General features: G+C 44.2%; 2 protein-coding genes across 2 annotated transcripts; both read right to left on the bottom strand.

The window, feature by feature from the left end:
* Positions 1 to 23,750: 23,750 nt before the first annotated feature.
* On the bottom strand, positions 23,751 to 70,272 carry LOC115081078 (extracellular calcium-sensing receptor-like). Its single transcript, XM_029585589.1, has 6 exons — positions 70,121 to 70,272; positions 63,814 to 64,105; positions 48,309 to 49,133; positions 46,466 to 46,693; positions 26,630 to 26,753; positions 23,751 to 24,661 (listed from the first exon to the last, which is right to left on the bottom strand). Exons 1-6 carry the CDS (start codon positions 70,270 to 70,272, stop codon positions 23,751 to 23,753), a joined length of 2,532 nt encoding a protein of 843 aa, XP_029441449.1.
* A 7,294-nt stretch (positions 70,273 to 77,566) lies between these two features.
* On the bottom strand, positions 77,567 to 95,206 carry LOC115081077 (vomeronasal type-2 receptor 26-like). The gene is made up of 6 exons (XM_029585588.1): positions 94,998 to 95,206; positions 86,105 to 86,396; positions 81,885 to 82,709; positions 80,462 to 80,689; positions 79,481 to 79,604; positions 77,567 to 78,477 (listed from the first exon to the last, which is right to left on the bottom strand). Exons 1-6 carry the CDS (start codon positions 95,204 to 95,206, stop codon positions 77,567 to 77,569), a joined length of 2,589 nt encoding a protein of 862 aa, XP_029441448.1.
* Between the last annotated feature and the right edge of the window lie 43,019 nt (positions 95,207 to 138,225).

Raw genomic sequence — 138,225 nt, 5'->3', positions numbered from 1 at the left:
TCATATCTGTTATATGTATCCACAAGACTAGAGGTACTGTGGAATTTGAGTTAGAAATAGGTCCCTTTTTGTAAGTCTTGGATCTCCATTATAGGCCAGCTCAACAGAAGTGATACACAGTGGAACAAGTGTAGCTTAGCTCAATGTTTCTCAAGCAGTGTGCTGTGGCACACAAGTATGCCATGACTGACCTGCAGGTGCACCACAAGAAGAGCCGGGTATGAAAAGAGGAGGTGCCGCCAAGCTTTGGTTTTTCTCCCTTTCTGGCCTGCAGGATTTTCTCCTACCAGCAGAGGGCATGGGAGAGCAGTGCCTATCTGCTGCTGCTGCTTCCCTCTCTGCTAGCTCTCTCTTGCAAGACATACTGTTATTATTGCAGAGCTAAGCCAGTAGAGGAGGCAGTAGCACGACATGACACAACAAAGGCTGGGAAACACTGGCTTAGCTCAGCATGTAGTTGTTTTCTACATATTTCTGAAAGTATATGATATGGTTGGGAAATCAAATGTACTGTCTGAAATCAAGGGTTATTTTTAATTAACATCTATCTCCTTATCAATAGTGAAACTGCAAGGCTTCCTCTTTACAGGGAGAAAAACATGTTTACAAGTTAAGATGGCTAAAGATCATAGGATGTTTTCCCTAAGAAGGAAGTATAAAGGGTACATGGCCTCAGATGGCGTATAGGAGGCGTGTTGTTGCATTATAATGTAAGTTAATGTAGCATCACTAGATTGGGTTGGGGAAATTTGGACATCATTTATGATTGGTACTGGAGCATAGCATATAATTCAAAAGGAAATGCTTAATCAAAATGTAAGCTGCTGATCGGATCTGTATACTCTCAATGCTTAATGAAAAAAGATGTTAATGACTAGGGATGTGAATCGTTTTGCTGACGGATGATATTTTCTCATCTGTCAGAATCCGCACCATTTTCTCATCCGTCGGAATCCGCACCATTTTTTAAGATGGTGCCAGCCATCCATTGCTTCTACCATGTGACAGGGGCCGGCCAATGGCACCAATAGCCCCTGTCACATGGTAAGGGCAAAGGGCCATCGGAGCCATTTTGTTTACTGGCATCCGATGGCCCAAGAGCGGGAGATCACTCCCGGGACCCCCGCTGGACCACCAGGTACTTTAGAAAAGTTTTGGGGGAGGTCAGGAGGGTGGGGGATTCGAAATAATTCGATTTAAAGGGTCAGGGTGTTTTTGGTTCAGAACCGCGAACGAAGATTTTCCGCAGTTTTACTATGAACCCGATACCGGAAATGAGTTCGGTACCGATTCACATCTCTATTAATGACTAACAGTGAGGATGACAAGCAGAATTGCTTCGAATATGCCACTTGTTTTATCCTTTCACAATAAAGACTGAAAATGCAGAAGTCCTTGTCTGTTGTGAAATACTTCTCTTAAACTTTTAAATATTAGCTGTTCTCCTGCTGGAAGCAGTCCAGAGACCTGAGGTATTACTCTGAGTTCACAGTACAAATGATTTGGTGGGGTCAAGGTGAACATATTAAGGGAAGTTTTAAAAGGATAATGATGGAGAAACCTGGAACCAAATGGAACCTATTATATAGAATTCACAAAGAAGAAGTGCACTCTAATAAGGATAGGATTAATCAATGAGCTTGGGGGAACTTCTGAAGCTCATTTTCAAATATCACTGCAGCAGAGGGCCCCCCCGAGTCTACTATTTTATCTTGATATTTGCACCCTCTTTCTCTGCTCTGCTTTTGGCCATGCAAGTCACTATTTTTCTGTGCCTCAGTTCTTTGCTGAGGCCTTCTGCTAATTCCAATTTTGACGTCTGTTGGCCCAGTTCTCAGAGCTTGATTTAAAGGAGTCAGTCACTCCGAACCAAAGTTGAGAGGGGAGCAAAGGATTTTGGGAGTTTTGCTTTATGCTTCAGGACTGAGAAATGCAGACAGTTGCAGAATCTCCTCTTTGCTGTTGATACATATGACTGCAATGATATTCATAGTAATATTGTTCTTCTTTATATTTGGAAGTTATCATGTTATTCAAGTTCTGTATATGTGAAAATGCATTCATGATTCTGCTTACTGAATGGTGCCTTAAGGGTTTCCATTTCATGTGAAGAATTTGAGCCTATCATGGGTTTTGCCTCACTGGATCTATGAACCTTTACTTCCTGAATCCCTATGAAAAGAAGGAAGTGAAAGTCATGGATGCAATGAATGAGAATGTAGGACGATGCAGACAAAGTGCAGTTAGATGGTACCGGGTCAGTAACAAAAACAGCAAGAGAAGAATCTCATACCTGTGGGATCCTGAACATTCCTGTTATCCTGGCCATGATCTCTGTCATCGAAGAATAGATATCCCCGAGAAATCCTGCCAGAGTAAGGTTAGCCTCACATTTATAATTTGGGAGTGTTAGTGTCCCTCCAGACAGTAGCTGCAGAGTGCCCTGGAGTGCCAATACCTCAGAAAGACAAGAGTCCAGGATCTGGAAGCCCAGAGTGTGGTTTGGCAGCAGATGCTGGTTCTGGTTAATTTCTTCTATGGCAAACAAAATGGCCAATATGTCACGGTAATACCGCACCTGAAAACTTTAGAAGGAAACCAGACATCCATCATCATGATTCACCATAGGGAAATCTTGTGTCAGCAAAATCTTGCTCCTTTCTGATAAACATAAATCATTTTAAGGAACTAAACATGAAACAAATATTTCAGACCCTCATAGCTGTTTGGTGATATTATAGTGATGTTACACATGCATCACATTTATATCAGTGACTAGTAAATAATTTAATTAATGGATGATTGCTGGCAATATATAATGACTGATTACTTGTATCAAAGAACTTACTAATTGTCTACTGACTTTTGATTCATAATTATTTGTGGTTGCATTTATTATTGACTGAATTCTATCCACTGATGATTATGATCAATGTTTATTAACTGCATTCATGTTGGATTAAGGATTATTTAAAGATTTTTTTTTCACTGCAGATTATTATTGTATTGGCCATTCATTGATAAATGACTGATCATTTATTGATAATGGTTTGAATATCTATTGATTAAACTGTGATTGTGGACTAACTACTAATTATAAATTGATTGGTCAAAATGTCATTAATGATTGTTGATTGATGATTGACCTTTTGTAAAAATGTTCTTTTCTTAACTTTTACTGGATTAGCATATGCCAACTAGCATTGATTAAAAACTTTGTAACCGAACCTAATGGCACCTGTGTAAACTGTTAGATTTTAATAAAATTACTTTTTGTGCCTTACTGTAAACCGTTGTGACGGTACCCACCTTAATGACGGTATAGCAAAGATTTAAAATAATAAATAAAATAAAATAAATTAGCATTGAAAATTACCTGAGAAATTGTACTCAAGATTCAAAGGAGACCACCAGGAATCTCTGTATGCCTAGAACAATTCCATGATAGGGGACAGACGGCAAATGAAGACACTGCATCAGTTTTTCTCTATCTCCTATCATGAATGGCAGTGAGTAGTGATAGAACAGATCCTAAATGGGCTTAGGAAGGTGAGGCACCAGTAGATACTAGAGAAGCTCCATCCTACCAAAAATTCTCAAAAGTTTCTATAAATTCACACAGCATACTACTAAATTCTCAAATTTGACTTCTCAGTGAATGAAAATATGCTTCATAGTTAAATGTTGGAGTGAGCTATAGCAACAATGTTCAGTTCATAGAAACATGGTACCATGAGGAAGATCTAATCTGCCCCAATATCATAACCCACACTTGATCCTCAGTTTTCCCTTCACTTATTTGAAATGAAAGGTTATCTCTGTTAATCCCAAGCTTTAAAAAAAAAAAAGACAGGTTTCGTTCTTTGCCAATACCATCTCTTCTGGGATGCAGTTCCATGTCCCCTCTTCCCCCACATTTGTGTTAACTCCAAGTCTGACTCCTATGATGACCTCTTGTTCTCACTCTTCCTTTCTACTGAAAAAATGCTTCTTAGTTATATCTTTCAGCTATATGATGGAGTATATTACAGCTCTCCCTCTCTCCTTTTCGAGGCAATAAATATTTGGATAACATTATTGAAGAACTCAAATACAGGTCCGGATTTATTACCTGTCAACAATTCCATTTCAAAATTAGAATTTCTTGAGTGATTAAAGACAATTAAGCATCATTATAAGCAGATTGGTGACTTCTTCAATGTTGACTATTGGTCCTTCTCCATCTCTGTGTCAGTTCACAAAATGGGCAGTTAAAATTCTGTCTCATTAACCACTAAATATTTCTGGGGACGAAACCTGCATCAGTTCTAGGGGTAGATCATTCCAGTGCCTCATAAGCTTCACAGCAGAAAGACGTTTTCCTTTGATTTAAAAATGAAATAGGGATGTGCGCAGAAAATTTGTATGGTTCACTTGATTTATTTGTTCATATTTTGAGCTCTAAAATTTGGGTTTTCTATCCAAGGGGTTTTTTTTGTTTAAATTTTATTTTAATAAGATGTATTCGTTTACAAAAATGAAAAGCAATGCTGCTTATATACAAAATAATAATACAAATCATAGCCCGCACTGAAATTGTGGGAGATCACAATACATAATAAACAATTACAGTATATAATGAGAACTGCTAATTAATTACCTGCCTATTCAAGTTTTGTAAAACCTGCAGGCAGGCATCAGAAGCAGAGGTAAGAGCTATCCATGACAAAAGTCAGTTAAAATAGCACCAAGAGTGACATGAATAGCTGAAGGCACCTTGACAGGGGCAAAGCAGCCAAAATAGAGGCATGGCCACTTCAAGGCACAATGAGATGGGCAAAGCAGTGCCAGTAGAGGCAAGAACACAGCAAGTAACCATGAACGAGGCAAAGAGCAGCAAATGTGGCATGAACACCCCAAGAGATCAAAAGAGGGGCCAAGGGCATCAACAACAATGGCATGAGCAGCCCAATGTATCAAAGCAGTACCTAAAGTGGCATGGACACCCCAAGGTACCTAAAGGGGGAGCAAATTGGCACCAGAGTGGAATTAGCACCCCAAGACACCTAAAGATGGGAAACGGACATCAACAATAGCAGCATGAAAAGTTCAGGCCAGCAAAAGAGGAGCAAAAGAGCTCAAACGCAGGCATGCTCACCTGAGGGCATTGTGAGATGGGCAAAGCAGCACAAGCAATGGCTGGTAATCCATAACAATCATTTTGCGAATGTGCCATGGAGGCAATGACCTTCGATGCATTGTGAGAGGGGCAAAGCATCAGGAACAATGAGCAGAAGCCATAGGGAATGCTGGAAGAGGTCCATAGTGGTCCTGAAATAGATCCCCTGCAGCATTAATCAGGACATGGTCCATATGTCTGATTTCAGATCCCTTTGCTGTACTTTATCTCATGTACTTGCACAAGTTGAGGAAAGTGTGAACTGGGTCAGAGCAAATTTTCACATTCCCAGTAACGTCCATGTCTTCTAGGACTCGCTTGCTCTGTGTGGCCTGAGTAAATGCAGTATACTTCTGCCAGCTTGTGCTGGAGGGTCACACTGTGGTGCGGTAGAGCTGGACAGGCTGGAGTTTCAGCTTGGGGGCACAAGAGCAGAAGGCAATCATGGCCTCCTTCATGATGTGATAGACAAGAGCCATGTACTCCTTGGTTTACAGCCATTGCTCAGATAAGATCAGAGATAAACTTTGCCGCGCCTGTGTAATATATAACAAGTGCTGACGTACATGGCATCGAGTAAGGGCCAAAACACACAGTGGAAGTGAAGGAGAAAACACTGCAAGGCCGGAAACGATGGACAGAAAAGCGGGGGAAAACTGGTGTTAAAACCCCAAAGTAGGAGATCACGTGATGTGGTGAGCGGAGGAGGACGTGTGCAGGAGGGCTCCGGGTGCCTCGATCCAGTTTTTCTAATAATCTGCTATTATAACTGCATAGAAACTCCTCAAAAACGCAGCGACAAACAACTACATGTCAATAACCTCTTACATGAATCGGTCCACTCCCGGTATGCCGATAAGAGCCGGGAGAAGAGACAAGGAAAAGACAAAGCCGGCGGAGCCCAAAATGGCGGCGGCCTCAACTCCGACCTCGGCAGACGCTCTCTCGCTCGATATGACGGAGAACTTTAAGGCAACTTAATGGAAGTGCTGGACACGAAATTGGCGGCAATTTCTAACCAAATCGCTGATTTTCGTACGGCTTTGGACGAAATTAATCCAAGATTCGACAGGCTGGAAGGGCGAGTAAGCCTCGTTGAGGACGATACTCTGGCACTAACAGGCAAAATCCAGACCCTTGAGAAACAAGTGGAGGCGCACTCCTCCAAACTGGATGACTTAGAAAATCGTGCCAGAAGGTCTAACATTCGGCTAATGGGCTTACCAGAAACGCTGGCGGAAAGCAATCTGGAGAACTTTTTGGAAAGCTGGTTACCCGACACCCTTCACTTGCCAGAAATTGCCGCAGCCTTTCAGGTTGAAAGAGCGCATCGACTAGGACAACGTAAAGAGGGGGACGACCGGCCACGAATGGTGATCGCAAAAATTCTAAATTTTGCGCACAAGCAAGCTCTATTACAGGCTTACCGGAAGATCCCAGACCTTGCCTATGATGGGAAAAAGGTGCGGCTTTTTCAAGATTTTTCCGCAAAGGTTTCTGGCCTAAGGAGAAGCTTTTCCCCAGTATGCTCTGCCTTATTTGAGAAACAGGTCCGTTTCTCCCTGCAGTTCCCGGCGCGCCTAAAAGTTTGGCATGAGAATCAGATCTCCTTTTTTGAGAAGGCGGAAGATGCACAGAAATTCCTCACAACGGTTCTGAAATGAGAGCCAGAAAAGACAGCGGCCATCTTGACCACGCAGATAGCTACGCCATGAGTTCATTTCCCCAGAGATGGAGGAAACCTTCAGCAGGCAAGCTTCAAAGAGAGATTTTCCACTCAGTTCAAGTTTCCCTGCTGCTTCTAACTGTTCAAATTGGTTTTTACAGTTTGCGTTAATTGTTGGCCACAGTATGGAACTTCGCTGAGCAGCACACCGCCGGGAGCTACACCGCGTTAGCATGCTGTAGACCTACAGTCTGAATTTCAGCATGCTTGAGGCCTCATCCATTGACTTCACACTACTATTGCATTTATTTTTGCTGTTACAGGTGATGGACCACAGGAAATAGGACCTTCCCTAGACGCAGGGTCTGTAGACCGGGCAAGTTCTGCAGGAACTTACATTTTAAAATCTGCTTTCTCTTGTAATTGTGTTTATTTATTTTTTATTTATTTATTTAACACTTTTCTATACCGACCTTCATGGTAGAGACCATATCAGGTCGGTTCACATCGAATAGGGGAACTGAACCAAGAACAGTAACCAAAAACAAAAGGTTGAACATGAAAAAGCGAAGTTACATTTAACAGGGAAATTAAACTTGGAGGCATAGACTGCTGGAAGGAAGGAAAGGCTAGAGATAGCGGAGACATTATTAGTATAAACAGAGCAGTCAGGAGGCTCTTATTCTGGTCTTAGGGGTAAAATGGAAATCCATTGCTCCTAAAGGAAGTTCTGTCGACTATTGTGTGTCATGGGTATCTGAGAAGGCTTGGCGGAAAAGCCAGGTCTTAAGTTTTTTCTTGAATGTTGGTAGGCAGGGCTCCATTCTGAGGTCAGCTGGGATGTCGTTCCAGATAGTTGGGCCTGCTGTTGAAAAGGATCGGTCTTTAGTTGAGATGAGGCGTGTAGCTTTTGTAGGTGGGGTCTGTAGGGTTCCTTTATATATTTCTCTAGTCGGTCTGTTGGTGAGGTGGAGATTGAGGGGGAATTCGAGGTCCAGATGCAAGTGATTGTAGATGACTTTGTGGATTAAAGTGAGTGATTTGTGGAGGATTCTGTACTTCACTGGGAGCCAGTGTAGGTTACGTAGGATGGGAGATATGTGTTCTCCCCGGTTGGTGTTAGTCAAGATTCTTGCGGCAGCGTTCTGTATCAACTGTAGCGGCTTGGTGGTAGAGCTGGGGAGTCCCAAGAGGAGTGCACTGCAGTAGTCGATTTTAGCAAATATCAAGGCTTGCAGAACTGTTCTGAAGTCGTGGAAAAAAAGTAGGGGTTTGAGTCTTTTTAGGACTTGAAGCCTGTAGAAACAATCTTTGGTTGTGGTGTTGATCATTTTCTTGAGGTTTAAGCGGTTGTCTAGTAACACCCCGAGATCTCGTACGTGGGTATGCATGAGCTGGGTGTTAAGGATGGTCTGTGGGAGTGGGTTGTCTTGGTTAGAGGAGATGAGGAGGAGTTCGGTCTTGGAATCTGTGTTAGTAGTTAAAGTTCCAACCTATGTAAAACATAACTTGGTTCGGGGGTAGGATTAAGTTTCTATGAGATCAGGTATCGGAGGAGGGAAGGAGAGGGGCACCTGACCACACACTAAACGTGATCTCCACCCCATTACAGGGGATTTAGTTATGGTAGTATGCTCTCACCCTCAACACTGGGAGGGAAGAGAGGCAGAGGGGCTTAGATGGGAGGGGGTGGGGAATAGGGATGAGAGGGAGTGGGGGAGAGGGGGAGAGGGAGGGGGGGCAGGAAGGGAGGGGAATATGTGTGTCCACTAAAGATTTGTGTTAAGGAAAGCCTTAGGACTGCAATTGCTTTAGGAATAAGTAGGGGACGAGTTATGTATACGCAAGTTGTGATTGTTTTGAGCTGTGCTCTTCTTTGTGGGCTTCTTTTTTATGGAAGATCTGGGAAGTGGGGAAGTCTCATACTCTCAGCAGGGTGGTTCTCTCAGGAGGGAATGGATAACAATAATCATGGATTTCTCATATCTATCTGCATACTAGTCCTTTAACCTGTATCATGGGAGACAATATTAGAATTATATCTTGGAATGTAAATGGCCTGGGATCACTGATTAAAAGATACAAGGTCCTTAAACAACTTAAATCCCATAAACCGACGATTGCATGCATTCAAGAAACACCCCTATCAGCCCTGGAAAGCCTTAAGCTTAAGAGGGACTGGGTTGGCTCGTGTTTTTTCACACAGGCGTCAGGGAAAAAAGGTGGGGTGGCGGTATTGGTAAACAAAACTGCTTCATTTACTGTTTCTAATGTTGTCCACGATGCGAATGGCAGGTTGCTTCTGGTGTCGGGTCAGTTAAATGGAAAAGAAATCACTATTTGCTGTTTATATACCCCCAATGTATATTCTCACCACTTTTATACCTATGTTCTGGAATAGTTGGTGGAACATGCCAAAGGATACGTAATAGTGGCAGGAGACTTCAATTTCCCGGCCGATCCGAGTGTGGACAAATCCCCACCAGGACCATTCAGTCTTAGTAGGAAAGGGAAAGGCGTTTCTTTCTTGTGCTCTGAGTTCTCCCTCCTAGATGCCTGGCATACATTGCATCCAACGGAGAAAGACTATACACACATATCTAGAGCGCATGTTTCCTTGTCACGCATTGACTACACCCTCATCCCCAGGGATGGGTTGCATGCGCTTAGAGAGGCAGTGATAGGCTCTCAAGGGGTATCGGATCATGCCATGATATGGGTGGAGATACAATTTCAGAAATGGGAACCCGGTGAAAGGTTTTGGCGTTTCCCTGGCTTCCTCCATACAGACAAGCCATTTCAGGCTTTTCTCCGTAGGAAGTGGGAAGATTACGAGACACATAATCGTCAGCATTCTCAGAATTCCCATTTGTATTGGGAGGCCGCAAAGGCCGTATTAAGAGGGGAAATTATTTCCTTTATAGCGGCAAGGTCGAAGGAAATCAATCAGCAAATTTTAAATCTGGAAATGAAATTGGGGAATGTTAAGCAATTATTGGCCCTTCACCTGACTCCCACTGCACAAAAATAATACTTTAGTATTCTGAAGGATCTTAACTGCATACTGCATCAGAAAGCACAAAAGGCTTTTCAAGTAGCGGAGAGGAATTTCTTCAGATACGGGAACAAGGCAGGGAAACATTTGGCCAACCTCGTCAGAGCACATAGAGGGAAGACATTCATTCCATCTATGCGACCCAATGCGGGGCAGATTGTCACCTCACGTAAAGAGATTTGCGAAGTTTTTCGCATTTTCTATGAACAACTATACACTGATGATACTACTGGGGGAGCTAGGGAGGAGGAGGATTTCTTTCAGGGTCTACCCCTTCCTACCCTTACTGAGTCCCAGCGATTATATCTGAATAGACCCCTCCTCCCTCTGGAAGTATTAAACACCATCTCCTCCAGTAAGACAGGGAAGGCTCCTGGGCCGGATGGCTTTTCATTTGATTTTTATAAGATTTTACAGCACCAGTTAATCCCCTGACCAATTTTTTCAATGAAACAGTTCACATTGGATCCCTCCCGGTTTCATTTAACACAGCTTTCATTACCGTACTTCCTAAACCAGGGAAGGATCCCCTCTCCCCTGCTTCCTATAGACCCATCTCACTACTCAATTGTGATCTCAAGATCTTGGATAAATACTAGCTAACAGACTCAGTGTCCTGCTTCCTTCTCTTATCTCAGCACATCAAGTCGGCTTCATTAAAAATCGTCCAGCCTGCACGCATCTCATCAAATTGCTCACCTCCTTATCTCACTACCTCCTTATCTCACTACCTCCTTATCTCAGAAATCTCCAGCATTAGTAATAGGCTTTGACTCGGAAAAAGCATTTGACCGGGTATCCTGGCCTTACTTGTTTTCAGTTCTGCAGAGATATGGTTTTGAGGGTAATTTTCTTAATTATATTCACATGCTCTACTCTAGTCCTAGGTCTCATATAGTGGCTAACGGAAGCAAATCAGAGGGGTTGCCTATCAATAGAGGTTCCAATGCTTCAAAAGGACTGGGAAGGTAATATGAGCCTCGGAGGCATATCTGTTCAATGTATGGATGTTTAAGTTGTATGCTTTCTGACGTTAACGTTAATGTTCATGTTTTTCTCCTCTCCTTGTTTGGTATCAAGGACTACATGTATATGTATGTGATAAATACCAATAAAAATAATTACCAAAAAAAAACAAAAAACCCAAAGTAAGTACAGTAAGTGATAAGGCAGCAAGCACAGTGTCATGACTACCCAGGGGTAGAAATTGAGGTGTAAGGCACGGAGCATAGTGGTCTAACAAACCCAAAGCATGGAGGAAGGCAAAAGTCACAGTGGTATCAATATCCCAAGGCATAGACTGAGGGGTACAGAGGCATCAAGGCAGAGAGTGAGTGTTATGGCATGAAGAAAAGTGACATCAACATTCCAAAGTACCCATCGAGAGTCAAAGGACATCAAAGGCAGTGGCATTAACAGTCTCTGTAACTGAGATAGGGGCAAAGCAGCATGGAAACCCAAAGGCACAGTGAGAGGGGCAGAAGCAGGCTGGGTAGTCACAGTGCCAGAACAACATAGCAAGGGGTTGAACCAGGAAACATATTAGAGGTGGAGGGAAGGTCTTTCTTTCTTTTTGGGCAAAACTTTCCCAGCATAACTAAGGGCCTGAATCATCAAGGTGACGTCCCATAGACACAGATTGGGAGAAATGCCTTAGAGAATCAGGCCCTAAGAGAGAGGATAGGCGGGAGGAGCAGGACTGGCAGTAACAGCAGTGGAATAACACAGCAAGGCGCTGAAACAGGAGACAGACAGGATGGGAGGAGAAAATGGGGTTTTTATTCTTATTTTTTTGTTTGGGGTCCATAAAATCACCCTTTTTTATTTGTTTATTTTAAAACAATTACAACCCGCAGGTCCAAATGTCTTTCTTCTTGCTGGGTATAAACCAACATCCATAAATAAACTAAAAAAATATTAGCACAGACTTTTCACCACATGGCTCATAAAACAAGAAAAAACATCAACAAAACTGCATGCTATCACTAAACCACTAAAAGCAGCATAAGGAAGCTCCTTTTTAAGAGGTCAGAAAAGCACAGGTAAAGAAAAAGGCATAATCTTTCTGTAACCTCAGCTCTTCATGAAGCATATTTCAGAGAGTAAGGCCTTCCATTGAAAAGGCACGGGCTCTTGTGATGCTCAAACGAGCCTCAGTGGTGGAAAGCACAGATTCATTAAATTCTCTGAACAACGGCTTCTAGCAGGAACACAAATCCTGGAAGATTACAGGGAATTAATTGTGAATAGTTCAGGATACTGGGGGAAAGGAGGGGAGAACAGCAGCATCTCTCATGCTTTCCAGCACTTGCTCCTCCTGTAGTGTGCTCTTTACCTGAGCAGATAGATTAAATTGCTGTGCCTCTTCTTACACATTGACAAACCCACCTTGATTTTAGATTTTTCTTCTTTTTTTCCCCAAATCTTTTAAAAAAGTTTTCTTTGACTCTGAGTTAGAGTTTCAGAAGCACAATCTCTTTCTCTCTCCCTCGCTCTGAAATCCAATAGAGAAATGCTTTAAAATGATGACCAGCTCAAAGTTTCTTTCAGTTTTAGGTAAAAAATTGCAGTTGCCAATTGTGATTGACAATGCTTCATCTTGATAAGTCCTCCTCCTTTTCTTATTTCTTCCCACCCTGGCTACTATCTATCTGGCTTGCCTTGGAATGAAATAAGTGCAGGTTTTTTTGCCCAATATGTTTGAAAGGGATCCACCAATGAAATTGTTTGTTGTTTTTGGAGGCACAACCCATTTTATTTTCTTGTGACGAACCAAAAATCACCTTTAATAATTCTTAATGAATGCACATTTCTAAGGTAAATTACTCAATACAGCCAAAAGTGCTTGTGTATCCTTTTATCAAATTCAAGGGGCACATTTATGTTTGAGGAGGAAAATAAAATGTGTTGATTTCATATTCAACTCTACATGTCACACGTTACTCTCAAAACTGTTGCAAAGATCCATACTTTCTCTTAGACACTTGGTGCAATGCTGGTGGTAAAAATATTCATGGACTTTGTTCCAACTGGATAGTTTGAGAATTTCCCCCATACATATGTCTCTTTCCTGATTAGCAATCCAAAAATATGGTACCCACAGTAAGTCAGTCTTACTTTTCACAGCGAGCTGGGCGAGGAGTCTCTCTGAAGTCAAGGATGGGGTAAGCCACGCCAGCGTGAGCTGCAGATATCACCCCTAGGGTAAAGTCTCCATCCATGGAGACTGGGGCCATCTCTCGGAGCTCCAGCTTGCAGCCTGAGGCCATGGTTTCGCCTATGTGAACAACGAGCAGCAGAAGAGCCACCAAATCAAAAAGTCTCATTCCCTTACCCTTTTTACAAGGGATTTGTCACTACCACTTGGGAAGCAAGAAAGATGTAAGAGAAGGAAGAAAAAATAACGCAATATGCAATTTACACAGAGGTCAAGGACACACAGTATGAGGTGTAAAGAGAAGAGGCTAGGAAATAATCAAAGTTCAAAAATAGAAAGTCAAAAGTAGAGAGAAGAAATCAAGAAATATACAGAGAAAGTTCAAATACACAGATTAAGAACTAGAGAGGAAAAACTAAGGAAGCAATCAGATAAAACTCATATGTACAGTGTTTGAAATCTGGCAAGGAGAGGCATGAAAAATATTGTCAGAGATAAATAACTGTGCCCCAGGGCTGTCTATAGAGCCAAAGGGTTTATATCTTCTCTGTTTAGCAATTTTTTTTCACTGACCCCTGTAAGGCAACAGGTGTAATAAAAACAAGGTGGTACACAGGTGACTTTCTTCACACATTACATGATGAGTAGGTGTGTGACTTATAATTATGGGGTCAGATAATAACCACAACCAGACTTGTCCTCTGGGATGGCTGAATAAACATGTAAATTTGCTCTAATTTTGGATCCTGTAATTTCTCCTTTCCTTTTAGAAATAGAAGATTAACACTTTGGTGCCCAACAAGGAATAATTTCTCCCCTTGGACTAGATGATTCGTAGGACTGGTAAAAGGATCCCATTTTTCACCTCTAGAGCTGGATGGCTGAGAGGATTTTCAGTGTCACATACCCTGCTATCTCTAGGATGGTTCAAAGATTTGACATGGAAAAAGAGACCCATGCCTAGGCGAGGGCATGGGCCCAGGCTTGAAACTGTGGCCCGGCCTGGAAGGCTGGGTCTTGATTTCTGGGCCTCGATCCAGGATCCTCTTTTGCATCTCATTTCTTTGGATTTTCTTTGTCAAGTGACACCATCCACTGGGGTCATTGTGCTGGAGTTAATGAACTCCAGCGCATACTCCCGAACTGAGGGCACCATTTTGATTTACAACAGCCAAGTCCTGGCCTCTGGGCTGGGCCCAGGCCCCGGCATCAGGACCTAGTCTCTGGACTGGGCCTCAGCATCGGGCCTGCACCTTGACCATGGTGTTAGATCCCTGACAGGGCAGGTAAATGTGGATAATTTTTGGGGTCGCAGCTAAGGACCCCACCATCAGGCCTAGGCCTCAGCTGGGACAAAATATGAAAATCCATGAAATTTTGTCCGATTTACAATCATTTCATTTTGAAACCGAAATGAAACAAAATAGGAAATGTTGTCTCATTTCCTATTTTGTTTCTCCCTAATGCCCATCCCAGGAGGATGAAAACATGAACAAAACTTAAACGTATTTCAAAGCTGTTCTATATATTTTACCTACACAGAAAACAAAAGACCAGTTGCACTATATCCACTGTGAAGTAAATATTTGGCAAGGTGGCAAGTGATTAATTAATCTGGGTATCTTTTTCCTGATATTCAGTGGGACTTACATGCATAAATCTCTTGATGAGTATCTGTAGATAAAGTTATGTGTACAACTTTACCCAGATAAATTTAGTACCGTGATGACCCCCACTAGACTTACATCAGGTTTTGGAATGGAAATAACTTTTGCCACAAGCCACTGTTTTGGAAATGACCTAAAAGTCTTTTTTTTTTTTTAGTTCAAATATTTTAATTGTGTTTCAAATATGTTAGAAAACAATAACAAAACAGGAAAATTTTCACCATCTAATATACAAAGTAAGCATAATTGGTTATCAGTGAACAAGTCAACATAAGGATATAGAATACAGAAATTATCACTGTATATAATGCCTTCAATAACTATGTTAACAATCGCATGAATTTTTGGACACCCTGTTAAACATCGAAACTTTGTAAACCATTGTGATGGCGAAACCGAACGACGGTATATAAAACTCGCTAAATAAATAAATAAATATCATACATTGAAATAATGATCAATTGATTTCCACATTTGCAGCCAACCAGCAACTTGGTTATAAAGAAGAGCAGCAATTCTTTCATATTTATAGTATAGGCAATGGCATACAGTATTCTACCAAAAATGTACATTTAAAGGAGCTACAAATTTCCAGTTAGAGAGTCTGGGCCTCCATCACCTGCCCCACAGATGAATTCCAGGATCTCTGGCAAAAAAAATGCATGATTCTCCTGGAACAAGCAGCAGGATTCTTCAAGAAGCAAGCAGACAAGAAACATCGCCCAGCTCCCCAACTTCAGGCTGGGAACCTAGTGTGGCTCAGTACAAAAAACCCCTGCATCTTAAAACGCCATCGCTAAAGTTTGCTCCAAGATTTGTGGGGACCCCTCCCTGTGATGCAACAGGTGGGGGACAGTAGCCAACAAGCTAAAGCAATCTTCAACACTCCAGATTCATGATGTGTTTCATGTCTTTCTGTTCAAACCAGCAATCTTGTCCTGGCCATCTAGATTACCCATTAAGCTCACAGAGGTCATAGCAGAAGAAGACACCCAATATGAAGTCAATGACATTTTGGATTCCAGGAAGGTCAGAAAACAAATCCAATGCCTAATTTTCTGGAAGAACATCAAGCCCAAAGAAAACTCCTGGGAGTCAGCTTCTAATCTCCAAGCCCCAAAGTTGTTACGAGACTTCCACAGGAGATATTCAGGAAGCCCAAGTCCAGAAGACAGGGGAGGGGGCTTTGGAGGGGGTACTGTCACTTTTAGCAGCTTGTGATACAGCCCCACAAACCACCTCACTTACCATAGCCACCACTCGATGCTGCCGGCCCATCCTGCGGCAGGATGCTGCGGCAGGACGCCGCTCCCACCTCCTCGCTGGTCCTTCCAAAGCATGCGAGCACACAACATGCTGCCATTTAAAGGCCCCATGGTGAGAATCCAGTTTGTTGGCACCTTCTGGTGACATCACAAGGCTGGGTTTATTAGGCCCAGCTGCAGGCCCTAACCTCACCTCAGCAACAGGTCTCCTGCTCTGAGCAATGCATGTTGCTCCTGCGTTGCTGATTGTTCCTGCATTCCTGTGTCCCAGCCTTGCCTTGCCCAGCCTGACTCATCCAGCCTTGCCTTGCCTACCTTATCTCATCCAGCCTTGTCTTCTTCTCTCATCCAGTGTTTCCTCATGTGTCTTTGTCCAGCTCTGGCATGATCTCCTGGTACTGGCTTCTGGACCTCTTGCTTCTGGACTTGACCACTCTTACTTACCTGCTGCCTGTACCTGACCTCTTGCATTGGACCTGACCATGCGTGCCTGCTGCCTGGGCCTGACCTCTTGCACTATATCTGTCTACACTTGTCTTCTGCCTCCCCTGACCCTTGGTGTGTTCCCAGTACTTCCAGTCTGCTGCCTGTCCTGACATCAGCATGCCCTTGGACTCTTGCTCTCTCTATCACCCTAGGGATCCACCTACGTTCTGCCAACTGCTGAACCCAAGGGCTCAACCTGTGGGGGAGGTGGTTGGTATAGGCGAAGCTCATGGCTGTCCCGCTTCAGGACGCGTTTGCCAGCTGTTGGCATGGGCTTCATAGGTTCGCTTATGAGTCTGTGTCAACTATATCTCAGCACTAATGGCTCACTCCTACACCACTCATCACATTATCAGACTTTAGTCCATTCTTTGAGCTTCATTAGATCCCTCCTCATGTTTTCCACACCTTCCTGGCTGTCCGCCCTGTTACAGATTTTGGTATCATTAGCAAAAAGACAAACCTTTCCCAACAATCCTTCCGCTATGTTGCTCACAAAAATGTTGAAAAGAACCAGCCCAAAGACTGATCCCTGAGGCACTACTCTAGTAACAACCCCTTCCTCAGAGAAACTCCATTTACCACTACACTTTGTTGCCTTCACCTCATCCAGTTTCTAACCCATTCAGTCACTCTAAGATCCATACCAAGGGTGCACAATTTATTTATATATCTTCTGTGAGGAACTGTGTCAAAGGCCTTGCTTAAATCCAAGTACACTACATCTATCAATCTCCCTTGATCCAACTCTCTGATCACCCAATCAAAGAAATTGATCAGATTCATTTGACAAGATTTACATCTGGTAAAGCTGTGCTGCCTCACATCTTGCAATTCATTGGTTCCAAAAATTGCACTCTCCTCTGTTTTAGCAGAGATTGCATTAGTTTGCTCAGCACAGACTAACTGGTCTGTAGTTCCCAGCCTCCTCCTTACTTCCACTTTTATGAATAGGAGCCACATCCACCCATCTCCAGTCCTCTGGAACTACTCCAGACTCTAAAGAAGCATTGAAAAGGTCAGCACGGAGCTGCCAGGACATCTCTAAGTTCCCTTAGTACCCTCGGGTGTATCCCATCTGACTCCATCGCCTTATCTACTTTGAGTTTAGTTAGCTCCTCACAAACACACTGCTCTGAAAATTGAGATTTACCTCACTTCCAATCTTATTTGTGTTTGTTTTATGTGGTCATGCTCCAGGCCCTTCCACAATCAACACCAAACAGAAACGTTTGTTAAGTAATTTTGCTTTTTCCTCAGCCTCTACTTATTCCTCCCCTTCACCTGTGAGTCTCACAATGCCACTTTTGCACTTCTTTCTATCACTAACCTATCTAAAAAAAAGTCTTGTCCCAGTTTTACCATATTTGCTTTTTTTCTTCTATCTGAATTTTTGCATTCTTGACTACTTTCCCAGCTTCTGTTACCTTTTCCAGATGATGTCAGCTGTCTTCTTCTTTCTGTGATCTCTTGTAGTTTTTGAACGTAAATCTTTTTTCCTTCCCTTTTCAGCTACTTCTTTAGAAAACCATAGTGGTCTCTTTTTCCTCTTCCCTTTATTTACTAACAAAAAGATTAGTTGCCTTTATGATATCTCCTTTTAGTTTTGCCCACTTCGCTTCTACTTCCCCCAGATTTTTCTACCCAGTTAACAACTCCTTGAGGTTCTCCCCCATTTTGAGAAAGTTAGTTTTCCTGAAATCTAGGGCCCTCACCTTAGAATGAACCTTCATCTTTTGCATCCTAATATTGAACCACACCATCTGGTGATCACTGGATCCCAGATGACCATCCACTACAACATCTGAGATACCTTCCCCATTGGTAAGCACCAAGCACAGTATTTCCCTGTCCCATGTGGTTTCCGTTACCAGTTGATAGAACAGTTCTCCTTGCAGAGAATCCAGGATCCCCATGCTTAAGAACATAAAAACATAAGAACATGCCATACTGGGTCAGACCAAGGGTCCATCATGCCCAGCATCCTGTTTCCAACAGTGGCCAATCCAGGCCATAAGAACCTGGCAAGTACCCAAAAACTAAGTCTATTCCATGTTACTGTTGCTAGTAATAGCGGTGGTTATTATCTAAGTCAACTTAATTAAAAGCAGGTAATGGACTTCTCATCCAAGAACGTATCCAATCCTTTTTTAAAAACAGCTGTACTAACTGCACTAACCACATCCTCTGGCAACAAATTCCAGAGTTTAATTGTGTGTTGAGTAAAAAAGAACTTTCTCCGATTAGTTTTAAATGTGCCACATGCTAACTTCATGGAGTGCCCCCTAGTCTTTCTATTATCCGAAAGAGTAAAAAACCGATTCACATCTACCCATTCTAGACCTCTCATGATTTTAAACACCTCTATCATATCCCCCCTCAGCTGTCTCTTCTCCAAGCTGAAAAGTCCTAACCTCTTTAGTCTTTCCTCATAGGGGAGCTGTTCCATTCCCTTTATCATTTTGGTAGCCCTTCTCTGTACCTTCTCCATCGCAATTATATCTTTTTTGAGATGCGGCGACCAGAATTGTACACAATATTCAAGGTGTGATCTCACCATGGAGCGATACAGAGGCATTATGACATTTTCCGTTTTATTCACCATTCCCTTTCTAATAATTCCCAACATTCTGTTTGCTTTTTTGACTGCCGCAGCACACTGAACCGATGATTTCAATGTGTTATCCACTATGATGCCTAGATCTCTTTCTTGGATAGTAGCACCTAATATGGAACCTAACATTGTATAGTTTAACTATATATATATAATTTATTTATTACTATGTTAAATTGACATTGGTTATATTATTCCAACTGTTCTACGGTTCCATGTAAAGCCCCTTTCTCTTTTGGGCAGTTCATCGTTTTATGTAAACCGGAGTGATTTGTAGTTCTTACAAGAACTTCGGTCTATAAAAATTAAAAATAAATAAATAAATAAATAACTATAGCATGGGTTATTTTTCCCTATATGCATCACCTTGCACTTGTCCACATTAAATTTCATTTGCCATTTAGATGCCCAATTTTCCAGCCTCACAAGGTCTTCCTGCAATTTATCACAATCTGCTTGTGATTTAACTACTCTGAACAATTTTGTATCATCTGCAAATTTGATTACCTCACTCGTCGTATTTCTTTCCATATCATTTATAAATATATTGAAAAGTAAGGGTCCCAGTACAGATCCCTGAGTCACTCCACTGCCCACTCCCTTCCACTGAGAAAATTGTCCATTTAATCCTACTCTCTTTTTCCTGTCTTTTAGCCAGTTTGTAATCCATGAAAGGACATCGCCACCTATCCCATGACTTTTTACTTTTCCTAGAAGCCTCTCATGAGGAACTTTGTCAAATGCCTTCTGAAAATCCAAGTACACTCATCTACTGGTTCACCTTTATCCACATGTTTATTAACTCCTTCAAAAAGGTGAAGCAGATATGTGAGACAAGACTTGCCTTGGGTAAAGCCATGCTGACTTGTTCCATTAAACCATGTCTTTCTATATGTTCTGTGATTTTGATGTTTAGAACACGTTCCACTATTTTTCCTGGCACTGAAGTCAGGCTAACCGGTCTGTAATTTCCAGGATCTCCCCTAGAGCCCTTTTTTAAATATGGGGGTTACATTAGCTATCCTCCAGTCTTCAGGTACAATGGATGATTTTAATGATAGGTTACAAATTTTTACTAATAGGTCTGAAATTTCATTTTTTAGTTCTTTCAGAACTCTGAGGTGTATACCATCCGGTCCAGGTGATTTACTACTCTTCAGTTTATCAATCAGGTCTACCACATCTTCTAGGTTCACCGTGATTTGGTTCAGTCCATCTGAATCTGCTTCTAGAAGATACTGCAGTTGGGGTGTCCCACTCAACATCTGGAAGAATGAAATCCCCTAGCAGGAGCACCACCTCCCTTTTCAGAGCAATCCTATGAATATCCTCCATTAAATTTATATCCATCTCCTCTGCCTGTGATGGAGGTCTATATATTACACCAATAAAAATGGATGTTCCATTCCCTTTCTTTTAACAATAATCTGAGGAAAGGTTTATAGAAGACAGGCAATTCTTCATATAATTTAGTGACTTAAGGACAAATCAAAGGCTTTTTACAGAGCCCAGTAAGGGATTGGTAGCAAATGTAGAAAACATCTGTGCTGCAGAATTCTGCAGTTCTGTAGACATTTTAGAAGTTTTTGTAGAAGCCCTACTTACAATACATTGCAATAAATGCAGTAAATAAACATTAAACAAAATTAAATTCATGAGAATCCCCCCCCCCCAAAAAAAAAAAAAAGAAACAAAAACTGAAATAAAATTTGTATTCTTTCCACTCCCTAATGTTCATTGCTCTCAGCAGGTCTTACATCTGAGCGGGGTGGTATATAAGAAATGAGTAGCAAGTATGAGATAGTAACCAGACTGAGAGTGGGACCCTATTCCCCCTGTGCCTAGAGCTCCTGAGGTGTATCCTCCTCCCTGCCAGAGTGAACTCTGGCACCCTGGGGCCAGAAGAGAGTTGTGTGTAGGTAGAGGGAGGAAAAAGAAGAGGTCTGGGTGAAGACATGGCTCTGGGTGTTACGAGCGCGCGCGGGCGCGGTCGTCTCGGGCAGGTGGTGAGCCCTTGGGCCACGGCAGGACCCCAGGAGGAGCCCAAGGCCACACCATGGGAGGTGAGCTGAGCAGGCATGGTGAGCCAGGCAGGCAGGTACAGAAACAGGGAGTCCGACCCTCAGCCGGACCTGCGTGCCCATGGTAGCCAACACGGGGAAGTTGACTAATGAACGGTCCTCCGACTGTTCCCGGCCCTTTCGGACCTGCCGCAGGGAACGGCAATGGGCAGCAGGCCGGACAGAGGCGAGGGCAGACAGAGTCCTTAAACAGCAGACATCAGACGGGGCAGAAGCAGGCTGAAGCAAGACGGAGACATCAGGACAAGGGCTGAAACGAGACACTGGAAAGATCCAGGCAAGCAGGAACTTCGATGCTGGGATACTCACATCCGAAGCCCCCTCGGCTGGCAGAGGAAGACATCCGGGCAAGGGCTGAAGCAGACACTGTAGACAAGGCTGGACGGAAACATTGCACTGTCCATCAGGGCGCCCTACTCAGCCCACCCGTGGGACTGAGTCGCGGACCACCCTGTCCCAGACGCGCCCTACACAGCCCAGGAAGGCTGGTCGCGGACCACGCTGAGAAGGAGGGTGCAGGGAAACTCCAGGCGAACAGGAACTCCGATGCTGGGATACTCACATCCGAAGTCCTTACGGCTGGCAGGCAGGGAAGCTCCAGAGCCCGGGGGACGAATCCCTCCTGTTGGCCACTCCAGGGCCCAACAGGACAGAAGGCTCAGGAGCCAGACAGGACGTAGGTCAGAACAAGCGGAACTGGATCAGGATCAGGCAGCTTCAGGATCAGACATCAGGAAACACGTCTAGGCAGACATCAGGAAACACATCAAGGCAGACATCAGGAAACATGGAGGACCTGGACCGGCAAGGTTATAGACAACTGTAATGCACAATCCGAAGGCCCGGTGCAAGTGAACAGACAGTCCTTAAGTACTGGAGGTGGAAGGCAACTCCCTGGGAGGAGCTTGCCAGGACCGCCCACCGCTGGTCCTATAACTAGGGTAGAAAGCTGCGGGCCAGCCCCTAGAGAAACGGGCGTGGCTGGAAGCAGGAAGTCCAAACGCTGAGGCTTGCAAGCCACAGGCATGCCTCAGGAGCAGCTAGGCCACTCAGGCCCTGGAGCAAGTCCTGAATGATGCGCAGGCGAGGCCCTGGCTTCAGAGCGGCCTCTGGAGGAAGGTAAGAGACCTCCTGTAGCGCAGCAGCAGGGGGGATCGCAACACTGGGGACTATTGTATACCCCCACATTTTGGGAGGTCCCGGATGAGAGGGTTACACATAGAAGGTCCTTCTGTCTAGAGATGCCACTTACATACATAACCATCACTTTGCGTCAACGGTGCAAAATATTTGTAGTGGTGCTGCCCGCTCTATGAGTAGGGGTTTCCTGTCTCTGAATGAACAATTTAGTCAGAGTCAGGAATGGAGAGAATCATGGGATCCCAGCCAGGATCGAGCTAACTGGGTGGTTTCCCTGTCACTACTCATTGTATGACTCTTTGAAGACAGCTGCATTGGTATGTAAAATAGAGAACATTTAAAATGTAATATTTGTGATGTCCAATTGAGCCTTTTACAGTTTTGTTCCTGGGGTGAAGGGAGCTGTTCATGATGATTAAATATCCAAATCTCCAGGGAGGGGAATGAGGTGGTTTATGGGCCGATATCCAGGATCTTATAGGTACCTAGCAATGTTTCTGGAGAGGCAGCTGGTGGGAATGGACTTGGGGGGAGACAGAAAGACTAGTGGGAATAGGTTGGAGCACATAAAAAGCAAAAGACTGGGAGGGTTGGACTGGGGATCCCAAAATATTTTGGAGGTTGGTAAGGGGTCCGCATAGCCAAAAAAGATTGGTAATCCCTGACTTAGAATTTGAGTTGAGAATAAGCAGAGAAGATTTAGCTAGGGCTCTGTCTTTTCTGTTTGGTATTCGGTTTGAGATATGTACGTAACACATTCAATAAACAAAGAGAGCAGGCTCTTTTCGGGAGGACAGGATGAACTGACTAGGTTGAATAATTATGATATGTCCCCGATGGTTTTCGTCAGGATGTCTTTGGGAGCAACACTATCATTATTGTTCTTGGCGGGTATGCTTTTTATGGAAAGGAAGGGAATTTACAATTTTTGAAAGTGAGGACTTTGTGACACTGATAATGATCTTGCAAGACTTACTTTATTGCTGCTGTTATGCTGGATCCAGTATATAAATTGGTTATTTAATGGTGAAGTTTGAGACATTGTTTGTTATCTTTGTATGCCCACTTTGGAAGGATACAAGCCCAGGAAAAGTATAAAAATATTTTAAAAAAATTACATTAGTTCATTTAAATTTGACATTGGCTTCAGTTCAGAATGTATCCTACTCTGTTATTTTCCAAATTAACATCACCAAAAATGGAGAGCCCTAGTAGTTATGGTACATGATCACATTACTCCAAAATAGATTCTGTACCAAAAACTTTAAAATCCTGCTTCTTTGAGTGAGAATTTTTTTTACCTTTTTGCACTTTAAATTAATTATTTGTCAAAGGCAGAGTTTATACCGCAATATTTTCAATAATAAAGTAAGCAGCATTTTATAGACATTTAAAATATTGACGAAAAAATATGTTGTTTTGTTCTTCCAAGGAGAAGTTCCTGGGCATATCAATTTGACTTTATTTCCTTGTTGCATTTTTTCCTACTAATTGCTCCTTGGTGTTCATTTCTGGTCTTATGAGAATAATGTAACACTTGGGGAGAAATATTAAAAAGAGTAACCCCGCACCCGAGGACAGAATGGCAAAGATCTCCACTGCAACCATGTACTTCCCTTGTGTACTGAGGTAGGCGGGAATGAAAGACAGCCAGACACTCACAAAGACAAGCATGCTGAAGGTAATAAATTTAGCTTCATTGAAGCTGTCAGGTAACGTCCTTGCCAGGAAGGCCACAATGAAGCTAATGATGGCCAAGAAGCCCATATATCCCAGCATACAGTAGAAGAGTATGGTCAACCCATCATTGCACTCAACAATTATCTTCCTGCTTTCAGATCTGGTGTTGTTCTCAGGAAAAGAAGGATGGCTAGAAATCCAATAAGTGCAGATAACTATCTGGATGAGAGAACAGAAAACAATGATAAGGTTAGGTATCTTTGGCCCAATCCATTTTCTGAGATGATTGTGGGGGTTGACAGCCTTGAAGGCAATGACAACAGTGACAGTTTTTGCCAATATACAAGAAATGCAGATTGTAAAGATTAGGCCAAAGGCAGGTTGTCGTATCATGCAGGTGAGCTTCACGGGAATGCCAATAAATGTTAAGGAAGAGAGGAAGCAGAGCATGAGGGTGCAAAGAAGGAGATAGCTGAGGCCCCTGTTGTTGGCTCTCACAATCGGCGTGTCCTTGAAGCAGAAGAAAATTATGAGGATTAGGATAGTGGCCAAGGACAGAATGATGGCAACTGCTGCCAAGGCTGCCCCCAGGGTTTCCTGATAGGACAGGAACTCAATGACTTTTGGAAGGCATCTATTTCGTCTCTCATTGGGCCAGTAGTCTTCTGGGCACTTCCAACAGTTGGCTGTATCTGATATAAAAGAGAAACACGAGTCAGAAGCCTAAACTGAGGATACAATCTGTTCATCTATTTTATAACTTTAGAAGGTTCAGTTGGTCTTTTGTGAACAGGAAATGTTATCCCTAGAAAAATTGTAAATAAATGGTTTGAAACTTGGAGTCTAAGATCTCAATGCCATTAACTACAGACTTTGGCTTCCTTCAACTCAAAATTATTAAGATGCCTTTAACTGGAATGACATAAGTGTAAAGTTAGTCTAGTTTGTCACATTGTCATCCTCAAATTTGCACTGTGTTAACTTGCTTTCTCATAACAATTGATTTCTCCAGGTAGAAGTATATTTTCTGTCAAAGCTGTACTCATAGATAACCATAGTGTGTAATTTCTGTTGGTGCAATTAAAAGTATCTCAGGTTGCAAAAATGCCCTATTTTATAACAATGGGAAAAAAATCATTTACTCTCTTTTTTTCAGAAAATCTCTGAAAATGATTTTGAGATACAGGAACATAAGAACATAAGTATTTCAATTATGTTTTCCATTTCTTAACCTGCCACACTTACCAGTTATTCTGCTTTCCTGCCCACTTCTGTGCCATAGGCCACCACCTACACTGCGTAATGCCTACACTAGCCCTGGTTCCACTGAGTATCCAGTTAAAGTTTTCTAGGGAACTTTTCTTTCCATTCCTCACCAGTTTGCTGAATATTGACCTCACAGTGAATAATGATACTGGTGTAAGTGACAAATCCTTCATCTCATCCCAGTTTGGTTACCAGGCTTCCACATTGGTGCAGATCCTGCAATCTAAAACCTACATGGAGAGGCTTATGATGCTAAATGTGTACTGTCTAAAAGCAAACGGTAAACAAACACAGGAATATGTCTCAATAATTCTCTATTATTCCAATAGTTACATACACATAAAGAGAATAATTGGTGTCTATAATATATTCATGCAAAAATGTTATTGATATCACACACTATAAAATCACATTTCTAACTAGACAATATTAAAACTAACACTCACCCACTCAACTTCCATTCATACTATTAAAATATTTTAATACTATTAATATTGTAATAGTATGAATGGAAGTTGAGTGGGTGAGTGTTAGTTTTAATATTGTCTAGTTAGAAATGTGATTTTATAGTGTGTGATATCAATAACATTTTTGCATGAATATATTATAGACACCAATTATTCTCTTTATGTGTATGTAACTGTCTAAAAGCAAGGCAGGAAAGGTGGCAATATGATACAAACATTCACATATTTAGCAGATTTCAATAAAGTACAAGGGAGTGACATTTACCATAAAATAAACCCCCAAATATTGAAATGGAATATTACATTCCTTAAAATTTTCTTCAGTATCAGAAGGAAATAAAATCCATCTTTGACTGGTAAAATCTCCTTTTAGAAAAAAAATATTGCCTGGCCAACCTGATGGCCTAGAGGCAGCTGTATGAAAGAGTACAGCAGTGGGAGTATACTACCAGCCCCAAGACCAGGATTATGAAAAAGACTGTGAAATGCTAGCAGAGATAAAAATAGCTAACAAAGTGCAATGGATATTCATTAAAGTTACAATTTATTCACATAAATATTTTAATATTGACCTTACAATAATAATGGGAGTTTTCCATTACCCTATACCGATAGTGTGCATGTCTTACCAAGAAATATTAGGGAATGTAATTTTCTTAGATGCCTTATGGAGCAGCTGGTCTTGGAACCAACAAGGGGGAAATAATCTAAATGTAGATCTCAGAGGGACATAGGACCTGGTATAAATTGCTGCTTTGCAGTAGTGAACATAATGCAATCCAATTTAACTAACTCACTGGAGGAAGAATTTTATGTAAAAAAAAACCCTGTAGTAACATTTAACTTTAACAAAGGACATTTTAAAGTCAATAATAAAAGTATTCTGTTGTGCTACATTAAATCACAGCTGCACCAGAGACGGCTCACCAGTTTCATTGGCTATTTCCCCAGCAGAGCAAGGGACACAGTCAAAACAGCAGCTGGGCTGGCCAAGTCTGGCAGATTTCCTGTATCCAACGGGGCAGCTCTCACTGCAGACAGAACGAGGGGTCTGTGGAATAAAATATTATAAGGTGAATTTTAAAAGCCTGATGCATGCCGAAATCAAGGGATACACAAATATGTTGGGCTTGCGCATGTCGAGCGGATTTTAAAAAAACGCTTGGATATGTGCGTAAATGCCGCTGAGCAAACATCTTGGAATGTCTCAAAAAGGGGCGGGGCGGAGGAGTGGTCTAGGTGGGGCATGGTAGTACATGAATGTTTTGAGACTTTCCCCAGAAATTTGGGTGCAAATACTTACCCGAGCTAGCTTACACTGAGGTCCCCTGCTGCATAACTTTACTTCTGCTATGGATGGAGTGTAAGTCAAAGAAAAAGATAATGAGCCATTTTGGAGGTGATTTAAAGGGTCTGGGGTAACTTGGGGGTGAACAGGCTATCCAACTTTGGGGGGGAGTTGGAGGACCTGTCTGTTAACTGGGTGAACTGAGAACAAACTGGTAAAACTGGCAAATGCGTTGGCGTGTCCCCTTTTAAAATCCCCCCACTTATGCGGTAGAAGCTGGATTTGCACCCACTTACAATTCAGTGCATGTGTGCGTGACCAGGCTATTTTATAACATGCGCACATATATGCACGTGTGTTATAAAACAGCGGGCTGACGAACATGCGCGCCCGCGTGCCGGTTTGAAAGTTACCATCCCAGGCATTAAAACATGAGTTGTTCTATGTTGACTGAATCCAAAGTCTATTAAGCCCAGCATCCTGAGTTCAGCAGAGGCCAATCCAGATAATTGGTAAGGATGTTGCTGCTGCTGTTGCAAAATTGCCGGAACGTCCGGAGGAAGTGCATCTCTGGCTAAAGCGAAACCGCTTAGCTCTGAGGCTGAAGCTCCGGTTGTGCATCGTTCCCACTTCTGCTCTAATTCTTCCTTCTCTTTCTATTGCAGGAGTTTCCCTTTCATTCTCACAATTGGTTCATGATTTGGGGGTCCTTGCTGACACCTTAAGCTGGAACCACAAATTTGGTTGGTTGTGAAGACAGCTTTTTAGAAGCCGCATTTCCTTGGGTGATTGAAATATGGCCTAGCTAAAGATGATTTCCTTTTCTGTAGTTCAATCATTTATTGTTTATTAGCTCGACTCTTGTAATGGACATTGGACTTCCTAAATCTCAAATCCAAGCATTACAACTTGTACAAAACTCTGCAGCTTAGCCAATTCTGTCCATTGCTCATTATGGTCATAGAACACCTGTTTTCAAAGAATTGCTCTGATGGCCATTGCATTATAGGGTTATTTTCAAAGTGTATTGTTTTTAAGGTGGTGAGTCAATTTCAGCCAGGTTCTGCAAGAGTACTTACCTGGATGTGCATTACATTGCTCTGGTTAAAGTTTGCTTCTATTCCTTTTGTGAAAGATGCTAGACTCACTGTTACTAGGCAACAGGCTTTTTCTATTATTGATCCCACTATGTGGAATAATTTACCATCTGATATTCATAGGATCACTGACCTAAAGCTTTTCCAAAAGAGGTTGAAACATTGTTTATTTGTACTTGCATTTACTAGATCTGAAACTTTTGAATGTTATTTTAGCTGGAAAAGTTTAGTCATAAGTTTTATATTGTATGTTAATTAATTTTATATATGATATGTTAATTGTTATTTGTTGTAAACCATTCCGATAGATTCTGAGGGACGGTATATAAAAGATGTTAAATAAATAAATAAAAATAAATGCTGTTAAGTTTGTTTTTTTGTTATTATGCTTATGTGATTTTGAACGTTGCTAAGAACAGCCATGCTGTGATTGGTGGCTTAAAAATATTGTAATAAAAATAATAAATGTAATAAGTACCCAGCAGAACCCAGAGTAGATTCAGCTCCCTGTTGCTCAATTCCAGGGATAAGCAAAGGGTTTCCCTGATTCTACCTGTCTAAAAATTGTTTATAGACCTTTTCTTCCAAAAATTTTTAAACCTAGTTATGCTAGTTGCCTTGACTCTGTCCTCCAACCGGCCGTCATAGTTGGTGATTCAATTATTAGGAATGTAGATTAGGGATGTGAATCGTTTTTCGACGATTAAAATTATCGTCCGATAATTTTAATATCGTCTTAAACCGTTATGAAACACAATACAATAGAGATTCTAACGATTTATCGTTATAAATCGTTAGAATCGTGAGCCGGCACACTAAAACCCCCTAAAACCCACCCCCGACCCTTTAAATTAAATCTCCCACCCTCCCGAACCCCCCCCCCCAATGACTTAAATAACCTGGGTGTCCAGCGGCGGTCCAGAACGGCAGCAGTCCGGAACGGGCTCCTGCTATTGAATCTTGTTGTCTTCAGCCGGCGCCATTTTCCAAAATGGCGCCGAAAAATGGCGGCGGCCATAGAACAACACGATTCCACGGCAGGAGGTCCTTCCGGACCCCCGCTGGACTTTTGGCAAGTCTTGTGGGGGTCAGGAGGCCCCCCCCCAAGCTGGCCAAAAGTTCCTGGAGGTCCAGCGGGGGTCAGGGAACGATTTCCCGCTGCGAATCATTTCCCGTACGGAAAATGGCGCCGGCCATACACGTATGGCCGGCGCCATTTTCCGTATGGAAAATGGCGCCGGCAGGAGATCGACTGCAGGAGGTCGTTCAGCTAGGGTTCCGGCGCCTCGCTGAACGACCTCCTGCAGTCGATCTCCTGCCGGCGCCATTTTCCGTACGGGAAACGATTCGCGGCGGGAAATCGTTCCCTGACCCCCGCTGGACCTCCAGGAACTTTTGGCCAGCTTGGGGGGGGCCTCCTGACCCCCACAAGACTTGCCAAAAGTCCAGCGGGGGTCTGGAAGGACCTCCTGCCGTGGAATCGTGTTGTTCTATGGCCGCCGCCATTTTTCGGCGCCATTTTGGAAAATGGCGCCGGCTGAAGACAACAAGATTCAATAGCAGGAGCCCGTTCCGGACCGCTGCCGTTCCGGACCGCCGCTGGACACCCAGGTTATTTAAGTCATTTGGGGGGGTTCGGGAGGGTGGGAGATTTAATTTAAAGGGTCGGGGGTGGGTTTTAGGAGGTTTTAATGTGCTGGCTCACGATTTAACGATTTTTCACGATATTTACCCCCCCCAAACGGCAACAATACGATTCCCTCCTCCTCCCAGCCGAAATCAATCGTTAAGACGATCGAGGACACGATTCACATCTCTAATGTAGATAGCTGGGTGGCTGGTGGGCGTGAGGATCGCCTGGTAACATGCTACCTGGTGCGAAGGTGGCGGACCTTACGCGTCACCTAGATAGGATTTTAGACAGTGCTGGGGAGGAGCCGGCTGTCGTGGTACATGTGGGCACCAACGACATAGGAAAATGTGGGAGGGAGGTTCTGGAAGCCAAATTTAGGCTCTTAGGTAAAAAGCTTAAATCCAGAACCTCCAGGGTAGTATTCTCTGAAATGCTTCCTGTTCCACGTGCAGGTCACCAGAGGCAGGCAGAGCTCTGAAGTCTCAATGCGTGGATGAGACGATGGTGCAAGGAAGAGGGATTCAGTTTTGTTAGGAACTGAGGAACCTTTTGGAGAAGGGGGAGTCTCTTCCGAAGGGATGGGCTCCACCTTAACCAGGGTGGAACCAGACTGCTGGCGCTAACCTTTAAAAAGGAGATAGGGCAGCTTTTAAACTAGAACAAAGGGGAAAGCCGACAGTCGCTCAGCAGCGCATGGTTCGGAGAAAGGTATCTTTAAAGGATACTAATGATGCATTAGAATTAGGGCATCACGACAGTGAGGTTCCAATAATTAGAAAAGTAGTCCAAGTGCCTGTAACTAAAAACTCACCTGAGCTAAAAAATTCTAACTTAACCCTATCTATTAAAAAGCAGAATGAAAATACAAACAAAAAACAAACTTTGAAATGTTTGTATGCTAATGCCAGAAGTCTAAGAAGTAAGATGGGAGAATTAGAATGTATAGCAGTGAATGATGACATAGACTTAATTGGCATCTCAGAGACATGGTGGAAAGAGGATAACCAATAGGGATGTGAATCGTTTTTTGACGATTTAAAATATCGTCCGATATATTTTAAATCGTCAAAAATCGTTAGGGCCACGATACAATACCAATTCCCCCGATTTATCGTTAAAAAATCGTAAATCGGGGGAAGGGGGAGGGCAGGAAAACCGGCACACTAAAACCCCCTAAAACCCACCCCCGACCCTTTAAATTAAATCCCCCACCCTCCCGAACCCCCCCCCCCAAATGCTTTAAATTACCTGGGGATCCAGCGGTGGTCCAAAACGGCGGCGGTCCGGAACGGCCCCCTCAATTGAATCCTTTTGTCTTCAGCCGGCGCCATTTTGCAAAATGGCTGCCGCAAAATGGCGGCGGCCATAGACAAAAACGATTCGACGCAGGAGGTCGTTCCGGACCCCCGCTGGACTTTTGGCAAGTCTTGTGGGGGTCAGGAGGCCCCCCCAAGCTGGCCAAAAGTTTCTGGGAGTCCAGCGGGGTTCAGGAAGCAATTTCTTGCCGCGAATCGTTTTCCGTACGGAAAATGGCGCCGGCCATACGCGTATGGCTGGCGCCATTTTCCGTACGGAAAATGGAGCTGGCAGGAGATCGACTGCAGGAGGTCGTTCAGCGGGGGTTCCGGACCGCCGCTGAATGACCTCCTGCAGTCGATCTCCTGCCGGTGCCATTTTCCGTACGGAAAACGATTCGCGGCAAGAAATCGCTTCCTGAACCCCGCTGGACTCCCAGAAACTTTTGGCCAGCTTGGGGGGGCCTCCTGACCCCCACAAGACTTGCCAAAAGTCCAGCGGGGGTCCGGAACGACCTCCTGCGTCGAATCGTTTTTGTCTATGGCCGCCGCCATTTTGTGGCGGCCATTTTGCAAAATGGCGCCGGCTGAAGACAAAAGGATTCAATTGAGGGGGCCGTTCCGGACCACCGCCGTTCTGGACCACCGCTGGATCCCCAGGTAATTTAAAGCATTTGGGGGGGGGTTCGGGAGGGTGGGGGATTTAATTTAAAGGGTCGGGGGTGGGTTTTAGGGGGTTGGCTCATGATTTTAATGATTTTTCACGATAGTTTACACACCCAAACGGCAACAATACGATTCCCTCCCCCTCCCAGCCGAAATCGATCGTTAAGACGATCGAGGACACGATTCACATCTCTAATAACCAATGGGACAGTGCTATATTGGGGTACAAATTACTAGGGATGTGAATCGTGTGCCCGATTGTTTTAACGATCAGGTTCGGCTGGGGGGGGGGGGGGGGGGGGTCCGGGAGCGATCTCCTGCACTCAGGCCGAAATTATAATATATTCAAAATGGCGCCGGCGCTACCTTTGCCTTGTCACATGGTAAGGGCAAAGGGCCATCGGCGCCATTTTTTTTAGCGCAGCTGATGGCCTGGGAATGGGAGATCGCTCCTGCGGCCCCCCTGGACCACTAGGTATGTGTAAAATTTTTGGGGGGGTCGGGAGAGTGGGGGAGGCTAAGGGGGTAATTTTAAAGGGTCGGGGTGGGGGATTTTTTATCGGGCCATCAACGCCATTGACGCCATTTATATTAGTGGCAGCCAAAATGGCACCGATGGCCCGAGAGTGGGAGATCGTGCCGGGACCCCCCACTGGACCACCAGGTAATTTAAAACATTTTGGGGGGGTTCGGGATGGTGGGGGATTTGTTTTAAAGGGTCGGGGTGGGTTTAGGGGTTGTTTTGGTGTGCCGGTTTTCCCGCCCTCCCCCCTCCCCCGATTTACGATTTTTCATGATAAATCAGGGGAATTTTTATTGTATCGCAACTCTAACGATTTTTGACGATTTAAAAAATATCTGACGATTTTTTAAAATCGTCAAAAAACGATTCACATCCCTACAAATTATATCGCAATGACAGAGAGGAGCACTCGGGAGGAGGTGTGGTGCTTTATGTCTGGGATGGCATAGAGTCCAAAAGGATAAACATCCTGCATGAGACAAAATGCACAATCGAATACATCAAATAAAATAGTTAATGTTTTACTATGCACCCCTGTTTTATGTGAACCAGCATGATGTGACTGCGGTCTCGAATGCCGGTATATAAAAATCCGAAATAAATAAAATAAATAAATCGAATCTTTACGGGTAGAAATCCCTTGTATGTTGGGGAAGCCAATAGTGATAGGGGTATACTACCGTCCACCTGGTCAAGATGATGAGACGGACAGTGAAATGCTAAGAGAAATTAGGGAAGCAAACCAAATTGGTAGTGCGGTTATAATGGGAGACATCAATTACCACAATATTGACTGGGTAAATGTATCATCGGGTCACGCTAGAGAGATAACGTTCCTGGATGGAATAAATGATAGCTTTATGGAGCAATTGGTTCAGGAACTGATGAGAGAGGGAGCAATTTTAGATCTAATTCTCAGTGGAGCACAGGACCTGGTGAGAGAGGTAACGGTGGTGGGGCCGCTTGGCAATAGTGATCATAATATGACCAAATTTGATTTAATGACTGGAAGAGGAACAGTGTGTAAATCCAAGGCTCTCGTGCTAAACTTTCAAAAGGGAAACTTTAATAAAATGAGAAAAATTGTTAGAAAAACTGAAAGGAGCAGCTACAAAAGTAAAAAATGTCCAAGAGGCATGGTCATTGTTAAAAAATACCATTCTAGAAGCACAGTCCAGATGTATTCCACACATTAAGAAAGGTGGAAAGAAGGCAAAATGATTACCGACATGGTTAAAAGGGGAGGTGAAAGAAGCTATTTCAGCCAAAATATCTTCATTCAAAAATTGAAAGAAGGATCCAACAGAAGAAAATAGGATAAAGCATAAACGTTGGCAAGTTAAATGTAAGACATTGATAAGACAGGCTAAGAGAGAATTTGAAAAGAAGTTGGCTGTAGAGGCAAAAACTCACAGTAAAAACTTTTAAAAATATATCCGAAGCAGAAAGCCTGTGAGGGAGTCAGTTGGACCGTTAGATGATCGAGGGGTTAAAGGGGCACTTAGAGCAGATAAGGCCATCGCGGAAAGATTAAATGATTTCTTTGCTTCGGTGTTTACTGAAGAGGATGTTGGGGAGGTACCCGTAATGGAGAAGGTTTTCATGGGTAATGATTCAGATGGACTGAATCAAATCACGGTGAACCTAGAAGATGTGGAAGGTCTGATTGACAAACTGAAGAGTAGTAAATCACCTGGACCGGATGGTATACACCCCAAAGTTCTGAAGGAACTAAAATAATGAAATTTCAGACCTATTAGTAAAAATTTGTAACTTATCATTAAAATCATCCATTGTACCTGAAGACTGGAGGATAGCAAATGTAACCCCAATATTTAAAAAGGGCTCCAGGGCTGATCCGGGAAACTACAGACCGGTTAGCCTGACTTCAGTGCCAGGAAAAATAGTGGAAAGTGTTCTAAACATCAAAATCACAGAACATACAGAAAGACATGGTTTAATGGAACAAAGTCAGCATGGCTTTACCCAGGGCAAGTCTTGCCTCACAAATCTGCTTCACTTTTTTGAAGGAGTTAATAAATACGTGGATAAAGGTGAACCGGTAGATGTAGTATACTTGGATTTTCAGAAGGCATTTGACAAAGTTCCTCATGAGAGGCTTCTAGGAAAAGTAAAAAGTCATGGGATAGGTGGCGATGTCCTTTCGTGGATTGCAAACTGGCTAAAAGACAGGAAACAGAGAGTAGGATTAAATGAACAATTTTCTCAGTGGAAGGGAGTGGACAGTGGAGTACCTCAGGGATCTGTATTGGGACCCTTACTTTTCAATATATTTATAAATGATCTGGAAAGAAATACGACGAGTGAGATAATCAAATTTGCAGATGACACAAAATTGTTCAGAGTAGTTAATTCACAAGCAGATTGTGATAAATTGCAGGAAGACCTTGTGAGACTGGAAAATTGGGCATCCAAATGGCAGATGAAATTTAATGTGGATAAGTGCAAGGTGATGCATATAGGGAAAAATAACCCATGCTATAATTACACAATGTTGGGTTCCATATTAGGTGCTACAACCCAAGAAAGAGATCTAGGTGTCATAGTGGATAAACCATTGAAATTGTCGGTTCACTGTGCTGCGGCAGTCAAAAAAGCAAACAGAATGTTGGGAATTATTAGAAAGGGAATGGTGAATAAAACGGAAAATGTCATAATGCCTCAGTATCGCTCCATGGTGAGACCGCACCTTGAATACTGTGTACAATTCTGGTCGCCGCATCTCAAAAAATATATAATTGCGATGGAGAAGGTACAGAGAAGGGCTACCAAAATGATAAGGGGAATGGAAATACTCCCCTATGAGGAAAGACTAAAGAGGTTAGGTCTTTTCAGCTTGGAGAAGAGACGACTGAGGGGGGATATGATAGAGATGTTTAAAATCATGTGAGGTCTAGAACGGGTAGATGTGAATCGGTTATTTACTCTTTCGGATAGTAGAAAGACTAGGGGGCACTCCATGAAGTTAGCATGGGGCACATTTAAAACTAATCGGAGAAAGTTCTTTTTTACTCAATGCACAATTAAACTCTGGAATTTGTTGCCAGAGGATATGGTTAGTGCAGTTAGTATAGCTGTGTTTAAAAAAGGATTGGATAAGTTCTTGGAGGAGAAGTCCATTACCTGCTATTAAGTTCACTTAGAGAATAGCCACTGCCATTAGCAATGGTAACTAGGGATGTGAATCGTTTTCCATATCGTCTTAACGATAGAAATCGTGTGGCAGGAGAAGAAAATTGTCTTTGGCACGATTATTTCATTGAAAAATCGTTAAAAATCGTTTTTTCCGATTAGTGCGCACTAACTCCCTGTTAGTGCGCACTAACTCGATTTAGTGCGCACTAACTCAAAATGATACAAATAGACACTTTCCAGGTCACTGAAGGTCAGTTAGGAATGAATATGTGTTCCTATTGGCTGGCAGCCCTCTTATCTATTGATGTTACCAAGGTTTCCACTGAGGTGATGGTTGGGGGGATGGGAAATGGAACTGGAAACTCATGAACACCAACAGAAAATGAAACAAAGTGTTCACACTTCCCAGGTCAGTAAAGGTCACTTAGGAATGAATATGTATTCCTATTGGCTGGCTGTGCTCTTATCTATTGATGTTACCAAGGTTACCACTGAGGTAATGGTTGGGGGGATGTGAAATGGAAACAGTTGGAAGCTTGACATGTGATGATCAGCACTCACGTGACTAGAACTTCTTTGTTTATTATTTTTGTTAGCAGGCACCTGAAATGCTAGTGCATGTCGAATTTGCCAATCACTGTGCATTTTAGAAAGGTGGTCCTGGCTGGAACTGTACACAGTTCAAATATATGTAATTGATTGTTGGTAAGTGTATTTCTTAAGTAGCCACACTGGCACAAGTATGTTTACTTTTCCTCCTACTTAACTCACTAGCTCAGCTTTGTAAGAAGGGCTTCTCTGCTTGAGTGAGGGTCAGGCAGCTCCCCCCTGTCTGTGAAGCCAGCCTCTCACTAGTAATGCAGGGAGGGAGCTGTCTCAGACTTCACCATCCTCCTCCCACCCCCCCCCTCACCCACACACCATTCACTAGCTGGGACATGGGGGAAGTCAGGAGTGAGGGTCAGGCAGCTCCCCCCTTTCTGTGAAGCCAGCCTCTCACTAGTAATGCAGGGAGGGAGCTGTCTCAGACTTCACCATCCTCCCCCCCCCCCTCACCCACACACCATTCACTAGCTGGGACATGGGGGAAGTCAGGAGTGAGGGTCAGGCAGCTCCCCCCTGTCTGTGAAGCCAGCCTCTCACTAGTAATGCAGGGAGGGAGCTGTCTCAGACCTCACCATCCTCCCCCCCCCCTCACCCACACACCATTCACTAGCTGGGACATGGGGGAAGTCAGGAGTGAGGGTCAGGCAGCTCCCCCCTGTCTGCGAAGCCAGCCTCTCACTAGTAATGCAGGGAGGGAGCTGTCTCAGACTTCACCATCCTCCCCCCCCCCCCTCACCCACACACCATTCACTAGCTGGGACATGGGGGAAGTCAGGAGTGAGGGCAGGCAGCTCCCCCCTGTCTGTGAAGCCAGCCTCTCACTAGTAATGCAGGAAGGGAGCTGTCTCAGACTTCACCATCCTCCCCCCCCCCCCCCCTCACCCACACACCATTCACTAGCTGGGACATGGGGGAAGTCAGGAGTGAGGGTCAGGCAGCTCCCCCTGTCTGTGAAGCTAGCCTCTCACTAGTAATTCAGGGAGGGAGCTGTCTCAGACTTCACCATCCTCCCCCCCCCCCCTCACCCACACATCATTCACTAGCTGGGACATGGGGGAAGTCAGGAGTGAGGGTCAGGCAGCTCCCCCCTGTCTGTGAAGCCAGCCTCTCACTAGTAATGCAGGGAGGGAGCTGTCTCAGACTTCACCATCCTCCCCCCCCCCCCCCCTCACCCCACACACCATTCACTAGCTGGGACATGGGGGAAGTCAGGAGTGAGGGTCAGGCAGCTCCCCCCTGTCTGTGAAGCCAGCCTCTCACTAGTAATGCAGGGAGGGAGCTGTCTCAGACTTCACCATCCTCCCCCCCCCCCTCACCCACACACCATTCACTAGCTGGGACATGGGGGAAGTCAGGAGGGAGGGTCAGGCAGCTCCCCCCTGTCTGCGAAGCCAGCCTCTCACTAGTAATGCAGGGAGGGAGCTGTCTCAGACTTCACCATCCTCCCCCCCCCCCCTCACCCACACACCATTCACTAGCTGGGACATGGGGGAAGTCAGGAGTGAGGGTCAGGCAGCTCCCCCCTGTCTGTGAAGCCAGCCTCTCACTAGTAATGCAGGGAAGGAGCTGTCTCAGACTTCACCATCCTCCCCCCCCCCTCACCCACACACCATTCACTAGCTGGGACATGGGGGAAGTCAGGAGTGAGGGTCAGGCAGCTCTCCCCTGTCTGCGAAGCCAGCCTCTCACTAGTAATGCAGGGAGGGAGCTGTCTCAGACTTCACCCTCCTCCCCCCCCCCCTCACCCACACACCATTCACTAGCTGGGACATGGGGGAAGTCAGGAGTGAGGGTCAGGCAGCTCCCCCCTGTCTGTGAAGCCAGCCTCTCACTAGTAATGCAGGGAGGGAGCTGTCTCAGACTGGTATCAGGGTTAGGGCACTGTGTGCAGGAAGATCACAACACTCCTGGTATTAATAGGGATAGGGCACTGTAAGAGATGACTGTAGTAGATTGAATAAAGATCTGATGTTTCTGCTCTCCTCACACCAAACAAAAACAACACACAAGCAGAGAAGCCCTTCTTACAAAGCTGAGCTAGTGAGTTAAGTAGGAGGAAAAGTAAACATACTTGTGCCAGTGTGGCTACTTAAAAAATACACTTACCAACAATCAATTACATATATTTGAACTGTGTACAGTTCCAGCCAGGACCACCTTTCTAAAATGCACAGTGATTGGCAAATTCAACATGCACTAGCATTTCAGGTGCCTGCTAAGAAAAATAATAAACAAACAAGTTCTAGTCACGTGAGTGCTGATCATTACATTACTTTTTTTGTCAAGCTTCCAACTGTTTCCATTTCACATCCCCCCAACCATTACCTCAGTGTTAGCCTTGGTAACATCAATAGATAAGAGCACAGCCAGCCAATGGGGCGGATTTTCAGAGCCCTGCTCGCGTAAATCCGCCCAAAACCGGGCGGATTTACGCGAGCAGGGCCCTGCGCGCCGGTGAGCCTATTTTACATAGGCTCACCGGCGCGCGCAGAACCCCGGGACTCGCGTAAGTCCCGGGGTTTTCGGAGTGGGCGTGTCGGGAGGCGTGTCGGGGGGCGGGGCCGGAGCGTGCGGCGTTGCGGGGGCGTGTCGGCAGCGTTTTGGGGGCGGGTACGGGGGCGTGGCTATGGCCCGGGGGCGTGGCCGCGCCCTCCGTACCCGCCCCCAGGTCGCGGCCCGGCGCGCAGGAGGCCCGCTGGCACGCGGGGATTTACGCCTCCCTCCGGGAGGCGTAAATCCCCCGACAAAGGTAGGATGGGGGTTTAGACAGGGCCGGGCGGGTGGGTTAGGTAGGGGAAGGGAGGGGAAGGTGAGGGGAGGGCAAAGGAAAGTTCCCTTCTAGGCCGCTCCGATTTCGGAGCGGCCTAGGAGGGAACGGGGGTAGGCTGCGCGGCTCGGCGCGCGCAGGCTATACGAAATCGATAGCCTTGCGCGCGCCGATCCAGGATTTTAGCCGATACGCGCGACTACGCGCGTATCTACTAAAATCCAGCGTACTTTTGTTTGCGCCTGGAGCGCAAACAAAAGTAGGCTGTTCGCGCTCGTCTGAAAATCTACCCCAATAGGAATACATACATACATATTCATTCCTAAGTGACCTTTACTGACCTGGGAAGTGTGAACACTTTGTTTCATTTTCTGTTGGTGTTCGTTAGTTTCCAGTTCCATTTCCCATCCCCCCAACCATCACCTCAGTGGTAACCTTGGTAACATCAATAGATAAGAGGGCAGCCAGCCAATAGGAACACATATTCATTCCTAACTGACCTTCAGTGACCTGGAAAGTGTTTATTTGTATCATTTTCAGTTAGTGCGCACTAAATCGAGTTAGTGCGCACTAACGGGGAGTTAGTGCGCACTAACCCGAGTTAGTGCGCACTAACACGATTTAACGATTTTTAACGATAAATCGTTAGAATTTCTATTGTATCGTGTTCTATAACGATTTAAGACGATATAAACATTATCGGACGATAATTTTAATCGTTGAAAAACGATTCACATCCCTAGTAACATGGAATAGACTTAGTTTTTGGGTACTTGCCAGGTTCTTATGGCCTGGATTGGCCCCTGTTGGAAACAGGATGCTGGGCTTGATGGACCCTTGGTCTGACCCAGTATGGCATTTTCTTATGTTCTTATGTTCTTAAACTCCACAGGTTGTGTGTTGAATGGAAAATCTAAGAACATAAGAAATTGCCATGCTGGGTCAGACCAAGGGTGCATCAAGCCCAGCATCCTGTTTCCAACAGGGGCCAAACCAGGCCACAAGAACCTGGCAATTAACCAAACACTAAGAAGATCCCATGCTACTGATGCAATTAATAGCAGTGGCTATTCCTTAAGGGGCGGATTTTCATACTCCGCGAATAGGCCTACTTTTGTTTGCGCTCCAGGCGCAAACAAAAGTACGCTGGATTTTAGTAGATACGCGCGGAGCCGCGCGTATCTGCTAAAAACCTGGATCGGCGCGCGCAATGCTATCGATTTTGTATAGCCGGCGCGCGCCGAGCCGCGCAGCCTACCCCCATTCCCTCCGAGGCCGCTCCGATTTCGGAGCGGCCTCGGAGGGAACTTCCTTTTGCCCTCCCCTCACCTTCCCCTCCCTTCCCCTACCTAACCCACCCACCCGGCCCTGTCTAAGCCCCCACCTTACCTTTGTTGGGGGATTTACGCCTCCCAGAGGGAGGCGTAAATCCCCCCCCCCCGCCCCCAAAACGCTGCCGACATGCCCCAAAAACGCCGCGACGACCGGGACCGGCCCCGACACGCCCCCCTCGGAGAACCCCGGGACTTACGCGAGTCCCGGGGCTCTGCGCGCGCCGGTAGGCCTATGTAAAATAGGCGCACCGGCGCGCAGGGCCCTGCTCGCGTAAATCCGGGCGGATTTACGCGAGCAGGGCTCTTAAAATCTGCCCCTAAGTGAACTTGATTAATAGCCGTTAATGGACTTCTCCTCCAAGAACGTATCCAAATCTTTTTCAACCCAGCTACCCTAACTGCACTAACCACATCCTCTGGCAACAAATTCCAGAGCTTTATTGTGCGTTGAGTGAAAAAGAATTTTCTCCGATTAGTCTTAAATGTGCCACTTGCTAACTTCATGGATTGCCCCCTAGTCCTTCTATTATTCGAAAGTGTAAAAAACCGAGTCACATCTACTCATTCAAGACCTCTCATGATCTTAAAGACCTCTATCATATCCCCTCTCAGCTGTCTCTTCTCCAAGCTAAACAGCACTAACCTCTTCAATCTTTCCTCATAGGGGAGCTGTTCCATCCCCTTTATCATTTTGGTTGCACTTCTCTGTACCTTCTGCATTGCAACTATATCTTTTTTGAAATGTGGCGACCAAAATTGTTTTAAATTTATTTATGTATTTATTTATTTCAAATTTTTATATACCGGCATTCGAGACAGCAGTCACATCATGCTGGTTCACATAAAACAGGGGTGCGTAGTAAACATAAACTATAACAATGGTGCGGAAAAAGGCAGTTACATATAACAGGGTGAAAAGAACTTGGCGGAGAAGGAAGAGAAAGGACAGGTTATTAATTCACACAAGTAAACGATAGAAGATATGGTTCACCATGGTATATGTCTCACTTCATCAATACAACAGTTCAAAAAACTATTGAAAACATACTTATTTCAGAAAGCATACACTTTAATTACTTCATAAAGTCAACATTTATTCACTTCAACTGTCTTCTCTTCTCTCAGATCCATTCACACCATATAATATTTACCTTCTGCTAATATTTTTTGAAAATAGTTGGATATGATTATATACTGCACTATGTTAGCTTTTAATTGTTTTATTTTGTTTTATTTTGTTAAGTTTATTCATTGTGTATGTTTGGTTGTAAACCGTTTTGATTAATTCTTTTGAATTGTAAAAGCGGTATATAAACATTTTAAAATAAAATAAATAAATAAATATGTGGAGATAAGGGGTGGCGTGGAGGTGATAGTTTAATTGGCGTCCGGGAATGCTTGTATGAATATCCAGGTCTTTAGTCTTTTTTTGAAAGTTGAGATGCATGGTTCTATTCTGAGATTTGGGGGGATGGAGTTCCATAACGGTGGAATGGCTGTAGAGAACGCCTGGTCTCTTAGTGTGCTGTGTCTGGTAGATTTGGACGGTGGTACCTGTAGCGATCCCTTTTATGCATCTCTTGTCGGTCTTGACGAATTATGTAGTCGGAGCGGGATCTGTAGGTCAATGGGAGCCAGTAGGTGGATGTTTTTGTATGTGGGAAGAATGGCCTTGTATATTATTCTAAAGTGTATAGGTAGCCAATGGAGGCTCTTTAGGATGGGGGTTATGTGGTCCCTTCTCCTGGTATTTGTCAGTATTCGTGCAGCTGCATTTTGCACCATCTGAAGTGGTTTGATGTATGAAGCGGAAAGGCCAAGTAGGATGGTGTTACAATAGTCTAATTTTGAGAAAATGATTGCTTGCAGAATGGTTCTGAAATCTTGGGCATGGAAAAGAGGTCTAATTCTTTTCAGCACTTGTAGTTGGTAGAAACAGTCTTTGGTGGTTTTGTTTATAGTGGCTTTGAAATTCAGGCGATTATCAATTAGGACTCCAAGGTCTCTCACTTGTGTGATAGTTGGCGTGGCTTGCTGTGTAGAGGTGATGGTGCTGTTCTCTGAGGCGATGAGCAGGAGTTCAGTTTTGCCGGAATTTAGTACCAGGTTTAGGCTGGTGAGGAGGAGTTTAATTTTTTGAAGGCATGTATCCCAGTAGGCCAGAGTTTTTGCGAGGGAATCCTTAATGGGGATCAGGACCTGTATATCGTCTGCGTAAAGGAAGTGTTTGAGGTTGAGGTCGGTGAGAAGTTGGCATAAAGGTATAAGGTAAATGTTAAATAAAGTAGGAGACAGGGAGGACCCCTGTGGGACTCCTACTGATAATGGGTGTTGAGAGGATTCTTTGTTCTGTATCTTAACCTTGTATCCTCTATTGCTGAGAAAGGATATGAACCAAGAGAGTGCTGTGCCTGAGATACCTATGGAGGCTAGCTGGTTAATGAGTAGGGAATGATTGACGGTGTCAAAGGCTGATGAAAGGTCCAGTAGGATCAGTAAGAAGGCTTGTCCTTTATCAAGGCCCAGGATGAGGTGATCTGTTAAGGAAATGAGGAGGGACTCCGTGCTTAGTGTTTTGCGGAATCCGTATTGTGATGGGAATAGGAGGTTGTTTTCTTCAATGTAGTTTGAGAGTCGGGTGATCACCAATTTCTCCATGATCTTGGCTATGAAGGGGAGGTTGGCGATCGGTCGGTAGTTGTTTGGGTCATTAGGATCTAGGTTTGGTTTCTTGAGTAGTGGTTTGAGAGAGGCCAATTTTAGGTCATTTGGGTAAGATCCTTGTGTTAATGAGCAATTTATGATGTCTGACAGGGATTTGGAGATGGAGTCAGGAATTGATAGAAGCAATTTCGAGGGGATGTGATCTGAAGGGTGAGAAGATGGTTTCATTTTCCGTAGAATACCTCGGATTTCTATGGAAGATGTGATTTCCAGTTCTTCTAAGCGGGTGTTTTTGAAGGCGGTCTGAGGTGAGGTTGAATTAGAAACGGTGTTAGGGGGGAGCTGATTTAGAAGTTTGCTGATTTTGTTGTTGAAAAATAGCGCTAGTTCTTCCGCTTTAGATTTGGCTTGGTTGAGAGCGATTTCTGATGGGTTTGTTTGTGTGAGGTTAGAGACGTAGCTAAAGAGTGCTTTAGCGTCGAAGATTAGGTGGTGGATCTTGGATGCGTAGTAGTTCCTCTTTGATCTTAATGTATTGGATTTATATTGGTGAAGAGTTGATTTATAGGTAGATAGAGTGATGGTGCATGGGTTTTTACGCCATTTAACCTCATTTTGTCTTAGCAGTAGTTTAAGCTTTCTTAGCTCTAGGGTAAACCATGGTTGTCTTTTGGAAGAATTGGGGTGAGGTTTTTTTGTTGTTAGAGGGCATAGCTTGTTGGCTATAGATTCCTTGATGTTGTTCCAAGATCGAAGCGCTGAGTTCGGATTGGTGAAGTCTACTTGGGTGAGATGTAATGATAAGTGATTGCTAAGATCTTCTATGGTGCATGTTTTTCTGTAAGTGAAGCTATGGTCGGGTATGCGAGATGGGCTGATTTCTTTTATTGAGAATGAGGAGGTTATGAGGGAGTGGTCTGACCATGGTACCTTCGAGCAGGTGGGGTGCTGAACTGGTTTGATTGCTGTATTGACGAAGATAAGGTCTAACGTGTGGCCTGCTTTGTGTGTGGGATTGTTAACAAGTTGAGTGAAACCTAAAGCGGAATATGCTGTGAGTAGGGCTTCGCAGTTGGGTGATAGTATGGAGTTGTCGACGTGCAGGTTAAAGTCTCCTAAGATTATAGCTGGGGCATCCAGATTGATAAGGGAAGTGGTTAGTTCGACCAGAGGAGAGGCGTCTGTTTCCAGGACACCTGGAGGAGCGTAGACAAGTAAAATTTGAAGTTTGTCTGACGAGAAGAAGCCAATTTCGAGATTAGAGTCGGTATTGGTGGAGTGCTGAGTGAATCTGAGGTCCTTTTTTGTAGCTAGGAGGATTCCTCCTCCTTTCTTTTTTCCCTGGCGTGGGATGGAAAAGAAGTTGTATGTCTCTGTGGGTAATTGGTTAATTATTGCAGTGTCTGAAGGTTTGAGCCATGTCTCCGTAATTGCGCATATATCCGGTTTCACATCGATGAGATAGTCGTTTAGTATTACTGATTTCTTTGTTAGGGATTGTGCATTGAATAGTGTTAACAAAAATAGTGTGAGGCCTAGCAGTTGGGTGATGGGAGTGATCACAATTGGAGAGAGGGATTTAAGGTTGTGGTGGTGGGCATGTCGAGTTGAATATCCTTTGGAAGGTGGACAGTGTGGGAGGATTGGGTTTGGGAAAGATGGAGACATTCTGAGACTGTTGTGGCAGGCGAGGTATCGGCCGGTGAGGGTAAGGCGTTTGCTATCCTTAAGGGGGCAGAGATGAGACGTATGTTGTTCGGTCTAGTCAGATGTTTGGTAGTAATTCTTAGGTGCGGAAGCAGTGTTGCAGAGAGATAGAGTCTGTCCAGTCCACAGTCCTCAGGGCTGCACGAAGGGGCTCACAAAGGGGCAGGCCCCTTTGTCGCGCTCCTTTGACGCGAGACGCCCGGTGCGAGACGCCAGGGAGCGTGTCAGTGATTTAAATGAGGGCTGGGCTGCAGCAATTGGCTGCAATAGCCCAGAGGTAGGCAGTGGGCGGATCGACGGCCGAGCTGGGGCTCCCACGTGGTCGGCGCGGGGGTCCAGCGGCGGTAGGGCGAGAGGAAGGCCTTACCCCGATGGGCTCAAGCGCCGGTCGCGCGGGCCCCTCTCTCAGCTCCCGTGGCGGTCTGAGGTGAGTCCCTGCGTGTCGTTGCTGCGGCAAAATGGCGCTTCAGATCGCGCGTTTGCTTTTTAAAAAGTACAGCTGGGCGGCAGCAATTGGCTGCAATAGCCCAGAGGTAGGCAGTGGGCGGATCGACGGCCGAGCTGGGGCTCCCACGTGGTCGGCGCGGGGGTCCAGTGGCGGTAGGGCGAGAGGAAGGCCTTACCCCGATGGGCTCAAGCTCATCTTACCCCGATCTTACCCCGATCATCTTACCCCGATGGGCTCAAGATCATCAAATATGCTCCCTGCTAATTTTGTGGGGTGTCCCCTAGTCCTAGTGCTGTTTGAAAGGATAAATAACTTTTCCCTATCTACCTGTTCCATCTGACTCATGATTTTATAAACCTCTGTCATCAATTCTCCAGGCTAAAGACCTCTATCCTGTTTAGCATTGCTTCATAAAGGAGAAATGTCATACCCTTTATCATTATTGTCATCCTTCTCTTTATCTTTTTTATTTCCAGAATATTTTTCTTGAGATGCGGCGACCAGGGTTGCACAAGGTGAAGTTACACCATGGATCGATACAAAGGCAATATGATATTCACAGTTTTAGTCCTCATTTCTTTTCAAATAATTCCTAACATTCTCTTTGCCTTTTTGACTACTGCTGCACCCTGAGCTGAAGATTTCAATTTATTGTCCACAGGACTCCAAAATCCTCTTCCTGGGGGTGATTCGTAATATTGAACCCAGCATTTTGTACCTGTAGATAGAATTATTTTTCACAAGTTGCACCGTTTCACTCTTGTCCACGTTAAATTTCATCTGTCTTTTAGATGCCCAGTTCCCCGGTCTTACAAGGTTCTTCTGCAGTTTCTCTGTGTGCTTAACCACTTTCAATATTTTTGTGTTAACAGTAAGTTTGATTACTTCACTGGATGCTCCCTTTTCCAGATCATTAAGGGATAAGTTAAACAGCCCTGGTCCCCAGTATGAATCCATGAGCAACTCCACTCTACCTGTCTTCCAGTGGGGAAAACTGTCATCAGTCATCAGTCCATAGTAAGATATCACCTTCTATCCCATGACACTATACCACTTGACTTCATCCACATGCTTATTATTTTTCTTCTTGAGATTTTTTTCTGATGCTTTTCTCTTTTTTTTTTTTTTGCACTGGGGATGTTTTATCAGCATTTATCACTTAAAACCTAAACTCCATAGCTCTGTCTATATAGAGAAAGATAATTATCCCCAAGTCTATCTCCTTTCAGTCTTTTGTCATGATCTCCTACTTTATGTTTATCATTTTCTTCTCCACTGAAACAGGTTTGACATTTCTGCATCATTTAAATCTTGGCAGTGTTTGATGTTACTATCACAGCTTCCTCATTAATTAAGGGCTACATTGTACGACTGGACTATCATCCATCCTTAATGCTTCTGGTGCTGGTTTTGCTGCTCCTAGTTTCTCAATGCTTTCTTTTCTCCCTTTTCACATTTTTTTTCAGGAAACTAAGGGCTTGAACAGAAGGATGCACCTTTGCAAAAGCCAACTGATGTGCCAGGTTTTTGTACTTAAAAATCATTCTTAAATGCATTCCTCCAAGACTTCACACCTCACCTGATTAAACCTTTGGTTCCATAAAATGGCAGAGGTGTTCAGAGTGATTTCCTCTCCTGGAGAATTCCTGGAATCATATCTACCCACTGTTATCAGTTCAATGGTGTCATCCGGATATATCTGGATATTCATGATATCAAAGACAGTAGCCACATCTCCATTTGCATCAAAGTAAACTTCCTGTTCAGACTCTGTTGTGAAACGCACATCCCTCAGATAATGGAGGACCTGTTGAATGATGAAGGAAAGGCGTTATACAAAATATAGAGATAATCTCTTCAGAGATCCTGATTTTCTGACTCCCTCCGCTGATTTCTGCCTCTCCTCTCCCCAGCCCAGCATTTCCCTTCTGTCATCTCTTCATGCCCAATCACTCTTCTGTCTATGATGGCTACCTCACCCAGGTAAAACAGACCACACAGTTACAGTCCAGGTTTTTGCCACACAACATGCATGAAGTTCCAGTTCTGATTTCTCTAAGAAAATTAGGGCTACATTTCAATGATTGAAATTGGGCTTAACCAGAACTGGATCAGTCTGAATCAGCAGAGCCTCCTTCTAATATTGCAGCTGCAGCACATGTGATAGAAATGATGAGAGAGCACTGCAGTCTTTGTCTCCACTTTTGCCCTTCCTCCTCCTCTGAAGGCATGGATCTCACTTCCACTCTAGATAGGACTGAAAGGGGGATGTGCAGATTCGGGGACAGGAAGCCCTGCCCAGGGGCGGATTAGCCTATTGGGGGATCGGGCAGCCCCCGGTGGGTCGGTCGCGCTAGCCACGTGGTCTACCGAGCGCGGCCATGACAGAGCCGCGCTCAGCAGTCCACGTGGCATCTCCTGGGCCGGCCTGGGCGGCAAATCCCCGGGCCGGTCTATGATTGACAGTTTGAATTCATTATCTTGCAATGGTGCATGTCTTGATCCCTCAAGACCAGTTTTCCTTTACACATCCAATTTAACGAGATGGGCTAAATGTGCAGAAGAATTTGTTCCCATTTTTTGTCTATGGGAAAACAGTGAGCAGATCTAGTGCCATTAATAGCATCAAATACCTAAATATATTTCTTCCATCCATAGCACTAATAATAAACATAGGAGTCAATATTCAGACAGTTCTTCTAGCTAAATTTAGAACTTAGAAGGAGAAACCATGGGTTTCAAATTTCTCACCTCTCTGATCACCTCTGATTTCTCCAGCAAACTGTTTAATTAGAGAAAGGTTAGCCAGATAAGTTGGAGGCAGTCCAGGGACATTCTGGGACAGTTAAGATAGCTGGATAACTTTCTGGCTAACTCCAATATTCAGGTTTAATTGAATAACTTATCCAACAATTCTAGTTGTACTGGACTGCAGTCCTAAAGATAAACAGATAAGTTTGTCTGGCTAATCTTTTCTGGCTATATTCAGTGGTGCACCTAATCAAACTATAATTAAATAAGAGAACAGTAACATTATACCTTGCTTTCCTTCTTGTTCTTTGGAAACTTATATATAGTATAGAAATGAATAACATACTGTCTGATTATCCACCATACATTTCGTCATATATACATGTCCAAAATCCTAAAGTGTAAAGCACTATATCTCATGGCTTCCCAAACTTGGACTGAACACGCTGCTGGCAGTTGTGTTTGCAGGATATCCACATTGGAAAAGGAATAGATAAATTTGCCTATATTGGAGACCGGTATATGCAAATAATTCTCGTGCATATTCATTGTGGATATCCTTAAAATCTGACTGGCTGTGAGGTCACCTAAACAGGGTTGGGAAGCCTTTCAATATAGGAATCCTGTTTGAATATTAGCGCTATAAGAATCCTTATTATTATTACCAGTACCTGCCAATATTTGATATTCTGAATGTTAGTGCGTATATGAAAAATGTCTTCTTTGGCTCCATTCAACATCATGTTGTGCAGGGCATGAGCATAAGCATAGATAGCCAGGTAAGCATGATAGGTAATGCTTAAATCATTCAACTGAAAGAGTCCTGGGTCCAGTGTTCTGAGGTCCTCTTTTCCTGAGCATCGGATGTCATCTGCTTTGGCCAACATGTGTGTGAAATTTTCTCCAGCCCATCGGCACCCAAATGCTTTTTCCCAGAAGAGCTTGGTGAAAATGTCCCATGGGTATGCAGAAGGCCCCATGTGGTAGAGAAAATTTAGGAAGTTGGCAATGTTACTGGTGGGACTAACAAATATCATGCTACCATTGAGCAACCTCCATGACTCCTTGGTAAACAGGCTTGGATTGATGATCATCCCTGTTGAGAAGACCCAAATCATAGCAATAATCTTGCGGTGAGAAAGTAGCTCCAAGATAGGTTTAAGATGATTTCCATAGCAGTTGCACACAATCACATTCACCGAGGACTGATGGATTACCTCTGCCACCTTTACCATCCTCTCTTTGGGATAGCGATCATCAATATTCTCCAGGAAAGCCACACAGCCACCATTTTCTACCACCTCCTGCCGTATCATCTGGCTGCTCAGACTTCTGCTGTCTGAGTTGGAGGACAAGATTCCCACCCATGTCCAGTTGAAATGTAGGAGCAGATGGGTGATGGCCCGGGGTTGCAGAGTGTCTGCAGGTATGGTGCGTAGAAAAGACGGGAACTGCAGCTTATCACTCAGCATTGGGTGCTGTGCCGCAAAGCTGATCTGAAAAGAGAAATGTTTCTATCATCTCCATCACATTTATGCTCAGGACTATTTAGACATACAAGGGATTTGGTGGGGCAATGCTGATAGTATTAAGGAAAGTTTTAAAGGATAATGATAGAGGCCCTTGGTCCAAATGGAACCTATGTTATGTGGTCGCAGCATGGATAGAAATAGAGGCAATATGATAGTCTCCATTTTATTCTCCACTTGTTGCGGTTCTGGCCACGAGTGCCGTGACCAGACCCTTACCTCCATGTTTCTGGACCTGTTCCCGCTTTCACCGGCCTAGTTCCTGTTCTGTTCAGCCACGTCCCGGTGAGGGCCGCGCCGCCGGGAAGCCTTCCGTGGATGCCCTGTCTCTAGGCGCGCACGCTCGCCACTTGAGCGCTTTTCTAGGCCGTTTCCTGCCAGCAGTGACTTCGCCCAAATTATGATGTCAGACGCCGTGGCCTTGATAAGCCAGCCGCGGTCACCCAGTCTTTGCCTTGCAACGGGCTTACCTATCGGATCCCTGTTGCGCTGTGCCCCGGAGCGCCCTGCTTTGCTAATCGCTCCGTTCCTGCTTGCCTGCTACAGTACCTGCTTGGTTCCTGCCTGCCTGCTATAGTACCTGCCTGGCTCCTGTTTACCTGCTACTGTTCCTGCCTGGTTCCAGTACCCGAGTCCTGCTACAGTTCCTGCCTGGTTCTAGAACCTGAGCCCCATTACAGTACTGACCTACTGTCCTAGTCTGGTTCCAGTTTCCAGTCCTGATCCACTACCGCCTAAGTCCCAGCGGCCGGGCCCCTCTGGGCTCCTCCCAGGGGGGCTTTGGCTTCCAAGGGTGAAGCCACCTAAGTCCCAGTGGTTGGGCTCCTACGGGCTCCTCCTGGGGGAGTACCAGCTTCCAGGGTGAAGAGCACTTCTACGTCCAGCCTGAACATCTGCCTCCCAGCCTGTGGTATACTAGAGACTTTTGAATACCTTTCCCAGTCTCCTGCAGGTCGGCCCACAGGTCCACTAAACCGACATACCCTAACAGATTGCAAGGCCATGGACTCGGCGGATGTGTCCGCTCCCTCGGACCTGCCCGGGATGGCCCCGCAGATGCTACAGCACCAGAGCTGCATTGATACACTGGCAGCTACGGTGGAACGGCTATCCTCGCACCTGGAGTCTCTGCCTCCTCCTGGCAGGGTCCCCGAGGGACACAGCTCTTCTGTGACTCAGCTACCCGCACCCTCCCTCTACTCTGGAGATTTAAGGACCTGCCATGGCTTTCTGAACCAATGTTTGTACGGTTCTCTCTGCTGCCTCGGCAGTTCCCCTCGGATGCGGTGAAAGTGGCGTATATCCTGTTCCTGCTTGATGGGAAAGCCTTAATATGGACTTCTCCCCTTTGGGAAAACAATGATCCTTCGCTAACGAACTTACAACAGTTCATCTCGAACTTTCGTCAGGCCTTTGATGAGCCCGCCCAAGTAGCCACGGCTACGTCTGTCTGCTGCAACTCCGACAGGGGGCGCGCTCCTTGACAGATTATGCTATGGAGTTTCAGACTTTAGCCCAAGAAGTAGGTTGGCAGTAGGGTAGTCTTAAGGCCATCTTCTTGGAAGGTCTGTCCGGATGCATAAAGGATGAGATTGCCGCTCAAGATCTGCTGGAGGACCTCAATGCCTTGATTGAGATGGCTGCTCGCATTGACCGCCGCCTACAACAACGGGCCAAGGAGCAGCGCTCCTCTTGCCATAGTCCTGCCCATGGGCCATCGAGACCTGTATCCTCTCCCAAGATTTCTCGTCCAAATGTTCCCACCTGCGAACCTATGCAGCTGGGACGGGCCTCGCTTTCTGCTGAAGAAAGGCAACGTCGCAGTTCGTTGAAGTGTGTTTATATTGTGGTCAGAAGGGCCACTTCTTGGCACGCTGCCAGGAGTGTGCGAAAAACGCCAATGCCTAGGAGGTCCAGTAGAGCTCCTCCTAGACTGTGCTACAGCTCCTCAATGTACCGTCCCTGTTACCCTGGAATATCCTGGAGGATCGTTTGAGACTATGGCGTTCCTTGACTCGGGAGCCGGAGGTAATTTCATCCTGCAGGACCTAGTCTCTCAGTTGCACATCCCTACGCAAAGGCGGGAGGTCCCGTTATGAATTACCTCTATCCAGGGGACGCTCCTTCCAGGACCTGTCCTGATGTCCACGGCACCCGTTACTGTCTGCACCGGGGCGATCCATTTGGAGGAGATAGCCTTCCTAGTCTTGGATAAGGCTGTCCACCCTGTGGTACTAGGGTTGCCGTGGCTACAGAAGCACTCCCCCACGATTCAGTGGGATACGTTACAGATTGTCAAGTGGAGTCCTTTCTGCTTAGCTAATTGTATGAAAGTGCCTAAGATGTCCGCACTTCCGTTGATGCACTCTGCCTTAGGTCCTCCAGCACCTTATATAGAAACATAGAAACATAGAAACATAGAAATGACGGCAGAAGAAGACCAAATGGCCCATCCAGTCTGCCCAGCAAGCTTCCCTCATTTTTTCTCTCATACTTATCTGTTTCTCTTAGCTCTTGGTTCTAAATCCCTTCCACCCCCGCCATTAATGTAGAGAGCAGTGATGGAGCTGCATCCAAGTGAAATATCTAGCTTGATTAGTTAGAGGTAGTAGGGGTAGTAACCGCCGCAATAAGCAAGCTACACCCATTAGAGATGTGAATCGTGTCCTCGATCGTCTTAACGATCGATTTCGGCTGGGAGGGGGAGGGAATCATATTGTTGCCGTTTGGGGGGGTAAAATATCGTGAAAAATCGTGAAAAATCGTAAAAAATCGAAAAAACGTAAAATCGCAAAACCGGCACATTAAAACCCCCTAAAACCCACCCCCGACCCTTTAAATTAAATCCCCCACCCTCCCGACCCCCCCCCCCCCAATGACTTAAATAACTTGCGGGTCCAGCGGCGGTCCGGAACGGCAGCGGTCCGGAACGGGCTCCTGCTACTGAATCTTGTTGTCTTCGGCCGGCGCCATTTTCCAAAATGGCGCCGAAAAATGGCGGCGGCCATAGACGAACACGATTGGACAGCAGGAGGTCCTTCCGGACCCCCGCTGGACTTTTGGCAAGTCTTGTGGGGGTCAGAAGGCCCCCCCAAGCTGGCCAAAAGTTCCTGGAGGTCCAGCGGGGGTCAGGGAGCGATTTCCCGCCGCGAATCGTTTTCGTACGGAAAATGGCGCCGGCCATACGCGTATGGCCGGCGCCATTTTCCGTACGGAAAATGGCGCCGGCAGGAGATCGACTGCAGGAGGTCGTTCAGCGAGGCGCCGGAACCCTCGCTGAACGACCTCCTGCAGTCGATCTCCTGCCGGCGCCATTTTCCGTACGAAAACGATTCGCGGCGGGAAATCGCTCCCTGACCCCCGCTGGACCTCCAGGAACTTTTGGCCAGCTTGGGGGGGGCCGGTCTCCAAGTCTCACAAAACCCTTCTTCAGTACCTTAGAATTCAATGCTGTTTTAAGACCTTTGACACATTTTGTGTCATCTGAAAATCTGATCACTTTAATCATTCCCATTTCCAGATAATTTCTGAATATGTTCAACTTCATAGGTCCCAGTAGAAATCCCAGTAGTACTCCACTAATGACCTTGCTCCATTTGGAAAACTGACCATTTAATCCTACCCTCTGTTTCCTGTCATTTAACCAATTACTAATCTATCCTTTGACTTTTTAAATTTCCCAAGCAGTGTCTTATGGGAGACTTTGACAAAAACCTTCTGAAAATCTAAATACACTATGGGGTACTTTTCTTCGCGCACCAGGCACAAACAAGAGTACACCAGATTTTAATAAGATACGCGCGGAGCCGCACGTATCCTTTAAAATCCTGGGTCGGCACGCGCAAAGCTGTGCAAAATCGCCAGTCTACGCGCGCTGAGCCATCCAAAATCGGAGCGGCCTCGGAGGGAACTTTCCTTCCCCGCACCTTCCCCTCCTTTCCCTTACCTAACCCATCCTGTGTGATGTAACTGTAGTTGGGCAATGATAATCACAGTGACATTGCTTTTTATATTTGGAAGTTATCTAATTCAAGTACTGGAAATGTGGACATGCCTTCATTATTCTGCTTACTGAATCGTAGGGATGTGCAGAAGGAAAAAATGTGTTTCGATTTGGTTTTCGTTTCACAGGGACCCAAATCATTGCATTCATTTCATAGGGGGGGAAACCAATTTGTTGATTTGTTTTATTCATTTTCCGATTTCCCATTAAAGTCAATGGGGGAAGTATTTGCAGCCTATTTTTGGCTGTAGAATTGGAGTTTTCTTATCAATTCTGATGAAACATCTGGGTAGCAGTCATTAGAATGAGAAAAAAGCTCCAAGGTATTTAGACTGTGGCAAATTGGCATGAATAGCCTAAGGCACTTTCAATGGGCAAAGGGGTACCAGGAGTGGCAAGAGTGCTTTAACAGAGGTGCAAAGCAGCAGCGAGAGTGTCAAAAACACACCACAGCTTCAAAAGAGAGCACTTATAACAGATGCATGAACCCTCAAAGGCAGCACAACTGGCAAAGCGGCAAGACAAGTGGCATCAACAGCCTACAGCACAATGAAGGGGGAACATAGCAAGCAGAAAGACTAGCACCAACACACTGAGGAATCATGATAGTGGCAAGAACACCACAAGGAGTTGAATGAGTCATCTGGTGTATGGCAGCAAGGCAGAGTGGCAGAAATCTGATAGGGGCAAGACAGGCTGGCAGAGCGGAGGTAGTCAAGTCCCTGTGGTTTTGATAGGGGCAAGACTGGCTGGCCCCAGGGAGAGGTCCCTTTCCTTTGCACAGGAAAGGGCTCTCTAGAATGGGTTTGCCCCTAAAGTGGGGTGTTTCCATTGGTGTCTAGTGAGCTCTTGCTGGTCTTTTAAAATCTGGTGGAGTTAGCAGATATACAAACGAGAATTTTCAAGGCTGAGGGGGAGGAGGGTGCCATGAGAACAGCGGTTCAACATGGGTCAACAGGTACTAAGAGATAGGCCAGCTACCCTGGGGAGAGTTTGCTTTCCTTTGAGCAGGAAAGGGCTCCCCGGAATGGGTTGGCCCCTAGAGTGTATAATGGTACAAATTGTTAGGATTTAAGCATGTGCAAACAGATCATGACTTCCTGAGCAAGACGTAGGAAGTTCTCTACTCTGCCCTGGAAACTAAAAGAAAATTGTTTGTTTTAATTAAGGATTCATGCTGTGAAGGATTAGTATTTTGAATTGCCAGAGACTGAGGGTTCCCTTTGCAATGAGGGTTCAGCTGTTAGGACCAAAAGAAGTGCTGATGTCATCTCCTGCCCAAATCTACAATATCAACCTATGTTGACTTTGTAGTTTACACAGTGCCTCTGTAAACTATGGGAAGACAAAGGATGAACTAGAGTGCAACTACCACCAGTTTTCTATAGTACTAGAAACATTACTGTTGGCACCTAAGAAAGATTACGGGAACATGGCCCATATTATGAAGGTCATGAAAACTATTGAGCATATGAAATATGCAAGCTCCAAACATCTGAAGTCAGCTTTTTATGTTCTTACATTCCAAATGTGGACGGACAGGCACAGCGTTAGAGGTCAAGCCCTTTTAGGGATATAAGGCCTGGACGGATAGGCACAGAATTAGAGGTCAAGCCCTTGTAGAGACGTAAATCCTGGATGGACAGGAACAGCATTAGAGGTCAAGCCCTTTTAGGGACATAAGGCCTGGATGGACAGGCACAGCATTAGAGGTCAAGCCCTTGTAGGGACTTAAGGCCTGGACGGACAGGCACAGCATTCGAGGATAGAGGTCAAGCCCTCATAGGGATGTAAATCCTGGACGGACAGGCAGTCACAGCATTAGAAGATAGAAGTCAAGCCCTCGTAGGGACACCCAGTATTCTATAGTACTAGAAACATTACTGTTGGCATCTAAGAAAGATTTCGGGAACATGGCCCATATTATGAAGGTCATGAAAACTATTGAGCATATTGAAAATGCAAGCTCCAAACATCTGAAGCCAGCTTTTTATGTTCTTACATTCCAAATGTTGCAAAACAGGAAAAAAATATTCTGGAAAGAAGTGATGCACAAATACATGAAACTGAAAATAGAAATAGTAGAACAAAACTCAGGCACAGTGTTTGAGGTCAGGCCCTTTTAGGTACGTACGGCCTGGATAGTGGACGGACAGGCACAGCGTTTCAGGTCAGGTACATGTGCTGATATTATCTGGAGCATAGGAGGCAGTTGGAGCTGCTGCAAGGCTTTCAATTGCTTTTATTCATCTTGCCATTCAAAGGGAAAATTTGGAAACCCAAGCAAAGGCAGGTTTATTTTCAAAAGCACTAGCACGTCCATCAACTCTGGTGAAAGCATTGAGCAGTGAGGGCTTATGATATCCCCTGTCATTGAAAATACACGTTCACTGGGCACACTGGTTTGTGGACATGACAGATATCGCTGAGCCACTTTGGCTAGGTGTGGCCAGACAGTGGACGTGTGCCCAATATGCCAGCGGATCTGTCTGCATGTCCTCTGTGGGCTCTGAGAGATACCGTGTCACTGACAGTTGTGCTGGTGTCTCCTTTGCTTGGGTGGGCTGAGAGTCACTCATGCCAGCTGCTTTCTCTCTAGCCCATAACAGAACAGAGGATTCTTTATGGGCAACATGCCTTTGGCGAACTGAAGAGGAGGCTGACAGAGTGCTGACAGAGCGCTGACAGAGTGCTGCTCCAGCTTGGGCTAGCACAACTCTCTGAAGTGCCCGACGCTGTTTCCTCCTCTGCTTCATGCCTAATCTGTCTCTGCCTATGGTGCTCCTGATAACGAACTTTTGCTAACAGCAGGTCCTTCACAAATGAGAGACAATTGGACTGTAGGGTAAGTTTCCCTTTCACACGGGGATCACAGACTGTGGTGAGCATGTATGTGTGGTTGTTTGTTAAAGGCCTTAATCTCTCTTGCACCTGCTTCTGCCAAAAGTCCAGACAATGCAGCACCTCAGCTGTCATTCCCTCTTCCTGTTTAAAGCCTTCCAAATTTTCCTCCAGAAAATTAACTATAGGGATGATGTCAGCCAAGGTGGCACTTCTGGAACTCAGCTCCTCCATGACATCTTTGAAGGGCTGCAGGATTTTTACCAGCTGACTCATGTCTAACCAATCATGATGCCCTAGGGGATTCTGCACACCTATGTCCATTGTACCAGAAAGTTCATGAAAGGATGTCTGCAGCTCCACTAACCTCTGCAGCATCATATAGGTGGAATTCCATTGGGTGGCAATATCTTGAATGAGACGCTTGTGAGGCATCTCCAAATCAGTCTGCTTTTGTCGGAGAACCTGCCACGTCTTCACATTTCTGTGGAAGTGCGCTGCTATGTTCCTGCACTTGTGTATTAACGTATGCAGGTATTCATTCTCTTGGTGATTGGAATCCAACCCCAGAGCTGGCATCACTACCAGGTGCAGAGTGTGTGCAAAACTTCGGATGTTCTGAAAGCGGTCATCGGATATTGCCTTTACCATGTTTGCACCATTGTCTGTGACAAAGAACCCTGCTTGAGGATTCTTGCCTCGCTGGTGTAGTTGCCAGCCCGCCAGCATCTGTCTGATTCATGCTAGAATATTGGCTGAGGTATGGGCATCGTCCATCAGGTGGATGTGCAGTAAAGCCCACCTCCACCCTGATACATGTTCACTAACAGGCTGATTCAGAAAAACGCACGGGAGAGCGGGCGAGCGCCCGCTCTCCCGGCGCACACACAGGCCACTCTCCTGGACACGCGATTCAGGAGGGTGGCCTATGCAAATTAGGGCCCGCAGTAAAAGGAGGCGCTAGGGACACTAGCTTGTCCCTAGTGCCTCGTTTTTGACAGGAGCGGCGGCTGTCAGTGGGTTTGATAGCCGACGCTCAATTTTGCCAGCATCGGTTCTCAAACCCGCTGACAGCCATGGGTTCGGAAAACGGACGCCGGCATAACTGAGCGTCCGTCTTCCGACCGGCGGGCTGCGGGCCGATTTAAAACTTTTTTTTTTTTTACATTTTTCTTTTTTTTTTTTTAATTTTGGGGCCTCCGACTTAATATCGCCATGATATTAAGTCGGTGCACAGAAAAGCAGTTTTTACTGCTTTTCTGTGCATTTCCCTGGCGCCAGCAGAAACTAACGATAGCCTTTGGGCAGGCTTTAATTTCTGAAAATAAAATGTGCGGCTTGGCTGCACATTTTACTTTCTGTATCGTGCGGGAATAATTAATATGGCCATCAACTTGCAGTTGCATGTTGCGGGCGCTATTAATTTCGGGGGGGAGGGGGTTGGACGCGCATTTTTGACACGCTATTACCCCTTACTGAATAAGGGATAAAGCTAGCATGTCGAAAACGCGTGTCCAAATGTGGGTTTACAGTGTGCTCCACTGGAGCGCACTGTACTGTATCGGCCTGTAATAGAGCTGCTGCCCTTCCCTGCCTCAGCCAGGTCCCACCAGTGTGCTTTCAAGGAGAGGTAAGAGTGTGCAGCATTCAGTGCAGTCCAGATATCGCAGGTGAATTGCATACTCCCGTCTGCCTTAGCTAGCAGCACTTGGATGCGACTGCGACACTGGTTGTACAGGCTGGGGATGACCTTTCTGCTAAATGTGGTTCTGGAGGGACTTTGTATTTTAGAACTAAGACCTTCAGCAAATGCTTGAAACCCACATTCTCCACTATCTGCAAGGGCTGGTCGTCAAGGGAAATAATTTCCCCACTGCTCCTGGTTACAACTTTTGAGGCTGCCTGCCTCCTTCCCCGGGATAAGGTTACCGCACACCACCCCATTTCCTCCATGGTGGGTTGTCGCTTCTGCCACATGGCATGGGGCTGCTGGCCTGCCATCTGACTGCTAGAAGGGGCTGAGGGTGTGGGGTGACTCTGCTCCTTTTCAACCACTTTACGTTGCCTGGAAAAAGGGGTCCCCTGACTGGTACTGCCACCATCACCAGATAGCAGTACTGTTGTTGGGTGTTGCCTCTTCATATGATGCATCATGCCAAAATTAGATAGATGTCCCATTTGCTTGCCTCTGCTAATAGCCCTGGCACAGTAATTACACTGAGCAAAACGCGGGTCCTCCATCACTTTAAAGTGGCTCCAGATCGCAGATTTCTTTCATGATCCCTTCTCTATAGCCTTCGGGGTGGATGCTGGCACTGGAGCTGAAGTAGTGGGTCCACCCTGAGAAGCAATGCCAGGGACATCAGTCACACTCTGTGCCTGCACTGACTGCTCTTCCTCCTCCTCATCATCAGTTTCATCTCTCCTCTGCCGCACGGACGTGGAGGCTAAGACAGGACTAACTAATCCTCCTAAACCTTCTTCAGCTGTTACTGCTTCCATTTCTGATTATGAGAATCCCACACAAGATGATTCTTCATCGGAATCAGAAGCAAACAGTGCCTGCACTACATTGTCAACGCTAAGTCGAGTCTGCTGTCACACTGCTGCTTTTGGGTGTCACCATTTTGTCTGGCATGACTCAGCCTCCCCTTCCCTCACCTCCAAAACTACAGGGTCAGAAGCAGGTGGTGGCGATGCATCATCTTTAAATTTCATTTTTTTCCAGATGGAACTGTCTGCCCCTCCAGAGATTTTAGATTGGAACAAGTCCCTTTTTAACTTTAATGGGGGCTGTCACTGCCTTTTGAAGTGTCTCCTCTGCCAGTCCCAATCACTCGACTACGTCTAGCTTTCCCTGACATTATGGATTTAATGTCACTGCCTACTAGGGATTTCAATTATTTATTTATTTTTATTTATTTGAGTTTTTTCTATACCGGCATTCGTGAAGGGAATCGCATCATGCCGGTTTACAAATAACAAGGAGTGAACAACAATAAAGTGATAAAAAACATTAACAAGTGCTAAAAGAAGGGAAAATTGCAGTTACAATAAAACAGGGACATATTACAACTTGGAACAGAAGAAAAGGAAATAGTAATTTAACAGTGAAGAATAACTGGGAAAGCCTGCCAGTTTAAAAGGGATTGTACAATTGATGGGATTGTCAAAACTGTTGATTATCCTGAAGGGTGTTCTGAGTTAATTATATTGATTTTGGGTTTGATTGTTGTCTGGAAAGGCTTTCATAAATAACCAGGTCTTTAGTCTTTTTCTAAAAGTTGGAAGGCAGGGTTCCTGTCTCAGGTCTGGAGGGATGGAATTCCACAATGTAGGTCCTGCTGTAGAGAAAGCCCTGTCTCTAAGAGTCGTGTGGTGAAAGGTTTTAGCAGGGGGAACCTGTAATGAATCTCTGTAGGACTCTCGGATTGGTCTGGCGGAGGTATGTTTTTTAAATGGGATTTGGAGGTTAAGCGGAGAGAGTTGATGAAAAGCTTTGTAAATGGTGGTAATAGACTTATATAAGATTCTGTAATGAACTGGCAGCCAATGCAAGTCTTTGAGAATCGGAGTTATGTGTTCTCTTCTTCTTGTGTTTGTCAATATTCTTGCCGCAGTGTTCTGAACCATCTGAAGGGGTTTAGTGTGAGAAGCCGGTAGACCCAAAAGAATGGAATTGCAATAATCTAATTTAGAAAAGATTATTGATTGCAGGACTGTCCTGTAGTCGTGGGAGTGGAAAAGTGGTTTAATTCTTTTTAAGACATGCAGTTTATGAAAGCAGTCTTTAGTAGTTTGATTAACAAAAGATTTTAGATTTAGCCGATTATCAATGATGGCTCCTAAGTCTCTCACTTGTGATGTTTGAAAGCCGGTTGGTGGATTTGAGGCGAGGTTACTGTTTTCAGGCGAAATTATGAGAAGTTCGGTTTTAGAAGTATTCAAGATTAGATTTAGACTGGATAGGAGGTTGTCAATTTTTAGAAGGCAATCTTCCCAGACTTTTATGGTTCTTGTAAGGGATTCTTTGATAGGGATGATAATCTGAACGTCATCTGCGTATAGATAATATTTGAGGTTCAGATTAGTTAATAGTTGACATAAAGGGAGGAGGTAAATGTTAAAGAGCGTGGGAGAAAGGTAGGAGCCCTGAGGAACTCCTAGCGTGGAAGGATAAAACTGAGATTCTTTGTTATGTATTTTGACTTTATATCCTCTGTTTCCCAAGAATGATTTGAACCAGGCCAGTGCGGCGCCTGTTATTCCGATGTTCGCTAGTTGATTTATGAGGAGTGCGTGGTTAACAGTATCAAAGGCGGCAGATAGGTCGAGGAGTATCAGCAGGTAGGCATGACCTTTGTCCAGGCCCATGATGATGTAATCTGTTAGTGATATGAGAAGTGATTCCGTGCTTAAAGATTTACGGAAGCCATATTGAGGTGGGAGTAATATATTGTGGTCTTCAAGGTATTCTGATAGTCTGGCGTTAACTAATTTTTCCATTACCTTAGCAATGAACGGGAGGTTGGAGATTGGGCGAAAGTTTGAGGGGTCTTTGGGATTTAAATTAGGTTTTTTTAAGAGGGGTTTGATGGAAGCAATTTTCAGGTCATCTGGATAGATTCCTTGTGTTAAGGAACAATTGATAATGTCAGTCAGGGCCTTAGAGATGGTATCTGGAATTAGTAGCAGTAGTTTGGAAGGGATATGGTCAAATGGGTGAGAGGAAGGTTTCATTCTCTTCAAAACTGAGATTGTCTCTGATGTTGCAATAGGATCGAAAGCTTGTATAGAAGAGCCTTTGCAAGGATGAAGGTATGTGCTGAATGGAGCTATGGTGTTGGGTTTCAGCTGTGATTGCAGGTTGGAAATTTTGTTACTGAAGAAGCTGGCCAAATCCTCTGCTTTTTCGTGCGCTTGGTTGAGAGGGATGTCTGGTGGGTTGACTTGAGTTAAATTCGAAACGTAGGTAAAAAGGGCTTTTGAATCGAAAATGAGGTGATGGATTTTGTGAGCGTAGTAGTCCCTTTTTGTTTTTAATGTGGCGCTCTTGTATAGGTGGAGTGCAAGTTTGTAAGCTGAGAGGGAGGTCGTTGAAGGGGCTTTACGCCATTTATTTTCTTTTTGTCGAAGGGAGTGTTTGAGTTTTTGAAGTTCTTGGTTAAACCAGGGTTGTTTTTTGTAGGCATTGTGTTTCTGTTTTTTTGTTGCCAGAGGACATAGTTTATTTGCTGCCGTTTCTGTAATGTTGGACCATGAGTGGAGAGCTGAGTTGGGGGTAGAGATGTCTAAGCGAGGGAGTTCTAGAACAAGGTGTTCGTGTAGTTCATCGGAAGAACAAAGATTTCTGTAGGTAAATTGAGGTTGAGGATTGTGTTTGATACTGGACTGTGCCAGCGAAAATGTGGTGGAGATTAATGCGTGGTCTGACCATGGAACTGATTTGCATATGGGTGGTTCTGAGTGTGAGATGCCTGAGTTTACAAAGATGAGATCCAAAATGTGTCCTGCTCTGTGTGTGGGGTTATTGATTATCTGTTTGAATCCCATGGCGGTCATGGCGTTTAGGAAAGATTCACAGTTAGTAGAAGGCAAGGGATCATCCACATGTAAGTTAAAATCTCCCAATATGATGGCTGGAGACTCAAGGTTTAGGTGGGTGGCTATTAATTCTAGAATGGGGGAGACGTCTGAGTCCAGAAGTCCTGGGGGGGCATAGACAAGAATGATTTGCAGAAGGTCGGATTTGAAGAAGCCGGCTTCAATTTTGGTAGTAGCATAGATTGGGAATTGAGTAAGTCTCAGCTCTTTTTTAGCTACCAGGAGAATACCCCCACCCCTTTTTTTCTGTCTGGGAATAGAGAAGAAGTCGTGGGTATCAGTTGGGAGTTGGTTAATTAGTGCGGTGTCCGTATTCTTAAGCCATGTTTCCGTTATTGCACAGAGGTCCGGATTAGAGTCCAGTAGAAGGTCATTGAGTATTAGTGTTTTTTTTGTAAGAGATTGGGCGTTGAATAAAATCAAAGAGAAAAGAGCTAGGCCTAGAGTCTGTGTAAGAGGGGAAATCATGATTGGTATGAGTGATTTATAGGTATTTGGACGGGAAATCGCTAAGGGATTTCCTGTGAGAAAATGCCTATGTTGTAGAATTGGGATTGGGAGACCGGGAGGCATTGAAGCTTGTAGTTACTGTGTAGTTGGTTAGAGGAGAGATTGGTTGAGTTTGTAATATCCAAGAAGGGGTTGATGAGGATTTCTGGATGAGCGCTGGAAGAGCTCTGGATGATGATGCGCGCTGGACGAGTGATAGATGTGTTGGCGCTGTATATAATTAAAATAATTATTTCCAAAAGAGGCCCACTGGGGATTTGGCTTCAGAGAGCACCGCTGTCCCAATATACGTGAGTCTGCAAAAGTGCCCACTGGCCCACGAGGCTGTGCTTGGATGTACACCAAAACTGGGACCGCTGTATGCACACACCAGGCTTGTAACTACAAAAGAGGCCCACTAAAGATTTGGCTTCAGAGAGCATCCCTGTTCCAATATACGTGAGTCTGCAAAAGTTCCCACTGGCCCACGAGGCTGTGCCTGGATGTACACTAAAACTGGGACCGCTATATGCACACACCAAGAGGCCCACTTCATATTTGGCTTCAGAGAGCACTGTTGTCCCAATAATATATATGTGAATCTGCAAAACTGCCCAGGGCCCACTGATGCCCAGTGAGTCCACTGTCTTCTTGGCTTAAAAAAGCACAAAGAGACAGCCTGAGTTCAATAAAAAAAAAATGCAGTTAAATAAAAAGGATGGCTTGCTTGGCACAGCAGCAAATGGAGAAATATATTTTTCAATGGAAAATTCCATCAAAGTAGCTAGCAATTGAATATATCTCCCACCCACAACACCCAAATCCTGCTTGCAACCTACTCCAAGGGGTAAAATAAGCAGAAAAATGCGACTGCTAGCAGCTTCTCTCAGTGGCACAGAGAGACCGTCTCAGATCAATAAACAAAAGTGCTGTCAAAAAAAGCATGGCTAGCTGGCGGCAGCACTGCAGCAAAATCGAACAAATATCTTTTTCAATGGAAAATTCTATCAAAGTAGCTAGCAATTGAATATAGATTTGAGACACTCAGACCAACTCTGAGTGCAGCCACCTCTCCGGACCATCTCCCCAGATCATCCCCGCCAAGAAAGTGCGTGGCACAATGCGTGCTTAACATATAAATAGTGCTGCGTCATCAGGAATAGCGTCACAGAGCACTGAGTGAGAGCGGCGATTGACTGCATTACAAAAAATGCTTAGCTCTGATAGGTTGCATTCTGGTCTCCTTGCCAACCTGTCTGACCCACTCTATGACAGGGCTGTGAGGTCACTTATGACTCACAGGAAAGGGCTGGTTTTTGCTATCTCCTATTTCAAATGGCCGCTAAGAAATCACTGCGAGCCAAAAGAATGAAACTAATATATGTTGTATTCGTGGGGGATCGCGATGCATTTCGTGAACTCACGAATACAACGGATAGGGACTTATGCGTTGTGGATTGCCAATGCGTTGAAAACGAATGCACATCCCTACTGAATGGTGCCTTAAGGGTTTTCATTTCATCTGGAGAGTTGGAGTCTATGTTGGGATTTGCCTCATTGGATCTATTGATTTATACTTCCCAGTTCCCTAAGCAATGAAAGAATGGAAAGTCCATGGAAGCAATGAAGAAAAAATTAGGATGGTGTATATAAAATGCAGTCAAATGCTAGTGGGTCACTGACAGAGAGAGCAAGAGAAGAATTTCTTACCTGAGGGATCCTGTAAACCCCTGTTATCCTGGCCATGACCTCTGTCATTGAAGAGCGGCGCTCCCCGAGAATTCCTGCAAGATTACGTTGCGCCTCACACCTATAATTTGGGAATGTTGGCTTCCTTCCAGACAGTAGCTGCAGAGTGCCTTGGAGTGCAAATACGTCTGAAAGACAAGAGTCTAGAATCTGGAAGCCCAGGGTGTGGTTTGGCAGCAGATGCTGGTTCTGGTTAATTTCTTCTATGGCAAATAAGATGGCCAATATGTCACGGTAATACCGCATCTGAAAACTTTAGAAGGAAACCAGACTTCCATCATCATGTTTCACCATAGGGAAATGTTGTGTCAGCAAAATCTTGCTCCTTTCTTATAAACATAAATCGTTTCTAAGGAACCAAAAATAATCAAATATTTCAGACGCTCATAACTGTCTAGTGATATTATAGTGATGTTACACATACATCACATTTATATCAGTGACTAGTAAATAATTTAATTAATGGTTGATTGATGGCAATATATAATGACTGGTATTAAATATACCAGTCATTATATATTATAAAGATATAATACCAGTCAATATATAATTACTGGCATTAAAGATAATATTAATTAACTATTGATTTTTGATGCATAATTAATTGAGCTTGCACTGTTTATTGACTATTATCCACTGATGATTATGATTAATGATTATTAACTGCATTCATTTTTTATGAAAGATTATGAAATTATTTTTTTCACTACAGATTTATATTGTATTGATCATTCATTGATTAATGACTGATCATTTATTGATAATGGTATGATTATCTGTTGATTAAACTGTGATGAATGGAGTAACTAAAACTTGATTGGCCAAAATTTCATTAAGGATTATTGATTGATTAATGATTGGATTTTTATAAAAATGTGTTCTTCTAAACTGTGGATTAGCATATGCCATTAGCATTGAAAATTACCTGAGAAATTATACTCAAGATTCAAAAGAGACCACCAGGAATCTCTGCATGCCTAGAAAAATTCCATGGTAGACTTAACAAGGGGACAGAAGGCAAATGAAGACACTGCATCACCTTTTCTCTATCTCCTATCATGAATGGCAGTGAGTAATGATAGAACGGATCCTTAATGGGCTGAGGAAGGTGAGGCGCCAATAGATATTAGCTACGCTCCTTCCTACCAAAAATCCTCTAAATTCTCAATAAATTCATACAACATACTTTTACATTTTCAAATGTCACCAGGTTTTTGGCCTGCCAGTGTAAGAAAATGTGCTTCCTAATTCAATGCTGCATAAGAGGTTTCAGAGATGTTCAGATCATGGCTAGTCCCTCCTTCAGATGTAACTTTTGGGCTTCTTTTTTACTTACCTGACTGAGCTGCCAGTTTATGTGAGAAATTACGGAATCTACCATTGACATCTGAATAAGAACCTTTATGATGTCAATAGCTCAATTAAAACATAATAATTTAGACATATTTATTTATTTATTTAACAGCATTTCTATACTGGTATTTGTGTGAACATCATATCGGTTTACATCAAACAAAAGATAGAAATTACATCGAACAGGTGGGGAAAAACTGGAGCAGGGAGGGATATAACTGGAGGAGAGAAGGCGGAAGAAGTTTAACGGTTAACAGAGAAAGCAAAGCAATGATGTCGATAAAATTCAAGGTAGAATAAATAGTTAAAATAGATTATCTGAAAAAGCATTAAGATGAGGTAGACAAATCAAGGCCAAGTAAATCAAATCTGATTCGAGGCAGTTGGGGGGAGAGATAATGACAGGAAGGGTCCTATTCTGGGAAAGCCTGGTTGAATAGCCAGGTCTTTAATTTTTTTTGAAAATTTTGGGGCATGGCTCAAGACGGAGGTTTGGAGGTAGTTTGTTCCAACAGGTGGGGCCTGCAATAGATATGGCTCTATCTCTTGTTAAGGAGAGGTGTGCTTTTTTGAGGGAGGGTACTTGGAGCATACCACATATTTCTTGTGTAACAAGAAAGGCAAGAAATATAAAAACATAGCACCAAGAGGAACATCTAATTTGCCCCATCTCCATTTGTTGCAATATAACTAGAGTTTCTAGAGTAGATAAAGATGATAAATAAATAAATCTGCTGATTATGATGCTTAATTTTATTTGTATGCTTTTATATACCGAAGTTTAGCGTATGACCTTCACTCCGGTTTACAGGGATAACAACAGTTTACAGGTGTAACAACAACAGGTATAACACCAGTTTACAAAGAAGATCAACGTTTACATTCATAACTGTGGGAGGTGATGCAGGCCTTCACTCCAAAAAACAATTAAAAAACATAGGTTTATAAGAACAGACATGAGGATTAGAAAGTAACTGTGGGAGGTGTAAAAACAAGAGAAAAAATGAACCATCAAACTGTGTATGTTAATACAGCTGGGTATTGTCATGGTATTTATGTCATCAAGAGTTAGTGGTTTCACCGCGCGGTGATGTCTCGTGTTTTTTATAATTTACAATAGAGTAACAGCAATTGGACGTAATAGGCTCAACTGGGTATGATGCTGGTATACAACTTGGGTGGTGCTTGTGGGTAATAAAGTGCTTAACGGGGAATTAAGATTCTTGGGTATGGTAGAGTAATCGATTAGCCTATCCATTCTTTGTAGGCTTGTCTGAAAAGCTAGGTTTTGAGAAGTTTTCTAAATATTTTTGTGTTGTTCTGTAGTCTTAGGTTTTCCGGTAGAGAGTTCCAGAGGCGAGGTCCTGCTATTGATATAGCTCTTTTTCTTACGGTAGTGAATTTGGCGGTTGTGACTGATGAGATGTCTAGCTGTGCTTTGTTTGTTGATCTAGTGTTGCATTGAGAATTGAGTCGTTGTATAATGGTGTTTAGGCATTTATGACTGTTTCAGTGTTTACTATTGGTCCTTGTTAATTTCTGTGTCAGTTCACAAAATGGGCAGTTAAAATTCTGTCTCATTAATCTCTAAATATTTCTGGGGAAGACACCTGCATCAGTTCTAGGGGTAGATCATTCCAGTGCCTTATAAGCGTCACAGTAGAAAAAAGGTCAGGGGTCAGGCTGGAGGGGACAGAATGCTGCGGACAAGAGCGTCCTGGGGTTGGGCTGGAGAGGAAAGTGCTGGAGTGGGCAGAGAGTTCTGGGGTCAAGAGAGTATTGGTGTTAGGCTAAGGGGCAAAGTGCTGGGATTGGGCTGAGGGAAACAGAGATTGCTGGGAGAATCTTGGGAATGGGCTTTAGTCAGACAGTGGAGTAAAAGTGCTAGGGAAGGACCTCTTTACTAGTTATTTTTTAATGGGCAATTCTTCTTGGTTCATCTCTTGCAAAAACTTGGCATGTAGCATGATCAGCCCGAGGCAAAACTTTTCCAAGATTTTTCTCTCTTGTTCTGTACTCATCCAGAACTCCAATGGTGTACATGTTGTCTTGCTTGCTCAGGACACAAGGACTATAAGAACATAACGTATGTCATGATGGTTCAGACTCAGCATCCTGTATCTTACAGTGGACAGTCTAGTCCAGAAGTGCCCAGCATTTCCCAAAAAGAATATCTAAGAACATAAGAACATGCCATACTGGGTCAGACCAAGGGTCTATCAAGCCCAGCATCCTGTTTCCAACAGTGGCCAATCCAGGCCATATGAACCTGGCAAGTACCCAAAAACTAAGTCTATTCCATGTTACCGTTGCTAGTAATAGCGGTGGTTATTATCCAAGTCAACTTAATTAACAGCAGGTAATGGACTTCTCCTCCAAGAACTTATCCAATCCTCCTTTAAACACAGCTACACCAACTGCACTAACCACATCCTCTGGCAACAAATTCCAGAGCTCAACTGTGCGTTGAGTGAAAAAGAACTTTTCTCCGACTAGTTTCAAATGCGCCACATGCTAACTTCATGCAGTGCCCCCCAGTCCCTCCACTATCCGAAAGAGTAAAAAACCGATTCACATCTACCTGTTCTAGACCTCTCATGATTTTAAACAATTTATATTAAGTGTTTATTCCTTACACTGCTGTGCGATATCATACAGACTGCCACTCTGTGGGAGCCAACCCACAACAGATCATTAACTCCGCCTACGGAGTATTACAAATTGCTAGCTCCTCCCCTTGGGGGAGCAGCATTGAACACTATTGGACACTGAACGGATCATATCATCGCAAATCCAGGCAACAGTAAAGAGCTGACACTTCTTGCTGGGGGTCAAGAGAGTGCTGGGGTTGGGCTGGAGGGGAGACTATTGGCGGTCAGGCTGGATAAAGCAGAAAGTGCTAAATAGAGTGCTGAGGTTGTACTGGCAGAGAATGGTGGGTCAGGCTGGTGAGGGCAGACGGTTTTGGAGTCAAAAGAGTGCTGGGATCAGGCTGGAAGGATTAGGGTTAAGAGAATGTGGGTGTTGGGCTACAATCAGAGATTGGGAAAAGAGGTCAGGTGATTAACAAATGATTTAAATACATAAATAAATAAATGTATTAATTGATTGATTGATTTACACCCAAAGGTAGATATTGAAAGGCAAGCATTAAGCACAACGGCCTAAAAACTCCAAAGCATGGAGTGAGGCAAAAATCACAAGACACAGAGTGAAGGGTAAGGCAATGAGCACAGTGGCTTCAGTACAACAAGGCAGAGAGTGAGTGTTATGACATGAAGCAAATTGACATCAAAACCCCAGAGTACCCATCGGGGGTCAAAGGGCATCACTAACAGTGGCATTAACATTCGACACAACTGAGACAGGAGCAAAGCAGAAGAAACAGAGACATAACACTCAAGGCACTGTGAAAGGGGAAAAGCAGTACCAATAGTGGTCAGAGTTCCACGAGGCACTATGAGAGGGGCAGGCAGGCTGGGAAAGCCCCAGTGGCAGACCAACAAAGCAAGGCACTGAAACACGAGAGAGACAGGATGCTTATTTATTGTTTGTTTGTTAAAACAATTATAATACTCAAGTCAAATTTCTTGCTTCCTGCTAGGTACGTATCTTCATAAATAAATTAACAAACACTGTCACACATTTATCACCATATTAAATAACACATGGCTCATAAAACAAGAACGAGGTAAACAATATTACATGTTGACTATCACTAAACCTCTAAAAGCAGCATCAAAAATTTCCTTTTTAAAAGGTCCCAAAAACATGGATAAAGAAGAAAGCATAATAAATCATCTTTCTGTAACCTCAACTCTTCCAGAAGCATTTTCCAGTAGGTTGGGTCTGCGATCGAAAAGGCACAGGCTCTTGTGATGCTCAGGTGAGCCTCAGTGGTGAAAACCCACAGATTCACTAAATTCTCTCATCAACAGCTTCTAGCAGGAGCTCAGGCCTCAATCAAATCTTTCGTGATTACAGGGCCTTGACTGTGAATTGTTCAGAATTATGGGGAAGGGAAGAACAATGGCTTTTCCTAGAGAATGCTCCTCACACCCAGTAGATAGATTAAATTGCAGTGCCTCCTCTTACACAGTGACACCGTGACAACAGGCAACAGACCTACCCCTTCTTTTCTTTTCCAAACATTTTTAAAATGTGTTTCCTTGACTCTGATTTACAGCTTCATAATCACAACTTCTCTCTCTCTCTCTCTCTCTCTCTCTCTCTCTGAAATCCAAGAGATTAATGCTTTAAAATGGTGACTAGCTCAAAGTTGCTTTCAGTTTTAGGTAAAAAATTAAATGAGGAACTATTCTCAATCCATGCAGCTGCCAACTGGGATTAACAGTGCTTCACCTTGATTATTCCTCCTTCTTTATCTCTTCCTACCCTGGCCTGCCTTGCAATGAAATAAGTGCAGTTTTTTTCCTTACCCCATAGGCTTAAAAGGGATCCGCCAAAGAAATTGTTTGCTGTTTTTGGAGGCATCGCCCGTTTTTCTTTTTCTCTTGGAACAAAATGGACCAAAAATTATCCTTATTAATTCCAAATTAATGCATATCCGTAAACTAAATAATGCCGCTAAAAGTGCACGTGTTGTTCTGCAACATGTGTCCTTTTATCTACTTTTAAAAGAGGCAATTTCTGGGATGTATTTAGGTTTGGGGAGGAAAATGACATATGCTGATTTTATTTTCAACACTATGCATCACGTTATTTTCAAAAATGCACAAAAAATAGGTTCAAAAGTCCATACTTTCTCTTTGTCACTTGGTGCATAGCTAGAGTGGTAAAAATATCCATGGATTTTGTCTCATTGTGAATAGATTAAGAATGTCCTCCATGAATATGTCTCTTTCCTTGTTGGTAACAATCTAAGAATATGGTTCCTCCTGTAAGGAAGACTTACTTTTCACAGCGTGCAGGGCGAGGGATCTCTCTGAAGTCAAGGATGGGATAAACTATGCCAGAATGAGCTGCAGATATCACCCCTAGGGTAAAGTCTCCGTCCATGGAGACTGGGGTCATCTCTCGGAGCTCCAGCTGGCAGCCTGAGGCCATGGTTTCGCCTATGTGAACAGCGAGCAGCAGAAGAGTCACCCAACTGAAACGTCTCATATCCTCACCCTCTTTACAAAGCCTCTGGTTTTATCACTACCGCATGGGAAGCAAGGAAGATTCAAGAGAAAAAGGCGAGGAAAATAATAAAGTGATATGGAACTTATACAGAGATAAATCGAAGACACACGCTATAACGTGTAAAGAGAAGAGACTACGAAAATAATCAGAGAAAGTTCAAAAATATTAAATGAAAACTGGAGAGACATTATCAGAAAATAAACAGAGAAAGTTCAAATATGCAGACTGAGATCTAGAGAGTAAAAACCAAGGAAACAGGCTGATTAAGCTCATATAAATACAGTTTGAAATCTGGAAAGGAGATGTCATGACAAAGCTTGTCAATGATGAATAACTGTGCCACAGGGCTTTCTTTCAAACTGAAGGGTTTTTATATTCTCTCTCTGGAGACTTTTCACTGACCCCTGTAATTCTTCAGGTGCAATAAACACAAGGAGGTACACAGGTGACTTTCTTCTCTTATTACATGATGAGCAGGTGTGTGACTTATAATTACGGGGTCAGATGATAACCACAACCCGACTTGTCCTCTGGGATGTGTGGCAGAGGCACTCAGATCCTGTATTTTCTCCTTTCATTTTAGAAATAGAAGGATTAACTCTTTGGTGCTCAACAAGGAAGCCTTTCACCTCTTGGACTAGATGCTTCATGGGACTGGCAAAAGGATACAGTTTTTCACCTCCAGGGATGGATGACTGAGAAGACTGTGACAGTGTCACATACCCTGCTAAATCTAGGATGGTTCAGAGATTAGGCATAGAGATACATATCCGTTCACCTCTATCGTAAGATAGCTGAAGGGCTGGGCACAGAGATAGAACCTGTTAACTACTGAACTGGATGAGTCAAGAGACAGCCACAGGGATGCAAAATGTATTCCTCTGAGGCTAGGTGGCTTAGGACACTGGTATACAGATTTATTTATTTTATATTCTGCTTTTTGCAGCACTTCAAAGCGGATTACATTCAGGTACTGTAGGTATTTCCTTTTCCCCAGGGTGCTTACAATCAAGTTTGTACCTGAGGCAATGGAGGGTAAAGTGACTTGCCCAAGGTTACAAGGAGCAACAGTGGGACTTGAACTCTAGTCACCTGGTTTGTAGCCCACTGCTCTAACCACTGGGCTACTCCCCCACTCCTAGCAATAAGGTGCAGAGCCTTTATCCATTGGGACTGAATGATTCAGGAATGGGCACAGGGACACCAAGATTCTTGCCTCTAGGATTTGATGGATAGTCCCTGACAGTAACTTTCAAATGAACATGGTGTGTGTGTGTATGGGTGCGCGGTAAAATACGCTGAAATCTTATATCCTGTGTGCAGGTACACATGCATGCTATAAAATAGGATTAGCAGGTGTGTATGTGCCCCTAATTTTAAGCATTTACATTAACTGCAGAGACTTGTCAGCATTTAAAAGCACAAGTGAGGAGATTTTATAACATGCGTGCATGAAGGAAATGACCAGGTTCACCAGTTTGTCCAGTCATTCTCTAGGTCATCAAGACCAGCCCCTTGTTATTTAGCCTGCACACACCCCCAGTTTACCCAGACCCCCTCAAGCTATTCATATGTGGCTAGAAATACTATTTTTCAGACTTAAACCTGATCAATAGCAGAAGTAAATTCTGCATCAGGCTGCCAGCTGGAGCTCCGAGAGATGACCCCAGTCTCCATGGATGGAGACTTTACCCTAGGGGTGATATCTGTAGCTCATTCTGGCATAGTTTATCCCATCCTTGACTTCAGAGAGACCTCTCGCCCTGCACGCTGTGAAAAGTAAGTCTTCCTTACTTGAGGAACCATATTCTTAGATTGTTACCAACAAAGAAGGAGACATATTCATGGAGGAAATTCCTAATCTATTCAGATTGAGACAAAGTCCATGAATATTTTTACTATTATTCAGACTTATTATTCAAGTGACAAAGAGAAAGTATGGGGTCTTCTTAGTGTTTGTATACTTGCCAGGTACTTGTAGCCTGGATTGGCACCATTGGAGACAAGGTGCTGGGCTTCTGACCCAGTAGGACAACTTCTTTTGTTCTTATGTGCTGAAATGAACTGGACGCGTGCCACATTTGTTTCGCTACATGCATGCATATCTCTTGGCCCCACCACAGAACACACATGACCCGCCCCCAATCTGCTTCTTTTTCTCGATGCAAGATAACTTCAGTGCTGGGAAAAATAGCAGAAACTATCCTCAAGATCAAAATTGTAGAGCATATAGAAAGACATGATTTAATGGGACACAGTCAACATGGATTTACCCAAGGGAAGTCTTGCCTAACAAACCTGCTTCATTTTTTTGAAGGGGTTAATAAACATGTGGATAAAGGTGAACCAGTAGATGTAGTGTATTTGGATTTTCAGAAGGCGTTTGACAAAGTCCCTCATGAGAGGCTTCTACGAAAACTAAAAAGTCATGGGATAGGAGGCGATGTCCTTTCGTGGATTACAAACTGGTTAAAAGACTGGAAACAGAGAGTAGGACTAAATGGTCAATTTTCTCTGTGGAAATGGGTAAACAGTGGAGTACCTCAGGGATCTGTACTTGGACCGGTGCTTTTCAATATATATATCAATGATCTGGAAAGGAATACGATGAGTGACGTTATCAAATTTGCGGATGATACATTACAGGAGGACCTTGCAAGACTGGAAGATTGGGCATCCAAATGGCAGATGAAATTTAATGTGGACAAGTGCAAGGTGTTGCATATAGGGAAAAATAACCCTTGCTGTAGTTACATGATGTTAGGTTCCATATTAGGAGCTACCACCCAAGAAAGAGATCTAGGCGTCATAGTAGATAATACATTGAAATCGTCGGCTCAGTGTGCTGCAGCAGTCAAAAAAGCAAATAAAATGTTAGGAATTATTAGGAAGGGAATGGTTAATAAAACGGAAAATGTCATAATGCCTCTATATCGCTCCATGGTGAGACCACACCTTGAATACTGTGTACAATTCTGGTCGCCGTATCTCAAAAAAGATATAGTTGCAATGGAGAAGGTACAGAAAAGGGCAACCAAAATGATAAAGGGGATGGAACAGCTCCCCTATGAGGAAAGGCTGAAGAGGTTAGGGCTTTTCAGCTTGGAGAAGAGACGGCTGAGGGGGGATATCATAGAGGTCTTTAAGATCATGAGAGGTCTTGAACGAGTAGATGTGACTCGGTTATTTACACTTTCGAATAATAGAAGGACTAGGGGGCATTCCATGAATTTAGCAAGTAGCACATTTAAGACTAATCGGAGAAAATTCTTTTTCACTCAACGCACAATAAATCTCTGGAATTTGTTGCCAGAGGATGTGGTTAGTGCAGTTAGTGTAGCTGGGTTCAAAAAAGGTTTGGATAAGTTCTTGGAAGAGAAGTCCATTAACTGCTATTAATCAAGTTTACTTAGGGAATAGTCACTGCTATTAATTGCATCAGTGCATCAGTAGCATGGGATCTTCTAGGTGTTTGGGTAATTGCCAGGTTCTTGTGGCCTGGTTTGGCCTCTGTTGGAAACAGGATGCTGGGCTTGATGGACCCTTGGTCTGACCCAGCATGGCAATTTCTTATGTTCTTATGTTCTTATATTCGTGCATCAGTACTTGTGCACGTATGTGGCAGGCTTATAAAATTGGCTTGCCGCGAATAAGCGATACAAGCATGTGCATCTCCCACTTTTGGCATTTCACTTTTTAGATTGTAAACCCTCTGGGACTAGGGAAATACTTACAGTACCTGAATGTAATCCACTTTGTAGTGTCAATGTAACATTTTCAGCCAGCCCCAGGATGTCCCACGACTGGCCACACTCACCGCCCGACTCCATGACATGCTTGCAGCAAGGACATCCCCATTCTGTCTCCTCATTGGCTCCTTAGGCACGTGCTAAGGGGTGATATGGTCGTATTTCCTTGTTCCAGACAGTAGTCTGGCTGCAGCATTTTGCAGTTGTTGCAGGGATTTTAGGTGACTGGTCGGAAGTCCCAGAAGTAGGGAATTACAGTAATCAAGGTTTGAGAATATTAGTGATTGTAATACCGTTCTGTACTTATTGGCTTGTACTTATTGGCCCCGTGGCAGGAACTCTCTTCGCCGGTGCCTTCGGATGATGTCGGGTGGCTGGGTATTTAAGCCCAGCCGCAATTCCAGAACACTGCCTCAGCAACTGGTCCTCCAGCAACCTTGCAGGGCATGTTGCTTGTTCCTGATTCCTCTGTGCCTCGCTCCAGTCCCAGTCTTGCCTCATTCCCGCTCCTTACCTGCCCTTTCTCGGTCCTCTGCCTGCCTGACTGCCTGGTACTCTGCTAAGGACCCGGACCATTTTCTTCCCTGCTGCCTGGTACTGTCCTCTGCTATGGACCTCAACTACATCCTGCTTGCTGCCTGCTTTGATTCTATGTTGTTAACTGCTCTGGGCAGGTCTTGTATCTGAGTTGGGTGGTATATGAGAAATGAGTATCCAGCAGCAAAATTGTCAAGAAATGAGGGAAACACACAGGCAATAAATATACATATGGGAACCCTCATTTAGAATAATTCATGACCAGGCACCTCTGGCTAATAAATGCCTTCCTTGCCTTCTACTTAATCATGTCACCCTGAATAGAACAGTTTTATACTCATAAAATAATTTCGTTAGGTTATTTTTGATGCATTTATAACATAGACTTATCTCTGTGGTTCACTTGGAAAACTTGGCGCTTAATTGATGTGTTGCAGGAATGAACCCTGACATGGGTCTGTATTTCGTCAGCTGCATCGGGGGGGGGGGGGGGGAATATAAACATCTGAGGTGTCTAGTAATTTTCAAAGCCCAAATAGCTGGTTTAAGACTTGTACCTCAATCAAAAAGATTAAGTAAAATGAAAATATTTTACAGTAAAGACACGTAAGACCCGAATGACAGCAGCTCTCACTCGCTCAGCTGGTGTTCCCATTGAATTTTGCACCAAATATTCCTGAAGTGTGTATACAGAGAGATTTTTATTGAAAAAATGGATGAACACTTAGATCAAAATGTAAATACTACAGTATTGTATTTATTATTTATTTGTGTTTTATATACCATCATTCCATGTGGAAATCACTAGTTCATAACAGTGTACAGGTTTGACATTCATAAATAAATAGTGAAAAAATGAGGTAGGCATACATACAGGAAGGAGGTTGGGGAAACATTTAGAGACAGAGAGTGCATATCAAAGACAGGTAAGGAAAGACATAACTGGTTAGGTTAGGTTAGGTTAGGGGGAATTGGTCAGGACATTTCTGGTTATCAGACTTATGATTAACTGGAGTTTATCAGACTCATGGTGTACTGTTGTTTTCTGCAAGGAAAATGCAGTTGACTTCAAAGAGTTCCAACAACTTGAAATTAATTTCAAAATACACTTTTTATTGGCGGCAACTCCATTGCTTACACAAGCACAATTTAGACAGGGTCCCCCTGCTTGAAGTGCAGTTCCTCACTCCCGCATTTGTGTACTGTTGTTTTCTGTCAGACAGTAGGCATTAGTGAATAGCCATGTTTTTAACTCGCTCTTAAATTTTTTAATGTCTGTTATTGTTTGCAGGTCTTCAGGCAATGAGTTCTATAGTTTTGGGCCAGCGACAGAGGTGGTTCTAGCTCTTGTTTGCATTAGGTGAGAGTTTCTTATGGTTGGGGATTTCCTGGAGGCCTTTATGTTGTGATCTGAGTGTTTGTGATGGAATATGTGGTTTAAATGTTATTCCCATCAGATTGTTGCTCTGATTAAATGTTGTTGAATATTATCGTAAGTTCTCTGTAGATTATTCTTGATTGTACAGGGAGCAATGTAGAGTGATCGGAGTTGGGGGTGATATGGTCGTATTTCCTTGTTCCAGACAGTAGTCTGGCTGCAGCATTTTGCAGTTGTTGCAGGGATTTTATGTGACTGGTCGGAAGTTTCAGAAGTAGGGAATTATACTAATCAAGGTTTGAGAATATTAGTGATTGTAACACCATTCTGAAATCTGCTGTGTTTGGTCGAAGTTTCAGTCTGCTCAGGATTCACAATGTGTAGAAGCCAGATTTGATCATTTTGCTGATGTGGGCTTTCATTGTTAAGTTTTCATCAGTTTGAACGCCAAGATCTCTCACTTGAGTTGCTGGGATTAACTGGCAATTTCCGAGGTCTATACCTGGTGGAAAAGATTTTGGTGGGTTTCTGCTCAGCCAAATTATTTCTGTTTATTAGGGGTTCATCAATAGTTTCATTTGTGCAATTTTTTCTTTTATTATGACCATATATTCAGAGATAAGTGATGCTGTTTTATCAAATGATGTTGTAAGTGGGATATAGAATTGCAGATCATCAGCATATAGAAAGAATTTAATCCTAGGTCTGTTAGTAATTTGCACAAAGGCAGCATTAGATATTAAATAAGGTTGCAGAAAGTGCTGATCCTTGCAGAACACCAGTTGAGCAGTGGAATGTGTCAGAGAGATGATTGTTGAGTTTAACTTGGAAAGATCTGTTTGCGAGGAATGAGGTGAACCAATTAAGTACATTTCTTTCGGTCCTGATGTTTCTCAACATATAGGATATGTAATGCTCTCTTTGAGAGGTCAGGGAATATTGGATAGGCTGAATGCTTTATAATGTATCCCCGATGGTTTTCATCAGGAAATTTTGGGGGAATGCTTTTAAAGGAAAGGAGAGGATTTTAATTTTTTTGAATGTGAGGCCTTTGTGGCAAAGATAATGATCTTACAGATTGTATCATTTCTTAACAAGGCAACTTATTGTTGCTGTTATGCTGGATCCAATATATAAGTTGGTTATAGTATAGTGAAGTTTGAGACATTAATTGTTAGCATTGTATTCCAGCTTTGTAAGGACACTGGCCCAGGAAAACAGAATAAAAATATTTTAAATAAACTACATTAATTAATTAATTAATTGATTGATTGAAAGTTGATACTTGCTTCAACTCAGAATTCATTCAGTGCTCTCCAAGTTAATATCAGTACTCCCAATGAGATTTTGTACCAAAAGCTTTAAAAGCCTGCATCTCCGAGTAAGAGATTTGGCTCTTTATAGCAGTTTAAAATAATTATTCTTCAAACACAGTGACTATCTTTATTAATTTGACAAACAAAGTAAGCAGTATTTTACAGACAATTAAAATATTGTGGACAGAATTGTTTTGTTTTTCTAAGGAGCAGTTTCTGGGCATATGACTTTGACTTTATTTCCTTGTTGAATTTTTTCCTACTAATTTTTCCTTGGTGTTCATTTCTGGTCTTATGAGAATAATATAACACTTGGGGAGAAAGATTAGGAAGAGTAACCCTGCACCCGAGGACAGAATGGCAAAGATCTCCACCGCGACCATGTACTTCCCTTGTGTACTGAGGTAGGCGGGAATGAAAGACAGCCAGACACTCACAAAGACCAGCATGCTGAAGGTGATAAACTTGGCCTCATTGAAGCTGTCAGGCAATGTCCTAGCCAGGAAGGCCACAATGAAGCTAATGATGGCCAGGAAGCCCATATATCCCAGCATACAGTAGAAGAGTATGGTCAACCCATTATTACACTCAACGATTATCTTCCCGCTTTCAGATCTGGTGTTGTTCTCAGGAAAAGAAGGATGGCTAGAAATCCAATAAGTGCAGATAACAAGCTGGATGAGGGAGCAGAAAACAATGATAAGGTTGGGTATCTTTGGCCCAACCCATTTTCGGAGCTGATTGTGGGGGTTGACAGCCTTGAAGGCAATGACAACCGTGACAGTTTTTGCCAATATACAAGAGATGCTGATTGTAAAGATTAGGCCAAAAGCAGGCTGTCGTATCATGCAGGTGAGCTTCATGGGAAAGCCAATAAATGTTAAGGAAGAGAGGAAGCAGAGCATGAGGGTGCAAAGAAGAAGGTAGCTGAGGCCCCTGTTGTTGGCTCTCACAATTGGTGTGTTCTTGAACCAGAAGAAGATTGTGAGGATGAGGATACTGGCCAAGGACAGAATGATAGCAACTGCAGCCAAGGCTGCCCCCAGGGTGTCCTGGTAGGCTAAGAACTCAATGACCTTTGGAAGACACTTATCTCGACATTCATTGGGTCGGTGGTCTTCTGGGCACTTCCAACATTTGGTTGTATCTGAAATAGAAGAGAAACACCAGTCACAAGCCTGTTATTGTTACAATCTGTTCATATGTTTTATAACTATAGAAGATTCAATAGGTCTTTTGTCAATACTAAATGTTATCTCTGAAACATTGTAAATAAATAGATTATAACTTGGAGTCTAAGATCTCAATGCCATAATACTGGTATAGAGAATTCCCAAAAATTGACCTTCTTTTTGGATTGCAGTGCACAAATCTGGGAGGGGAGACCCTGGTATTATCATGTTTTGACATGTGTGGGAAAATATTTTATATGCCTGCTGTTGTAGTACTACTAAAAGTTTACTAGATGCCATTTTAGATATGTGAGTTCTGTAGACGAGACTGAAGTTTGATATGGGTGTGGTAAAAGATGAACCCCAGTTCTTAAACAATGTTGGGAATGTGGTACAACTTAAACCCATTGTAATCTGGCTGCTAGGCGGGCCCTTCCCAGCAGATGTACTCAGTGATCCACTTGGACCCACTTTAGCCACCATCTTGAAGGCTATATGATGCAGCAAATCCAGCCCTATAAGAACCTCCCCACAGAATACTCCCAGCTCAGCATACAGTCTCCTCTCTTTCTTTGGCCCCGTGTTCATGTACTCTTGTTTAATATCCTTGTTCCGGTTCTTTGCTTTGCTCTTACTCTCTTTAGGCCTCCCAATGGCCACTCTAGTCTATGTGCTCCTTGCACTGTCCTAGTATTGTCTATTGCCTCCCAGTGGCCTTTTGTCTGTCTATTCCATGTCTTGCTCCTGCCCTGTCTAGGCCTCCCTTGTCTGCATGTTCCTTGCTTTGCTCATGTCCAATATGGGCCTCTCAGTGCCCTTCCTTTTTCCTGTGGGCCTCCAAATGGCCCTGCTGTTTCCTTTGGTGTTGTGGTGGCATCCATGTCCTTGTGGTTCTCTTGGGCTAGTTGTTCTTGTTCCTTGCACTTAGCTTTAACAAGGGAGATTTTAAAATCTCCAGTTGCTCCAGAGGTGGCTCACCTGTTTCATTGGCTATTTCTCCAGCAGAGCAAGGGACGCAGTCAAAACAGCAGCTGGGCTGACCAAGTCTGGCAGATTTCCTGTATCCAATGGGACAGCTCTCACTGCAGACAGAGCGAGGGGTCTGTGGATTATAAAACTTTATGACGTTAGAATAAAATTTCTGCCATGTTGCGTGAAACCAGAGTCCATCAAGGCCAGCATCCTGTCTCCAGCAGAGGCATCCGGGTTATTAGGAGGTACCCAGTAGATCCCAAGGAGTAAATCCAATTCCTTGCTGCGCACTCCCAGGGGTAAGCAGTGGGTTTCCCCTGAGTTCACCGGTCTAGTAATTATTTATGGACCTTAGCTTCCATGAATTTGTCCAAAAACCCTTTTAAACCCAGTTATGCCAGTTGCCTCGACTCCGTCCTCCAACAGCAAATTACACAGGTTCTGTATCAAATGGAAAAATATATTTTCTCCAGTTTGTTTTAAATCTGCTCCCTGCTACTTTTGTGGGGTGTCCCCACGAAAGGGTAAATAACTGTTCCCTATCTACCTATTCCATCTGACTCATGATTTTATAAATCTCTATCATATCCCCCCCTCAGTCATCAATTCTCCAGGCTAAAGGACCCTAACCTTTCATATTCTTTATTCTTTTGTTGCCCTTCTGTATACTCTTCTCTTTTTTAGTTCCACTATATTATTCTTGAGATGAGGGTGACCAGAACTGCACACAATACTCAAGGTGAGGTCACATCATGCATCTATACAGAGGTATTATCATATTCACAGTTTAAATCTTCATTTCTTTTCAAATAATTCCTAACATTCTATTTGCTTTTTTTGACAGCCATTGACCACCACACACTGACCTGAAGATGTAATGTATTGTCTCATTATTGTGCATCTGTAATTAGGATTATTTTTCACTATGTGCACCACTTTACTCTTCTCAGACTGATCTATCAGGAATCTTCAAGCCTTCATCCTTACCTTGTTAAACTCTTGGTTCCATAAGATGGCATTGACGTTCAGAGTGATTTCCTCCCCTGGAGAATTCCTGGCATCATATCTACCCACTGTTATCAGATTGCTAGTGTCATCCGGTTTTATCTGGATATTCTTGATGTCAAAGACAGTAGGCACATCTCCATTCACGTCAAAGTAAACTTCCTGCTCAGACTCTGTTGTGAAACGCACATCCCTCAGATAATGGAGGACCTGTTGAATGATAAAGTGGAGGCATTATGCTAAATATGTAGATAATCTCTACAGGGATGCAGGTTTTATGAATTCCCTAGGGATGCTCACCTCTGCTTCTCCTCTCCCCAGTCTGGCATTTTGCCTCATTGCTCCATTATCACCATGCTTCAGTCATTGATCCCTATTTCACCCAAGTAAACCTGACCAGCTGAATACAGCCTTGTATTTGTCACTTGGCAAGCACAGAATTGTAGCTCTGTTTACCCTAAGAAAACATGGATCTCACTTCCACTCTAGATTGGAGTTGAAGGAGGATGTGCAGACTGAGGGACATCACTTCTGTGTCTCTGTAAATGGAGGCAGGGGAAACCACCACATTGAATGTTTTTCAATAGCAACAGAAAGGTTTCGGATGATATGCAATAAATGACGGGGACTTTATTTTTGGAGGGGGGTGGGGGTGGGGTTCTTTCAGTTAAGACAGAACCAAGGCTGGAATCAGGTACCATGAGCTTTCATTTACAGCTATCTGGGAATAGTTCTCCTATGATATATCTGTTCCCAGCTCATTTAGCCCATTCTTTACAGTAACAGCTCTCGGCCAAAGGATATGTGTCAGGGCTAGTCCAGAGCCCTGCAATCATGAGCCCTATGAATGGTCACTAATTTTCACTGTTGTACAATGACTGGACTCCATTCCTCCAAGACAGAATGCATCCGCTGTCCTGACTCCACAAGGCTGTGTCACTGAGCCACCTGGCTGGACCACGATTGACAGCTTTAATTCATTGTCTTGCAAGACCAGTTTTCTTCAGAACATCTAATTTAATGAATTAGACCAAATGTACTGAAACATTTGTTCTCATTTTGAGTCTTTGGGAAAACAGAGAGTAGATTCAGAGCCATATATAATCATATATTCAGACAGGTTGTCCATCTAAGTTCAGGACTTAGAAGGACAAAGCATGGGTTTCAAATTTCCCATCTCTGTGATTTATTCAGCTAACATTTGAACCAGAAAAATGGTTAGCCAGAATGTCGGAGGCATTCCGTTGGTGTTCTGGGTCAGAGTTATAGCCAGATAACTTAACTGGCTAACTCCAATATTCAGATTTTGCTGTGCGATCACCTGAACTGATTTGGGTACCCTTGCACTATAGGAATCTAGTTTGAATGTTACAACTATAAAATCTCTTGTTATTATTACCAGTACCTGCCATGGTTTGATATTCTGAACGTTAGTGCGCATACAAAAAATGTCTTCTTCAGCTACATCCAAAATCATGTTGTGCAGGGCATGAGCATAAGCATAAATAGCCAGGTAAGCATGATAGGAAAGGCTTAAATCATTCAATTGAAAGAGTTCTGGGTCCAGTGTTTTGAGGTCCTCTTTTCCCGAGCATCGGATGTCATCTGCTTTGGCCAACTTGTGTGTGATGTTTTCTCCTACCCATTGGCATGCAAATACTTTTTCCCAGAAGAGCTTGGTGAAAATGTCCCATGGGTATGCAGAAGGCCCAATGTGGTAGAGAAAATTGGTGAAGTTGGCAATGTTACTGGTGGAGCCAATGAATACTATGCTGCCATTGAGCAGCCTCCATGACTCCTTGGTGAATAGGTGTGGGTTGACAGTCAACCCTGATGAGAAGACCCAGATCATATTGATAATCTTGTGAAGATAAAGGAGCTCCAAGATAGGTTTAAGGTGCATTTCATAGCAGTTGCACACAATCACCCTCACCGAGGACTGACAAATTATCTCTGCCACCCTTGCGAGCCTCTTACTGGGATAGCGATCATCAATCTTCTCCAGGAAAGCCACACAGCCACCATTTTGCACCATCTCCTGTCGTATCTTCTGGCTGCTCAGGCTTCTGCTGTCTGAGTTAGAGGACAGGATTCCCACCCACGTCCAGTTGAAATGCAGGAGCAGCTGGGCAATGGCCCGGGGTTGCAGAGTGTCTGCAGGTAAGGTGCGTAGAAAAGATGGGAACTGAAGCTTATCACTCAGCATTGGGTGCTGCGCTGAGAAGCTGATCTGAAAAGAGAAATGTTTCTATCATCTCCATCATATACATTATATCCACAGGACTATTTAGAGGTGTGACTCACATTGATAGTATTAAGTGAAGTTTTAAAGGATAATGATACAGGCCCTTCTACAACACAGAACTTATTTTATGGAGATTACAAAGATGTCAAAGAGGAACAGGTGCAGTAGTAGGGAGAGCATTAAGCAATGAATTGGGGGAACTTCTAAAACTCATTTTGAAATATAACCATCAGAATCTCTCCCCCTGCCACTTTATCTTCTTATTTACACCCTGTGCCTCAGTTCTGCTTTCTGCCATGCAAGTCCCTCTGGCTTTCAGTGCCTCAATTATTTGCTGATGTCTGCCCAATTCTCAGAGCATGCTTTCAAAGATTCTCATCACTCCGAACCAAGCAAAGATGGGAGAAGAGCACAGGATTCTGGGAGATTTACTCTATGCTTCAGGACTTTGCAGAATCACCTCTTTGCTATTGATGGATATGACTGTGGTCTGACTAATTTACATATCACCCAGGTTCCCACAGAACTTAAAAGCAAGCTAATTTCTGAACAAATAACTGACTTTTGATGAGTCAGTGCAAGATATTCTAAAAATTTCAGAAGGAAGGACTTACTTAGGGTATAACAGTCTTATCTTGAAAAAAAATGAATGGTACCTGGCATTATACCTGGTTATAGTTTATCAACAATTTAAAGTTGCCATTTACCTTTTGAAAGCGACAATGTATATTGAGGAGAACTCCATTTGGATTTTTCAATTATCCTGCTGAGTTTAATATTTTCCTGGGAAAAAAGTTACCAGATGCAGAAAGCAGATGTACTCTAGCATATGGATATTTGGATAATATTCTTACTATGGAGGTACATTTAAAAAAACATTTACAGGCATAAAATGCAATTTTATGTGTGTAAATGGGATTTTTGAAAATTACCCTGGGGGTTAGAATATAAGAACATAATACTTTCTAACTCATCTTTATCTTTTTGTTTATTTTCACCTAAAATATCTTATAGATTTGTAAGGCGATTTGTAACCCTCTGCCATGAACAATCACTGTGAATATCTTGAAAACCTGCCAGGGAAGGTGTGTCTTGGGTTGAGAACTACTGGATTAGTGCCAGGAAAGGCATTTATTTGGGTGTAATCTTTCTTTCTTTTTTGAAAGAGTAAAGTTGAAACCTGTATAAGAAGGTTTAGAGATATTAATCCTCCAATGTGAGTGTTGTTCCTGTGCATCCATGTTTGTTGAAGGGAACAATTTGTAGACTTGCTGGTGTTTTACAACATTGGAAGATTCTGCGATGACTGAATTTCTCAGTCCTGAAGGAAAGAGCAGAAGATCCAGAATCATTTGCTCTTCTCCCATGTTTGGTTTAGAAAGAACATGTTTCTTTCACTCACCTTTCAGTCACTCACCCCATCTCAATTATTTAACACCCTTTTCCTCTCTCTCATCTTCCCTCCTTCCCACTCACCCCTACTCAACTCCTTCCCTCTCAGTGACTCACTCCCTTCCCACCCCTCTCAGTCATTCACCCCCTCACTCATACCCCTTCCCTTCCCTCTCAGTCACAACCTGTCATATGACTCACAACCTCTCCCCCCCCAGTGGTCCTTGTCTTCTTCTTCCTGTTGGCAGGAAGCCCACCAGCAGGTCATCATTTGGCCTCTCATATGCAAAGGTTCTCATACACATACAAGCTCCCTCTCTCTCATATGCACAAGCTCTCACACACACATATACACAAATTCCCTCTCTCTCAACACATGCACATGTTCCCTCTCTCTCAAGTACACATGCTCTCACATATAAGTATACACACCCTCTCTCATACACATAGACTCTCACACACACATACATACAAGCTCCCTCTCTCATACACAAATGCACAGGCTCCCTTTCTGTCATGTACACTTGATCTCACACAAATCTAGAAAATATACGAATATGTTGTGTTGACCTAGAATATGTATGAATATGAAGTAGAATATGTATTTGCTGTGGTGTTGACCTAGAATATGAATATTGACACAGTATGCGAATGTTGACCAAGAATATGAATGCTGATTTTGTAAACCGTTGTGATCTTCTTTTGGAATGATGGTATATAAAATGCCTAAATAAACAAATAAATAAATATGTATGTATGTATGTATGTGTACACTTGCTTACACAAATGCTCCCTCTCCCTCATACACACATACACAGGCTCCCTCTCTCTCATGTACAAATGCTCTCACACATGCACATGCTTCCTCTCTCTCATACACACACTATTACTCCTTCCTCTCACCCAGTCCTATATCTCTCATGGAATCTGAGGGGTGGGGGAGTCAAGCAGCTTCTTCGTAACTCAGGCCACTGGTGGATTGTGGTATGCCAGCGGCTACGTGGTCTCTTGATTTCAGCAGTGGACACTGGCAGTTGGTCCATGGGGACCTTGATGGACTTTTCCTTCTTCATGGCCCAGTAGCCGCCAGAAGCCTTGTGTGCCCTTCCTCAGGCATGCGGCCCCGGAATTTTCAGGCCTGCTTCTGCTCTTTTTTGTCAAAACAAAGAACACAAATTGATACTGCTCTGAGTTATGAAGCTACTTATTTTTCCTGACAAGCACATGGATGCTACTTTTCTTCTCAGACAGAAACCACATAGCTTTGCTATCAATTCCGAATGCTGACCAATTTGGTGAGAAACAGACTAGTCCATAAATATATTACAAAGGTCTGAGAGTTCTTTCTAATTAATCTCAAGGGTTTGATAGCCTGTAATTTCTCTGAATTAGCAAATCTCTGCAGTGCTTTAGTTTAATGATATACTGTGCCACTTTAGAAATTGTGAAAAGTTAAACTGCTGAAGTATTTGTATATATATTGCATTTAACCAACTATATTGAAATAATAAAGCATGAATAAATTACTCTAAAACTTGACAAATGCATAATATCCTTTTTCTAAGTATGAAACTGAATAAACTATGAAATAAATTCTTAGAGAAATGAAGGAACTGAGAGTCCATGGATGCAAAGATGATGGGTGGCATGTTCAGAGCACATTCAGTGCTCGATAGCCAGAAAAGTCCTACTTATCCAGCTATCTTTTAGCTGCATAAAAAGTGGGCAGGCAGTGGGCGGATCAGGACAGCGTTACTTATCCAGTTAAGTTAACTGGATAAGTAGCGATATTCGCTCTTATCCGGTTATGTTAATTGGATAAGTTAGAGCTGATCTAACTTAGCTGGATATAATTTATCTGGCTAAATAGTGATTTGTGCATGGATATTCAGCGGCTGAAATTCGAGCCCGATAAAACTAGGATGGTGCAGATAAAATGCAGTCAAACAGTACCAGGTCACTGACAGAACAAGAGAAGAATCTCATACCTGCGGGATCCTGAAAACCCCTGTTACCCTGGCCATGATCTCTGTCATCGAAGAGTGAAGCTCCCCAAGAATTCCTGCCAGAGTAAGGTTAGCCTCACATTTATAATTTGGGAATGTTGGTTTCCCTCCAGACAGCAGCTGCAGAGTGCCCTGGAGTGCCAATACCTCAGAAAGACAAGAGTCCAGGATCTGGAATCCCAGAGTGTGGTTTGGCAGCAGATGCTGGTTCTGGTTAATTTCTTCTATGGCAAACATGATGGCCAATATGTCACGGTAATACCGCACCTGAAAACTTTAGAAGGAAACCAGACATCCATCATCATGATTCACCATAGGGAAATGTGACAGCAAAATCTTGCTCCTTTCTGATAAACATAAATCCTTTTAAGGAACTAAACATGAAACAAATATTTCAGGCCCTGATAGCTTACTGGTAATATTACAGAAATTTCACATATTCTTCGGTACATGCATCACATTTATATCTGTGACTAGTAAATAATTTCATGGTTGATTGTTGGTAATATATAATGACTGATTACTTGTATTAAAGATCTTATTATTGTCTATTGACTGATTCATAATTAATGAAGCATTAATTTATTATTCACTATTAGGCACTGATATATTATGATTAATGATTATTAACTGCATTCATTTTGATTTAATGATTTTTTTCACTCCAGAGATATATTTACTATTCATTGATTAATGACTGATCATTTTTGAAAATAGTTTGATTATATCTTGTTTAAACTGTGATGAGTGGACTAACTACTTACTTTAAATTGATTGGTCAAAATTTTATTAAGGATTGTTGATAGATTTTGTAAAAAATGTGCTTTCTAAACAATTAGTGGATTAGCATTTGCCATTAGGATTGAAAATAACTTCAGAAATTGGACTCAAGATTCAAAGGAGACCACTAGGAATCTCTGCATGCCTAGACAAATCCCATGACAGGCTCAACAAGGGGACAGAAGCAAAATAAAGACACTGCATCAGGTTTTCTCTGTCTGCTATCATGAGTGGCAGCAGCTAGGGATGGAACTGATCCTAAATGGGCTGTGGAAGGTGAGAAGCCAATGGATCAGGGTTGTCCAATGTACGGCCCGCGGGCCAGAATGAGACCCGCCAAGCTTTTCTATCTGGCCTGCGGATCGGGTGCGAGGGAGGGGTGCGGGGACTATTGGGGAAAGGATCGGGTGCAGGGGAAAATCCCCTTCCATATCCAGCAGCCGTTAAAGCAGCAGTTCCCAAATGGTAGGTTGCGACCCCAAATGAGGGTCACAGAATTCTCATTTGGGGTCGTGGCTGCCTTCCGATGGGACAAACAAACCCTCTGATTTGAAAAAAAAAAAAAAAACACTTCCAGGAAAACAAGCCCAGCAATTCTGAGCCACGTGCTGCAATGGGGGTGGACGGACCACTCAGGCAACATCTCGTCCTCCCATGTCCCACACTACCCCCTCACCTCCCGTCCACCAGGTCCCAGGTCGAATGCCGGCAAAGATGATTAGAGGTTTCTTTCGCATTTCCAACAAAGTCTCCAGGATTTGCGAGCTCCTCCCAGATCTCCCTATGGTTTCCTGCCTTGGTATTGTGGCCAAGACATTGGTATCTCTAAAAAAGGATTGTGTTTCATCTGTTTGAGGAAATTTCTCTCTTTCCTCTCATGACGACTCATCAGAGGAAGCCTGAAAAGTCATCCTTTTCTGTCAAATCCATGAACCTTGTGAACCCATCCAGAACTACCTGTATTATATACACCATGCAAGATTAAGTTATGAGTATTTGAGTGTAATTTTAGATAGATGCATTGAAAGATTCTAATCCTCAAAGAATAAATCCATTTAAATAATTTTCTACAATTACTATACTGTTTTCAATTTTTACACTATTCTATGTTCTGAGATTAAAATCTCCAACAAGCAACACTTCACCCTTTCTATCCCACCTTTTGGATGTCTTTGACCAAATCTCGGTCAAGGTCATCAGTTTGGCTTGGAGGCCTGTGGACCACACCAGTGTAAATGGAAGAATCATCATCCTTTTTTAGTACAGCATAGTAGAGATGGTAATGGGAAAAACCAGTATCATTAAAAAAAAATGCATGGGATTAACAGAGATAAACCTTAGTTGCAAAACTGTAAAGGGAAAGCTGACCATCATGTGTGGGTTATAATATTGCAACAGCATGGAGAAGGGGCAGATTAGATGACCCTTATTGAACTATGGGGTAGATATTCAAAAGCCATTTAGATGGATTAGCCGCAATATTAAATGGCTTATCTAGCTAAATTCTAGCTGGATAGGTGGAGGCATTCCTGGGGCAGGAAGTAGACATTCCAGGGAGGGGAGGCTGCACTGTAGGGATGGTCTAAAACTAGCCGGATGTACATATCCAGCTAACTTTAAAATAGCCGGGTATATTCAATGGCACTGCAAGGCTGAATATCCTGGTTAAGTTAGCAGGATAAGTGAATCCAGCTAACTTTCTTAGCCGCTCTGTGGCTGAATATGCATCTCTAAGGGGCGGATTTTAAGAGCCCTGCTCGCCTAAATCCGCCCAAATCCGGGCGGATTTAGGTGAGCAGGGCCCTGCGCGCCGGTGAGCCTATTTTACATAGGCCTATCGGCGCGCGCAGAGCCCTGGGACTCGCGTAAGTCCCGGGGTTTTTGGAGGGGGGCGTGTCGGGGGCGGGACCGAGCGCAGCGCCGTTTTGGGGGCGTGTCGGGAGCGTTTCGGGGGCGGGTCCGGGGCGTGGTTACGGCCCGGGGCGGTCCGGGGGCATGGCCGCGCCCTCCGGACTCGCCCCAGGTCGCGTCCCGGCGCGCTAGCGGCCCGCTGGCGCGCGGGGATTTACGCCTCCCAGAGGGAGGCGTAAATCCCCCAACAAAGGTAAGGATGGGGTTTAGACAGGGCCGGGCGGGTGGGTTAGGTAGGGGAAGGGAGGGGAAGGTGAGGGGAGGGCAAAAGAAAGTTCCCTCCGAGGCCGCTCCGATTTCGGAGCGGCCTCGGAGGGAACGGAGGTAGGCTGCGCGGCTCGGCGCGCGCCGGCTATACAGAATCCATAGCCTGGCGCGTGCCGATCCCGGATTTTAGCGGATACGCGCGGCTCCGCGCGTATCTACTAAAATCCCGCGTACTTTTGCTTGCGCCTGATGCGCCAGCAAAAGTACGCCTATTCGAGCGGTCTGAAAATCTACCCCTATGTTTCTATATTTCTTGCTATTTTTGTTAGACCTTTATTTTTTTACATTTTACTAGAAATCACGAGATGAAATTGCAGGGGGGTTCAACTCAGAACCAACATGAGGAAATATTTCTTCATGGAGAGGTTAGTGAAGGCTGGAATGCCCTTCCGGAGGAGGTGATGAGGACGAAGATGAAAACAGTAAATGAATTCAAAAGGGCATGAGATAAACATAAACAATGTGGATTCCTAAAGGCTAGAGGTTGGAAATGAAGATAATGGTGCAAGGGGGTAATCTGCATGGACTGGCAGTTACTACGTTTAACAAAGTCATGGTGATTATACATTCTTAATCAATTAGACTTGATTCTTTTGAAGGAACTGCAACATTACTCTCCGATGGCAGGGGCAAAAAGGGGAATTGGATTCAGATGACAGCCAATGTTGTTGGGCCCCAACTTTTATAGTCTGGGGTACAGATATGCAGACATCAGGTAAAAAGAATAGGACTGCTTCTACAGCCAAGTCCGAAGCAAAGCATGTTTAGGTAGCAATGTCTGAATTATCAAGAAGGCTGCTCACCCCGTAAAAATGTCGCTAGCAGCAATTATGTTATGGGTTTGACAATGGCTTGATTTTGATTGCACATATTACTACCCTTAACATAAAGCTTGGGGGTAACCTGCATGGAGCAGCAGTTACTACCCTTGACATAAGGCTTGGGGGTAACCTGCATGCAGCGGCAGTTACTAGGGGTGTGCATTCGGATTGACCGCATTAGTAAAACGCAACTCATATTTTTTTTTTACTTAAAAAATTGATTCGACATAAACGATCGGATTTCCCACATATCGAACATAGATATGTTCGATATGTGGGAAATCGCGATTGTTGAGCCAAAATAAAAATATAAACCCCCTCACCCTCCTTAATCCCCCCCCCCCCCCCCCCGACTTACCACAACTCCCTGGTGATGGAGCGAGGAGTGAGGACGCCATTTCTGCAATCCTTGGCGAGAAGCATGTGACGTCGGCGGCACGTCGAGTGACGCCGGCGTCACGTGATTCCCGGCAAGTTCGCGCCGGACGGCTCGTTCGGCCCAAAAAGAACTTTTGGCCAGCTTGGGGGGGCCTCCTGACCCCCCCAAGCTGGCCAAAAGTTCTTTTTGGGCCGAACGAGCCGTCCGGCGCGAACGAGCCGGGAATCACGTGGCGCCGCGTCACTCAGACGCGACGTCACGTGAGTGACGCGGCGCCACGTGATTCCCGGCAAGTTCGCGCCGGACGGCTCGTTCGGCCCAAAAAGAACTTTTGGCCAGCTTGAGGGGGTCAGGAGGCCCCCCCAAGCTGGCCAAAAGTTCTTTTTGGGCCGAACGAGCCGTCCGGCGCGAACTCGCCGGGAATCACGTGACGCCGCGTCACTCGACGTGCCACCGACGTCACATGCTTCTTGCCAAGGATTGCAGAAATGACGTCCTCACTCCTCGCTCGATCACCAGGGAGTTGTGGTAAGTCTGGGGGGGGGATTAAGGAGGGTGAGGGGGTTTAAATTTTTTTTTTGCACATATGTACATATACCCAACTCATTGGATTTTTTTTATGTCCATATTGGCCGCAAGTGGGACCCCCTTTCGGACATAAAAAATATGAACATAAAATTTTGCTCTGCACATCCCTAGCGGTTACTATCCTTAAAAGAAACATAGGGATAACCTGCACAGAGCGGCAGTTACTACCCTTAACAGAAACATGGGGTAATCTGCACGGAACGGCAGCTATTACCATAAGAAACTTGTTGGGCAAACTGGATGTAACATTTGTTTTTTTCTACCATCATTACTACGCTACTATGTTACTGGGATGCTGTTCCATATCCTCTCTTGCCCACATTTATGTTAATCCTGAGTCTGAGGCTGGAGTTTCAGAGCAGCAATGCTTTTCAGCTTGCGGGCTCACAAGTACAAGGCAGTCATGGCCTCTATCATGCTGCAGAAGGGAACATCCATGTACGTTCTGATTTACACATCAGAACACAGACAGGTCAGCAAACATCGCCACGCCTGTGTTAGGTATAACCAGTTCTAGCATGCGAGGCATTGAATAAGCGCCAAAGCAGTGAACGTGAAGGAGAAAGCACTGCAAGGCATGAAAAAGAGACATAAAAGCTGGAAAACTAGTATTAAAACCTCAAAGCAAGCACGATGGTATCAACACCCAAGATACAGAATAAGGGGTAAGGCAGCGAGCACAGTAGCATCAATACCCCAAGGTAGAGATTGAGTGTTATGGTATGAAGTAAGATGAAAAAACTCCAAAGGACCTATGGGGGGGGGGGGTGTCAAAAGGCATCAACAACAGTGACGTTAATATTCCACAAAACTGAGAAAGGAGCAAAGCGGCAGAAACAGAGGCATGAAAACCTCAAGGCACTGTGAGAGGGGCAGGAGGAAGCTGGGTAGGAACTGGGACAGAAGAACTTAGCAAGGTACTGAACCGAGAGAGAGAGGATGTGGGGGACGTTGGGCTTTTTCCCGTTTTGAGGGCCACAATAGTCCAGCTTAGCTAAGAGAGAGGCAAGGCGGGAGGAATGGGTTGGGCAGTACCAGCAGTGAAACAACACTGCAAGGCGCTGAGACAGAATGGGGGAGAAGGATTTTTTTCCACTTTTCTTTTATTTGGGGACTAAAATATCCCAGTTTCTTTGTTTGCTTATTTATTTATGTCTTACTTATCTCTTTATTAATTATTCATCATAAACATGAATAATAATAACATATATTCTGACTGATACATATTAAACAAGGAAAAATATCCGGAAAAAGTATTCCAATGCAAGGTACACCCTTTCTGACAGACAGAATTCGAGCCCACATCCTGGGTGAATAATAAGCAAATAGAAATTAGGGATGTGAATCGTGTCCTCGATCGTCTTAACGATCGATTTCGGCTGGGAGGGGGAGGGAATCGTATTGTTGCCGTTTGGGGGGGTAAAATATCGTGAAAAATCGTTAAAAATCGTGAAAAATCGAAAAATCGAAAAACCAGCACATTAAAACCCCCTAAAACCCACCCCCGACCCTTTAAATTAAATCCCCCACCCTCCCGAACCCCCCCCCAAATAACTTAAATAACCTGCGGGTCCAGCGGCGGTCCGGAACGGCAGCGGTCCGGAACGGGCTCCTGCTCTGAATCTTGTCGTCTTCAGCCGGCGCCATTTTCCAAAATGGCGCCGAAAAATGGCGGCGGCCATAGACGAAAAAGATTGGACGGCAGGAGGTCCTTCCGGACCCCCGCTGGACTTTTGGCAAGTCTCGTGGGAGTCAGGAGGCCCCCCACAAGCTGGCCAAAAGTTCCTGGAGGTCCAGCGGGGGTCAGGGAGCGATTTCCCGCCGCGAATCGTTTTCGTACGGAAAATGGCGCCGGCAGGAGATCGACTGCAGGAGGTCGTTCAGCGAGGCGCCGGAACCCTCGCTGAACGACCTCCTGCAGTCGATCTCCTGCCGGCGCCATTTTCCGTACGAAAACGATTCGCGGCGGGAAATCGCTCCCTGACCCCCGCTGGACCTCCAGGAACTTTTGGCCAGCTTGTGGGGGGCCTCCTGACCCCCACGAGACTTGCCAAAAGTCCAGCGGGGGTCCGGAAGGACCTCCTGCCGTCCAATCTTTTTCGTCTATGGCCGCCGCCATTTTTCGGCGCCATTTTCCAAAATGGCGCCAGCTGAAGACGACAAGATTCAGAGCAGGAGCCCGTTCCGGACCGCTGCCGTTCCGGACCGCCGCTGGACCCGCAGGTTATTTAAGTTATTTGGGGGGGGGGTTCGGGAGGGTGGGGGATTTAATTTAAAGGGTCGGGGGTGGGTTTTAGGGGGTTTTAGTGTGCCGGCTCACGATTCTAACGATTTATAACGATAAATCGTTAGAATCTGTATTGTATTGTGTTCCATAACGGTTTAAGACGATATTAAAATTATCGGACGATAATTTTAATCGTCCTAAAACGATTCACATCCCTAATAGAAATAAAGAAAGAAAGAAAGAAATATACATATATATATATATATATATATATATATATATATATATATATAGAATGGCTCCTTCCCTACAATCAAGTGACTCCAACAGTTTGTAAACCTACAGATTCATCAATCAGGAATGTCTCCAAGTGGACAGATCAAAGAACACATAGGTATTTCCTTGGCAGGTTATTAAGCATTTGCAGGGAAACTTAAGGAAAAAAAAGTAGCCCCAAGGGAAACCGTTCGCTGCTTAAGAGAAAGGAATAATTTCCTACAGTGGTGTGTTTCACAAGAGATATCTGGATATAAAAAAAAACCAAACAAACCCTGCTCACCACAAAGGTTTGCAGCCTTAAATTTGAAATATTGCTTAAATATTAACTCTGTATCCATGTCAGAAACAAAGGACACTAATAAAGTGGCTCTTTTAGAAATAACATCTTGAAATTACTAAAGAAATACAGTGTTCGTTTATTTATTTTACAAAATACTTATAACCCGCAGGTCCAAAATCTCTTGCTCCCTGCTGGGTAATATCCTCATCCATAAATAAATGAATAAACATTGACACATGTTGCTCAGAAAACAAGAAAAAAAATCAAGAAAATTATATTGCTAAACCACTAAACGCAGCATCAGAAATTTCCTTCTTAAAAGGTCCCAAAAATCATGGATAAAGAAGAAAGCATAATAAATCGTCTTTCTGAAACCTCAGCTCTGCCAGAGGCATTTTCCAGTAGGTTGGGTCTGCGATCGAAAGGGCACAGGCCCCTGTGATGCTCAGGTGAGCTTCAGTGGTGGAAACCCGCAGATTCACTAAATTCTCTCATCAAGGGCTTCTAGCAGCAGCTCAGGCCTCAATCAAATCCTTCCTGATTACAGGGCCTTGACTGGGAATTGTTCAGAATTAAGGATGTGGAGGGGTGGAGAACAATGGCATCTGTCATGCGCCTCCTGGATAGATTAAATTGCAGTGTCCCCTCTTAGACAGTGACACTGTGACACCAGGCAGCAGATCCACCTTACGTTAAATGTTCTCTTCGTTTCTTTTTCCAAACCTTGTTTAAAAACATTTTCTTTCACTCTGAGTAAGAGGTTCAGAATCACCACTTCCCTCTCTCTCTGAAATCCAAGAGAGAAATTCTTAAAAAATGTGACTGGCTCAAAGTTGCTTTCGGTTTTAGGTAAAAAAATCCCCAAAACAAACAAACAAATGAGGAATTCATTCTCAATCCCTGGGGTTGAAAATGCTTCACCAGTTTGTTTCATATTTTTTTCCTCTTGGAACAAAACGAACCGAAATTCATCTTTAATAATTCCAAATGAATGCACAGCCCTAAACGAAATAACGCAGCTAAAAGTGCATGTGTTGTTCTATAAACGTGTCCTTTTAACCACTTTTATAAGAGGCAATTTTGGGGCCACATTTAGAGGTTTGGAGAGGAAAATAACAGGCACCGATTTCATTTTCAGCTGTACACATCACACATTATTTTTATAAGTGCACAAAAAACAGAGGTAAAGATTCTCCTTGACACTTGGTACATAGCTGGTAGTACAAATATCCATGGATTTTGTCCCAGTGTGGATAGTTAGATAATTTACCCCTTGCATATATGTCTCTTTCCTGACTGGCAATCATACTAAGAATATGGTTCCTCCAGTAAGGAAGACTTACTTTTCACAGCGTGCGGGGCGAGGGGTCTCTCTGAAGTCAACGATGGGGTAAACCACGCCAGCGTGAGCTGCAGATATCACCCCTAGGGTAAAGTCTCCGTCCATGGAGACTGGGGCCATCTCTCGGAGCTCCAGCTTGCAGCCTGAGGCCGTGGTTTCGCCTATGTGAACAGCGAGCAGCAGAAGAGTCACCCAACTGACACGTCTCATATCCTCACCCTCTCTACAAAGCCTCTGGTTTTATCACTAGCGCATGGGAAGCAAGGAAGATTCAAGAGAAAAAGGCGAGGAAAATAATAAAGTGATATGGAACTTACACAGAGATAAATCGAAGACACACGCTATAACGTGTAAAGAGAAGAGACTACGAAAATAATCAGAGAAAGTTCAGAAATATTAAATGAAAACTGGAGAGACATTATCAGAAAATAAACAGAGAAAGTTCAAATATGCAGACTGAGATCTAAAGAGGAAAAACCAAGGAAACAGGCTGATTAAGCTCATATAAACACAGTTTGAAATCTGGAAAGGAGATGTCATGACAAAGCTTGTCAATGATGAATAACTGAGCCACAGTGCTGTCTTTCAAACTGAAGGGTTTTTATATTCTCTCTCTGGAGACTTTTCACTGACCCCTGTAATTCTTCAGGTGCAATAAACACAAGGAGATACGCAGGTGACTTTCTTTTCTTATTACATGATGAGTAGGTGTGTGACTTATAATTATGGGGTCAGGTGATAACCACAACCTTAAAATGTCCTCTGGGATATATGGGAGGAATAACTCACATTTATTCTAATTTTGAGGTCTGTATTTATTCTTTCATTTCAGAAATCAAAAGATTAACTCTTTGGTGCCCAACAAGGAAGCCTTTCACTTCTTAGACTAGATGCTTCATGGGATTGGCAAAAGAATACAGTTTTTCACCTCTAGGGATGATGAATGGCTAAGAGGATTGTCACAGTGTCACATACCCTGCTATCTTTAGGATGGTTCAAAGATTTGGCATGGAGATATAGGTCCATTCTCCTGTTTGATCGGATAGATGAAAAGAGAGGCACAGAGATAGAACCTGTTAATTATTGAACTGGATTAATCAAGAGACAGCCACAAGGATGCAGAACATTTCTCCTCTAAGACTGTTTGGCTCAGGAAACTGAAACAGGGATGCAGAATAGGGATGTGCATTCATTTAAAATGAATGGTCAATCCACGACAAATATGCTATATTTGTTTGATTCATTTGCCCCCAAAAACGAATGAGCAATTTGAACGAATGAAACAAATGTCATTCATTTATGTTTCCATTAAAAACATTGGTTGCACTGGACAGATAGAGCCTGACACTGGGCAGGTCATTTGGGAGTATCCGTAGCAGCCAGTCATGTTACTAATGACTCATTTGTGAGGTCAGAGGAGAACCAGGCTCTGTTGTCAAGGAAATCGGACTAACAAAGTAAGGCAATATATCAGAGGGAAGCATTTTTCTAAATCAGTGAATCACTGCTTTGTATATTCTTCTTATAGTATTTCCAGACTGTCACAGCTTGCATTGGATCTCTCACTCATGGAGGATACATAATGCTTTGCTGTTGTTTGGGAATTCTATATTTTACTGCAGTCTTCTGTATCAACAGTGCTTTTGATCAAGATTAGAAGCATTCCAACTTTTCTAATCCTTTTAGCTGCTGTCATACTGTGTTAATTTCCACAGGTTTTTAATTATTTTTTACATCTCACTGTCACTGCCACTGACCTAGAGGAAGGTTAGTCTGTTTCATCTCCTCCATTTAGGAAAGGCAGGCTTCTGCCTGGCAGTGGCTGTATTTGCAGCAATTTATTAAACTTTAAACCTATTACTGTGTGAGCCAGTGTAGTACCCGTGCTATTAACTTTGCCACAATACCTAAGATAGAGAGGTGTTTTAACTTTGTGTCTGGTTCAGTGTGTACTGTGTACAAGAGTCAGTGCATCCACAAAGAGAGCAGTCTGTGCCAGTCACCACCATAGGTACAGCCAGCCACTTTGTGGATTAATTTAAATTCTTATTCCATGTATTACTATTGCACAGCTGTGTAGTACTACTACACACGTATTAGGGAATTATACCATTATTTGCTTTTTCTGTGTGTGCGTGTTTGTGTATGCAGTGCACTAGTCAGCAGAGCAAAATACTAAAATAGTTCTACAGTAGTGCATTCTCTCTATGTGTTGCTCAATACTGTAGACACACTAGTGTCAGAGTGACACACACACATCCACTTCATTTTAAGAAATAAAGATTAAAACATCTTTTATCCAGCACTGCAGCAGATAAAATCCCATCATGTCAGGCAAAGGTACTAGAGGATGTGGGAAGCCCGCAGTTGTTGGTAGGGGATTTGTTAGCAAGACAACAGTGAGTCCCCCAACCAAAATAAAGAGAGATTTCTTTTCAAATCCAAAATGTTAGCAGGAGAGGCAGGCTTGTCAAGTCGCAAAAATTTGAAATTTTGGGAGCATATGCGAGTTCCATCAGTGTCTCAGCCAGATCCTGTTGTGACAGAGGAGAGGGAAAGGGAAGGATTAGTAACAGCAGTCACAGAGTACAACCACCAGTGCTTTTAGAAGTAGAAGTACAAGTGATAAAACCTAAAGCACCAGCAGTGCAACCCCTTAGTGCAGCAGAGGCCATAAAATCAGTTTTGCCATCCTCTTCTTCTGAATCAGAGCTTGAAGAATCTCACTTAAAGGATTCAGTGCCACCATCAACCACCCCCAAGGATGCAGACAGAGGTAAGGGATCATGAAAGAAATCTGTGATCTGGAGCCATTTTCAAATGAGGGAGGACCCACGATTTGTGCATTGTAACTAATGCGCAAAGGAAATCAGCCTAGGGAAGCAACTGGGCCACTTAAGCAATTCTGGGATGAAGCATCACCTGAAGAAGCAGCATCACCTGAAGAAGCAGCATCCCCTTCAATATCCACCTGGGGATGGTAGTAGTAGTAGTAGTCAGGGGGACCATTCTGCAAGGCAGAGGACACTAGTCTTTAAAGAGGGGATGAATGTTCTTCAAGCTCCTTCTTCCAGTCAGGTAGCAGGCCGGTGGCAGCAGTCTCCAGCTACATCTAAGAAGCGACAGCCCACAATGAAGGAAATGGGGTGGCGTTCAGTGGCACTGTAACGGGAAAGAGGCAGGCAGCCTTCAAAGTGGTGGCAAGGACTATCGGTGAGATGATCAGTTTAGACGATCAGCCACTGCAGGTCACTGAGAATTTGGGGCTCAGGTTTTTGCTGCAGCTTCTAGCGCCAGACTATAAAGTGCCCTCCAGGGCTACTTTCAGCAGAAAAGTCATCCCCAATGTGTTCAAACATTGTCATAGCCATGTGCAGGTGCTGCTGGTGAAGGCACAGGGGAGCAGTGTGCAATTCATCAAGCGACATCTGGATATCCACAAATGCCTCCCACTTCTTCCTCTCTCTGATGGCACACTGATGGGACCTGGCCGAGATAGGAGCAGGAAGCAGCTCCACAGGGACCAGAGCAACAGGGCCCAGGTGGGCTTTGCTGCAAGTCATCTGGTGGATGATTCCCATACCTCTGCCAATATTTTAGCAGCTATTGGACAAACGTTAGAGGGTTGGAAGCTGGATCAAAGAGCCAGAAGTCTTAACACAGGGTTCTTTATCACCGAAAAATGCTCTAATATTGTAAATGCAGTATCCGATGGGGGATATCAGGTTGTACAATGCTTTGCTCACACCCTGCACCTAGTAGTGAAGGAGGCCCTGGGGCTGGTGCCCAGGGACCCAGAGCATGTGTACCTGCATGGTTTACTAGAGAAGTGTAGAAAAGTAGCTGGACACTTCCACCAAAGTGTGAAGGCGGGGGAACTTTTCCGTGAAAAGCAGGAGGAATTAGAGATGCCTCAGAAGCATCTTATTATAGATGTGGGTACCCACTGGAATTCAACCTACATGATAGTGGAGCAGCAGACACCCCTACATGATCTGTCTCGGGAAATGGAGATAGGTGTGCAGGCTCCCCTAGGGCATCATGTCTGGTCAGTCATGAAACAGCTTGTAAAAATCCTGAAGCCCTTTAAGGGTGCCACAGAGGAGCTGAGTGCCAAAAGCGCCACCTTTTATTTATTTATTTATTTATTTATTTATTTATTTATTTATGGTTTTTATATACCGGCATTCATGAAATGATCACATCATGCTGGTTTACAAATAAAGAGGGGTGCAATAATTACAACAAAAACAGAAATAACGTGTCGAAAAAAACAGTTACAATTAACAAGATCTATTGAACAGGGATCAGAGAAAATAAAGATAGTTTAGCAGAGACTAAATTATATACAAGGAGAAGAGGTACAGCTGCTGTGTTGGATATGTTGATGGCGAGGTGCATTAATTTATGTCTGGGAAAGCTTGCATAAACAGCCAAGTCTTGAGTCTTTTTCTAAAGGTTAGGAGGCAAGGCTCCTGTATGAGATTGGGAGGGATGGAGTTCCATAACAGTGGGCCAGCTGTGGAGAAGGCTCGATCTCTTAAGGTAATGTGACTGGTGGTTTTAGTAGGGGGTACATGGAGGGATCCTCTGTATGCGCCTCTGGTAGGTCTTGTGGAGTTGTGTAAGCGGAGAGGAAATTGTAGGTCAATTGTGGTGTGTTGATGGATGATTTTGTAAATCAAGGATATGGATTTGTAGATGATTCTGAAGTGAACTGGTAACCAATGAAGGTCTTTTAGAATTGGGGAAATATGGTCTCTTTTCCTGGTGTTTGTTAGTAAACGGGCTGCTGTGTTTTGTACCATTTGGAGCGGTTTGGTGTAGGAGGAAGGGAGACCAAGTAGGATAGCATTACAGTAATCTAACTTTGAGAAAATAATTGCTTGGAGGATCGTTCTGAAATCTTGGGCGTGGAAGAGAGGTCTTATCCTTTTTAAAACTTGGAGTTTGTGGAAGCAGTCTTTGGTCGTTCTGTTGATGGAGGCTTTGAAGTTCAGCCTGTTGTCAATTATCACTCCTAAATCTCTCACTTGTGTGGTTGGTGGGTTGGTTGGATGAGAAGCGGTGAGATTGCTGTTTTCTGGGGATATGAGAAGTATTTCGGTCTTGGAGGAGTTTAGTACTAGATTTAGTCTATTGAGGAGACGTTTGATTTCTTGGTGGCAGGATTCCCAGTAGTCGAGGGTTTTCGAGTATGAGCCTTTGATGGGGATCAGGATCTGGATATCGTCTGCGTAGAGAAAGTGTTTTAGGTTGAGGTTGGTGAGGAGTTGGCAAAGAGGTAGAAGGTAGATGTTAAAGAGTGTCGGGGATAGAGAGGAGTCTTGTAGGGATGTGAATCGTTTTCCATATCGTCTTAACGATAGAAATCGTGTGGCAGGGCAAGAAAATCGTCTTAGGCACGATTTTTTAGTTAAAAAATCGTTAAAAATCGTTTTTTTCCGATTAGTGCGCACTAACTCGAGTTAGTGCGCACTAACGGGAGTTAGTGCGCACTAACTGGGAGTTAGTGCGCACTAACTGAAAATGATACAATTTGACACTTTTCAGGTCAGTTAAGGTCAGTTTAGGAATGAATATGTATTCCTATTGGCTGCCCTCTTATTTATTCATGTTACCAAGTTTCCTACTGACAGTATATGGGGGATGGGAAATGGAAACAGTTGGTAGCTTGACAAAACAAGTAATGTGATCAGTCAATGTGACTAGAACTTGTGCCCTAACCCTGATACCAGGGGTATTGTGATCTTCCTGCACACAGTGCCCTATCCCTATTAATACCAGGAGTGTTGTGATCTTCCTGCACACAGTGCCCTATCCCTAATACCAGGGGTGTTGTGATCTTCCTGCACACAGTGCCCTATTCCTGATACTGGGGGTGTTGTGATCTTCCTGCACACAGTGCCCTATTCCTGATACCGGGGGTGTTGTGATCTTCTTGCACACATCCCGATATCAGGGATAGGGCACTGCATGCAGGAAGATCACAACACTCCTGGTATTAATAGGGATAGGGCACTGCATGCAGGAAGATCACAACACTCCTGGTATTAATAGGGATAGGGCACTGCATGCAGGAAGATCACAACACCCCTGGTATCAGGGATAGGGCACTGTGTGCAGGAAGATCACAATACCCCGGAGGAGTGAGGGTCAGGCAGCTCCCCCCTGTCTGTGAAGCCAGCCTCTCACTAGTAATGCAGGGAGGGAGCTGTCTCAGACTTCACCATCCTCCCCCCCCTTACCCACACACCATTCACTAGCTGGGACATGGGGGAAGTCAGGAGTGAGGGTCAGGCAGCTCCCCCCTGTCTGTGAAGCCAGCCTCTCACTAGTAATGCAGGGAGGGAGCTGTCTCAGACTTCACCATCCACCCCCCCCCCCTCACCCACACACCATTCACTAGCTGGGACATGGGGGAAGTCAGGAGTGAGGGACAGGCAGCTCCCCCCTGTCTGTGAAGCCAGCCTCTCACTAGTAATGCAGGGAGGGAGCTGTCTCAGACTTCACCATCCTCCCCCCCCCCCCCCCCCTCACCCACACACCATTCACTAGCTGGGACATGGGGGGAAGTCAGGAGTGAGGGTCAGGCAGCTCCCCCCTGTCTGTGAAGCCAGCCTCTCACTAGTAATGCAGGGAGGGAGCTGTCTCAGACTTCACCACCCTCCCCCCCCCCCCCTCACCCACACACCATTCACTAGCTGGGACATGGGGGAAGTCAGGAGTGAGGGTCAGGCAGCTCCCCCCTGTCTGCGAAGCCAGCCTCTCACTAGTAATGCAGGGAGGGAGCTGTCTCAGACTTCACCATCCTCCCCCCCCCCCCTCACCCACACACCATTCACTAGCTGGGACATGGGGGAAGTCAGGAGTGAGGGTCAGGCAGCTCCCCCCTGTCTGTGAAGCCAGCCTCTCACTAGTAATGCAGGGAGGGAGCTGTCTCAGACTTCACCATCCACCCCCCCCCCTCACCCACACACCATTCACTAGCTGGGACATGGGGGAAGTCAGGAGTGAGGGACAGGCAGCTCCCCCCTGTCTGTGAAGCCAGCCTCTCACTAGTAATGCAGGGAGGGAGCTGTCTCAGACTTCACCATCCTCCACCCCCCCCCTCACCCACACACCATTCACTAGCTGGGACATGGGGGAAGTCAGGAGTGAGGGTCAGGCAGCTCCCCCCCTGTCTGTGAAGCCAGCCTCTCACTAGTAATGCAGGGAGGGAGCTGTCTCAGACTTCACCATCCTCCCCCCCCCCTCACCCACACACCATTCACTAGCTGGGACATGGGGGAAGTCAGGAGTGAGGGTCAGGCAGCTCCCCCCTGTCTGCGAAGCCAGCCTCTCACTAGTAATGCAGGGAGGGAGCTGTCTCAGACTTCACCATCCTCCCCCCCCCCTCACCCACACACCATTCACTAGCTGGGACATGGGGGAAGTCAGGAGTGAGGGTCAGGCAGCTCCCCCCTGTCTGTGAAGCCAGCCTCTCACTAGTAATGCAGGGAGGGAGCTGTCTCAGACTTCACCATCCTCCCCCCCCCCTCACCCACACACCATTCACTAGCTGGGACATGGGGGAAGTCAGGAGTGAGGGTCAGGCAGCTCCCCCCTGTCTGTGAAGCCAGCCTCTCACTAGTAATGCAGGGAGGGAGCTGTCTCAGACTTCACCATCCTCCACCCCCCCTCACCCACACACCATTCACTAGCTGGGACATGGGGGAAGTCAGGAGTGAGGGTCAGGCAGCTCCCCCCTGTCTGTGAAGCCAGCCTCTCACTAGTAATGCAGGGAGGGAGCTGTCTCAGACTTCACCATCCTCCCCCCCCCCCTCACCCACACACCATTCACTAGCTGGGACATGGGGGAAGTCAGGAGTGAGGGTCAGGCAGCTCCCCCCTGTCTGCGAAGCCAGCCTCTCACTAGTAATGCAGGGAGGGAGCTGTCTCAGACTTCACCATCCTCCCCCCCCCCCCCCCCTCACCCACACACCATTCACTAGCTGGGACATGGGGGAAGTCAGGAGTGAGGGTCAGGCAGCTCCCCCCTGTCTGTGAAGCCAGGCTCTCACTAGTAATGCAGGGAGGGAGCTGTCTCAGACTTCACCATCCTCCCCCCCCCCTCCCCCACACACCATTCACTAGCTGGGACATGGGGGAAGTCAGGAGTGAGGGTCAGGCAGCTCCCCCCTGTCTGTGAAGCCAGCCTCTCACTAGTAATGCAGGGAGGGAGCTGTCTCAGACTGGTATCAGGGTTAGGGCACTGTGTGCAGGAAGATCACAACACTCCTGGTATTAATAGGGATAGTGCACTGTAAGAGATGACTGAAGTAGATTGAATAAAGATCTGATGTTTCTGCTCTCCTCACACCAAACAAAAACAACACACAAGCAGAGAAGCCCTTCTTACAAAGCTGAGCTAGTGAGTTAAGTAGGAGGAAAAGTAAACATACTGGTGCCAGTGTGGCTACTTAAAAAATACACTTACCAACAATCAATTACATATATTTGAACTGTGTACAGTTCCAGCCAGGACCACCTTTCTAAAATGCACAGTGATTGGCAAATTCAACATGCACTAGCATTTCAGGTGCCTGCTAACAAAAATAATAAACAAACAAGTTCTAGTCACGTGAGTGCTGATCATTACATTACTTTTTTTGTCAAGCTTCCAACTGTTTCCATTTCACATCCCCCCAACCATATTGGTAACATCAATAGATAAGAGCACAGCCAGCCAATAGGAATACATACATACATATTCATTCCTAAGTGACCTTTACTGACCTGGGAAGTGTGAACACTTTGTTTCATTTTCTGTTGGTGTTCGTTAGTTTCCAGTTCCATTTCCCATCCCCCCAACCATCACCTCAGTGGTAACCTTGGTAATATCAATAGATAAGAGGGCAGCCAGCCAATAGGAACACATATTCATTCCTAACTGACCTTCAGTGACCTGGAAAGTGTTTATTTGTATCATTTTCAGTTAGTGCGCACTAAATCGAGTTAGTGCGCACTAACACGATTTAACGATTTTTAACGATAAATCGTTAGAATTTCTATTGTATCGTGATCTATAACGATTTAAGACGATATAAACATTATCGGACGATAATTTTAATCGTTGAAAAACGATTCACATCCCTAGAGTCTTGTGGGACTCCTACAGATGAGTCATGGCGTGAGGATTCTTTATTCTGGATTTTGACCTTGTAACCTCTGTTGCTGAGAAACGATTTGAACCAAGATAGAGCAGAGCCGGAAACTCCTATGGCAGCTAACTGGTTGATGAGGAAGGAGTGGTTGATGGTATCGAAGGCTGCCGAAAGGTCCAGAAGGACCAGCAGAAATGATTGACCTTTGTCGAGACTCAGGATAAGGAAGTCTGTTAGGGAAGTAAGGAGGGATTCCGTGCCTAGATTTTTACGGAATCCATATTGCGAGGCGGATAGAAGTTTATTATCTTCAATGTAGTCCGATAGTTGGGAGTTCACAAGCCTTTCCATAATCTTAGCAATGAAGGGGAGATTGGCTATTGGGCTGAAGTTGTTAGGATCTTTTGGGTCCAAATTTGTTTTTTTTAGGAGTGGTTTGAGTGATGCCAGTTTGAGGTCGTCTGGGAAGGAACCGTGGGAGAGAGAACAGTTAATAATGTCCGCCAGTGTTTTGGAGATAGAGTCTGAGATTGTGAGAAGAAGTTTGGTGGGGATATGGTCTGGTGGGGATATGGTCCGCCGGATGAGAGGAGGGTTTCATTCTTCTTAGAACAACTTGAATCTCAGAGGAGGAAATGGGTTTGAAAGCTTCGAGGTGAATATTTTTGATGGGAGGCTGCAGAGCCGATGGTAGGGGGGTGATCTTGGAGGGTAGTTGGGTAAGAAGACTGATGATTTTGTTTTGGAAAAACGATGTGAGTTCTTCCACTTTGGATTGTGCTTGGTTGCTGGGAAATTCTGGGGGGGGTGACCTGAGTGAGGCTAGAGACATAGGCAAATAGGGCTTTAGCATCAAAGACCAGGTTATGAATTTTAGACGCATAAAAATCCCTTTTTGATTTGGAAGTGGAGGTCTTGTACAGGTGAAGCGTAAATTTGTAGGTGGAGAGTGTGCTAGCGCATGGTGTTTTACGCCACTTGGCTTCTTTCTGTCTTAAACTTTGTTTAAGCCTTCTCAGGTCGTTAGTGAACCAGGGTTGTCTTTTAGAGGCATTTGAGTGGAAATTTTTTATTGCTAGCGGACAGAGCTTGTTAGCTATGGATTCTGTGATGACATTCCAAGAATGGAGAGCCGTGTTAGGGTCGGTGAGGTCTATGGAGGGAAGGTGTGGAACCAAGTGATTGTTGAGGTCTTCAGAGGAGCATGATCTCCTGTAAGGAAAGGAAGGTGAGGTTATGTGAGGGGCGATGGTTTGTTCCAGCGAGAAGGAAGTTGAGATCAGGGAGTGATATGACCAGGGTACCTTCTTGCTCTTCAGTAGGGATGTCGACTTTATGCCTTTGTTGAGAAAAATCAGGTCCTGAGTATGACCGGCATTATGTGTAGGTTTGTTGACTATTTGTGTGAATCCCATTGCTGAGAGAGCTAAGAGAAGGGTTTGACAGCTGGTAGAGAGTGAAGGTTTTCTCTTAATTTCCTGGTTCACTGTTCACTGCTGGCTCACAGAAGGGAGGGGTGAGCGGGCTCTTGCCCCGACTGGGCTGCGCCGACCACGCGAGCCCCTGCAGTAGAGGAGAGAGACTGAGAAAGAATCGTGGCAAAAGAGGGACGCCCAGGGAAGCGTCTGTAATTTAAACGCCTGAAAACAGTGCTGGGCTAGACCGGCTGGGTTGGGGGTGGGAGCAGTATCACTCACCTTGGGAGATGTATTTATTTATGTATTTATTTATTTGTTTGTTTATTTATTTATTTATTTGTTTTTATATACCAGGGCACATTTGGAACATCACCTCGGTTTACATATAACATAGCGTTGCTACAGGCTTTACAGAAAACACAGGGGTTAACAGCAAACTGCGAACCATGTAATAATAGTGTGAAATTCACGCGGGGGAGGAATGAAACATGTCGAAGCAACAGGTTTTACAATAAACAAGGAGAAACAGTAAACAGATTAACTATGCTCGAATAACATGTATTTCAGGAGGGGGAGGACTAAAATAGTAATTTACATTTAGTGTTATACATTTATACAAGGGGGAGCTATGAAATGAGAGAGATGTGTACAGGTGGAGAACCTTATTAGGGGGGGTTAGATAAGTTCAGGAGGATACGTTGAAGTGGCGGGGAATACAATCAGAAGGGATCACAGTAAGGGAAATCGGGGTGTGATTTCAACAGGAAGAGGGAATGAGAAGCGAGGAGCTGCACAGTTTGGTGCCCTTGGAAAAGCAGGTGACAGAGTGACTGGGACCTCTGTCAAGAAACCCCCCCATACATGCTCGCTACATTGTGTGATCCACTTGTGAAAGGGAGACTTGCACTGGAAGTGAACAATCCGACACATATGAAGAGCATGCTGAGAGAGGAGGTCTGTCAACGAGCACCAGAAGATGAGGCAGAGGAGGAGGGATGTCACACAGGAGGAAACACCATCATTGCTCAGGTCAAACATTAGTGCAAGTCAGAGCAGCACCCTGTCATCGCCACCTAGCACTCCCTCCATCACAATAAAACAGAAGCATCTCTCACTTCTGTCCCTGGGCACACTCAGGTGCATAAGTATTTACTCGCAAATCTCTTAGCCATGCCCCACCCCGTTCTGAAAATGTTTCAGAGGTGCACGCGGCGGGAGATTCGCGCACATTTGGGTGGCTTTTGAAATCCGGTGGGTGTGCATGAGCCCGACTTGTGAGTGTATCTCCCGATTTCGACCCATGCCGGGCTTTTCAAATCTACCTCTAAGGCAGTAATTAAAGAAAAATAATATCGCCAGCTATAGAGGGGGAAGCCACCCTGCCCTTGAAGGAAATCACCTTGGACCTGGTGCACTACACCCGCCGCTCGACCACATTCTAAAGCATCCTAGTAATGGCAGAGGAGTGTGGAGGCCATTTTCTACTGGAATCAGAGAGGTACTCGCTCCTCACTCCTTTTTTTTGTTTTGCGTGGTAAACCAGCACCCTTGCACCAACTGTGTATATTTTATTGTAAGCTGTCATGATCTCTGCATATTGCCCTAGGAGTGTGCTGAGGATCAAGAGATGAGTACTGAGGCACCTAGAAGTAGGAGAATCTTAAGGCAGCATTTCACAACCGGTGTAGCAACATTTTCTTCCAGTTGATAGTCAGAGCCCCATTAGAAGAATTCAGGCACTGCAGCAATTTTCATTGTTATCTTTCACCCTAGAATGGCTGGCCTGCAGGATGTCCTCCCGCCAGCAGGGGGAGTCATAGAGCAATGCATAGCAACAGCTGCTTCTGTTCCCCCCTCTGCTGGCTCTACTCTGCAACTGAAACTGCACAGGGCCCTGTAGTCTTGCAAGTCCTGCTGTCCCCATGCATTTCCGATTGAAGAGGGAAACCAGCAGAGGAGGAAAACAGTACTAGGTAGGTGCTGCAGGAGGACATCTGTAGGTTCCAGGATAGAGGGGATGGGGAGGGAAGGAGGTGTTAGGAGAGAGGAAGAGAAGGTAATTAGGCAACAGAATGTGGTGGTGATGATGGGGTGCAGGAGAGAGAAGGAAGGAGAATTTGAAGCTAGGGAGATAGTGCAAGAGTGAAGAAAAGGGTATAGTAAGGATGCCATAGGATGGGGAAAGAGAAGGCAATGATGCCAGGGGGTAAGGGAATGAGAAAATGATGATGATGCCAAGGAATGGGGGAATAGGAAGGTGGATGATGATGATGATGCCAGAGGGTGAGGGAGAATTAAGGGAAGAGAAGGTGATGATTGCAGGGTTGGAGGGAGAGTAAAGAGGGGAAGGGATTTTGGTGATGACGTTAGGGGTGTGGGGAAGATGGAAAGGGGGAAGCTTGAAGGGAAGACTCGGCAATGATGACGATAGGAGTGGGAAGAATGAAGGAAAGGTGATGATGCCAGGTGGGATTGGAGGCAGTATAATGAAGGTGATGGTGGTGCCGTGCTGAAGTGAGCTGTCAATCAGACCAGCAGGAGCTCAGTGGCCAGAAGAAACGTTCCTACCTAAAAGGGCTGCACTGCATCCAGGATGTAGGTAGAAACAAGGGGCGACCCCAGGCAGGGTCCCTCAAATAGTACCTTTCCTGGTGGAGAAACTCCTAGAGGTGCAGATTCTGTGCTGCCAGGCCGATGCAATAAAATGTGGTCCAAACTGGGGGCCCGTTTTTTAACGGGTGTACATCAAACAAGCTGCTGCGCTAAAATGGATGCGCTAGGTATAAATTGCACGTCCCTAGTGCGTCCTTGGCATCGGGTGACCAGGAGAAGTGGCTGTGTGGGGGTTACCTAAACAGACGCTCAATTTACTAGTGTCCATTTTATCCCGCAGCAGCACATTGACCAGCACATTATAAATGGCCGGGAGCATGTATGTTGTATGTGTGTTTTGTGTGCACAGACATTTTATTTTTTTCAGGTAAGCATTTTTTATTTAGCGTGGTATCGTTTTCTGTGGTTCCTTAGGCAGGGGAGAAAGTCTGATGCTTCACTTTCAATGCATGTCCAGCATAACTCTCTGCTTCAACGGCAGGGGGAATGAAGAAAAGAGGATCTATATACAGACATCAACCAAAAAGGACTGAATTACATAGTCTGGGAAAACAAATAAGCATGGGTGTAGCTTGCTTATTGCGGCGGTTACTACCCCTAACTAATTAAGCTAAATATTTTGCATAGATGCAGTTCCAACACTGCTCTCTGCATTAATGGAGGGGGTGGAAGGGAAATAGAACCAAAAGGTTACTAAGAGCCAAGAGTAACAGATAAGTATGAGAAAAAAATGTGCAAAGCTTGCTGGGCAGACTGGATGGGCCGTTTGGTCTTCTTCTGCCGTCATTTCTATGTTTCTATGTATCTATGTTTCTATATATATTGCAACAATACTAAGAAGGAGGAACCACAGAAAGCACAATATTTTGTATTTTCTTTCAGCTCGATATGCACTGTAAGGCTTAATGCCAGCTCCCATGCTGGTGTGAAATTTGCAGCGTTAACAAGGGCATGTTGGCCGAGCAAGGAATTTTTGCTTCACCTGTATGGCAATTACATGTGATGAGCGCTATTAGCTACGAGCGAGATTGAACATGCTAATCCCCTTTTTGCATTGGGTGTTTGCCTAGCCCGTCCAAAATGCACGTCCAACCATGGGTTAACCTGTGCACTAGCCTGAGCACATGATATTGCATCAGCCCCTGTGAATTTTGGACTAGATAACCATGTTATTTATGTATTTATTGCATGGATTATATCAGATACAAATGTACCATTTACCAAATAATTTATTTGCATTAAAGTGATCCGGAAAGTTTTTATTTATTTATTTATTTTTAAATAACCCCAACATGATGCGCAGTGACATTTTTTTTTTAAATTTTTTAATTTTCCTGTATTGGTACTTTAGTAGAAGATCTCACAATCCTAAAGACTTTTTATTTCAAACCTATCAGAAAATCACCCTAGGAACATGAATTGTCAAAACCATCATCACCACAAAAAAACAAAACAAAAACTTAGTTTTTGGGTACTTGCCAAGTTCTTATGGCCTGGATTGGCCACTGTTGGAAACAGGATGCTGGGCTTGATGGACCCTTGGTCTGACCCAGTATGGCATTTTCTTATATTCTTATTAATGGTTTTTTACTAATGTATTCCTGGGGTAATTTTGCACAAAATCTTCAAAATTCTGCATCTTTGAGTGAGAATTTTTTTGCATTGCAGTCTAAATTAATTATTCTTCAGATTGTGATTATATTGTATTATCTTTACAAAGAAAGTAGACTTTTTCAGAATTCGAAAATCTGGCACAGCATTGTTTTGATTCGAATGGTCTAGGGTCTGGCAGTCAAGATTTAATGCTTAAAAATACAGAGCAATACATTTAAAGATGAATTTTAAAAGCCAAATGCAAGCCAAAATCAGGAGATGGAGGCGCATCCAGCAGGATTTTATAAACCGCCCAAATGTGCACACAAGTACCGACGCATGAATAGCTCGTATTGGGAGAAAAAGGAGCAGAATGTGGGTGGGGCATGGGCGTTCTGGGGCGGGCCCAAGATATAAACGCACAATTAGCTATGCTCTTGGGCGCACGCCCAGGTATATTTCAATGCAATAAGCTGAATTTTAAAAGCCCGACGCGTGCCGAAATTAGGTGATGCGCAAATATGTCGGGTTCGCACATGCCGAGCAGATTTTACAAGCCGCCCCGATACGTACATAAATGCCACTGCGTGCACATATCGGAACTTCCCACAAAGGGGTGGGGATGGGCGTTTCCAAAGTTTAACCAGAAATTTGCATGTAAATACTTACACGATCTGGCCCGTGCTGAAGCCCCCTGCCCTGTAACTTTACTTCTGCTATGTAACATGACATAGTAAGAATGGCAGAAAAGACCAAATGGTCCATCCAGTCTTTGCAGCAAATTGCCCATGGCAGTAACTGCTGCTCCATGCAAATAACCCACTGTTCATCCACCAGTGTGGCGTGTAAGTCCAAAAAAACCCCTAACGAGCCATTTCAGAGGGGTTTAAAGGATCTGGGGTAACTGGGAGGAGTACAGGCTATCAAACCATGAGGGGGTTGGAGGACCTGTTAACTGGGAACAAACTGGCATACGTCCTTTTTAAAATCCCCCCACTTACGCAGTAAAACATCTTTTGCGCACACAGGTGTGTGACTACTTAAAATTGGGCACATGTGTGTGCATGGCCAGGCTAGTTTATATATGCATTCAACCACTGGGGGATGAGAGAGAGAGAGAGAGAGAGAGAGAGAGGCCATAATGTCATGGCCCATAGGTAGGTATTTGTATCCCTATGGTAGGCCCACCTAGTAACTTGAGGTGGGGTTTAGGGGGTTAGGGGCCACTTTGACATTCTACGTGACACCTACGAACAGAACAGTGGTCACTTGTGAAGATTTGATGGCCTTCGGAGTGAGGAAACTCACTCCAAGATGAGATTTGGGCAATGTTCTCTCAACCTAGCTTGATGTTACCCAGGTAGAGAGTCCCTCAAGCTAGGTTGAGAGAACCTTGCCCAAATCTCATCTTGGAGTGAGTTTCCTCACTCCGAAGGCCATCAAATCTTCACAAGTGACCACTGTTCTGTTCGTAGGTGTCACGTAGAATGTCAAAGTGGCCCCTAACCCCCTAAACCCCTCCTCAAGTTACTAGGTGGGCCTACCATAGGGATACAAATACCTACCTATGGGCCATGACATTATGGCCAGTCTCTCTCTCTCTCTCTCTCTCTCTCTCTCTCACCTTCAATTCCCCTGAAATAGGCCTTACAAGAGACATGGCAATGAAACCTTACTGCATGGTGACAGCAATTTGAAAGCTGGAGAGGTCATGAATGAATCACTTTATATGTGCTCTGCCTGGAGATTGTCATTGACCCTGCAATTCTACTAATGCAATAAAAATAACTAGGAGTACTCAGGTGCCTTCCTATACTCATTACATGATGAGTAGGTATGTGACCTATAATATCAGGGCAGTGATAATCACTACTTGGCTTGTCCTCTGGGACATATGGGAGGATACATGCACAATTCCCTTTCTAATTTCAAAGTCATAATTTTCTGCTTCCATTTCAGAAATAGGAAGATTAACTCTTTGGTGCTTTGTGAGGAATAAATCTGCAAATGCTAAATGGAAAGAGTTCAATAAAATTTGTTTAGAGATATTTAGCTTGCAAAGATTTAATAGAAGCATGATAAGGCATGGACAGCACTGGAGGGTCTTTTACCTCTCGGATTAGATGGACTCAGGGGATGGGCACAGGAACACATAGCCTGTCACCTTTAGGCCTGGATGACTGGCAGATGGGCACAGAGGTGTAGAACCTTTCACCTGCGAGACACAAAGAGGACTGGTACAAGGACACTGTCTTGTGGTGCTAGATGACAAAAGTAGACATTCCCAAAGAAGGCATTCTAGGAACATGGTCTTGTCCAATTATCAGTGTCGACCTAGGACCTCTGCATGACAGTGTGCAGCGTTGTCACTGACCCACAAGGCAAATCTGCTAAAGATGGCCTTACATTACCTAACTTCAGCAGAAAATGTATTTATTTATTTAACATTTTTATATACCGAACAATTGTTTATCACTTCATGTCAGTTCATAATATAATAGGGCCAGGTGTTAATCCTAGTCCAAATACAACAAATAATAACTTAACTGTAAAATTTAAATTAAAACCAGTAGTAAATAGATCTTTTAAGATGTAAAAGAACTTAAAACAAACATAAACAAAATAAAATAGAAAGCCCAGTAAAAATTCTATATTAACTAAAATTACCTAATTGAATAAGATTACAAAACAATAAAATACAAACAAAATGTCAGAATGCCCCTTTGTCCATGGATCAGTGCTGTTATATTGTGGCCATATCTCTGAACCTTGTACCAAAAAACATTTTCCTTTGCTTCTCCAGGGACACTGAAGATGGTGATACTTTTGAATGGAGCAGCAAAATAATGAATTTAATTCATGAGCTCTCTAGACATCACAGGCCTTTTCTTGAAATATCATGCAGTGTATAAGAACATAAGAAACATAAGAACATAAGAAAATGCCATACTGGGTCAGACCAAGGGTCCATCAAGCCCAGCATCCTGTTTCTAACAGTGGCCAATCCAGGCCATAAGAACCTGGCAAGTACCCAAAAACTAAGTCTATTCCATGTAACCATTGCTAAGGGCAGTGGCTATTCTCTAAGTGAACTTAATAGCAGGTAATGGACTTCTCCTCCAAGAACTTATCCAATCCTTTTTTAAAAACAGCTATATTAACTGCACTAACCACATCCTCTGGCAACAAATTCCAGAGTTTAATTGTGCGTTGAGTAAAAAAGAATTTTCTCCGATTAGTTTTAAATGTGCCCCATGCTAACTTCATGGAGAGCCCCCTAGTCTTTCTACTATCCGAAAGAGTAAATAACTGATTCACATCTACCCGTTCTAGACCTCTCATGATTTTAAACACCTCTATCATATCCCCCCTCAGTCGTCTCTTCTCCAAGCTGAAAAGTCCTAACCTCTTTAGTCTTTCCTCATAGGGGAGTTGTTCCATTCCCCTTATCATTTTGGTAGCCCTTCTCTGTACCTTCTCCATCACAATTATATCTTTTTTGAGATGCGGCGACCAGAATTGTACACAGTATTCAAGGTGCGGTCTCACCATGGAGCGATACAGAGGCATTATGACATTTTCCGTTTTATTCACCATTCCCTTTCTAATAATTCCCAACATTCTGTTTGCTTTTTTGACTGCCGCAGCACACTGAGCTGACGATTTCAATGTGTTATCCACTATGACACCTAGATCTCTTTCTTGGGTTGTAGCACCTAATATGGAACCCAACATTGTGTAATTATAGCATGGGTTATTTTTCCCTATATGCATCACCTTGCACTTATCCACATTAAATTTCATCTGCCATTTGGATGCCCAATTTTCCAGTCTCACAAGATCTTCCTGCAATTTATCACAATCTGCTTGTGATTTAACTACTCTGAACAATTTTGTGTCATCTGCAAATTTGATTATCTCACTCGTCGTATTTCTTTCCAGATCATTTATAAATATATTGAAAAGTAAGGGTCCCAATACAGATCCCTGAGGCACTCCACTGTCCACTCCCTTCCACAAAGGAATGTGTGTAAGGTTACCAACTGGTCAATCTTTGGCCAGCATGGCCAGTTTTGATGAAGGAGGCCAGCAGTTGGGAGGACTTGCAATGTAAGTCGCAGTATTTTTCCAACTCCTACCCTCCATAGCAGCAGCCTTCCTCCCTCTCCACAAACCCATTCTCCAGGGCACCTCTCACCCTCCCCTTTCCTTGTAGATCTTTTATGAAGTAGGGGTCAGTCATAAGTCTAACTTTGGAGGCCGTGGAAGAAGTGAAAAGCTGTGATGGCACAAAGGCTGGAAACTGATTCAACGAGCGCTCAGTAACCAGGCTTTGCGATGCCACCTCACCCTACTGGCTGCCAGTTGGGAGACAGGGCTTGGGAGAGGAGATTGGAAAAGATCAGATCACAGTTACTGTGTCTTCTTGGCTTGTTATTACCGTTGCTGCTCTCATCTCCAAAATAGGGCCTAGGACTAGGAAAGTTCCATGGGGAGAGAGAGGTTGTGGCAGGGAGAAGGTCTGAAAGGGGTTCTGTGGGGAAGAGGAAAATATGAATGGGGAGGGGACTGAATGGCTGTCTCTCTTAGTTTTTAAACCCTAGAAGAAACCGTTTCCTATCTGAAAAAGATGAACACTCCCCCACTGCCACTACCACAACCACCACTATCCCACACACATAAACACTCTCGAATGGAATGGCTTCTTCTTTGAATGCCTGACCATTGGATAAATATACATCAGGCAAATCCAAGCACTTGAAAAATGATCTGGTCCAATCCTTAGTTTGTTGGTTCTAATAATGCCGGAGTTTATTTAACACAAACACAGGAGTCTTCAACAAGTTGCTTTGAAGTGCCTGAAAAAGTGGAATAAAACTAAAATAAATACACTTTTCCATAGCCTACCACAGTAAACAATTACAGACAGGCTGCCAGCAACAAAAATGAAACACTTTAGCAGCAAAACATATTCCTCGGAAATGGGAATCCCATCCACGGCAGACATCCAGAATAGTCAAAAAAGCAAGAAATATATTACTTACTCCAAGTCAGAAGTTAGGATAAAGGACGAGACTTCTATGAGGCAGGCTATTTTCTTTGGCAGTGTCCCCATGAGTCCTCCTAGGAGCCATTAAAATAGAAGCAAGCCCTTTATCCTTAGAGTAAAGTTTTAAATTTACTCACGGAGCGGGATGCCAGTGGCAAGTAGTTGTTCCACCTTCAGGCAGCAAAATACTGCACGGAGCGGCAGTAGCCACAGAGGCATTCACGGAGCGGGATGCCAGTGGTTTGTGTTCCACCTTCACGGAGCGGAAGGTTGGAGGGCTGCCATCTCCAAAAAAACAAAAAACAAAAAAACCAAAACAAAAAAACAAAAAACAAACAAGCAAAACAGAGGTGGGTAAGAGTATGGGGCAGGGGTGTGGCCGTTTATTGTGGCAGTTGCTACCCCTGATTGAACTGGATGTTCATTGGGATGCGGATACGGCACTGCTCTCTGCATTGGTGGAGGGGTGGAAGGGAATTGGGGCCGGAGGGTGCTGGAAGCCAATAGTGACGGGGGAGGGGGAGAAAAAAAAGGGTGGGGGGGAAGATAAAAAAAAAAAAATGGATAAACTGCGTAGCTTGCTGGGCAGACTGGATGGGCCGTTTGGTCTTCTTCTGCCGTCATTTCTATGTTTCTATGTTTCTATGTTACTCTCTCCATGGAAAAATGTATTGCCCCCACTGGTCTCTGTACCAGGAAGCAATACACACAGCAAGCAGACAAATGCTGGAAGAAAAAATTGAACCAAGAAAAAAAGAAGGGCAGACATGCCTGCAAGTCTTACCATTTATATCACTAAATGCCATTGGATGACATCTTCAATGCTTAAAGGTATAAATATTATGTATCCCATCTACTGCTGAAGCCAATAGAACCTATGATTGTATGTATGATTGTTAAGTACCGTCATATATTTCGGCATGAGGGTTACACTTTTGGGATCAAGTTCACAGAGGTGATATTTGAGATACTTTACATAAGCAAAATAATGGCTCCATTATGGGAGGTACCCGTAATGGAGAAGGTTTTCATGGGTAATGATTCAGATGGACTGAATCAAATCACGGTGAACCTAGAAGATGTGGTAGGCCTGATTGACAAACTGAAGAGTAGCAAATCACCTGGACCGGATGGTATACACCCCAGAGTTCTGAAGGAACTAAAAAATGAAATTTCAGACCTATTAGTAAAAATTTGTAACTTATCATTACAATCATCCATTGTACCTGAAGACTGGAGGATAGCAAATGTAACCCCAATATTTAAAAAGGGCTCCAGGGGCGATCCGGGAAACTACAGACCAGTTAGCCTGACTTCAGTGCCAGGAAAAATAGTGGAAAGTGTTCTAAACATCAAAATCACAGAACATATAGAAAGACATGGTTTAATGGAACAAAGTCAGCATGGCTTTACCCAGGGCAAGTCTTGCACCACAAATCTGCTTCACTTTTTTGAAGGAGTTAATAAACATGTGGATAAAGGTGAACCGGTAGATATAGTATACTTGGATTTTCAGAAGGCGTTTGACAAAGTTCCTCATGAGAGGCTTCTAGGAAAAGTAAAAAGTCATGGGATAGGTGGCGATGTCCTTTCGTGGATTGCAAACTGGCTAAAAGACAGGAAACAGAGAGTAGGATTAAATGGGCAATTTTCTCAGTGGAAGGGAGTGGACAGTGGAGTGCCTCAGGGATCTGTATTGGGACCCTTACTGTTCAATATATTCATAAATGATCTGGAAAGAAATACGACGAGTGAGATAATCAAATTTGCAGATGACACAAAATTGTTCAGAGTAGTTAAATCACAAGCAGATTGTGATAAATTGCAGGAAGACCTTGTGAGACTGGAAAATTGGGCATCCAAATGGCAGATGAAATTTAATGTGGATAAGTGCAAGGTGATGCATATAGGGAAAAATAACCCATGCTATAATTACACAATGTTGGGTTCCATATTAGGTGCTACAACCCAAGAAAGAGATCTAGGTGTCATAGTGGATAACACATTGAAATCGTCGGTGCAGTGTGCTGCGGCAGTCAAAAAAGCAAACAGAATGTTGGGAATTATTAGAAAAGGAATGATGAATAAAACGGAAAATGTCATAATGCCTCTGTATCGCTCCATGGTGAGACCGCACCTTGAATACTGTGTACAATTCTGGTCGCCGCATCTCAAAAAAGATATAATTGTGATGGAGAAGGTACAGAGAAGGGCTACCAAAATGATAAGGGGAATGGAACAACTCCCCTATGAGGAAAGACTAAAGAGGTTAGGACTTTTCAGCTTGGAGAAGAGACGACTGAGGGGGGATATGATAGAGGTGTTTAAAATCATGAGAGGTCTAGAACGGGTAGATGTGAATCGGTTATTTACTCTTTCGGATAGTAGAAAGACTAGGGGGCACTCCATGAAGTTAGCATGGGGCACATTTAAAACTAATTGGAGAAAGTTCTTTTTTACTCAACGCACAATTAAACTCTGGAATTTGTTGCCAGAGGATGTGGGTTCGTGCAGTTAGTATAGCTGTGTTTAAAAAAGGATTGGATAAGTTCTTGGAGGAGAAGTCCATTACCTGCTATTAAGTTCACTTAGAGAATAGCCACTGCCATTAGCAATGGTTACATGGAATAGACTTAGTTTTTGGGTACTTGCCAGGTTCTTATGGCCTGGATTGGCCACTGTTGGAAACAGGATGCTGGGCTTGATGGACCCTTGGTCTGACCCAGTATGGCATTTTCTTATGTTCTTATGTTGTTAGACAATGCATTCATTTCAGGGTATTAGAAAGAAATTCTAAATCACACTCAAGGAATTATCTGTTTGTGCAAGATGTCTACTTGGTGACCTATACATAACGAAACGAAAAGGCATCTCCAAGATATTCATACTAACATGTTGAATGGCTTTGTGGCCTTGATTCCCAGTTTATTACCAATTAATATACTCTAGTTTCTTTCCTAGTGAGCAATCAATTGAAAACATAAATTTCTTGGTCAGAGTGTCTTACCCCTCACAATGTCCTGGTTTAGGGGTCTCTCTGAAGTCAAGGACTGGGTAAACCATGTTAGCATGAGCCAAAGTTACTTCTCCCAGGAGAAAGTCTCCGTCCATGGTGAAAGGGGTCATCTTTTGGAGCTCCAGCTTACAAGCTAGGGATGTGGCATTTCCCATGGCAAAAGTATGCAGCAAAAAAACCAACCAATCTAAAAGCTCCATTTCCTCACCCTCTTTCAGAAAGTACTTGGTTGCATTACTGGAAGCACAGAAGATGAAAAACGGAAAGGGACGGAAAAAATTAAATCAAAGTGAAGCTTAGGCAGAAAGAGATTAAAGGCCCGAAGTGAAATCTAGAGAGATGAAAGAGATAAGGAAAAGATGAAAAACATAAGGGGTGAATTTTCAAAGCCGTTTCTGCTCAGAAAACATGGTTTTATATGTGTAAATGGCTGATATAAAACAGCCCAATTTTGCAAACATGTTTATGCTTCCTGGGATGAGGCATTCAGGAGAGTGAAGTTGGAATTAATGCACAAACGATTGAATGCACATAAGTTTATCCACACAATTTCCATCCTCAATAAAAGACCAGTGGCGCAGGCTAGTCCTGCAAAGCGGAGATAACATGGGAAAAATAGCATGATGAAGTGGTCGGTGGGAGATGGGAAGGGGAGAGGGGAGAGGGGGCAGGAAAGAGGAGAGTGGGAAAATGTGTGTGAAACAAGGGTAAGGGGGGAGGATTAACAGTGCTGAAGAGCAAAGATTCGAATACAGGTCCCCTGATTGGCTGGCAGAGTCTGGTGATGTGACAGAGCCCTGCCACATTGACCAGGCTGAGCCAGCGAAAGGAACGCTTGGCTGGTTATCCCTCCCACCCACCCTTGTTGTTATGTTGCGGGGTTGGGGGGGGTGTCTGAGGGTTGTTGTTGTATTGTCACAGGGGGGGCGGAAACCCGAGCCCATGTTGTATTTGAATGCCTTGGTGAATTGGGGTTGGGGGCGTGCCTCGTGTAGTTGGGGGGGGGCTGCTACACGGGATGGCCAGTGAACTATGGGGCTAAGTTCACGGTCAGAGCTTGCTCTCGCTGGATTGAGGTGGAGTAAGCAGCATTGGGGGATGGGCAGTGCTTCACCACTAGAGATGTGCTTCGTTTTTTTCTACCGGGTCGTTTTTCGGTTTGAATACTTCGTGGTACAATTCGGGTTTTCTCGTTTCGTTTTTTCGAAAAACGAAATGAGGAAACCCGAAACCGGACCGAAAAACGAATCGGGAAACGAAGCTTAAAAAAAACCCACCCCAAGCATTTAAAACCGTTTTCAAGCATTTTTTGTACATATATACAAAACCCCCCCCCATCCCGATCCCTCCCCAAGACTTACGAAGATCCCTGGTGGTCCAGCGGGGTCCCGGCTTCCATTTGCCCTCCGTGCCCGGTGTACAGTGCAAGCCCTGCACCTCAAAATGGTGCCGAATAGCCCGAACTACCATGTCACAGGGGCTTTTGGCGCTATTGGTCAGCCCCTGTCACATGGCCATCAGCGCCATCTTCTGCTCCTATCATGTGACAGGAGCTGACCAATGGCGCCGAAAGCCTCTGTGACATAGTATGGGCAAAGGCTATCGGCGCCATTTTGGTTACTGGCAGCCGAAAACGAAATCGCTCCCGGACCCCTGCTGGATCCCCAGGGATTATTGGCAAGCCTTGGGGGGGTCAGGAGCCCCTATATTATAGCTGTGTTTAAAAAAGGATTGGATAAGTTCTTGGAGGAGAAGTCCATTACCTGCTATTAAGTTCACTTAGAGAATAGCCACTGCCATTAGCAATGGTTACATGGAATAGACTTAGTTTTTGGGTACTTGCCAGGTTCTTATGGCCTGGATTGGCCACTGTTGGAAACAGGATGCTGGGCTTGATGGACCCTTGGTCTGACCCAGTATGGCATTTTCTTATGTTCTTATGTTCTTATGTTCTTAACCCTTAAATAACAGAGTCAAACATGTAACAGTCGATTAAAAGTGACTAGAAAAATATGTGATTAAATCTAAGGTTGTTTGGCAGTGAAAAACATAATAATTTGAATCAGGATGGGTAGAAAGTCCAATTAGGCGTAGGCTAGGGTGAAGAGCCAAGTCTTGAGTCTTTTTTTGAAAGTAATTGGGCATTGTTCAAGTCTAAGGTCTGAAGGGAGAGAGTTCAATGATTCGGGCTGACTGTGGAGAAGGCTCTTTTATTTGAAAATGATTTAATTGGAGGTGTTTTTAGAGAGCCTTTTTGGGCAGCTCTTAACGGACGGGAAGATGAATATAATTGTAAAGGGATCCTGAGGTCAAGAGGGGAGGTTTTGTAGATGGATTTGTGGATGATTGAACAAGTTTTGTAGAAAATTCTATATTTTATAGGGAGCCAGTGAAGATTCTTTAAAATTGGAGTGATGTGGTCCCTTTTTTTTGATTTTGTAAGAATCCTAGCTGTGGCATTCTGTAGCATTTGTAGAGGTCTAAGAGAAATCGCTGGGAGACCAATTAAAAGGGCATTACAGTAGTCAATCTTTGAAAATATGATTGCTTGCAGAACTGATCTGAAATCACGGGGGTGAAGTAGAGGTCTGAGTCGTTTTAATACTTGAAGTTTGAAGAAGCAGTCCTTCACTGTGTTGCTGATGAAGCTTTTGAAATTGAATTGGTTATCCATGATGACTCCTAAGTTTCTGACCATGGGAGAAAAAGAAGGTGATGGAATTGGGTGAGAGTTAGAGAGCTGGTAGTTGCCATCTTGGGTGATGAGGAGGAATTCAGTTTTGTTGGTATTGAGAATTAAGCAAAGGTCAGCAAGCAGATTGGAGATGGAAGTAAAACATGAATTCCAAAAATGAAGAGTTTCTTGCAGTGATTTGGTAATTGGTAGGGATGTGAATCGTGTCCTCGATCGTCTTAACGATCGATTTCGGCTGGGAGGGGGAGGGAATCATATTGTTGCCGTTTGGGGGGGTAAAATATCGTGAAAAATCGTTAAAAATCGTTAAAAATCGAAAAATCGAAAAATCGAAAAACCGGCACATTAAAACCCCCTAAAACCCACCCCCGACCCTTTTATTTATTTATTTATTTATTATTTTTGATATACCGAGTTTCATGATAGGAATCACATCAACCCGGTTTACAATTAACAATGTGGGTAAAGGCAGAGAGTAACAAAGTAGAGAACATTTCCCAATACAACAACAAATATAGTATGAAACTTAACAAAAATTAAAACAATATTTTGGATGTGGGAAAGTTACAAAAAACATGGACGAATAACTTGGAAATGAAAGGGGAGGAATTGTAGAACGACTATTAGCATTTTAACCAGCTGTATCAATTAATAAATAAGTATAATATTATAAAATATAAAATATAGATGTGTAGCAAAATGATCAGATATGATATTGTTGTGAAGTATAATAAAATGTTGCTGTCACTGCGTGTGAAGTTAGTGGGTTTTTTTTTTTTTTTACAGTTCCTAACTTTTGTGTTTATGCTGATGATGAGTGGGGAATTTAATCCAGATCTGGGAAAGCTTTTTTAAAAAGCCAAGTTTTTAGTCTTTTCCTAAAAGTTGGAGCGCATGGTTCTTGTCTTAAGTCCGGTGGGATGGAGTTCCAAAGGATTGGACCTGCTGATGAGAGAGCTCTTGAGCTGTAGGATTTATGATGGTAGGTTTTGGCATGTGGAACCTGTAGTGATTCTTTGTAGTGTTCCCTGATGGGTCTGTCTGATATGTGTTTTTTAAAAGGGATTTGTAGGTCGAGTTGAGTGTGTTGATGGATGTTCTTGTAGATAATCATGATGGTTTTATACATAATTCTGAAGTGGATCGGTAACCAATGAAGGTCTTTGAGGATGGGGGAGATGTGGTCGATTTTCCTGGAGTTTGTGAGGATTCTGGCTGCTGTGTTCTGTACCATTTGTAGAGGCTTGGTGTAGGAAGCTGGGAGGCCTAGTAGAAGAGAATTGCAATAATCTAGTTTGGAGAAGATTATTGCTTGCAGGATTGATCTAAAGTCATGCGCGTGGAAAAGTGGCTTTATTCTTTTCAGGATATGTAATTTGTGGAAGCAGTCTTTGGTAGTTCTGTTAATGAATGGTTTGAGGCTAAGACGATTATCTAAGAAGGCTCCTAGATCTCTTACATGTGTGGTTTGTAGGAGTGTTGGAGGCTTTGAAAGTGTATTGTTGTTTTCAGGTGCTATAAGGAGATATTCCGTTTTAGACGCATTGAGGACTAGGTTTAGGCTGTTGAGGAGGTGTTTGATTTCTAGTAAGCAATTGTCCCAGTATTCCATTGTTATCGAGATTGATTCTTTTAAAGGGATCACAATCTGTACGTCGTCAGCGAAGAGGAAGTGTTTCAGGTTTAATTTTGTGAGTAATTGACAAAGTGGTAGAAGGTATATATTAAATAGAGTGGGTGACAGGGAGGAACCTTGTGGCACCCCTCTAGTGGAGGGGTGATATTGGGATTCTGTATTATGTATTTTGACCCTGTAACCTCTGTTTTCCAGGAAGGTTTTGAACCAAGTTAGTGAAGTAGCTGTCACTCCAATATTTGCCAGTTGTTTTAGCAGGAGGTAATGGTTGACGGTATCAAAGGCCGCCGAGAAGTCAAGGAGGATTAGTAAAAATGCTTTGCCTTTATCGATTCCGGAGAGGAGGAAGTCTGAGAGTGAAAGAAGTAGTGTTTCTGTGCTTGCAGCTTTTCGAAAGCCATATTGGTTTGGAGACAGAATTCCGTGGTCTTCCAAGTAGTTGGAAAGTTGAGTGTTCACCAATTTCTCCATTATTTTGGCTATGAATGGAAGGTTGGAAATAGGGCGGAAGTTGTTGGGATCATTTGGATTTAGATTCGATTTTTTTAGGAGGGGTTTGATTGAAGCTGTTTTTAGCTCATCTGGGTAGATACCCTGGGACAGGGAACAGTTTATAATTTCAGCAAGAGATTTTGATATAATATCAGACCCTTTAAATTAAATCCCCCACCCTCCCGAACCCCCCCCCCCCAAATAACTTAAATAACCTGCGGGTCCAGCGGCGGTCCGGAACGGGCTCCTGCTCCTGAATCTTGTCGTCTTCAGCCGGCGCCATTTTCCAAAATGGCGCCGAAAAATGGCGGCGGCCATAGACGAAAAAGATTGGACGGCAGGAGGTCCTTCCGGACCCCCGCTGGACTTTTGGCAAGTCTCGTGGGGGTCAGGAGGCCCCCCACAAGCTGGCCAAAAGTTCCTGGAGGTCCAGCGGGGGTCAGGGAGCGATTTCCCGCCGCGAATCGTTTTCGTACGGAAAATGGCGCCGGCAGGAGATCGACTGCAGGAGGTCGTTCAGCGAGGCGCCGGAACCCTCGCTGAACGACCTCCTGCAGTCGATCTCCTGCCGGCGCCATTTTCCGTACGAAAACGATTCGCGGCGGGAAATCGCTCCCTGACCCCCGCTGGACCTCCAGGAACTTTTGGCCAGCTTGTGGGGGGCCTCCTGACCCCCACGAGACTTGCCAAAAGTCCAGCGGGGGTCCGGAAGGACCTCCTGCCGTCCAATCTTTTTCGTCTATGGCCGCCGCCATTTTTCGGCGCCATTTTGGAAAATGGCGCCGGCTGAAGACGACAAGATTCAGGAGCAGGAGCCCGTTCCAGACCGCTGCCGTTCCGGACCGCCGCTGGACCCGCAGGTTATTTAAGTTATTGGGGGGGGGGTTCGGGAGGGGGGGGATTTAATTTAAAGGGTCGGGGGTGGGTTTTAGGGGGTTTTAGTGTGCCGGCTCACGATTCTAACGATTTATAACGATAAATCGTTAGAATCTGTATTGTATTGTGTTCCATAACGGTTTAAGACGATATTAAAATTATCGGACGATAATTTTAATCGTCCTAAAACGATTCACATCCCTAGTAATTGGAATGAGTATTTGGACATCGTCCGCGCATAGGTAGTGGGTTAGATTCAGATTAGATAATAAGTGACAAAGGGGGAGCAAATAAATGTTAAATAAAGTCGGAGATAAGGAGGAGCCTTGAGGGACCCTAGTGCTTGAAGGGCGGATAGGAGGGTTTCGCAGGATGGTGAGAGGGGGATGGAGTCGACATGGAGATTGAAATCTCCCAGAAGAATGGCAGGTTTTTCATTGTTTATGTTATTGGAGATAAGTTCAATAAGTGGGGAGGGGTTTCGTTCCAGGAGGCCAGGGGGGGCATAGATCAGGCAAATTTGGAGGTCAGTAGATTTGAAAATTCCGACTTCAATCTTAGGTGGGGGGTTGAGAGCCATAGGCCTGAGTTTCAAGTGTTTTTTGGCAAGGAGGAGTATGCCACCTCCTCTTTTTTTTGGTCTGGGGATTGAATAAATGTCATGGGAACGAGTGGGGAGTTGGTTCAGGATAACTGTGTCTGTGTCCTTGAGCCAGGTTTCCATCACTGCTCAGATGTCAGGGTTGTGGTCAAGGATGAGGTCATCAAGGATGTGGGTTTTTTTGGAAAGGAAGTGGGCATTGAAAAGCATAAGGGAAAGGGTGGTGAGACCAAGGAATTGTGTGAGGGGGGAGATGTGGATGGGGAGGAGGAATTAGCGTTGTGGTTGCGGGTTATCATTGGGAGGGAGGGGAGGTCTGAGCAAGGGGTGGTGGATACGGGGGATATGGAGAGGTCTGGGAGAGGAAATGTGTGGGGGGGCATGATGGGCCGAGGTTAGGAAAGGGGATCAGGGAGAAAGAGATGCTGAGGAGTGGGGGGGGACCGGGGAGACGATGGAAGAGGGGTATAGGAGCAATGATTGGGGGGTGAATAATAGGTATATTGAAGTATTCAATAGTAAATACCAGAGAGTCACTCTGTTGTATGGGTGTACTGCTCCTGCTTTCGGTGCGAATCAGTGATGACAGACGTTGGCAGAATGAGGTTGTCAGCCGGTGGAAGGTGAGCCCGGGACCCCGGCAAGTCTGCACCGGTGTGCGCGGGGTAGGTTGGGAAGAGAGGTGGACTCGAAGTAGTAGTCTTGATCACTGAGGCAAGCATGGTTTGAGGCAATTGTTCTAGGCACTGCGCGAAGAGACGCACGAAGGGGCGCACTAAGGGGCAGGCCCCTTAGGTCACTCTCCTTCGTGCGCTCAACACCCGGCGTGCGACGCCGAGTGGCGGCGCCTGCTTTTGAGCAGGTAGGCTGACCTGTGCTGGGATTCCTCCAATTGTGTGTTGAGTGAAAAAGAACTTTCTCCAATTAGTTTTAAATGTGCCACATGCTAACTTCATGGAGTGCTTCCTAGTCTTTATATTATCCGAAAGAGTAAATAACCGATTCACATCTACCCATTCTAGACCTCTCATGATTTTAAACACCTCTATCATATCCCCCCTCAGCCGTCTCTTCTCCAAGCTGAAAAGTCCTAACCTCTTTAGTCTTTCCTCATAGGGGAGCTGTTCCATCCCCTTTATCATTTTGGTCGCCCTTCTCTGTACCTTCTCCATTCACATTAATGTGCATAGATTTGCATTGAAAATTGATGGATTTTGGAGCCTGGAGCTCTCCTGGGTGCGCTATGCTGATGATGAAAGATGGAAAGCATTATTACTGTTCACCCAGCTGGGAGAGGGGCTCTGACCTGGAAGTATTCCCAACCTTCTCACACCTGTTTTAAGTGTTAGCCAGCAGAGAATTCTCTACTACCACAAAATTATTCTTGATCTGCAGGGCTAGCTCTGCCAAAGGCTATATTGGAACTTATTGATCTGCTTGGATCTCACACTTCACTTGCCCAGTAAGGGATGCCTGCTTGGCAGTTTTGTTTTTCCCCTCCTGCATACAGTATAAATAAGATATCTGCGCTATGTTTCTTCATTAAAACTATTGTTGAAGCAATCCTTTTTTTGCCTAAATAAGAACCTTGAAAACTACATGCACAAATTATCGTGCTCAAAGTGGCACCTGCTCCAAAGCAGGGCATAATTTGCATGCAGTAACATACTTGCATACTCATGTTAATTCACAACGGTGCTCCAACACCTGGGATGCCCCTCCTCAGTGTGCAGAAAAGTACTCATGAAACCGGGAATATGCTCGTGCTTTCATGTTCCCACAATTGCTTTCCAGTATGCCACTGACATGCCTAAAACAGGGTTTAATGTTTGCAAATTGCTTTGAAAATCAAACCCATATTTTCTGGATCCTCATCATCTCCAAATATCTCATTGGACTCTTTCCATATATCAATGGTAGAATTATTCCTTGTTGAACCCAAAGAGTTAATCTTCCAATTCATAAAATAACAAGAAGAAAAATACAGAACCTGAAATTAGAACAAATTTGTGTGCTTCCTCCCATACGTCCCAGAGGACATGTCAGGCTGTGATTATCAAACAGGACCCATTATTATAGGTCACGCATCTACTCATCATGTAATGAGCGTAGGAATGCATCTGAATACCATCTTATTTAATTGTAGCTGTACCATTGCAAAGTCAATGAAACAACCTCCAGGCAGAGAAGATATAAACTCACTGCCTCCAAACACAGACGAGTTGCACAGTTATTTTGCAGGTGAGTACGTTTTTAGAATCCTCTTCTCTCCACAATTCAAACCGTGTTTACTGAACCTCTCTCTTCTTCTTTCTTGGGTCTTTCTTGTCCAGATCCTGATTTCCATGGTGAATCTTTTTATAGCTATTTCATTGTTACTTCTCTTGCTTCACTTTATGTTTTTCATCTTTTTTTGAACCTTTCCTTATCTCTTCTCTTTAGATCTCACTTTGTGTGTTTGATTTCTCTTTGCTTATGCATCACTTTGCTTAATTTTTTTCCCTTCTCTTTTTCTTTGTATCTTCTGTGCATCCTGTAATGAAACCAGGGCCTTTGTGAATGAGGGCAAGGAAATGAGTCCTTTAGATTGGCTGAATCTTCTGCTGCTTACTGCTGCCATGGGAAAAGCCGCAGTCCCAGGATGCAAGCTGGAGCTCCAGAAGATGACCCCATTCACCATGGATGGAGACTTTGTCCTCGGAGTGATTGCTTTGGCTCATTCTAGGGTGGTTTTCCCAGTCCTTGACTTCAGAGAGATTCCTAAGCCAGCACGCTGTGAGGGGTAAGGCACTCCAAATGGGAAATTAATCTTTTTAGTTTAATTGCTACCCAAGAAAGAAACCTGGTATTTAGTTGGTAATAAACTGGGGACCAGGACATAGAGCCAAGCAGCAGCATATTAGTATGAATATATTCAGATGACTTTTAGTTTGCTTATGTTTATATCACCAGATATGTCAGCATCATGCACAATCAGATAATTCATTGAGTGTGATTTAGAATTTCTTTCCGCTAAATGTGGATAAAAGGACACACATTGTAGAACATTGCACATACTAGTACCACTACTACACCCAATCATTTTTAAAGCACTATGAGACACAGGCAGCATTGACTGTACACACACACATACAAGTATATGATATCAGACGTGCTGATATTCAAAGAAAGTTAGGTAAAAATGTTAGGTGGTGAAACCAGTAGAGAAAGCAAATTGAAATTGGTTGAGAAGTGCAGGATCATTCAAAAAAATCACTTAGGTCTTTTAAAGCAGCTCCTTCGCTCACTTTTACAAGAAATGGAAGTGAGGAGGCTGGACGTTAGTTGGTTAAATCAGTAGGAACTCAAATGAATCAAAAATGGCCCGGAAACCCCTGAAAAATATTGTTTTTATTCAATTCAGAAAATAGTATATGCTATTTGCATATAGAGCTCTCTATTTTCTGAAATGAATAAATAGGAATGTTTATGAGAAAACAAAGTCTGTAAAACAAACTTTGGTCGAAATTCTACTCAACAATGAAAGAAACCAACTGAAATGAAATGCTTTGGCCATCCACATCCCTAGGTGATACGTACCCTTCACTTTGCTTATATATTCCACTTCAAGCGTATCTCTGAATTAGATGAGCAGCCTATACATTCAAATACATTAAGAAAAAATGGTTTTTAAATGTCCGCCCTCTTCAGAGGAGTAATTCAATTGATGTGACAATATTTCCAAGGTAAATTTAACCCTCCATGGTAATAACGTACGCAGTCACCACTTGCTCTCCGTGTGTGGCGTCCTCTTTCCCGTCCCCCCTTTTTCCCGTTTGTTTTCCCTCGTGATAACTCTAAGTAACATCAAACACTTGACAACTGTTGTTTGGTGTAAAAAAGGCCGCAGCTTTTATTGTTTAATCAACATATATAATACCTTCCTGGTATACCCGAGCCGATGAGCTGCCTCTGACCGCCTGCCGTAACCAAGCCAGGCGTCCTGTAGCCAGGATCCCCCGCCGCGTGACCTCACCCTGGCGGGGGTCCCGCCCTTGGCGCTTTCCATCGCGCCCCGCCTTAGCGGCGCCTCCCATGGCGCTGATGGCTCCCACTCCGTCTCAATATTTGACCGGCCCGGGTAACCGCCCTCCCCTAAGCTGCGACGTCCACGCTGATCGTCACCCTGATCGTGTATTTTTGTTTTTTCTACGACTAAGAACGCTAGATTAACCTTAAGTAACCCCTCGTACCCTCGATTTCTCTCTTTCTGCCCGCCTTCCTGTGGGTTGGGTGGGTGGGTTTCGCCACCTGATCTGGCCGAAAAAGGGGCTGCTGTTGCCCCCTCACATCCCTTTAAGGGGTTTCGTGCGTCATCGGTTGGCGCCGCGGGCGCCTTCCAATGACGTTTTACCCTGCTCCCTTCCTCCCCTTTTTCTATCTCGGACCGCCGCCCCTCGAGGGGTGGCGTGTCCGTTATTGGGGCGGGCTCGGGCCAGTAAGCCCGGGCCCTCCTATCTACTAAGGTAATGAGTAATGAGCTCTCTACCATAATACTTGCATATTTAAATTAGGTGTCCATGTTGAAAAGCAACATGATCACATTATTTTTCATGCAGTCACTTTTGAGGGTACTAACACTGCATTGGCAATGTTAGAAAATCTGCATTACACAATGAGCCCATATTGATGACTGCATTAAACATTATGGGGTATATTTTAAAAGAAGTGCACGCGCGGCCTACATGTGCGCGCAAGGGGGTGCACAATTGTGCACCTTGTGCTCGCCAAGCCATGCTGCCTTGCTTCGTTCCCCCTAAGCTAACCTTCCCACTCCTTCCCCTAACCTTCCCCCCCCCCCCAGCCCTACTCTAACCCCCCTCCTAACTCTTGTCTTACCTTTTGCGCCTGCCTCTTGGCAGGCGCAAGTTGCACACTCCGGCAGTCTGCCGGCACACAATCATCCGACCCCACCCCTGGACCGCCCCTTTTGTAAAGCCCCGGGACTTACATGCACCCCGGGGCTTTACGTGCGTCGCCGGGCCTTTTGAAAATAGGCCCAGTGAACGTAACCTTTTTAAAATCCGGCCCAATGTATATATATGGACGCCTTAATCCAGCATGCATTTAGTTATACAATTTTAATCAATCAATCTTCATTTACTAATCAGCTAATCAATGCATCATCAATAAATTCTGAAAAACATCAATAAAAAATTAATCGATCTGTAATCCATCAAGCTTTCAGACATCAATCAGACATGTTATAGTCTGAAGGGGTAAACTTTCACAGAAAGGGTGGTGGAAGTTTGGATCGCCCTGCCCGGGTTGGCGTTGGCAACAAAAATAGTAACGTAGTTTAAGAGGGCATGGGTTAAGCATGTTCATAGTACCCTACTCACCTGATCCAGACCATGAGTGTTGGGGCTGCCAGAATGAATGCAAAGTGGCTAATAAGAAATATTAGAAGTTCTAGGGGAAAAACAGGCAAGCACATGGCTGGGTTTGTCTGATACACTGCATAGGGTCTGCCTGGCAGACTACGCTGCACTGGTAGCTAATTACATGAGACAGTGATGGATTCACTGCCCTGCATTAAGCAAATGCTCCCCATCTACAATCCCCCCTGTCGTGTTTGTTGCACTTCTCAAAGAGGTCTGCCGGATGTGCCAGTGGTTTGGGTCGCTCATCTTGCAGTCATGCAAAAGGATTTTTTTCTGTTGCTGGGTCACTGCCATTTGCCTTCCAAATTACTGAGTGCACGGGACTTTCAAAACGCTGCTGAGGACTTCTCTATTCTAACAAGCTTTTGATTTGTGAGCCAAGTTATTATCAACTCTTTATTTCTGGAGCACCTGAAGGCTCTTCAACGCTGGTGCATCCTCAGTCCTTCATACTTTGGCAGTTTGAATTATTTTTTTTTCTTTCATGGTGGAGTTTTTACAGAAGGGTTTTTGTGTGTTTCATTGTATTTTATGAATGTACATGAAATAACCAGCCTAGTGCAATGTATAGGTGCAGAGAAATCTCCAAAACAATTAAATGATTGTATCAAACCAGCAGCTGGGGCTCTCTAGCTGGTTTCAAGTTTTATAATAGTAAAAGGCACTCGTGAAGCTGGGTCTGTCTGGCAGGCTACTCAGGTGCCCATAGGAGACTGAATGTTTTGGTAACCGCCACAAAAAAGTATTGCTGGCTACTTGGCTTTCTACAGAAATAGACTTAGGAAATAAGAAAGAAGATCTTGTTTGCTTTTCTACTCAAAATTGCGTAATACAAAAGAAGAAGACAAAAAGAGTGTCCTGGATTAAAAAAAAAAAAAAAAGAAAACCCTCTTGTACGTAGTAGCACTCTGTGGCTGATAGCAGGGATGGATCCTTAAGTATGGACAGAATAACTTGGCAGACTGAATGGACCAGATTGTTTTTATCTCCCATCATCTACAGTGTTACTATGTTACAGTGTAGTCGGTCATCAGGTAAACTATTTATTAGTCAGAGAGGTAAATGTGATGCATGGCCCCTGTCAGAGACTGGATGCTGGGCTTGATGATCCATTGGTCTGGCCCAACCTGGCAATTCTTAGGTTCTTATCTATGCACATGTGAAACCTCTATAATAAGACCACATGTCAATGAAATATCCAGTCCAGGATGGGTTCTATATAACAGTTTTATGGTTATTAGAAAGGAGGGAGGATACTAATCACATAGCATCTTCAAAATGTGGCTATTTTCTGCAGCTTTTAAATACATTTTAAGGATTTTTACCACTTACTGTTACTTTGCTCATAAGAATTTTGTCTACAATTTTAACATGCTATGATAGCTGAGTTTAGATTAACTGTTTGGGAAGTTTTTATTGTATATGTTTTTAATTTCATTATTTTTATTTTGTTATGATGTTTTATTCAGTTGAGGATGATTTCTTGTTTTATATGTTTATTGTTTGACAATTATTTTAGATTTCTGAAGTGTATTTTGTTTGTGGCATGGTGTACTGGCAGAGTTTTAACCTTTGGAACCAGAGTGGATGCTGGAGAGAATGGGTTGTGCGGAACAAAAAGCAGGATCTTCTGCCTTTACCGGCCACTTCCCACCCAGATTGAGACCTCAGATGCTACTCGCTGGCAGGACTTATACTGGAAAAGACACACACCAAGGGCTGGCATTGAAGGGCACCTACTAAGGCAGCACTGATGAAAAAGCGAAAAATAGAAAGGTGCCCACTAAAACAGACAGAGGCAGGGAGAAACAGACAAGACTTGGAGCAGACAAAGCAGGAACAAAATGAACAACTAAAGTGAAAGGCCACAGAATAAGGCCACAAACGAAAAAACAACATGATAGGACACACACAGCAAGAAGGCAAGAACTAAGGATAAACAGAGAGGAACAAACAAAGAAGAAGGCCACAAATTAGGGCCACACAAGACTAGAGCAGTCACATGGAGGACCAAAACTAGGACCAAGCTTGGACCGAAGCTAAGGTGAGATGCTTGATGTCAGGAAGGCTTTAACTGTGGCTATGCCAGAAGAACAAGGCCACTAACAAAACTTCCAAAGCCAAAGAACGGAGGACTAGACAGCATATAAATGTAGCCCACTGAGGTCCCCTGCTGGCAGGAGGCAAGAACTGTCCAGAGTTCCTCACAGTTTGATAATTTGATTTTTTTTAATTGTGAACCATTTTAAGCCATTTTGGATAAAGCAGGACAAAAGTATAATAAATTACTAAATGGAAAAATAATATGACAGCAGGTTGGTTTATTCTCAACAGATTTCACATTCGGTATTACCGTGACATATTGGCCATCATGTTTACAATTGAAGAAATTAACCAGAACCAACGACTGCTGCCAAACCACACCCTAGGTTTCCGGTTTATGGACTCTTGTCTTTCAGAGGTAGTCGCTCTCCAGGACACTCTCCTGCTGCTGTCTGGGGGGAACAGAACAGTCCCCAATTACAAGTGTGAGACACAACTGATTTTGGCAGGCATCATTGGGGAGCTCTACTCTTCAGTGTCTGAGGTCATGGCCAGGATACTAGGAGTTTACAGGATCCCTCAGGTATGAAAATTCTCAGACTATGTTTCAGTCAAAGAGTCATTGGCTTACCATTTGGTCTCATTGTGTCTTCTCAGTCCATTATTCCTCCATTGCATTCATGGACCATCAGTTCTTTTTTTTTCTTAAGGAAACTGGAGCTAGACATCCATAGATCTAAAATGGCAAAACCCGGGCAGGCTCAGATGAAATGGAAACCCTTAAAACACTCTCACTATTGCTCACCCAGCTCATTAGTATATGTTATGCCCTCCTTGGATATATGTGAGAGAGATGATGGAAATCTTTCTTTTCAGATCAGCATCGCAGCACAGCACCCCATGCTGAGTGATAAGCATCAGTTCCCATCTTTCCTACGCACCTACCCTGCAGCCACTCTGCTGCCCCAGGCAATTGCCCAGCTGCTCCACCACTTCAACTGGACATGGGTGGGGATCTTGTTTTCCAACACAGATCTTTCCAGCCTGCAAAGTCAAAAGATACGGCAGCATATGGTGGAGAATGGTGGTTGTGTGGCTTTCCTAGAGAAGATTGATGATCGCTACCCAAATGACAGGCTAGTGAAAGTGGCAGAGGTGATTCTTCAATCCTCAGCAACTGTGATTGTGTGCCTCTGCTATGAAATGCACCTCAAGCCTATATTGGAACTTGTCTCCTTCCGTGATATCACTGCCAAGGTCTGGGTCTTCTCATCTTCATTTACTATCAACCCTCATATGTTCACCAGGGAGTCCTGGAGACTGCTTAATGGCAGCTTGGTGTTTATTGGATCCACCAATGACATCCCCCACTTCACTAATTTCCTCTACCATGTTTGGTCTTTCACATACCCATGGGGCACGTTCTCCAAGCTCTTCTGGGAAAAGGCATTTGGGTGTCAATGGGAAGTACAGAACTTAACTCATGTGGTACCAGGAGAAGACATCATTCCATGCACAGGTGAAGAGGACCTCAAAGCACTGGATCCAGCAATTTTTCAGTTGAATGATTTAAGTGGTACCTATCATGCTTACCTGGCTGTTCATGGTTATGCACATGCACTGCACAACATGATTTCAGTTGAATCCATGGAAGATAATTTTGGAATAGACACCAACATTCATAATATCAAACCATGGCAGGTATTGGAAATAATAATTTGATTATTTAATACTAAATACAAACAATATCCTGATGGTGTTTACATTTTAGCAGTTTAAAAATTTATATGCAGATGGTCAGACAATAATACTACAGCAGATGGTCAGTCAGTACATCACTGGTTTCATAACTGCAAGAAAGCTTTCAAAGGCCAGAGGAGAAGGTATAGAGTTACAATTTAATTATCAAACTATAAATTGGTAACATTGGCAAATTGTACTTGGTCAAGATCTTCCAGAGGATCACTAGCAGATATGAAGGTTGGAACTATCAGACAATAACTGAAGCACTAGGTGTTTAAGTAGCATAGATGAAGCCCCCATCCCATTGAGACCTTGAACTTAATCATTTAAATACGACAGTAATAATCACACAGGAAGCTACTTGTGGTGTTCAACTTAACTTTTACTGATAAATGATTGAAAGTTTAAGAAATTGTTCTTTTACAAATCTTTATTCATGTACTATCCATTTGCACTTTTAGTTTCCAATAAGTTTTTTATTTTATACTTCCAGTTATTTTATTCAGTTGAGTTAATTTGTTCTTTTATTACTGATCCTTTCAAATGGTAAAGGTGGTTTTAAAGCCTCCTCCCAAAGTTAGTGGATAGGACAATTAAACTCAATTTAGATAGCATAAAGTCCTCTATCTATTCCTTTCTCCAGATGTTCCAGAATGCACTTCTTGTCCAGTCTCCTTACTGTCCTTACTGGTACTTGGAGGGTAACTCCTTGTTCCTTATTTCAATATCCAGATGATATCATAGTGGTTAACAGCAGGTGGGTGCCACTGGTCATCTCTAAAGTCCACTTCTCCTCCTCCCAAGAATTAATGGAAATTCATTCCCTCAGAGGCCTTTCTAGTGAACATGGATCTTTCAGGATGAGAGACTCTCACACTCTTTTTAGATATTAAATACTGAATCCCTTGATTCTTGAAAATCAGATAGATCAATAAAATAAAAACCAGTTTCAAAATGCAACCAAAAAAATGATGGGTGGATAAAATCTTCCTTCACCCAAAACCAAAAGGGGCAAATAATGAGATCCTTACAAAGATGGGGAAAAAATAGCATTTCTCCTAGTTCATACCTGGTTTCATCCAGGAAACCCAAAGGTCAAAACCTGGAACATGTTGCCTTCTCAAAGGACTAAACAAAAATCTACATTATTACAAAATGGTGGCACTGGGTTTTATACTCTGCAGACTACAACACTGCAGACTCCCATAGAGGGAAGCTAAAATCCAGGCAAATTCTAGTTCTGTTACACCCCCCCCCCCGTTAATATGGGTCATCCCTCTTAGTAGGCTCTCTACACTTGTTAGCTTTTTTGGGTGTTATTTGATGTGTTTGCTGTTTTGAAATATTTTATCGGCATTTAGAAAAGTTTTATATGCATTTTTAATTATTCTTTGTTATTCTATTTGCCAGTTGTTTTGAAATGTTTATTCTTTTTATTAGTATGCTTTTACTATTATGATTAATGTTTTCTATTTCTTGATTTTGTTTGTTGTTCTATGATGATTGGAAATGTTTCTGTTTTTCCATTGTCACACTGCTACAAAGTTTGGCTGGTTACAATTTCTTGTTCAGTTTTTATCTGCACATTTCTATTTATACTTTTTGGTTTATATATTCTATATTTGGTAAGTGTCTGTGTTCTGTGTGTGGGACCAAAGTGAGGTAGTATGCTAGTTTGTAATTTTTGTGCACGTATCTACAGAAGCCTAGCATGTTCAGTTTTCCTCATAAGAGATGTATTGGTGTTTTAAGACCTGGTGCCATATTTGCAGTGTTGCCTTTATTGGTAGGTTTGTGTTGTGATTGACCAATCCGGAAGTGGATCCTTGGGCCGACCGCCGCAGAGAGACGGACGGGAGGCAGACTAGATGAAACGATGAATCTTCACCTGGAAACCCGTGACCCCTCCAGAGGAGCTGTAGAGGCCCGGGTCACTAGGGCTTAGGAGTCTTCGCCCTGGAAGCCCGAGATCCCCCCAGGAGGAGCCCGTAGGGACCCGGACCGCTGGGTCTTAGGAGATAACAGACAAATCCAAGGAAGCGATACGAACCGGGGTCTAAGCAGGCAGACAGCAGAGTCAGGCAGGCAGAAGTCAGGAACCAGGCAGGCAGACGATACTGGAGTCAGGCAGGCAGAGATCAGGAACCAGGCAGATAAACGATACCAGAGTCAGGCAGGCAGAAGTCAGGAACCAGGCAGGCAGACGATACTGGAGTCAGGCAGGCAGAGATCAGGAACCAGGCAGATAAACGATGGCAACTAGCACTCCGAAGAGAAACCTCGTTGCAAGGCGAATTGCATCTTCAAAAGTCCCGGCTTAAATCCCCTGCTCAATCTGCTGATGTCAGAAGAGGCGTGTCTGCACATCCGGGTGCAGACGCCTCAAAACGCGGCTCCTCGCGCGCGCGCGTACCAGAGCTGGGGGGAGGAGTTCCTGACGGCGTCTCCACGAGGAGACGCCGCTGCCATGCGGCCCTGGAGGCCAGAAACCCGGCGGTTCGCGGCGCCGCGGAGGCAGGTAAGAGCCCGGTCACTAAGCTAGTGACCGGGATCGTAACAGGTTTGTTGCTATTTGAGTGCTGACAGTTAGTGCTGTTTTCGTATGGGAGGTATATAATAAATGTAATTCTGTTTACTCATGGCTTTCTGAGTAACAAACCCATACTCAACATGTATTACCATAGGCCTAATAATATATGAGTTCCAAGTGTCTTTTTTTTTTAAATTGTTTTTATTGCAGGTTTTTCTGATTACCACCACAACAGCACAATATATGCTATTGTGCTATTTTTACTTCAGAAGACTGGACTTGAATGCCTTTTTTCATGCATATTTTTAAATTGTATGTGTGGAAGGTGGGACTGGTGGGGGCAGGAGAGAGGGCAGTGCCAAAGACTGCAAAGCTTTCCTAGGGCACCTAATACCCTTGCTCCAGCTCTGAGACTTCTCTCTTTCATCTTGCATCTTTCCTGTGCAGGGATAATGGCCACTGGAACCATTCAGTGAGAGGATGGCTTCCCTGCCGAACTCCCACTCCTGGAATTCTCTTTTCCACTTTCCACTGTACCACATGGGTGCAGAGGTTTTACTGACTTCATGGTCCCCTCCCAATGGGGAGTGGCGCTATTCCTTAACACTCCTACATTATGCCAACATCACTACAGAGGCAGGGTCTGGTTGAGATCCCCAACCCATACTGAGGGCACTCAGAGCTGCTGAGACCATTTTTTAGAAGGGGCAAATTGTTTACAGGGGGCAAAGTTTGCCACACTGTTACTTAGAGAATTTCTGGTCATGTTATAGCTCTTCCGATGTATATATTAAAACAGAAATCACTGTGCCACACCCTCTTCAGCAATAATCTAACTAGATAAATGAAGCTTGACCGACGTGCCCGCAAATGCGCAGTAGAGAGCAGCTCTACTGCGCATGTGCGGGCGAGCACGTCAGTCTTAGGCAGCGTCAAAAAAAACCAAAAAACATGGCGGCAGCGGTGGTAGCAGCGGCAGCGGGCAGCGGTAGCGGGCGGCAGCGGCGGCGGTAGCGGCAGCGGTGGTGGGCGGTGGCGGTAGCGGTAGCGGGCGGCGGCGGTAGCGGCAGCGGGGGCGGGCGGCGGCGGCGGTAGCGGGCGGCAGCGGCGGCGGTAGCGGGCGGCGGTGGCGGGCGGCGGCGGTAGCGGCCAGTAGCGAGGGAGGGAGGAGAGAGAGGGACGGACTAAGTGGGAGGGACGAAGAGAGAGAGTGGGAGGGAGTGACTGAGTGAGAGGGAGGGATTGAGTGAGGGGGAGGGAGTGAGGGGGAGGGACTGAGTGAGGGGGAGTGAGTGGGACTGAGGGAGAGGGAAGGAGGGAGTGGGACTGAGGGAGAGTGAGTGGGACTGAGTGTGAGTGAGAGGGAGAGAGGGGGAGGGAGTGAGTGAGACTGAGTGGGAGGGAGGGACTGAGTGAGAGGAGAGGGAGGCTGGGGAGGAGTGGGTGAGTGGGAGGTAGGGGAGAGAGAATGAGGGAGGTAGGGGAGAGAGAATGAGGGGGAGGTGAGAGACAGAGGGATGTAGCCCGTTTTAACGGGCTTAACGGCTTGTTATAATAATAAATAATATTAATTAATTAAAGTTCTTCCAGTCATATAATACATGATGTCAGATGCACTAAACATTTTCTCCCATAACTATAAAATGGAAAAAACTCTTTAGCAGATTTAGCTCATCTCATGAAATGAGGTGTTCAAAGGCAACATTGCACCATCATGAGATAATGCATTAAAATTTTCGATCATGGGCTGGTATGGAGGCTCGGTGGCTGCATTTTGCATTGCCAAGCGCAGGACGGTTTTGATTCCTTGGCCAGGACTCAGCTCTCTGGGTTTGTGAGGACTAGGGATGCTGCACGTGATTGAGGAGGCAGGAAGGAGGGAGGGGGGAGGGAGAGAGTCACGATCATTGTACAATGGTGACACCTAATGGCCAGACTTGAAGCACATGATTGTTTGCTTCTAGAAGGAGCCCCGGTTCAACCCCCCTGGCTGAGGACTTCAGCTTTTATGTCTGGGCTAATTGTGTTGGAAGAGGATTTAAAATAAGTGAAACATTCCCAGGAATTTATGAATAAAGGGTGATGAGCAGCAGGAGATGGGACTCTGACCTGTTATGTTCCTCCCCCATGTTCTCTGTCATTTTTTTACCACAGAATGCGACTCTATTGCTGCACATTAAACTTTGCAAATGTAACACAGTAATATAGTAAATGACGGCAGATAAAACCAACATGGCCCATTCAATCTGCCTAGCAGCCATAATATGTGCATCTACCCAAAGTCGATAAAATTCCCACATGGAGCCCAACTCCCAATGCCATTGTGTCCTCTTTACTGTTGCAACTGCCTCTTT

Source organism: Rhinatrema bivittatum, chromosome 19, assembly GCF_901001135.1.
Source record: "Rhinatrema bivittatum chromosome 19, aRhiBiv1.1, whole genome shotgun sequence".
NCBI classification, from domain to species: Eukaryota; Metazoa; Chordata; class Amphibia; order Gymnophiona; family Rhinatrematidae; genus Rhinatrema; species Rhinatrema bivittatum.
The sequence above is the reverse complement of the archived record's forward strand: the minus strand, read 5'-3'. Positions and strand labels throughout refer to the sequence as shown.

Bases quoted from the DNA above. Each gene is read 5' to 3' on its own strand.
- LOC115081078 (XM_029585589.1), bottom strand. From the start codon at position 70,272: ATGGCCTCAGGCTGCCAGCTGGAGCTCCGAGAGATGACCCCAGTCTCC. The intron at 49,134-63,813 runs GTAAGAAATTCT...TTCTCTTTTCAG, and splicing joins GGGTTTACAGGATCCCTCAG to ATCAGCTTTGCGGCACAGCA. The intron at 24,662-26,629 runs GTGAGCCGTCTC...CTTTTATATCAG, and splicing joins GGAAATAGCCAATGAAACTG to ATACAGCCAACTGTTGGAAG.
- LOC115081077 (XM_029585588.1), bottom strand. From the start codon at position 95,206: ATGAGACGTGTCAGTTGGGTGACTCTTCTGCTGCTCGCTGTTCACATA. The intron at 86,397-94,997 runs GTAAGTCTTCCT...TTCCTTCTAAAG, and splicing joins CGCCCCGCACGCTGTGAAAA to TTTTCAGGTGCGGTATTACC. The intron at 82,710-86,104 runs GTATGAGATTCT...TTCTCTTTTCAG, and splicing joins GGGTTTTCAGGATCCCGCAG to ATCAGCTTCTCAGCGCAGCA.